At 41.8% G+C, this 127679-nt stretch overlaps 4 protein-coding genes across 20 annotated transcripts; 1 reads left to right on the plus strand and 3 right to left on the minus strand.

Annotated features, from left to right (window-relative positions):
* Positions 1-34239: 34239 nt before the first annotated feature.
* Positions 34240-68442, minus strand: CDC123 (cell division cycle 123). Its single transcript, XM_010580971.1, has 13 exons — positions 68266-68442; positions 67158-67229; positions 64398-64452; positions 63560-63592; positions 59966-60061; positions 59142-59248; positions 51316-51364; positions 49591-49666; positions 46503-46625; positions 42782-42810; positions 37242-37370; positions 35349-35486; positions 34240-34744 (listed from the first exon to the last, which is right to left on the minus strand). Exons 1-13 carry the CDS (start codon positions 68337-68339, stop codon positions 34718-34720), a joined length of 1008 nt encoding a protein of 335 aa, XP_010579273.1. The 5' UTR covers positions 68340-68442; the 3' UTR covers positions 34240-34717.
* A 110-nt stretch (positions 68443-68552) lies between these two features.
* NUDT5 (nudix (nucleoside diphosphate linked moiety X)-type motif 5) lies at positions 68553-83365 on the plus strand. Of its 5 annotated transcripts, XR_775235.1 has the most exons (13): positions 68553-68643; positions 70551-70655; positions 74028-74136; positions 77690-77757; positions 78903-78955; positions 79657-79764; positions 80290-80385; positions 81400-81501; positions 81898-81906; positions 82630-82683; positions 82779-82820; positions 82916-83101; positions 83296-83365. XR_775235.1 is itself a non-coding variant. In XM_010580986.1 (12 exons), exons 3-12 carry the CDS (start codon positions 74074-74076, stop codon positions 83023-83025), a joined length of 705 nt encoding a protein of 234 aa, XP_010579288.1. In that variant the 5' UTR covers positions 68553-68643; positions 70551-70655; positions 74028-74073; the 3' UTR covers positions 83026-83359. The 5 variants fall into 5 exon arrangements, 4 of the variants coding, with proteins under 4 accessions (XP_010579288.1, XP_010579290.1, XP_010579291.1 ...); XM_010580986.1 differs by having other exon boundaries at positions 82916-83359; XM_010580988.1 differs by having other exon boundaries at positions 74047-74136; positions 82916-83359.
* On the minus strand, positions 75319-99682 carry SEC61A2 (Sec61 alpha 2 subunit (S. cerevisiae)). Of its 13 annotated transcripts, none has more exons than XM_010580974.1 (13): positions 99631-99643; positions 98344-98411; positions 97102-97467; positions 94384-94449; positions 92554-92632; positions 90107-90238; positions 89854-89963; positions 89092-89245; positions 88016-88176; positions 86744-86941; positions 86330-86521; positions 86100-86176; positions 84313-85416 (listed from the first exon to the last, which is right to left on the minus strand). In XM_010580974.1, the coding sequence occupies exons 3-13, from the start codon at positions 97414-97416 to the stop codon at positions 85230-85232; spliced, it is 1671 nt and encodes a 556-aa protein (XP_010579276.1). In that variant the 5' UTR covers positions 97417-97467; positions 98344-98411; positions 99631-99643; the 3' UTR covers positions 84313-85229. The 13 variants fall into 13 exon arrangements, with proteins under 13 accessions (XP_010579279.1, XP_010579276.1, XP_010579283.1 ...); XM_010580981.1 differs by lacking the exon at positions 99631-99643 and adding an exon at positions 95341-95483 and having other exon boundaries at positions 97400-97467; positions 98344-99329; XM_010580978.1 differs by lacking the exon at positions 99631-99643 and having other exon boundaries at positions 97102-97226; positions 97400-97467; positions 98344-99329.
* A 6360-nt stretch (positions 99683-106042) lies between these two features.
* On the minus strand, positions 106043-126077 carry DHTKD1 (dehydrogenase E1 and transketolase domain containing 1). The gene is made up of 17 exons (XM_010581109.1): positions 126062-126077; positions 125253-125408; positions 124281-124492; positions 122271-122465; positions 121683-121952; positions 117223-117394; positions 115446-115644; positions 114238-114550; positions 113249-113333; positions 112458-112597; positions 111922-112072; positions 110594-110700; positions 109338-109502; positions 108930-109012; positions 107650-107819; positions 107037-107122; positions 106043-106579 (listed from the first exon to the last, which is right to left on the minus strand). The coding sequence occupies exons 1-17, from the start codon at positions 126075-126077 to the stop codon at positions 106478-106480; spliced, it is 2622 nt and encodes an 873-aa protein (XP_010579411.1). The 3' UTR covers positions 106043-106477.
* Between the last annotated feature and the right edge of the window lie 1602 nt (positions 126078-127679).

Genomic DNA, 127679 nt, shown 5'->3' on the forward strand with positions numbered 1-127679 from the left:
CCTGCTGCTGCCGTTTCTTCTTCTCCTTCTTCTTCTTCTTCTTCTTCTTCTTCTTCTTCTTCTTCTTCCTCCTCCTCCTCACACTTCCTGCCCGCCGCCGCTTTTATTTCCTCCGCGCTCCAGCGGGTTCCGCGAGCGGCACTTTTCCTGGGCTATTTCCTCCCAACTTTCTCTGCCCCCCCCCCCACTTTCCCTCCTCTTCCCTCCTCCGCGCCCCCCCGCGGAGTCACTCGCGGGGCTGCCCCGTCCCTCCCTCCTTCCCCCGTTCTTGGGGTCACCCACCCCGAGACAAGGTCCCCTTTTTTGTTGTTTTGGTTTTGTTTTTTTGTTGTTGTTGTTGGGTATTTTTTTTCTTTTTTGGAGGGGGGTGACGGTTTCTCTCTCCTCCACCCCCCCCCAGCCCCACCCGTGTGGAGGCCCCGTGGGATGCTCAAGCCTCCCGTGCGCGGAGCGGCGCGGAGCGGCCCCGCCAAGTACCGCGGGCGCAGCGGCTGTGCGCGGTTGTTATGGCAATGGGAGGAGGAGGAGGAGGAGGAGGAGGAGGAAGGAGGAGGAGGAGGAGGAGGAGGAGGCAGCCTCGCCGCTGCTCTGCTGCCTGGCGCTGCCCCTCCTGACTGAATGACTGGAGATAATTCGCATTGCACCAAAACCGCGCACGTCAAACGGGAGGGGAGGGAAGGCAAAGAGGGAAGAAAAAAAAAAAAAAAAGAAAGCAGGGGAAAAAAAAAAAAATTTTAAAAAGCCACACCACACCACTGGGCTGCCTGGCCGGGAGGCGTGCGGGGTTGCGCTGGGATGCGCTGGGATGCGCTGGGGCGGTGATGCCCACCCGCCCAGCGCACACACACACACACACATACTCACAGACTCGTGGAATGCAAAAACTCCCCCCCTTGGCAAGGACCACCTCACCCAGCACAGCCCTCGGTGCACCCAGCAAAGCAAGGGGCACCCAAACACCAGGGTCACCCCCTTGAGCAGCACCAAGCCCAGAGGCAGGTGGATGGGCACCGCACAGCCTGGGCGAGAGGCCCAAACCCCGGCATCGTGCCCATCCCACCGGCACGGCGGTCCGAGCCGGGCACAGTACCGGCCTGGCACACATACGCGTGGCCCCACGGAGATTATTGCTAAAAAGCAGCTTTTTCTCAGCGATGCTGAGACCTCTAGCGTCGTCGCATCGGGCCTCGGCTGAGCTCTGATGCAGGGCAATGGGCAGGATTCATGAGAGACGTCAGAGAAAATTATAGTGTAGACTAGCTGAGGTGCGTTTATAGTTAATATCTCTGACATGCAGTTTCAGAATGTGTCAGACACTAAAAAAGTGCAATTCTTTTGGGACACCCAAGTTAGGTGACTAAATCAGAGGCCTTGCTGCCGGCCAGTACAGGCACTCCTGCGCCTCAGGGGCAGCTCCAAATTTGATTATCAAATTGGGTACCTGGAAAGAAATCCTAATACAAGCAGCTCAGTAACATTTACTTAAAAACAGATGTGCTTGTATGCACGTAGCCATTCAACATGCATTGTGTCCTTTAACAGATTCCTTAAAATCCCACTTCCGAAGCTGATTTTCCAGATTTCTCATAATTTATGAGCAGAATTTACAAGGTATCAGCCTGTGAGGCTTTCCCTGGGTCTGGGCTGAGCTGTGCTTCCCAGCTCAAAGGGGATGTGGCAGAGGTGGGAGTTCAGAGGTGCATAAAGTTGTAAAACTTGGAAAAACAGGCTGGGGTGTTTGGGCAATGCTACCCTCTGCTGGGCAGAGCCATTCGGCTTTGTGTGTGCCAGCTCCTGCAATTTATTACTGCACCCCTCTAATTTGACGCTTTGGTGGCTGTCCAGCCACGTGGGCAGTCCAAACATCTTGGGATTTCCTATGATGGGTGCTTAGGTGCTGTCATGGCATGCACTTTGAACAGCTTTTCCTCTGCTCCTGACTTATTCCCATCCTCTCGCTACCCTCAGGATTTCCTTCATCGCATGATCCTTACGACCTGCTCCATGGTAGTGTCACCTGGAGTCTCCCAGCAGGCTCTCCATGCCACTGCATACGTGGGAAATGAAAGATGTGACTGCCCTAAAAGGACACAGTTGACACCCAAACCCAACTTTCCCTTCAACCCGCACCAGCGTGATATTTTCCCTCTTTTCGACATGTAAATCACTTGGTATCAGAAATGCCATGCTGTGATTTGGGTTTGCTGAATGGGGCTACCGAATGTAACCTCCTGTCTTCGGGAGAAGACTGAGAGAGTTTGAGGCCAGAAAGGGCAAGTGCGAGCCTCTGCCCTGACCTCCAGCACAACGGAAGCCAAAAAGCTTCATCCATCCAGAAGTCAAGCGCCATAACTTATCTTGGAGCGATGGCATACCAAAACCATCCACCGCTATTATTTATGAAGTCATGTTGGCCCCTACAGCACCACGTTAAAATCTCACCGCACAGACAGCATCGCCCATTTTTCCTTTCCCGCTTTCAGCGGGCAAAAATTGTACTTAGAATTGCAAATACTTGCCAATGCTGCAATTTCTCAGCATCAAAATTGCATAAGGTAAAGGTACATGTCAGCCTGTAAATCTAAGTTCTCTTTCCCTTATTTAACCTGCACCTTTAGCAGCACATGAATGCACTTTTTTTTGTGATAAAATAACTCGTATTTGAAGTAACTGGTAATATAGAAATCTCTGGAGCCATTACAGTTTTAATGAGAAGTGTACGAGATGCTCCTATTAGGCAGGGACCACTGGCACAATAGACTGTAACGGCCCCTTCAGAGTCATTACAGTCTGTCATGTCAGGCTGAATTTAGGGAGTCTGTAATCTTGCTTGACTGACAAGCTCCTGCAGAGCTATTGTAGCTATTTGAAGAACAGGGGTTTTTTAAAATGAAAATCTTACATGAAAAGTTCTCTCTGGAGTGGCTGCGTATAGCAGGGCACGCTGCAGCTATGTGGCTCTGTACTGCTGTATTCAATGTTTAATTACATACAACTAGATTACAAGAACATTAACAGAGTGGTAAAATGAAGCACGCAGAAATGCAAGAATTAAGACTGCCGATGAAACATCAATTCGGGCCTTTTTTGTGGCTGCACGGTGGCAATCTCTCATTACCTGTGCATGCTCCACCACTCTGCCAAGGGTTCATATCAGAAAATGACTAATAAGCTGACGTGGCTGCTGTGCGTTTGAAATGGCTACACATGCTGCACATGCACCCAATCACTCTGTGCAACAAAAACCCAAACCCTTATATTGGAGATGTACAAGTTCCAACTTTTTTATAAAGCCTCCTATGGAAATATTGGAAATTTAGGGGAGAAATTAAAAATCAACTTCTATATGAGATCTTTTATTTCAGAATAAAGTGATAGGATTTGGGGAGTAATATTTAAAATTATATTTCTACCCCTTCGGTCCTTCCAAGTGATGTTGGGGTTGCTTACATATGGTACGGCTGCACTCGGCCACACACGCTGCTGGCCCTTATTATGGGCACTGTGCAAATTACATTATCATGAGCATAAATAAAGGAGTCACGTCTGCTTTCCAAGCTCTTTCACTTGCAACCTGGTTTTCTTCTGCTTAAATACTATAATATTGGATGTCTTTCCCAACGTTGTTTCTGAGTCATATAATACAACCTTCCTTTTCAATTACAAATCAGCACTATTGACGCTTTTCTGCAAGAACAGCAGAAACGTGCCCGTTGCTCGGCTGCCCAGGTCCAAGCCCGACAGACGAACACCCGCACGTCCATGTCCGTGCTTATGGTTAAAACCTCATGTGCAAGCCGTAGTTTGCCAGGCAGCAACCTCCAAAATCTGAGCCGGAGCAGCTTCAACGTAAAGCAAACAACACTCAAGCACACAGCTGTTCTCTGCTGCCTTTACTACCACGTAGCAACCTCAGACAGTGGCTTTTCTGCTTGCGACACAAAAAATTTGGGCCAATGCTAGTGAGAAGGTGGATAACTGGTTTCACACACATAGGTATGTACACACACAAGTTACAGTACGGCAGGAGCAAGGTTATTTGGTGCTGGTCTGCTCCCAAGGATGCTGATAGCAACGCTGTCATGCACGAGTGTAGACCTTGGCAAGCAATTCAAAGCAAAATGACATCTCGGATGCTTCATAGCCTTGAGGACAAGCCTAAGATGAAATAAAATCCTGGGGCAAGGCATCTTCAAATTTTGCAGCACAGGTTACCGTCTTAATTTGTTTAGATGCCAGGTCTGACTAGCATGATAAATATTGCCTCCAAACTCACTTCTTTTTCATGCATTCACAGCACTTCTTGGCATTTTCAAGGGTAGAAATGTAGCTCCAGCCTTTGACCCAAGGTGACCCATTTGGAGGAAATACTCTTGGGTATTATGCTGAGTCATGAGAAAATTAACTTATGACAAGAGTTGCATACTTAAAAAAGAGAAAGAAAATTGCTTATCTTAAATGATAAATTTAAATGCTTATTTAGATGAAAAAAAATGCTTATTTAAAAAAAAGGGGGGGGTTCACTGCTATTTTTCATTGGATAGTCATTAAACAGAACCACAGTTTGAAAGGTGCACTTTGACAGGGGACCATGGGGTTTGGATCTTCATCACAGGTGAAACTAGTGGTTATGGTTGGGTTTTAATGGTTTCCAGGTTTGTTTTGACACCCACCACAAGTTCAGTACAGAAAATTATAAACTCGGCTCTAAGGATGTCCACAACAGCCGGCTGAACCTGCTGCAGCTGATGCCAACAGCAATGCTCCTTTGAAGACTTTTCAGTGACTTCAGGGGACTTTGACTTGGTCTGCACATCAAGAGGATGCATGTGAAGAAAAGAAAAAAAACCCACACCAAACAAGAGACTTCTGCAGGTCTTAGATACACGATGTTTTGTTTACTTTTTAGGGTTAAATATAATCAATGTCCTTACACCACCCTTAAGCACATTAAAGCCTTAGATCAGTTTAAGCTCTTTAAGATGACTTAAGGCCGTTGCTCATCTGAGATAGCTAAAACACTGTCCGAAAACATACAAAAGCAAGGGAGTGGAGATGATAGATGGTTGCTGCCTGTGCTGCTTTTCTCACAGGGAGGAGGGAGTTTAAATTGCCGTAAGGCTTTTAACCATGTCTGTAAAGCGGAATAAGCAAGTGCTGATGTAGACGTGAATCCTCAGTCTGCAATTAGTTGCCCGAAGACCATCTGGTGCTTGGTTAAGCTCCCAGGTGCTTATATTACTCATGAGGTTCATAGATGCCAGCCAACCTCTTTATGTTGTGACTTTTCTTCCCTGGTTTTATTCTCATCTGAATAAACCTAGGAAGTTAGAAGACAAAAGTCTTGACAACGTGATGCAGAAGCCACTTGTTTCACTATGGAAAAATTGGGATTTAAGAGAATAATGACCAGGTTGAACACATCACTTAAGAGTCTGCCATGCCATGTGTGCGTTGCAATAAATCTTTAAACTCAGGGTCATAAATCATGGTCATATAAAAGTGTAGTGGGAGGGAAAAAAAAAAAACCATCGCTGCCAAAGCAGAAGAGAGGGGAGTAACACGGTGGTGAAAATGGATGTGAGCAATGGGAAAGCCGGCAGGAGCTGGACAAGAGAGCCAGGAATAGATGAGAGGTGGGCAGGACAGAGGGATGAGGGACAGAAGATGCTCCCAATGGCAAAAGTTACAGAAAGCAAAACCACCACCCGACCCCTCCATTCCTGGTGTTGAGCTCTGGAGTCCCAATCTCAGCGTTTCCCTGCTGTCAAGCACCCACTGTGAAATCACTGGCCAAACACATCTCATAACTTTAGACAGCTGCATGGCTAACACAAACCCTGATCGTACATCTCCTCTCTCAGCCCCTGAGATGCGGAGGTGGAGGTCTGGGCTTGGGATCCAACGGGCTGAGCCTCACCAATGAGCCAAGTTTTGGTCAAAATGAGAACTGGATCTTTCTACAGTTGGTTTGGCTACTTTGGCTTTGCATGGTTGGTTTTGGAGGGAACACTGTGTTGGGGTATTACATCTCCAGAGTTTACATTGAAAGAACATTAGGTGATGAGGTAAGGACTCAAAAGTTGCAAAAATAAAAAAAAAAAAAAAGTTGCCCAGACTTCCACTTCAACACCATAGAATCATAATCATTTAGGTTGGAAAAGACCCCTAAGATCATCGAGCCCAACCCTTAACCTAGCACTGCCAAGTCCACCACTAAACCATGTCCCTAAGTGCCACATCTACACATCTTCTAAATACCTCCAGGGATGGTGCCCCCACCACTTCCCTGGCCAGCCTCTTCCAATGCTTGACAACCCTTGCAGTGAAGAAATTTTTCCCAATACCCAATCTAAACCTCCCCTGGCACAACTTGAGGCCATTTCCTCTCATCCTATCACTAGTTACTTGATAGAAGAGACCAGCACCCACATGGCTACAACCTCCTTTCAGGTAGTTGTAGAGAGCGATCAGGTCTCCCCTCAGCCTCCTCTTCTCCAGACTAAACAACCCCAGTTCCCTCAGCTGCTCCTCCTAAGACTTGCTCTCTGGACCCTCCACCAGCTTCGTTGCCCTTCTCTGGACACGCTCCAGCACCTCCATGTCTTTCTTGTTGTGAGGGGCCCAAAACTGAACATGGCACTCGAGGTGCGGCCTCACCAGTGCCGAGTACAGGGGGACAATCACTGCCCTGGTCCTGCTGGCCACAGTATTTCTGATACAGGCCAGGATGCTGTTGGCCTTCTTGGCCACCTGAGCACACTGCTGGCTCATATTCAGCCAACAGAGTTTTACTTGGTTTTTGTTTGGTTTTTTTCCCCCCAGGATTTCTCCCTTGCTATGAACAGTTCAGCATAGGAAATCCAACTGCACAGTGAAGGAGCTGCTCATAAGGGTCTCCTTCCTATTCCTGCTGCCCCATGTAGGACACTCAGGCTGGGGAAATCCCAAGCACAAATACAGGCTGAGACACGAGCGGATTGAGAGCAGCCCTCTGAAGAAGGACTTGGGGGTGTTGGTTGACAAGAAGGTCAACATGATGCAGCAACGTGTGCTTGCAGCCAAGAAAGTCAATCGTGTCCTGGGCTGTATCAAAAGCAGCGTGACCAGCAGGTCGAGGGAGGGGATTCTGCCCCTCTGCTCTGCTCTCTTGAAACCCCACCTGCTCTGGGGCCTCCAACATAAGGAGGACATGGACCTGTTGGAGCGGGTCCAGAGGAGGGACATGAAGATGATCAGGGGGCTGGAGCACCTCTCCTATGAGGACAGGCTGAGAGAGTTGGGGTCATTCAGCCTGGAGAAGAGAAGGCACTGGGGAAACCTTATAGCACCCTGCCAGTACCTAAAGGGGGGCTACAGGAAAGCCAGAGAGGGACTTTTTACACGAGCATGTGGTAACAGGACAAGAGGCAATGGCTTTAAACTGAAAGAGGGGAGATTTAGATTAGATGTAAGGCAGAAGTTCTTCACTGTGAGGGTGCTGAGGCACTGGCACAGGTTGCCCAGAGAAGCTGTGGATGCCCCATCCCTGTCAGTGTTCAAGGCCAGGTTGGACGGGGCTTTGAGCAACCTGGTCTGGTGGAAGGTGTCCCTGCCCATGGCAGGGGGGTTGGGACTACATGATCTTTAAGGTCCCTTCCAACCCAAACCATTCTGTGATTTTGAGATTCTATGATTTGCACTGGGAGACAGGAACAAGTCAATGGGAGTTATGCTTCAGGCACACAAAGGACGGTGAAATGCCGAGTGCTCTGGAAGATCAGGTCCCCGGTGTTGCAAATTGAGCACCCAAAATTAGCAAGCACGTTTGATCATTTTGGCCTTAATCTCTCTGTGCCTCGGTTCACTAGCTGGTGATATCACAGGAGTGCTCTGAAGATAAACGCATTAATATTGATCAGATGCTGAAGCATTACAGAGGCTCTCGCAAGGAAATTAATGTTGAATTCAGTGTGTGGTTTGAACAGCATGTGTTAATGTGGCCTAGAGCAATTCACTGGATTAAAATAACCCCAAATGATAGCTGATCACATAATTAAAGGGTGCATCATATTCGATGTGCACAAAGGCCCAAATTGTGCCTGTGAAGGCTGTTTAATTCTAGTTTCCTAGCTCCTAAGAGTTTGACTTTACAACCTCTCTCTGCACCACCTCCACGCATGTGCCTGTTGGTCTCCACCCCCAAGAACTTTTGACTTTTATACCCAATTCCAACCACATATAATGCCACCATAGGGGAGCCCAAAAAGAGAAGTTTTCTGCAAATAAGGAGGCAGAGTCGAGAGAAAAGATCCAGTTACTCCTCCCCAGAAAGACAGGTTGCTTTGGTTGGACATCAGGGAGCCTGCAGAGGAGGCAAGTGCAGCCGGAGACACAACTCTGTAGGACATGGGGCTCCACTAGTTTAGCTCCCCACCACGCTGCCCTTTCATCTGATGGATATATCCACTGGGCTTGTGAACCTCAAAATAACACGTAGAGGCCAGATCCCACCAGCCGTGAAGCAGTCAGCAGTCGCAGCTATGCCAACTGGCACCGTGGAGGAGCCTCTCTTCCCTCTCCAGCCTGGCCCATGCTTGCACTGCGTCCGTGTTCACCCTGAGGATGGATCACAACTCCTTAGCTTCATGCAGTTTTACTGTTAAGGCTGTATGTCTACTATGAGTTTCATCTTCCCGATGTGCTCGCCTGAGCCACGTGAATCGACACAACTCACTTCCAGGGGTGACAGGCCAGAGTTGTCGCCTCCAAAGGAGGTGACTTATTCTGGATGTCTCCTCCACTTGCTCCGAGGAGAAATGTTGATAGCCTCCAGCACCATCTCACCACACCGATGGAGTAAAAAAATAAGTGAAGAGTGGAGGAAAAAAAAAAATTAAATGACACAGGCAGGAGAAGAAGATATGGAAAGCCATTCACCTGCCTGTGAAGTAATCACTTTTTTCATTTAAGCAGAACACTCAGCTATCTTTTATATAGTTATTGGTAAGGTCCTCTTAGAAGCTGGAAATTAATTTTTTTTTTAATCTCCTCATTTTCTCTCTTCCCCATTTGGCGAACATTGCTGTTTTCCCGTGTTTCTCACAGAACTGAAATGAACTTGGCTCATTTTGTTCTTTCCTTCCACAGATGTTAATATTGCTGAATAACGAAGAGAAAAGGAACTTTGCTAATTAACTTCAGCCACCACATTAAGTCCAGGCTGACATTACACTCCCATGCCAGAAGCACCGTGCCATCAGCCAGTGATGGGCACCTTAGACAACAACCAGAGCTGAGTCTTGTTGCCCAAACTGACCCAAAAGAGAGAAGAGGTGTTTTAGTCTTTATCAATGGGCAGATTCCCCATCCCAATAGGTTATTTAGGCCTGCTTTCTGTGGTTTCCGACTACTTACTTTTAAGCATCATGGGATTCCAGGTTAAAATTATTATATCTATTTTCATCATGATGTGACACAGAAATATATATTTGGAACAGTCTTTCCCTTCTGGTTTTCTACAGAAGCTTGCTGCCCTTATGAAATGAAGGCTGAGCTTGTCCCCTTGGCCTTTTGCTCAGGGTGTTGGCTACCAGAAAAAAAATGAATGCCTTTGAGCAGGCAGTGAAAAAATCAAGTTGGCAGCACTTTTATCTCCCATCAAGAGATCTCCACATGTAGAAGGAAGCCTGATCGACAACAAGCAGATCTGCTGGGGAATACGTTCCTCCCCTTCCCCCTGCAAAACCCCCAGGTGAGGACCAGAATCCCTGGCTAACTGGACAGCAAGCTGGGAAGCAGCTGACAGCCTGATCTCACATTTATTCACCCCATTTCCCTCTCCATCATGTTATTCATGCCCCGAGAGTCCACATCAACTAATGCAGGTGATAATCCTGTTCACAACACCAGCCATTACTGGCAGAGTAGCCGTATATTTGGTGTGGGGCACTGGGATGATCTTTTGGATCTAGTCTTAAGCACTGTCTCACGCTGCACAGTCCCAGTCAGCAAACAAGTGATGGAGTTGAGCCGAAGCTGCCCAAGAGCTAAATCAGTGCCCTCCACTCTTTCTAAGCCACGCTCCATTTACACAACATAACTGCCAGGTGAGTTGCCAAGCAAAGAAAGGGTCTTATTTTGCAATTGTAGCCAAAAGACTCATTCACTGCCAGATCTGAAAACAGAAGTTGCCAGTGTTTAGCAAAAGCAGACATTTTTTGGAAAGTTTTACTGCAATTCCTGACTTTCAGGACACCAGGGACAGTGTCAGCCGGTGTAATTCTTCCAGCTGTCCAAATTTGTCTTCTGGGATGTGAGCAGACGGTGAAAAGATCTCCAGAAAGTCAGTTATGCAGAGTTTGGTGGTGAGGGAAAGGAATTTAGTAGAAGGTTGAACCTCATTTTTTTCAGATCTCTATAACTCAGCTGGAAAAATGTGCTTTCATCTAATTGATATGAAAGCTACAGCCCCACAAAGGTTGTTACATGGTGTTTAATCAAATGGGTGTCTCTAAGCCTTGTGCCACAATGCAGGTGGCTTTCTCTCATGGAACTGAAGTTCACTCTGTGCTCTTTGAAAACTCATTTAATTGAATGGCCTATTTTAAGCACTCTCCCTTAATTAAATTTGCATAGGCATAGAAAGCGAGGAAAGCCAGGGTGCTTTATCGAACTCTGTTCCTTTCATTTAGCAATACCCATTTTTCCCTCCACCGTCAAGCTGCCAAACCCTCTCTCAGGTCAACTATGGGCTCAGTCATGCCTTCATGGGCTCTTGTCAGCTTGCCTTCCCTCATCTCCCGCACACGCACGGGGCCATGAGCAGTGACTACTGCAGACAGCCTGCTCTATGGCCACCTCAAACCCCAGCAGCCGTCAAAAAGAGTCTCCTTGCCTCGGCTTTGCAGTAATTTCTGCTGGAATGTGATGATCTCTGTCCTATTTGCCATCAAGGCTCTTGTTGTAATTTATCCTCGCTGCTTGCTATTTGATAAGCAGCAGTATCATCCTCATTATAGAGGGGGAAACTGAGGTGCAGAGAAGCCATTGGCCCGATCATCCATGTCATTGGCATGTTTTAATCAGGTTAAGTCTCACTGAAACTCATGCACCTTAACACAACCCTTCACGGACACCTAAACTTCAGCTCCCAAATGTAGGTCCATGTCTCCAACTAAAACAAAGCCTGGTGTGAGAAATAGCTCAGGAGCTTTGCATCTCTCACCAGCTGCTCCTCCAGTCTCACTCAGTTTTGCTAATAGCTTGGACCAAAGAGACTAATTAAATAGCGGTGTGCCGCGTCTCTCCATGGTTTCTGTGACATGCCTGTGAGGCTCCACGGTTGGGCTGGGACCTGGCTCTGTGCCAGAGAGGCGAGCCAGAGCCCATGGAAAATGAGCACAAAAGCAACTATTTGGAAAGACCCAGGTACGATCAGGCAGGAGCAGCCTCCTGCCAGCTCCCCACAAACCCCAAGCTGCCATTGCGCCAAAAGTATCTACCAGATGAAGCATTCAGCCTGTATTCCCACCACCCATCAGTGACACCGTCTAGCTGCACCCTCATTCCTTCCTCCCCCAAATCGAGCCTTGGCTTTTGGCTTTTCTCCACACGCTGCATCTCCCAGCACAGCCACTGATCACCCTCCCACCGGAGAGGAATTTGGCCATTCTTTTGGGTCACTTTTTGAGTGGGACTGCACTGTGTTTTGCCATGTCTGTGTGTTTCCAGCACCCGCTGACTGTGCCGGCTGTGGTCAGATAAGATCTAATCAGGGCTCTGCAGTCAGGAAAACACCAGCTAGTGCGAGGTTTTACATTGTGCACCACCGTCTTCCTCACTGAGCATTTCCATGTAAATTCAATCCCCTTAACAAAAAAGTTTTCTGTCCTGTGTGGCCTTTGCTTTATCCCTGTTTAACCACTTTAGAGCTTGGCTGCTGCAGATCGAGTTCTGTCCTGGTCCCACCTCCATGGTAAGACTTCAAGTACCTGAGCGATAGGGTCCCTTCCGAAACGGACCTTGGTGGATATTCTCTAGAAAGACTGAAGGATGAACCTCACCTGTCCAACTTCCCAAAGTATCAGAGCCCGTAAGCTTTCATTTCATTTGCAGTGATGGTTTGACTCGATTCATTCCCATGTTCAGAAGTCAATGAGCAGCTTGAGTCTTGGATATTAACAATCCAGTTGTCAGCTGTAGCTATTAGGACAAACTTGCCAGGGCTACCTGTGAAAACCCAATGCCATTGCAATGATTTGTATGTTTAAAAAAAAAAAAAAAATTAGAGAAAAGTGATGGTGTCCACCAGCATAACTCCCATGTAGGCTGCCGTGCTCAAATCCTTTCTATTTCAAGACTAATGACGCACCAGACTGCAGCGTGCAGACCCTTGGAAACTTTATACCTCTTTATCCAGCTGGATTGTGTGCACCACAGGCATGTTATACAACTGTTTTTTACAGTCTTAATTAGCCTTTGCTAAGAACCCTGGGCCAGGGTCAAATGGTAAGGAGGTGACAGAAGGGTTTATTTATCTGGCAGAGGTACCTTAACACAGAGAGTCACAGGTTTATGGCCAGATGACTTCACCAGTGTGAGCAAAGCATTGCAAAGCAAAGCAGGGCTGCTGGCCTGGCACCTCACTTCATTGGACGTGACCCATCCCAAAGCCTCCTTGGTTTCCATCTCACTGCACATCTAAAAGGCAGAGTGGATTCTCTTCCTCTTGCCCACCGTCATCAGGGCAGGTTAGATGGGTGGCTGGTTTCCAGCAGTGCCACTGCTCGGGCAGTTTCAGACTGTTAAAACAAAGCGGATCTACCAAAGGCAATGAACTGGAAATCACAGCACAAATAAGAACAGATCTCAACCAGACCCTGTGCTAATACCTGAACAGCACTGCCTTTTTCTTAAAAGCCTCGGTTATTCGCATCAGGAGGTGGATGGGAAGAGTCCGTTTCACCCAGCCTATTTGACTCTTAATTATGCACCAAAAGGGAAAATTAAGATTTCAGCAGGGTTTCTTTTCAACAGGAACTTCTTTAGTTAGTGAAAAGGGCTGTTCCAGAAATTCCTGCCATTCTCCTGGAAGGGGTAATACTGTTCTTGATGCCACGTGTCTTATTATAGCACCGTGACATGCATGGGTCTTCTTGTACCCTGGGTTACTCTGTGTTTGTCACGGGCTAGAGCGCACAGGATGGCTCTTCAGACAAACAGCTCTCTTCCAGGAACCTGCCGCACCAGCGAGCCTGTAATAGCCACGTCTGTGATGTTTTCGACCCAGCACAGGCTCATTTATTTTTCCCGTTACCTCCCAGCACAACATCCCCACCCACCCTGCCACCGCTTCCCGTCCCCCAGCTCCGTGCCTCTTCTTCCTCCAAGAGGAGCCTCTGCACTAACACACACGATGCCTTGCTCTTCTTAAAAATCACCTCCCAGCCAGAAGAAAAGCTCCTGTTTCCCTGAGAACAGCTGTCTTCAGAGTATATCCTGGGGGGGGGGGAGAAAGGGCTCTTTCCTCTCGTTTCCTTACTGCTTTTATTATTCCTCCCCATCTGCCTCCGTGCTGCCATAAGAAAAACAGCAACAAGGTCTCCTTGCCTTCTCCCTTAAGGGGAGTCTGGATTAATTTGGAAAACCCAGGCTGATAGCCATGTAGGCATGCAGGTGTATGAACAGTGGGAATATTTTCCTTTTAGGAAGCAATTTTTATTAAAAAAAACCATGGGGTGGCTGTGGTCAGGGAGGAGTGGGTGCATGAGCTGCTGATACAGGGCTAGATCTTGTAGGTATCAGTGTGGGACCGCTTCTCCTTATAGTATATATTATATATATAATATAGTAATTATAACAAATTTTGGGTTATTGGGTAGGAAAAGAGGCTGTGAATGAAAAATATATGAAGATACATTTGCTCCTGATGGATTTTTTTTTACTGCTATACTGCCAACTTCTCTTTAAGTGGATCTGCAAAGTTTATTCATGGCAAGGCCAGAACATTTGCTTTCCCAAAGCCACGGGAGCAATCACTGCAGATAGGCTGGTGGCCAAGGCAGTTTTCATGCCAGTCTAATACTGGGCAACTTCACATCAAAAATTCCTGATTTCATCCAGCTGTGCATGATGGTTCCTGACTTCAGTGTTCAAAGTGCCAAGCAGCAACTAACAAGTCTGAAGGTGACACCTCACCATCATCATCCCTTCTCCAACGTCAGTTTGAAGCCAGCGTGGGGTGATCTTAGTAAACACCAGTGGAGAATTCAACAGTCAGTGGAAATACAGCTATTCCCAGTTTGGCAGGGGGGAATTTGTAGAAGTGCAAGGACCTAAAGAAAGGGAAATTATAGAGATATTCAGAATTGGCAGTACTTTTTACCTACTGGCATTGTACAGGAATAAGGGACATTTTGTGAAAGGTAATTAAAAATTAGTAAGAAAATACTATTCTTAGGACAGAATGCAGCATTTCTTCCACCACTGGCCACTCAGCCCCAGTGAAGCGTGGCTGTGTGGACACCCAAAAGGCTTTTCACCTTTGCAGTCCCACTGCTCAGCACTTCAGGAGTAGAAGTGGCACTGCAGCAAGGGGTTTTAACAGAAAGACTTTTCTACCCATTTTCCTTCTTCTCTAGCAATGAACTTTTTGACTGTTAAGAGTTTCTTTGGTCGGGCTGTTTCCAGCCTTGGCAAAATGAATGTGGAGCCAAGGAAGCGTCTTTGCTGCTTAAGGGCTTGGCAGTGTGGCCTTGCTAGGGATGCTCTCCCACCCTGCTACTTACTGATGCTAAACCAATATTAACCACAGGAGCTCACAGCAAAGGGCTCTTGTGCAGCCTGTTTGTGCATCCCATGTGCCCCGCACCGAATTAAGAAACCAAGCACTTGTTTTCCCTCACCCTGTCCCTCCTGTGGGAGGGATGCTCCCGAAACCCATTCCCCATTCAGCAGCCACCTCCAAATCCTGCCTCCAGGTTTCCTTTGCTGCAAAAGCTACAAGAGATATCATCCTAATTTCACAGTTGAGATGAAGCAGGCCTCTCCGACCAGGATTGCTTCATGCGTCCTCACCTGAACTGGCTGCACACTCCTGCTGTCCCCTGTCTCAGCCTGGAAATGCCCTGGGGGAAAAACATCACTTTTCTGATCAGCACATAAAAGGAGGAAAGCCAGGGACCAAGGGCTTTTTTGACAAGGCAGGTGGCATTGCACATAAATAATAAAAAGGGATTTTCTTTTTTTCTACTTTACATAGTTAAATTGAAAGCACGAGCAACCATCTACGGTCCCAGCGTCACCCTGACCATGTCTCAGCACCGAAACACAAGCAGCCAGGCACCCGCACCAGCGGAGGGGATGCCAGGGTCGGCCGGGCACTCGGGCCAGAGCTCCATCCCAGGGGTGGGGAAGGATGGATCCGAAGCAGGTTGTCTGAATGCAGCACAGAGTTTGCTTCGCGTTGCTTCAGATTGCTTACTAGATCGGTAGGAGGGCCTAAGGTACATCTTTTTATGAAAAAGCCCTGGTTTGTATGGAGAGCTGCCCCAGGCGGGGCAGAGATAAACCTGAGTTGCTTCCCAAAACTGCTGCTCCCTCCACTTTCCCTGCTCCCCACCGGCCTCCAGCTAATGTTAAATGAGCCGCAGCGCTACTCTTCGAATCACTTCTGCCTGTAAAGCTGTGGTCAGCATCTCAGGCGGTACAAGTTTGGAGCTGTGCTGATTTCTTTGGGTTGTTGGTTTGGTTTTTTTAATGAGAGAAGATACGTGCTAAGAAGCATATTTGTTTCCATTTTTGTACCTGAAATGAAAAGGCAACTATTCTTGTTTGAGGAGAAAGTCTAAAGGCCTGCTGGAAGCTCTCTCCCAATGCATAAAATGACAATTTTTTCTTCTAACCATAAGAAAGCATTGTTTTTTTCCTCTTTCTCAGCACAAGTGAAAATGTGAATTAATGACTCGTTTCCTGCATTCTTGACTGAGAAGCCAAAAAGCTATTTTTTGCCTTTATCCTGAGCGCCCAGCTCTCAGTAGGGTCAATAAGATGACAAAACTGTATGACCTGCTCCCCAACGGCAGCAGGTCTGTCAGCATTGCCCGTGCACTCATTAAGACATGCTGGAGGAAAAAATCTTTCTGCTGCTGCCACGTACCCAGAGCTCTGGAACTAACTTGCCTACAGCCCAGGAAAGCGTGGTGGGTTTTTGCCTGACAGGGAACAATATTTCTTTCTAGTTCCCATCAAGTTTTCCAGATGTTTTAGAATGTATCTAAGGAATGATGATGCTTTAGTAGCTCAAGGACTATAACTGAGGCAGACTCCAGCAGGACCGATGCAGGAATAGCTGTTTTATTAGAAACTACATAACCAAGAACCTTTATTTAAAAAGTTACTGGATTCTGAGTATCTAAAAGCTGTGACTGCTTTAGTGATTTAGTCCTTATTCAGAGAGAAAAGCAATACAGCTTGTGCAATGGTACAACATCATTATATTTATATTAATTTATATCACAAAGACAGAAAAAACACACCCATCTGAAGACTTCCATACTGCTATAAAAGCTGAGAGCAAGTTTGTGATCTAAAACTGAAATCTCCATTTTCATAGTCTGCTGATGGGACCTTTCTGCCACGAGTGCCGTGCTGTGATTTCTCCCCACGGTGAGGATGCGCTGCCAGAGCAGGGGTGCGCAGACTGAGTCCCCCCCATCCTTCACCATCATCTCGCCTGGGACTGTGAGCGCTGGACACACCAGGAAAACACAGTATAGATTGTCCAAATGTAATGCCCAAGCTGGAGACCCTAGACTAAAGGGGTCATGGAGAGGGGGGAAGAGAGAGATGGAGACAGAATTGCCCTCGCAGGAGGTCTGAGGCTACTGCTCGCTCGCAGGGCTTGGGCAGGAGTAGGGGGAGGCTGGGGAAGAGATATTCCCTGGCAGCCTCTGCATCAGGCCACTGTCTGGGCAGTGTGAACTCATCTTTTGATACCAAGATTTAAGTTTCTGGAAGAAACTCAGTAAGACCTCATAAGCCATTGCATCCCAAGCTGAGCCTTTGGTCCAGGTCCTGGGCACCTTCTGCTACCCCAGACCTGGTTTTCTAGCAAGACACTCCATTGTCATCACCCTTGGTGTCTTGGACTGGCAGATCCCTTAAAAGCAAGCAAGGATGTGGCTTTGTAAAGGTGCTTCAAGGAGTTCTGCACAGGAGCGGTGCTCAGGACATGTTTGGATCTGGCCCTACACATTCAGCACAGCGTGCTGGTGCAAAGCTTTGCTAAATGACTGAGTCTTTCAGGTTCGGGCGGGCTTCTGTGCTGCAGCCCATCACAAAGCCTGTGAGCAGGCCTGTGGGTGCCTTTCTTCTTCAGCATTCCGGCATTAATGGCTTTTCACAAGGAATATTGGCTTTTGTCATCCCTTAGATGAATTGGCAGGCCCTAATGAGCTATGAATGCAATTTAATAAAGCTCACATTTGGAGGACAGAAATGGTTCTGTGGAAGGAAATGAATGAGGGCAAGAAGGGGGGCAAGGAGGGCAGAGATGTGTGCAGCCTCGGAGCATGAAAAGCCGAAGATGAAATTGTAAGGACTTGCAGAGTCTTCAAAATTAGAAAGAGCCAGAAGGGAATATCTGCTTCCCTCAGTTTGTTTTTGGGAATCGCACATATCTATGCTAAGTTATGGGTTCCCAAATGTATTCCAGGAGCTGGGACAGGAATTGTAGAGGTGAAAAGCTGGTCTGATACACCTGAGACCTTCACAAACAGTCTTGATGCTGAAGAGGAAGCCACGGAGAAGTAGACTGTGCCAAGAGTGTGGCTTTACTCCAGAATGATGTGGTTTGCCTTGCTCTGATGTGAGCAGCCATCCTGCAAAACCCCAGATTGAGGGGCTCAGCTCACACCTGACTCTGTAGGAACGACAAACCTATGCAAGATGTCCAAAATGCTGGAGGCAACCCACTATAGAGCAAGCTTGGACCCAGATTCTGATATCCTCCAAAAAAAACACCCTGCAGGCAGCCCCCAGGCCAGACCAAGCCAGGAGCTCTGGCACCTGCAGTTGAAAGCTTCAAAAAGAGGTCCAAAACACATCCCTTTAGTATATTTTCTTTGGCAACCTCTTCCAACACAGGACAGACTGATGGGATGTAGCTAATTGCTTAGCTGGCCTTCATTACTGTAACCTGAGCACTGAGTTTTCTGGCTCTTTCTGCTTCCTTGCTCATCACTGTCCGGATCAGAAGTTGGCTCCACACACAGCTAATTAGCCTGATCAAGAACAGATGATGTTCTGAGAGCCAAATCAATCCCTTGGTCTCATCCTATCAATTTAGACGGAAAATATACTTTGCTTGCTTGCTTTTCTTGCCTTTTTTTTTTTTTTTGGCTTATATATATACAATAAAAAAACCTACACTCTTAAAAAAAAGTTTCAAGGACCAGTCTGTTGCGGGGCTCCATCATGCTGGATTTTGCTTTGACCACTGCACCTGGAACCACCTTTTGTAGCTTGTTTTCCCTCAAGATCAAGGACAGTTCCTGGAGTCTTTAGATTGGATGATGCCACCTCATGGACAGCCCCTCCAGCTGTTGGAAATAAATTCAATCATTGCAACTTGATTAACGCCACATAGCATGGTACCATGTAAATCTGCTCCCTTCTCCTCTTTCTCCCTTTGGGCTGAATCTTGGAGGTGGGAGGTTTCTGCAGAGTTTTTTTGTGCTCCAGGGCAGGGGGGCTGCAATCTCTCTGGGTTTCCTGGCACTCCTTTATTTAAGAAACATGCTCTTGCATAACTGTGCACAAAGCTAAACACACATTCATAAAGCATCTCCACCACATACCCAAAGCACAGCAAAAACACTCAAGCTGGAACAAAGAGTCACCTTACACTACCCTAGAGATACATAATTATAAGTATATAGGTAATAAGGCATATTTTATGCTTCCGTTTTAATTTTTTATGTCAAAATACCAGGCCTGGAATACTTAAGTTTGTGTTCCACTTGCAAGGAGTCTTGCTGTGGGAAAGACTCAGCTCAATATCTACAAATTCATCACTGCAAAGAGCACGGTGTTATTGTCTACAACAGGATCCAGTTCAATGGAAATCCTGAGCAAGGTAAACCTATGTGCAAATACTGGCTGGATCGAGGTAACGATCTATCTCCTGTTCCGCTTTCCATTTTTACCCCTATATTCCATGCTAGTAATTTTCTGCCCCTTATTTTCTATTTCTCCTGTACAGTCCCTCCCAAACCTAATAAACACCATCTGAATATCAAACTGATACAATTTCCTGAAATCTGACATTAGACAAAATTCAGTGTTAAGTCACTGGGAATCCTCAATCATTGTCTTAATTTTCCCCCAAATCATTGTATTTACTTTTGCCAAAAGGTGCCTTTAGGTAAATATTTACCAAAAAATGAATTTTTTTTAAATAGACCTGAATGATATTGTAAGAAAAATCATCGAACAGGAAGAAAAAAATTATAGGCTAAGAGGTAAGTTTTATAAATTGTACTTCAATTAGAGTAGGAAAACAACTCTCTAAAGTTATCAGGTGTGTTATTATCTCATGTTAATAGTATTTTGTGTTTCTTATTTAATTAAAAGATGCCCTTCACTTTATTGATGGCAAAACATACCCAAACTGGGAGCATTGCCTTTAACTAGGAGAAGCAAATGCTGGATTTGTGAATGGAGATGTTTGTAGGAAGTATGCAGCCAGGATTATCTTGTTTAACAAGCTGTTGGAGGCTCATGGAAAACATGAAATATCATGGGCTGAGCACAGCCTCCGTGCACACAGGACTGCGGGCAGCATGACGGATGCAACTCCAGCAGGAGCCACGGATGGAAGAAAGGTGTGTGCAGGTGTTGAGATGCAGAACACACCCCATGTTTTAGCCTGGTTTCCTTAAGCTGCGGGGCTTTTGTGATTGCTCTGTCTCTCCATCTGTCCCCACAAGTGGTCCCGTGGCCAGTTTCTGTCAACTTTCACAGCTAAACCCCCAAAATATGAAATAGCTGCATGTTTTGTGAAAAACGGTAGTCGGGTAGTGTGGTGGGTTGACCCTGGCTGGATGCCAGGTGCCCACGAAAGCCGCTCTATCACCCCCCCTCCTCAAATCGACAGGGGAGAGAAAATATAATGAAAGCGTCATGGGTTGAGAAAGGACAGGGAGAGATCACTCACTAATTACTGTGATGGGCAAAACAGACTCGACTTGGGGAAATTAGTTTAATTTATTACCAATCCAATCAGAGTAGAGTAATGAGAAATAAAACTAAATCTTAAAACACCTTCCCACCACCCCTCCCTTCTTCTTGGGCACAGCTTCACTCCAGAATTCTCTATCTCCTCCCCACCAGCAGCACAGGGGGACGGGGAATGGGGTTTGGGGTCAGTTCATCATACGTTGTCTCTGCCGCTCCTTCCTCCTCAGGGGGAGGACTCCTCACTCGTCCCCTGCTCCGGCATGGGGTCCTCTGTTCCCGGGCTGCAGGTGGAGATCTGCTCCCCCGTGGACCTCCCTGGGCTGCAGGGGGACAGCCTGCCTCACCATGGTCTTCCCCACGGGCTGCAGGGGAATCTCTGCTCCGGCGCCTGGACCATCTCCTCCCCTCCTTCTGCCCTGACCTGGGGGTCTGCAGGGCTGTTTCTCTCACATCTTCTCACTCCTCTCTCCAGCTGCCGTTTCTGTGCACCAGCAACTTTTTTTCCCGTCTTAAAATCTGTTCTCCCAGAGGCGCTACCACTATCGCTGACGGGCTCAGCCTTGGCCAGCAGCGGGTCCATCTTGGAGCTGCCTGGCCTTGGCTCTGTCAGACATGGGGGAAGCTTCTAGCAGCTTCTCATAGCAGCCACCCCTGTAGCCCCCTTGCTCCCAAAACCTTGCCATGCCAACCCAATACAGGTAGAGGAAAAGGAGAGTTTGAAATTAGTGCCTTCCCTAATAAGCAACAAGGGTGTAAGGGTGACAGTTACCTGTTCTGTTTGTCCTCTGGCTGACCAGATAGCCCATGAGCTGGTGAGCCCAGGCACAGCTCAAAATGAGCCCCGGGAAGTTGTATCCTGCCTTGCCCATGGCTGCGGAACACAAGAGAGAAGTCTGAGGATGAAGAGGGCACATGGGAGGGACGTGAGCTTAATGCGAGGGAGCCTGTGTAGACACACGGATGTGAAGCCTTTGGAAACCAGACTTTGTTCTCCTACTCTGTGCAGAACAATTTAGCCTCTGTTTCAGCTCCTTCTGGTCCTTCTTCCACAGGGGATGCTCAGTCCTGCAGTTCTTCCCCATGAAGATCCTCTCCCTGAACACCTCGGGGTGCTGTGGGTGCAAGGCATGCGCTGGAAGTCCTGACTCCCATAATGGGTTATCACAGGACAAAAGAGTGAGCTACAAAGGAATACCCCACTAGGGAAGACCTCCTCCTTCTTGATGATTGCTGTGGTTTTCAGCCCATCACCATGGAGTCCCCGGAGGTCATGGATGCACACTTAGGTGCCTGTAAGAGCCGACGAAGGCAAGCAGCACAGATTTCCCATCTGAGCTTCTGCACTTCTGCTAGAGAAGCTTCTGCGAACTGAGAAAGGCTGAAAGCCACTCTTTTCCCTTGTTTTACAGCAGCCTCTTTAGGCCTGGAGACCTGAATCTCAGCATAACACACTCATCCTGCCAACATGCCTCCTCTCCCTCCCGGCTCTCCTTCCAGCCTCGAGATGGATGGGAGAAGACCACTTGGGGAAGCTCCGGTTGCTGAAGGACATCCCTAGAGTGGGCACAGAGCATGAGGGAGAACCTCCTGCTCAGGGAGGACCTTCTGCAGTCAGAAGTCCTTGCTGAAGAAACCTCCGAAGAAAATGCATCACCGGCAGCAGCACACAACGCTGTTCTCAGGCTTCAGAGGTTCCCAGTAGCTGGTTAATGCCATTCCAAACAGAAACCTGTTTCTCTAGCTATAAATGTCAGCCGCAAGACTGATCGTTACACGTGGCAGTTGCAGGTGTCTGGAACGACTCCAGTTAATTTATTTCAGGGTTGGGTCCTATTTTTCCCCTACGTTAATTTTAAAGAGGGCTTTGCAACCATGAAGTCACTACAGCCCTTATCTCCTGACACATGAAAGCTGTAGGCTGAATAACTTATTAGCACCCTCGATAATGAAAAACACTTCAATATTTAGGACTAATGCAGATTTCCTACCGAAAAAAACCCCAAACCTGTAAACAGCATCTGCAGCCATGTGCTCAAGGTAATAATTAAGGAGAATTATCTTTGCTATGTGTATTAAAACAACATAATTGAAGTTAAGAAATTATATGTCCATATTAAAGAGAAGCAGATCATTTTTCTGCTTAGGAAATTAACATCAAGTGGAGTAACTGCTTCCATACCTAGAAGAATCTCAGGCTGAATAAGAAAAATGAGACACCCAAACATGACATACCAGTTTCTGTGCTCCACCCCGAGAGCCCAACGTGGAGCAGCCTCCAGCCTTGGGCAGTGCTCCGCTTTCTCCCTTGAAGGCACACGGCAGAGGCTGTCTGCAGTGAGGGTCTCAGATGTTCATGGGTTTATGGAAAAGGTCCTTCTCCCTAAAGCACAGGGAAGCATGCTGAGCATGATCTGGGGAGCGAGAAGTAAAAGGTGGTTCTTTTACTGATTGCCAAGGCATTTAAGGTGTGGGGTATTTTAGTTAGAAATCCACGCTGCTTCCCTAGTGGCTAATCCAGGAAATAAATCTCACACGCTCTGAGATGGACGGAGTCATCATCAATCGCTGCTTAGAGCCATGCGGGCCTGACTGGCGAAAAAGCACCGATTAGCACTCATTAGCACTTATTTTCAAGTCTTCTTCATGGAAAAGGGTCATCAAAAGCAAGTCAAAAGTGTCCAGATTAACCAAAGTTCGTCGATATTCTAACATTTCTGACTCAAACTTATTTGAAGTTTATCTGCTAGGTAGCAGAATGTAAGCAAGGCTTGCACAGACTTAGGTTTGGGGGTTTGTTTCTACAGTGACCGATAAAAGAAACTTGCGCGGAAGGTTTTCCTGCCCTCAGGGAATTCATGATGATAGATTTTTCTCATGGATTCATTACTGACTGTTAGAGAAACTGCTACTGCAGCCTTTCCTTCAGGAGGGGGCTTTCAGAGCATCTCACTCTTGCCCATCTCTCTATCTAGCTGCCTGTTTTCATGATATCTAATATTTTTAAGAAAGCTCTTGATCAAATTAGGTTAAAAATGGAGAAGATTTGAGCAATAAACACACACACACAGAGCATCATCACACATGATTTTCTATAGTTAAAAACGACCAGCAAATAATATTAATGCCTTTATTTTTGTTCCTTACTAAGGGTATTCACACTCTGAAGAATGTGAAATGCTGCAAGGTAAACCCTTTGAGACAGAGGACTTCCAACACACTTTCTTCCTTTTTACATGCCTGATCCCATTCTGCATCTCCTCTTCAAAAGATCCACTATGCCTTTCCCAGATGTACGCGAGTACAAAAGATACCAGATTAGTTTTCTTCCCCTGGCTGTGAGATTAGAGAGAAAAACCTATCTCCAGGCAATCAGAATCTATCATCAAGCCCACCAGGTCTTTTTGCAGTATAATGATGCCAATCAAATGGTTTCTAACTGCTGTTCCCAAGATTCTGGCTGACTTCACTACTTGGTGTGGATCATTGCCTCCTGGAAAAGGGAGAAACCCCAAATCTCAACCCAGTGCTGGAGCTGGATTCCCCGTCCTCTTCATCCCTGTGTGCTGAGAAGGGCTGGACCACCCCATCCCCAAAACAGATGGTGGCAGCCACGTGCACATAGGAAAACACTAAGGGCTTCCATCTGAAATCAGTGAAATCAAGCATGGTTACAACTTTGAAAGGGCACATGGTACCCACTGGTGACATCTGAAGTTTGGGGGGTGGGGGTTGTCTCACTGGATAAGGCAGAAATTTTTAGCACATCTTGAAGAAGTAGGGTGAGGAAGGGTCTCAAGTAAGACAGCATAAGCAATATTAGTCCTGCAGGTTCCCCAGCCTCCCCTTGTAACTTGCCTTAGCACTGGGGTTAGAGTATATTCTCCTCCGAGGTCTCTTCCTGCTCATCTTTGCTACGTATTAGCTGATTTCTTTTAGAAACAACACATAGCTCAGCACCTTTTCCCATAATGAAGGATTCTGATTTTTCTAATTAATCATGTTTTCTTGTGACAGCAACAAGCTGTCCCATAAACTATTCATTTAAAGGTAGCTCCTAGTGCATCCCTGAGGCTGAGCTTGAGTGGCCAGGAGGCAGTGGCTGAACGTGCCTTGCGCTCTGGCTGCTGAGACACGTTGGCTCAGGCTAGGTTTGGGCAACCAGCCAAGCCTCCTGGCTGTGCCACTACGTGTGAGCGTACACGCCATTGCTGACAGCACAGCTAGCTGCAGGACAAGGCTTCCCAGCTGAGACCAGCACACGCTACACGACATGAACGCAGATCGAGGAGAAAACTCCAATTTTATTGAATGCAGGTACAGCTGAAAAGTGGGAGCTCTGGCAGATCCAGGGCATCCACAGTGTCTTTGTGTTGCAAGAACAGCGGGCAGGCATTTAGCCAAAATGTCCCAGAGAAGCCCTGGCAAGGGGCTGTGCTAAATGTGGTCAAGTAAGGCAAAAAATCCCCTGGGGACCAGTGCCGATCTGCCCCAGGGGAAAAAAATCCTTCCTGACCCCAGACCAGTGCACCTGCAGCATCTTCATGCTGAAAACGAAGCATCTAATTGCTGCAAGAGCAGCAGGCAGGAACTTACCCCAAATGGCGTAGAGGAGCCCTGGCAAAGGGGCTCTGCTCAGTGCTGCAGAGGAAGGAAAAAAAAAACCCAGGGGACCAGTGCCAATCCTCCCCGGGGGAAAAAAATCCTTCCTGACCGCAGACCCAGAGCACCAGTGGTGTCTCGGTGCTGCAAGAGCAGCAGGCAGTCACTTATTCCAAAATGGCCCAGAGGAGCCCTGGCAAGGGGCTGTGCTCAATGCTGCAGAGGAAGGCAAAAAACCCCCGGGGACCAGTGCCAGTCTTCCCCGAGGGAAAAAATTCCCTCCTGACCCCAGAGCTGGCGATCGGCTATTCCCTGAGCATGTGAGCAAGACCTGCCTCCCGGCCCCACCGGCTGGTCACATCTACCAGGGACACCACCATTGCCCGACCCTTTCCCTCCCACAACTCAGAGACATCTCAGGAACCCCCAAGAGTGGCAAAAAGCCCCCGGTCAGATTGACCTTGCGGGGAGAGAATCCTTCCCGTGCCCAGCAGGACACCAGTGGGTGCTCCAGAGCACTGGGAGAAGGTGCTGAAAGCGATAGCCCTTGCAACATCTTTGCAGCCCATTCCTTAGTGGCACTGGCTCTGCAGGGGACAGGGATGGCGAGCTCTGCAGTGCTCCTCAAGCACCGAGAACATATTCCCGTGGTCTTGGCAAGCCACCAAGCCAACCTTTGTCACTGCTATCCAGCTGAAAAGGCCTGACAGCCTTGGGCACCTCCAGGTGTTTGTGGCTCTTCTCGTCTCCCCAGGAGCTTGTCTCCATTCCCCGAAGGAAGGATGAAGCAGGATTTCCATCCAGCAGATCTAACTTCAAACATGGCCCTGCCGGGAGCTGGGATTGCAGCGGAGAACCTCTGGCAGCCTCCTCCAGCCTCGAGTCTTCCCCTCTCAGCCCCTCCAGTTAATCCCACTGGCCCCTCAAAGATGTCCTCTCCCACGCCGTGGGGCAGTCCCTGACCAGTTCTGTCCCAGTGGCACAGCCAGCTACGTTGCCGGGTCGTGTCACTGTGACACAGTGGGTGGCGGGGCCCCCCCGTGTCACAGTGGAGGACCACACCTGAGGAAGGCCTTCGGGATGCTGTCCCCAAGGCGGTCCCTTGCGCCCAGCGCCGGGGGCTGTCCCTGCCCTTGGTGGCCATGTACTGGGCACAGCTGGGACAGCCTGCTGGCCTCCCTCCCTGTGACCCTGTGCAACTGGCTCCCGGCATCACCGCGGCAGGACCGAGACAGGTCACAGCCTGGCTTTGGCCAGGGGCTTCTCCCTGAGGGAGGGAGAGCAACGTTGTCTGTGCTCTCAGCCTGGAGGAGTCCAGTGGAGCCCCTTCCCCTAAGACCTAGGGAGACCCCTGTCAGCACAGGGCTTGGGCATTCCTTCTGTAACCCGCGTTCCCACCCCAGGGCTCCTGTGAGCAGAGGACGTCATCCAAAGTCTTGCTGTGACGAGAAGTCCTTGCAGTTATCATCTCCTGCTCTGCTCGTCTTGTTCATAAAGCGTAGCGGCTGGACCTGGGAGCGTGGGAAACAGCCCATCCTGCCTTGCACCTCTGCAGAGTCAGCTTCCCGAGCGATGGCCATGGCCTCGGCTTCTGCAGGACTTGATGATCCTTATGGGTCCCTTCCAACTTGAGATATTCTACGATTCAATCTTTGGCCACTCTCCAGTGACCAACGTATTTCTTGCAGTATTGTGCCTAAAATGACACACTGCAGTACACCATCCCCACTTCAAACAAAATCTCTCATTCCTTCCATCCCTCTCTCCTGCTAGCCCAGGATGACACCTGCTTTTTTCCTCCCCCAACAGCTTATTATCGCCTTGCATTTAATGGTCTCTACTGTAACTTATCCACTCCCACTGTACTGCTGCTCTGCCAGCTCTTTCCCCATTTTGTACTTCAATGTCTGATTTCTCCTTCTAACTGCAGCACTTTGCACTCGCCTTTAGCAAATTTCTTCTCGTTATTTCAGGCCATTTCAAATTCTGATACAGCCCTCAAAAGTGCCTGCATGTATTTTCAAGTCAGTGACAACCACAGATTTTTATACAGGCTATTTATTTCACAGCTCCAGTCATTAATGAAGTTATGGAAAAATACAGGCCCTGCAATAAAATGTATAGTGGTCTCACTCAAAGTACCCTCTCTGGCTACATACCAATAGCTATTCCAAGTGCAATTTTTCTGCTACATTGTGATGATTTAGTTCATTTCCTTCTTTTGCTTGTAAAAAGGATATAGTGAGGCAAAGAAAACATTAAATGCATCAGTTTTCTCTGAATCATCCATCGTTTTTTCTCCATCCCCTCATCTTTTCACACTTAATCATGTGTTCCTTCCAATTTCTGCAGTTTCATTTTGATTGATCCTTACAAATCCTCGCTATGCCATTTTTTCCTTCACATCAGGAGATTGCTGCTGGGCCATTAAAAAAAGCACAACTCTTCAGTTATCCCACCCATCATCTCCCAAACGGACCCAGACACCAACACCCACACTTACCAAAACTGCCTTTTGAGGTCCTTATTCTGCTCATCTCATCTCCCTGCTTTCTCAAAAGCACCAAATGCCAACTCCACAGCCACTTTCACCGGAATTACCTTTGACGTTAAGATTTTTAACCACTTCTAATGAGCCTGACTGTACTCCAGAACAGCCAACTCTACAATAACACGCTGTACTTTCTGAAATACAAACTCTGTCCTCTTGAAAAAAATCCGTTAACTCTTTGTCTTTTCAAGTCCTCCTGTGTTACCTTCCCAGCAGATACCCAAGTAGCAAATACCTTCCATTTCCACCAGACTTCATAATTTGAGCATACTGGTGAATGAAAAACTGGAGATTAGCCCACAATGTGTGCTTGCAGCACAGGAAGCCAGCTGTACCCTGGGCTGCATCAAAAGAATCGTGACCAGCAGGTCAAGGGAGGTGATTCTGCCCCTCTGCTCCGCTCTGGTGAGACCCCCCCTGCAGTACTGCATCCAGCTCTGGGGTCCCCTACATAAGAAGAAGATGGCCCTGTTGGAGCGAGTCCAGAGGAGGGACATGAAGATGATCAGGGGGCTGGAGCACCTCTCCTATGAGGACAGGCTGAGAGAGTTGGGGTTGTTCAGCCTGGAGAAGAGAAAGCTTCAAGGACAACTCATTGAGGCCTTTCAACATATAAAGAGGGCTTATAAGAAAGATGGAGAGAGACTTTTTACCAGGGCCTGTAGTGACAGGAAAAGGGGCAACAGTTTTAAACTGAAAGAGGGTACATTTACATTGAATATAAGGAGGAAATATTTTATGATGAAGGTAGTGAGACAATGGAACAGGTTGCTCAGAGAAGTTGTGGATGCCCCATCATGGTCAGGGCCAGGTTGGACGGGGCTTTGAGCAACCAGATCTAGTGAAATATGCACCTGCACAATGGCAGCTGGGCATGGACTGGATGATCTTTAAAAGGTCCCTTCCAACCCAAACCCTTCTGTGATTCTATGATTCCCAAGCTTTGGAAATACAGGCACTGTTGATGCTCAGCATCATGCCTCCAGCCCTTCCTGAACCACAGATCTCTCTGTTCCAGTGCTGCAGTTTAACTCCCGAAGTCTCTGCAATGCCCATCAACCATTTTTTACATATATTGACAATGAGTTCCTCCTGTGTATTCCTCATACCGGTGTACAGATGTGTTAGCTTAACATGTTGCTTTATTCTCCCTCCTGCCTCTTACAGTCCCTGCTCCAATGAATAATTCATTTACATCAATGAAATGCAACAGTCTGTCAGGACACAGAGTTTCATAGCAGAAGCAAAGACAGAAACCAAAAGTCCAAGCCCCTCCACCATTTGGATTTGAGCCCTAAAGACTAGAAATAACAAGTATTGATTGTTTTCTTTCTCTTGGCTAGAAATGCTGTTTAGGAGTCACAAATCTTTCCTGAAAGTTTATTTGTAACTAACATGCTTCCATGAAGAAAGGTTCTGAGAAGTCAGCATTTTTGACTGACCAGCCAACCAATCTTTCCCTACAACCTGCCAAAACACATCATTGGAAGAAGTCTGGTCAGCTATTAAGAGGACCTTAGAGCAGTCAAAACACTCAGTACCCAAGGAGTACATTGCTACAATAGTTTGCACACAGAAATATAGCAGGTCCCTCCCGTCACCAAAAAAACCCACTCTTAACTGCAGTGCCGATGTCTTTATTATTATAAAAATCTAAAATCACACATTACTGCTCAAGGACTCCGTACCTTTGATAAAGCTTCAGGTCTGCACAAAATACTCCAGTTATGGCAAAAAGTCTTATTTTAATTCTATATAATTTCAGGATGACCGCAAGTTGGAGACTTTCTCTTTACAGAGGTCATCAAATTCAAACAGAAGTAAAGACACTGTTAATTCAACATCCAGGCAAACTTTTGTTAAGAGATTTATTAAGCCTCTAAATATCAGCGTTACCAAGTATCCACCATGAATCAAAAGCATGATGGTCTGTTTCTGTATTACACTTTAAGGCCCATCTTCTTTAAGCCAAAGGTATGTATTTTAGTTCAATATTTCTTGAAGTGATAGACTTGCTCTCCAAACACAACCTGAATTGTATACTCTTGGCCTCTAAAGTTGAAACTATTTACCAGTTGCCAGGCTGATTTGCCTATTTATATTCACTGACAGATACCCCATGGTCTTCTCTGGCTATTTAACACTTCAGATTTGGCACAGTTTGTGAAAGCCAAACTAACTCAGTCATGCACAAAGCTACCAGAGGTATTTTTACACAGGTTTGTGCCACACTACTACCCATCTCCACGCTACCACTGATCTATTTTGGAATCCTTCCGTTTGGGAATGCTTTCTTGAAAGCCTGAAACCTTGATGGTTTAGTCTAATAGTTTACGTTGCTTAAACGGGCATCTGAACTGCGTCTCACCAAGTACCTTTTTTCCAGCCAGCACTGCACCCTGGATATCAGCAACAGGTGAGTGCGTAAGAATGAGATACATGAAATTTCTAGCTAAGGACGTCAGATGCAGTTATGGGGATTTTTACAAGCCATACACTGTGACCAGAATCTAACAAGTGGTATTCATTTTACTGAGGCTTGGAGCTGGCTATTATTCCCCTACTTCTAGGGTTTTTTTCAGATATTATATAGCACCACTCAAGAAAATCTCTTTCTAAGAGGGAGGAAAAAGTGGACAGAGAGAGGTTTTAAAATTCGGATGAGTATTATCCACGCTGCTGCTTACTCTAATCCTAACGTTCACCCAAATACTAGATTGGTGGGTCAGGGAAGATGAGGACAACACTGGAAAAAGAGGAGTCAAAGGAGTACAAACAGAACAGTCAGTCTGCAGCCCAGAAGTGCAGGAGCATTATTTCAAATCCTGAACTAAGCCAGTACATGCTAATAATTCTTACTTACGGGGTTACTGGAATCCTGATCCCCACTATCCATCTGGAAGATTAAATATCACAAGCATTGGCTGTGAAACAACGAAGACTTTCCTTTGGCGCTCCTGGCAGAGCTGCAGTCCAAGAACTGAGCCTCACTACACTTGATCCGTTAGACATAGCCAGGCTTCTTAAGAGTTTGACAAGCATATGATCTGTATAAAACAACTTCCCTCTAAAACGTCTCATGTTTGTCATCTAGGTGAGATTACAAGTATCTTTATATAATGTTTTAAGCATGTAACTAAGAATATATAGTACATAGTTAGCCCTTACTCAGCAAATGGTGATCATACCATTGAATCACATGAACAAGCACCTGAACAATTGGAATTCTGCATTTTCAAATTTCTCTATGATGGCTAGAGGCAGTAACTGATCTTATGATGACCTGAAATTGAATTAAAAGCATCATATACTATTCAGTTTAAAACTGTTCTGAAGCATTTTTAATGTATCAACATTAGCTTCCTCACCTCCCCAAGAGGAATATGTTGGTTAATTACCCTCGCAGATCAAAAGGTCATATGGGATGAAAATTCTTTTAGAAGAGGAATCTTTAATCTAACAGACAAAAAAAAAAAAAAAAATCAACATTTGGTTACCTGAAGTTGGAGAAAGAAGCAAAGTAAATATCAAGTATGTATTTAAATTGTAAGGATATGATATTTGGGGGAATCTGATTATGTAGAACAGATTTTTATAGTGGGGACTCTTTCTGTATCAGGACCTGAACACGGGACTAGTATTTTTGCTCTGCTACATTCTATGGTTCTTCATTAAGACTAAACCCAGAGGAAGTGGCATAAGTTCTTGCAACTCTGAAATAAAGTTAGTTATCAGCGTTTGATAGCTTGGCTGAGCACTCCATTAATTCAGACTGGTCATCTGTTAGCAAATCATACGGGAGAAAAACAAACTTTGAATTCACTTATCACTAGCATATGACTATAAAGAGAAGTCTTTGAGTATGCTGAACAGATGTTGAAACCGATGAGGGATGGAGGGGTAAGCTGGGCCAGAGGGCACTGGGTAGGAGACAGGAGCAGCACAGCATGTCATTATGGTGGTCCTTTAACTAGAGGACCAGCACAGGCTAGCAACAAGCAAAGCCATTTAGGGAGCCAGGTGCTGGGCCAGTGTCCGATCCCACTGTGATTTGTCCTAGAAGAGCTCAACTATAAATGCAGAGCACCCACAAAAGACTGCAGTTCTTGCAAATACACGGAAGTTGCCAGCAAGTCTAAGAGCTCTGCACTGACTATGGTCAGTTCACTTGGTGATGCCATTTTCAGGATCAATAATAATGTCAAGAATCAAAGGACTGTTAAAAGGCTACTGCTCCAGCCTACTCACCTAAAGGGACACTCTAGAGTGCATAGGGTCCCATCAAACTGGTCCTGACACTGTATATGTTCTGGTGAATATCCAGCACAGAAAGCTATGATAATGGTAAATTAATTAGTGGAGCCCATAAAAAAGATGCAGGAAACTATCTTACAGCTTTAAACCAAGACTCAAGACAATAATCTGTAGTTCAAAAGCATTTATGAATCTACTGGAAATTCCAAGGCATTATCTGTGTAAAGGAAGTGTGGTTAGATCATCACAATTGTGTAAGTTATGGCTAGAAACTTTAAAAGAAAAAAGAAAGCTTTGTTATTTTTTATGTTTTGAAGTTCATACCTGATTTAGAGACATTTACACTCAGATAATCCCTCTGATAAGGGTGAGAAAAACTCATCCAAAGTCCTATAGTATGGCAGGATTAGGTACAGCATTTGACACTGTCCTACACAACATCCTTGTCTCTGAATTGGAGAGACATGGATTTGATGGATGGACCACTGGGTGGATAAAGAATTGGCTAGATGGTCACACTCAGAGTTGTGGTCAATGGCTCGATGTCTGAGTGGAGACAACTGACGCTGGTGTTCCTCAGAGGTCAGTACTGGGACCAGAGCTGTTTAACATCTTTGTTGGTGACATGGACAGTGGGATTGAGTGCACCCTCAGCAAGTCTGCCAACGACACCAAGCTGTGAGCTGCGGTCAACACGCTGGAGGGAAGAGATGACATCCAGAGGGACCTTGACAGGCTTGAGAGGTGGGACTGTGCGAACCTCATGAAGTTCAATAAGGTCAAGTGCAAGGTCCTGAACATGGGTCGGGGCAATCCCAAGCACAAATACAGGCTGGGCGATGAATGGATTGAGAGCAGGTCTGCAGAGAAGGAGTTGGGATTGTTGATTGACAAGACGCTCAAAATGAGCCAGCAACGTGTGCTCACAATCCAGAAAGCCAACTGTACCCTGCGCTGCATCAAAAGAAGCGTGGCCAGCAGGTCAAGGGAGGTGATTCTCCCCCTCTCCTCCGCTCTTGTGAGATCCCACCTGGAGTACTGTGTCCAGCTCTGGGGGCTCCAACATAAAGACACAGACCTGCTCAAGTGAGTCCAGAGGAGGGCCATGAAGATGATCAGAGGGCTAGAACACCTCTCCTACAAAGACAGGCTGAGACAGTTGGGATTGTTCAGTCTGGAGAAGAGAGATCTTATAGGGAGATCTTACAGCAGCTTTCCAGTACCTGAAGGGGGACTACAAGAAAGCCAGAGAGGGACTTTTTACACGAGCATGTGGTAACAGGACAAGGGGTAAGGTCTTTAGACTGAAAGAGGGTAGATTTAGATTAGATGTAAGGAAGAAGTTCTTTATTGTGACGGTGGTGAGGCACTGGCACAGGTTGCCCAGAGAGGCTGTGGATGCCCCATCCCTGGAAGTGTTCAAGGCCAGGTTGGATGGGGCTTTGAGCAACCTGGTCTGGTGGAAGGTGTCCCTGCCCATGGCAGGGGGCTTAGGACTAGATGGTCTTTAAGGTCCCTTCCAACCCAAACCATTCTGTGATTCGATAGCCCAGCCCTAAGTTAATGATCATCTACTTTGTGTACAAAAAGCTATTAAGAAGATTCCATTGCTTCAAGAGTAGGGCAGATCTTGTACTCTCAGCCTGCAGGAGCTTTAATCTGTGATGTTTCATCAATGTATTTAGTAGAACTGGATTCTTAATCTGCATAATCTTTAACTAGAGTAAGTATTCATTCAAAACTGAAGCTAAATACAGACAGTAAGTAATAATTTAACATCTAAGCTCAGATTTACATCTAAGAACAGATTGTAACTGAGCACCATATCAATTTGACAGCAAAAGCAAGGCAAGGAACATGAACAGCTTTATATATGCACACAAAGTATCACATAACTGGTTTGAAATAGGAACCAGTTTCCAGGGGCTATGAGCACCTTCAAATGTCCTTTCATTTCAACAGGAATTGTGCACACTGTTAACAAATTACTGATGCCATGCAAGCACTTATATCCAGAAGTTAGCTGGTTCTTCATCCTAAACTGTCCAACCCCCACCTCCCAAGTAACAGCAATCGGTAACAAGAGCTTCTGTTTCCCCAGATTTAGCCAAGCTTCCTTTTACACAAAAAACATGAAGAACCACCAAATGAATACAGAATTTTAAGAGCTGAAAGAGTAATTATTTTCTTAAGAAACTCAGAGATGTGATACAAAAGAAACAAGACTGAGTCCACATATAAAATTACAGGTTGATGTTATGTTTAACTATTTCTGTTAAAGCCACAGATGATGTCTAGTATGTAATCATGTTAAAAAGTAAGTTTCAAGAAAGCTTTACTATGAAAATGAAATGAAATTTGGTGAAGTTTAACAAATTTCATAACCTTAGCTACTGTGAAAATATTACTTTACTTGAAATGCATTCAGAATTTCAAATTCCTGAAATGCAAAATGTTCAAACCATAAGTAGTCTGCTATAGTTATATAGCTATTCTCTGAAATGAAGTATTAGCCCTCATGACAAAGAAAAAAAAAATCTCCACTTTTTTTTTTCTCTTCTTTTTTACATAAAGGAAGGCTAAGAAGTGCTCACAAAACAAGTCGATTTGCAATTTTAAAAGGTTACTACAGAAAAAAAGGTACATTCCTTTCTTTCCTTGTGACTATACTATATTGTAAGCAAGACTGTGCCTAAATTCAGAGAATGCTTGACGTTTTAACTGCACAAGCATTAAATGTTGTCATATTTATCACTGAAGAGTCCAATGGCATACTTCAATGGCATCAATCTTCACAGTATGAGATAAGAAAGCAGTCATTCAATTGTACTCAGATTGTTGCTTGCTTGCACCATGATGTAATTGTATTTAACCTGGAATCTAGTGAGAACTCACCCTGACCTTTCATGTTTCCCTGAAAAAGCTTTTCTACACTTTTATATAAACCAACAGACACAGAGGATGAACAGCTCTTCAGTTCTTTCATTGACTATAAAAAGCAGGTTTTCTTTAAATCAATAGCTTAATAGTTATGCTAAATATAGCTTTTGCCACATTTCTTGCTTGTAATTCAACGTAATTCTTCTTGGTACCTCAGTCATCATCTTGCTGATTTCTTTTCTGTCAACGGAACAGGAGAGTTCATAATGTTAGGACACAGTTATCTGAAGTAAGAGCACGAATAAATCATGACAAGCGTTTCCAGATACAATGGATGTTAGAAAATGACTGCATTTCTAAGCCATTTTTTGAATGGTAAGAGATAATGTTTCCAGCAAATGGAACAGAACAATATCAACCCTCTCCCCCATCCCAAACTACAGGATTTTATTTCCAGTAAAGAACAAGATTTGCCCCATACGTTAACCAAAGGAATATACAAGAACCAGAAAACATGATGGTGGTGGAAGAAGTCAGTGGTCAAGATGAAGACAACCTGTCCTCCCTTCCCTAGCTTACAAAGATGTCATGTTTTCATGTCACTGTCCATCAAAGGAACAGAGAAATTGTATTGAAAAAGGAACAAGTGTTTGTTTTTTCCTAATATACTTTTAACTTTTAAAGTTCTTAAAAGCATTAGCTTCAGCCATTCAAAAAAATACATTTCCATTTATACTACATTGGTATTTACATTTATGTTAATTATAAAAGCACAGTTCCAGGCACTTTGATGTTGCTGTGTCACAAAGATGGAAGGTCAGAAATTTTTTTCACTACTTCTTACCAGTTTAAGAAAGTCAATTAATTTGTGAACATCCTCTCCTGTAGAAAGGTCCACAAAATCTTTCGGCAGTCGGTAACTCAGGTATGGGCTAGGCTGGACAGTGACTTTACTGTTCGTACAACGGAAAACTGGATAGTCCTTTGGAAAAGATATTTGATAAGAAAAGAACAGTGTATGTGAATAAAGCTAGCAACATTTCTTGAACTCCTCCATGACATCATCTGAGTCACTTTGCCAATGAGTTTATTTGGCATTCATTCAAGTAAACCTGTGCTTTCTAAAAATTGTAGTTTTCTCATTAAAAACTCTGCCCACTTAAGCAAAAGTTAAAATGTTAATAAGAGTCAAATAAAGGCATTCATTCCCTCACTTTAAAATTTCTACACTGTATCAATTATTAATGCATTTAATACACATACACTTATAACAGTGCTGTAACAATGGAGCTGTAAGGAACTTTGTGCAATAGTATCTACATAAATATGTGGATAAAGAAAATATTTATGATAGAATCCCTAAACTTGTCTTCACAGGTTCCTTGTTTAAATGCATGTTTGCAGATATAACCTTACTGAAATTATGATCCAAGTTTTCCAACCAATCTACTTACTGAAGGGAAAAGTATCTCTATAAAATATCCAAAAATATCTCTAAATGCACAACTGTAGCAACAGCTTTTGGGTAACCTGATATAATTTTCAGTTGAACACATTGCCATACAACATAATTGCCCACGGTATGGCAATAAATAGCTTCATTTTAAAGACAGAAGTTCAGTAACTTCAGATCAGATTCTGTGATCAATGTATGCTGAAGCATGAAGATGAGTCATTCTACTTTTCATCCAGGCTTAAACCAGAGAAAACTTTGTAAAGCATCTGGCACTGAGAAAAAGAAATCCTCAAAACAAAATTCAGGTGTCCCATGGACAGCTCAAGAATTGGGAGTGTTTTAACAAAGGAGACAGCTTTCAGCAGGACGGTTCATTGAATGGGTTTTCATACAGCAATAGCCACACAGTGAGACTAAGAGAAAATGGCATGAATGATAGCCTGCAGAGTGGAGTATTTCCCTTTCAACATGTTATGAAAATGGCGACAGAACTAAAGCAAAGCTCAAATGTTAAAATCAGCTCAATAAAACATGTCATTTCAGTTAGCTCTAATGCAGTTTAACAGCTAGAAAATAAAGAAAAGCCCATGCTGTCCAAGGACTTGTTAAGATGTGCAAGTCTCAAGCATGCAGTGAGAAAAAAGGTGGAGTACAAATAAATTAAGATTATTCCTCCCTCTCTGTATTAACGGGAAGTGATTTGTTTTTACAGAGGCAATGCAGCTTGGAATAGGGATAGAAAAGCCCTGCTCTGCAAGTCTAGGGAGTTCAACCAGAGGACAAGGCTTCCCTGAGGGTATCCGATATGAGGGAGAGACAGAAGTTAAGCTTCTTTTTGCCTTCCCCCAAACATAAATCTAGAGCTCTGGGAAACTGTATGACAGATATCAGGAACAAAGCAGAACTAAGTGATTAAATAGAAAAGTAACAGAGTTTAAGAGAAACTGAGAAGAGCACATCAAAACTGCATAAAAGCAAGTTTCACGGCATTTTCTTTGCAACGTGGTCAAAGCTGCAATATGGGCTTATACTTACTGTTTGAACTAAAGACTCCCTTGCATTTAAAGCTAGCATGCAATAGGTGTTGGGATTAACTACTGTATAATATGGTAGATTCTACTTACAAAGAGTTTATGTTTCATGATGTAAGGAATCCATTCACTTCAATGGGATTTGCATCACAATTTGATTACAACAAAGAAAGAAAGAGAAGAAAAAAAAAAAAAAGGCCCTAATGCCTGTTGGATTTGTTAGTCAGCCTCCCTCACCGCAGGGCTGTACCTGTTCTGTTGCTTCCCCTTCACCCTGGTGTCCTTTCAAGTTTTTCCCAGAGGTCAGTTCTTCCCATGTAAATAGCAGGGAATCTGTTACTTCACCAAACGGGTTAAAATCTATTAACCAAATCTTACCCTACGATGGAACAATAGAAGAATTACAACAAGCCACAGAATTAAGACAAAAAAAAAAAAAAAAGAAGAAGGAAAAAATCAGAATACATCTGTATTACTGTAGTATGCTTGGTCTTTAGATAAAAAGATGTCAAAATTGAAATCACCTGGTTTTAAGCACTTAAAATATTCTAACATCCTTTACATTAGACAGTTTTAAAACACAGCAAGCTATGAATTACTTTTTTTGTTGTTGTTTGTTGTTAAACTGAAGATCAAATAGAGCTCAAATAAACTGAATTCAGTTCTATGCAAGGTGCTTTCAGATGAGTCCACAGAAGTTCTGTCTAATCCCCATGGTCCTCCAAGATCCCCAGACAGCATGAACAAGGCATATATATTAAAAAAAACCCCAAACCAAACCACCCAACACCACCCCCAAACAAACAAAAACCCCCACCCAAACAGGGATTTTGCTTTCCATCAAAAGCCACCTCAGCACTGCTGTACATTCAGCAGTCTACAAGAATTGCTGTTCTTGGTCTCAGAAGGAACTCTAAACATACAGAGCAGGGTCTGCAAAATGCTAGCAGAGATCATGAAAGCTGAAAGGTGCTGCACAGATACAGATAAAGAATAACTTAAAGGCATTTTTAATATAGCCATTACTAGTAGTCCAGACTAGTTTCTCCTGCCTCATCTTTAATACATTTGTGTTCCAAACAGTTCTGGTAGCATGCACAACAGCATGCCTGTTTTACAGCTGAAAAATGAAAGCAGAGAGACTAACAAGACACATTAAAGGTAACAGAGACGTCTGCGGGGGAGCAAGAAATAGTTTGTGTTCCTTGAGTCATCTCAAGATACAACCCCCAGCACAGGGCCATCTTTTCTTACCCAAGAAAGTGTCATCTATTCTCATAAAACAAAACATTATAATAAATTATAATGAAATATGACTACAACTGCTAGTAAGAATTTGCAAAACAAGTACTACATCTGGAATAAATCAGATCTATCAAATATGGAAAGAAAAAGGTTGCTGTAACATAAGCAGGACTGAAGGGTTTTATTGTGTTTATTAAAGATCAACTGGAATTTGAAAACAAACCTGAAGACTGTGTAGCTACTAAAATTTTATTTTCCTTTCTCTTTCTTTCCCTCATTCCTGAAGGATCTTCTTTCTTTAAAAGATCTTCCCTATCTTGATACAAACAGCAAACATCTTCAATGATTTACACTACAGCGATCTGGTTTCTAACTTACAAAGATGCTTTTGAAGCCTTCAGTCACGGAGTAACATGGAGACTTCCTCTCCCACCCACACTGCCTAAGCTACCCCCACAGGCACTAACGCACTATAGAATAGGAAACGCATGGAAACCCGTACAATAGAGAACAGAAATGCTCTGGCTGCTCTGTTATCATCCACAGCGAGTTACTCATGCAGGTGGGGGGAGTCCCAGCACAGATGAAACCAGTGATGCTACTTGTAAACTGGAACTGAGCCAGCACCGTGACCAGTGAGTGTGTGGTTGCACGCAGGCTTTCACAGGTCTCTCAGGGCAGATCCACCGGGTACAGCTCTCACAGAGAAAATTTTAAGAAGCCAATGCACTGCAACAGTAGTACTGAAACCAGACAAAAGAAACTGTGAATTGTGGGGACACAGACCCGTGCAGTTTCTTTCTTGTTTCACAAGGGTGAAGAGGCACTGATCTTCTAGTGCAACACCTCTGCACAAATAGACACCATCGGTGCAGAGGGCGAACAGGGGCAAGCTCTGCTATCATTTTCCATCTCTGTTCCTCTTCAAAAGGCAGTCGCAAATTCTTATTATAAGTGATGTTTTACTTTTGCTAATGGGGACATCTTATTAGCTCCAAGGCAGCAGGAGGAGGAATCTGTAATTTTAGATTCATTCTATCACACTAGAAAAACAAGCTAATGAACCAATTTAATCACAGACAGAAGCAACGGCTGGTAAAGTTCGTTAAGCAGTTCAGAGAATTTTTCCTTGCATCAGAAGTGTTTATACTTAACAAAGGACTTCCCTATGAAAGGCTTTCACAGAGACTCCTCCTCGCCCCAAGTACATGAAACTCAGCTTTTTCATAGGAACTCAAAATCGTTTCTCTAAAGAAGAAATGTACCCTGGAAAAAACTGAAAATTGGTTTTGAGACTACTGAAAGCGACACCTGTTTTTTGTGAGCACCCAGCAGTATTTCTCCCTCCCTGCAGACAGCAGTACACCATCTACAACACCAACTGTTTTCCTTGAGACGGCCTTAAATCTGCACTGAGCTTTGGTAGCTGCAAATTGATGAGATGTAGCAAAACAAACTAAATATCCCTTTTCAAAGCTCATTAACGGGAATGTATATAACTCTGGGTCAGTAACCAAAATCTCTTTTCTTAAGACTAAATGCTCTTTCAAGTCTTATATGCAATGTCATGATTTAAAGGTAGTTTCAGATTACTTGCACCGTGTAGTCCACTGCACTAAAGAGCAGTAGTAAAGCTATTTATCTGCCATCTGGTATTAGTAATCTTTGTCATATGAGAGCACAGAAATGCACAAGTCAGGAAAGCAAAGCTGTGCATATCTGGAGGGGAAAAAACCCAGCCTGTATTACGTAAGATTTTTTTTCTCATCCTAAACCAGGAACCAATAGATTTATCATATCATGTCAGCTTCACACTTTGTTTCACTAAAGCATTAAGCAACATGCTGCTGAAAGGAACTGCCTATGAAAAAGACTGTTCAAAGGAATTTAAAAGATAGATAAAACGCAAACTGAACTGTTACATCTCCCTAACTCCAGCTGCACCTTCCTGCAGAGTGACCATGCTCACAAGGCAGAGACATAAGCACTAGTTCGCACATTAACAACAGCAGCTGTGAGCTAGCAGTGGTCTGGAGGCACTCACTGCACTACTTTGTCTTACCACAGCGACTTGTCTTGAACGTAGTTACAAGTTGTTAACACCTGGGAGATAATACAAAGAGCAACAGTGGAGCTGATTCTCAGGCTTGTCAGCTGTTGCACAACGACTGTGAACCGCTAGCAGAAAAAAAAACCAAAACAGAAGTGGATCCAAATGAAAACAGGCTACCAGTCCTGCAACATAACCTCTTCAGGACTAGTTCTCCAGATCATCCAACTTGGAAGACTGTATGACAGTGTTTCTTCCTTAAAAGAGGACTTGTCTGAGAAGTCAGGCACTAACTCAGATGAGTTCGGTAAAGAGAGTGTAACAGGAAAGGCAGACACATAAAAGCTTATTCTCAACCAGGCCACCACTGCTTCTATGCCAACCTCCAACAAAACGAGCAGGACCTGTGGCAGCCTACCCCATACAGTCTCTCAAGTAACTAAAGCAAGCACAAGGAGGGGGTTGCTCTCTTTCACAACCATATCAAAGAACAAGCTTCTCCAAGACGCATATTTTGAGTTGAAAGAATTTAAAACAAGCAGACACTGGGCATTTCTCTCGTTCTGTAGGTGAGGTTGCTGTGCAACCAGCCTGATGAGGAGCATGGGCTCTGGAAATTAATCACACTCAGCAACACTCAATATTATTTTGCTGCCTATAACTCACGTACAACAGGAGCGATGAATAATACAGTTGCAAACCACAAAAGTATGTGTGAAAGGCGGAGGATCTGACACACAAAGGGCTATCTGGCAGTTTACAAGACCTGAGGGTAGAAGGCACTGAGAGATATCTACAAACATATACTTTATCTTGACAGATGAAGAAACAATGCTCATTTGAGATCACACAGGCTGAAACCTTTTACTTAAATAATCTGTCTTCATGCCTCAGCTGTGAGGCAGAGTACCCAACGGCAGAACGTGGTTCAATGCTGAAGAAGCGCTGCTCCTCATTTTGCCTGACAGCATCCTCAAGTCTGATTATCGGGGCCTGGGCAGGTAATTTTCATTACCGATCAGCATGGCTCTTTTTAGCCCATAGCCTGATTTTGGGTACCTACGTTAAAAGTTGTGCTGAGTAACAGTACAACAGTTGTTTTTCACATGACACACATTCCTGTTTAGTTTCTGTTTTGCAAACTATGGCACAATTTACTATTACACAACTACAAAATACTTTAGCAACATTCAAAGTCAGAATCAGGACTTACTGCAAATACTCCCAACCCAACTCAAATAAAGACCTTCTCCAATCCAATAACTGAACAACTCAAACAGTGAGACTCATAAATGTGTATAACAAAAGCATATAGCAATTTTTTTTTTTTTTTTGCATTTCTGGTTTAGGATTTGGAAAGGAATTTAAGCTAAAACAAAGACTTACTTCTCATGCACTAATGTGATTCCCAAAATAAGGTTTTGAGATTTAAGGCTAAACAATGCATTTTTGGTTGTGGTTGCTTTTAAAACAATAAATGTGTGCCTTTCAAGCGCAATTCATCTGACCTGTTTCTCTCCATTGACACTGGGAGATGTCAGGATGACTAACTTTGATATTGGCAGCTGAAGTTCAGATGGGATATTTCTCCCCACTCTGTTGCTATCTGGATGTTCAGGGTTCTGATCTGCTGAGCACTCAGAACCACAGCTGGAGCAGTTTTAAAGAAAAAAAATTAGCCTCCATCTGTCTCAAACTGGGCACACCACATTCATATACTCTTTTGACAGTTATCCCTTCATACCCTAGACTTCCATATATAAAGTACAAGTTATCATTTTCCAACCTCACAAGGATAATCTGAAGAAATGATTAGTTTTGATAAGTTCAGATGCTATAGGGAAAAACATAACGGGGGGGGGGGGGGGGGGGGAGCCCCAGGAAGGTTTTTTTGGGGAAAACATAGTAAGAATCCCCCAAGCTTTTTTTAGTGAGCAAAATATCACCCCTGCCTTATTTTTTTAAATATCCCAGCCATTCTGGCTGAATGTTCAGATACATTTCAGTCAAAAGCACCCAGACTAAGCACTATGCAGAGGGGAACCTTAGTAACAGGTAGTGCTTTGCTAAAACAATTCAGTAATGTTGCGTGACATTGATTAAGTACCCATCTTTCTTAAAAGAAAACTAAATTGCCTTCAGTAGACACACAGAACTGGCAAAATTGCAGCTGAAGCCAAAGTTATGTGCTTTAAGACAGACTACTTCTCTGGAAGGTACTTACTAAATAATTACATCACTGGCATAGACATATTTACACACCTAATCCTATTATTCTCCTACTGTGGACAGTGTCTAAAATAGAAAAAGACCTGGCAAACAGAATGATAACATCAAGTAGTTTTGGGGGTTTGGGAGTTTTTGTTTGTTTGTTTGTTTGGTTTTTTTTTGCCACTTCTAGGACCACTTCTAGGAAGATGAAGCTATTATTTGCTTCATCACTGTAGCATTTCAGTTTCCACAGAATAAACAATTACAACCTATTGTTCACTTACCCTGCTGTCTCTGTACACATCAAAAACAACTGAAAAGGAGGGAAAAAAAAACTATGTTAATCTTAAAAGATATACAATTTCACAGAAGATGTCTAAATCCAAATAGATACTTGTGTACACAGCACAATCTGCAAAGTCAATATGTCTAAAGAACTGCAAGCCAGAATTAGGTTCATTTCCACAAGGGAGCTGAAACATTTCAAGAACTATTGTTAATGCACAGAGAGATCGGCTGCCAGGTTTTTCCATTTAATATTGGTTTCTTCTGTTAATTTTTCCCCCCAGTGAAGAACATTTGATAAACTCTTAGCACAGGGAGAAGCTTATCTTCGACATTACTGCTGTTCGGTTTACAGCAGAACGGAGAAATTTCAAGGAAGGATCAAGACTCTGCTGTGCTAGACATTGCACAAACATTTAATAAGAGAAAATTCCTGCTTGAAGGAGATTAGGACTTCAGCAAATAACAAGACAAACAGGTTGTAGGAACAAAGGGGTTGGTGGGCGTGCTGAGAAGGAGGTGGCAGTGAAATGGCTATGTTTAATGTAACCCAGAGCAGATACAGCACACCTACTGATTATCAACAGCTCTTTCAAACAGACCCTTTGCTACTCAGTGACTGATGCAAAGCTGCCTTGTGTAGCTCCATTGTTGTCCCTCCCCTTGACTTAATTAAGTGTGAATCTTTGTACATGCATCTTTCTATTAGCTTCTGTTCTGTATGGTTAAACAAATCTTTGATTTGTCTTTCTATTCAGCTAGGGAAATCGACAGATAAGCATTCAGGCATGACTACATGCAGAAGTTGTACCAGTTTAGCAGAAAGAAAGAAAAAAAAAAAAAGCCAGATTTAGAAAAACCTCAGACAAATGCTGTATTGTCACTTCCTTCACTAATCAGGAAGGGAATATTTCAGCTAAGAAATTTCCCAATACAAGCAGGATAAACTAAACTTAGGATATGACTGAAGAACACTTGAGCCTCAGTGACTACTCAGGAAGCTGCCCGTCAGTAACAGGGATGTTGATTGATCACATCCATGCATGTAAAGCTACTCAGCAGCTTCATTAACATTTCATGCAAAGCTGGCTGGGCTAAGGGCAAACCACAACTCAAGAGCACCAAAGCCAGTCATGTAACTGTTTTTGACCATATAGCCTAAAAATCCACGCAGCTGTTTGCACAAGCTCAGTTACGTCAATTTAAAAATGTCACTGTGGAATTAAGTGCTATATTTTCTCAAGAAGACAAGCCCTTGGTGGCTAAGCAACTCATCAATGCAAAGAGGAGTATAGCAACCCTAGACTTCTTCTCCAGCTGTTCAACTGAACTTGTTGCCTGTACATGTACTCTCATTAGTCATATTCCATTAATGGAAAACTTGCGTCTGAGCTTTATTATAAAATTACGCCTCTCAGCTTAAAGCAAGCCTATGGCAATCATTGAGGCTAACGGCATTTAGTGGGATTTACATCCCCGTTAAGACTGATTGCGCATTGGTGACTAGTTCAGGACGCTCGCAAAACACTTAACAGAGAAGAAAATCTGAACTGCTCCCTCTTTTTAGGGACCACCTCAGAGCAGGAGTGTTGTGTGCCAGCGAGACTGTAGTAAAACTTTACCAGCAATTGCTCAAAATGGAGGGTAAGTATCAACACCTCCAGAACACCGTTCTTGCTGGGCTCTTATGAAAGGTATTTAGAAGGTTCTAACAGCATTTAGAAGTATTTATAAAGCATTCACCCATCTGTTATCCTACTGCTCTGACTCAACTCTTCCATCTGGAGACGCTACCAGACCAACTGGAAAAAGCAGAGCAAACAGCATCAAAATCCCCAACGAAACAAGAAGTCAGGAAAAAAGCTATAATACCTTCCCTTTTAAAAGCAAACAAAACAAGCAAACCCAGATTTTTATTGTTAACAACACATATGCTACCAGACAGCAGATCAAGGGATATGATTAGGGATTAATGAAAGGTGGTAAAAAAGACAAAAACCAGAAGACATTTTCTGTGTGGCACTTCTCTGCAGATAGACAAGCCACCAGCATTTAGTGCCTAAGAACAAAAGGTTAACAAACCTTCGTCCCAGAAGGTCACCCTGAAATGTCCGTTTCCCAGAAGGTAACTCGGATGGCATAGTTTTACATCCTTTACATAAGATGACACTTCAGATCTTTCAGTTCACCCAACAGCAGTTTCAGGGCCTAAATCTAGGCATCAATTTCCAAAAATAGTGCCCTGAATTCTTATCTATCAGTTGATTACATACCAGCTAAAATTACATCAGAACACAGAGGAAAATTAAAAGACAGTAATCAGAACATCAGATCTAGATGACTGATCTAACTTCAGAACTTTAGGGCTATAGACCTATTAAATTAGTATACTGATTTCCAGACTACCAGTCTTCTCCAAGCAGTGGTCCTTGAGAACTGCTCTGGGCTGAAATAAGGGGACCCTGCAGAGTCAAATTATTAAGAATTTTAATGTAACAGAGACTGGTATTAGAAAGTATCTTTTTCAGAAAGTCAGACAGGACAGATCTATTTGACTGCTCTGGTGGCTCAGCAAAATAATTAACCATGTTCAAAAGTTACCTAAAGGTTGAGTTTTCAAAGCTTCCTAAAAGACAATACAACTGCCAGACAATTCTTATGTTTAGGTACTTTACTAAACTGAGGTTTGGTCTACGCCAGACCCAATTTAAATTTCTTCATCATATTTTTCACCACTACTGATCACCCATCGCAATGGAACACTATTCAATTCTCACTAAACCATATCAGGAAACTATTTCCAATAAAATTTGCAAAGGACTCCACATTTAAAGAACAAGACAATTCACTTGTGCTGCTTAGGTGTATAAAATACTGTGGCCTTTATTCAAAAGTTTCAACAGCTAAACTCCTGTGCATCAATATTCTAGGAGAAATTATTATAAAACTTCTTGAAAAAAAAATGCTTTCTTCAAGGAATACCTCAATAATTTCACAGTAAACATCTGACAACATCTTTATAAACAAGACTTCTTCTTACTACTGAATGCTTTTTGTTAAGCATTTCCTACCCCACTTATCAGGTTTAGAATTTTTCTTAATTAAAAACAAGTATAAGGGGAAAAAAGCCTTAAAAAAAAAAAGTCATTATGTCTGCTGAAGGGACCTTTCACTCATTTGTTGTGTTTTCCTGAAAAGCTCCAGCCTATTTCTTCAGGGTTTTTTTTGTTGCCAATTTTATAGCCATTCAAAAACTACATTGCTTTGCACTCTCTAGCCACAAGAGCTATAAGACTCTCCCAAGTTAAAAAGAACCAAGCCCTGTGAAAGCAATACCTACGAAGAGAGAGCTGCATATCCGCAGACTTAAAATATCGGGGATGCCATTATTTATTGAGAAGTACCCATTTTAACATTGATCTCCAGCAGTAAATTGGAATTTAGCATATTGCAATGCAGTGCACTGTGGGGGAAACAAGCCTGGCTCAGCAACAGCAAGGGGACAGGAGGACAGGTCTCATTTCTATGGAGTTTGGCCTGCAAGCCCTTTCAATTTCAAACCTCCCAGTACCCTGCAAAAAAACTTCAGAGAGCTAGACCCTTCATTTCTGTTTTTAAGTCTTTGTAACTATGTGTGCAATAAGTATTTAAAAACCTTCATAAACATCCTTTTTCCCTCCCCCATGCTCCCCTCGCTAATTGAAGCCTTGAGATACTTACAGTCTTCATCCAAGAATTTATACTGTATGTGTTTCTCGAAAAACTCCTGTATTGATCTACAGATCTCCTCATGTTGCTTAGAGATATGATCATAGTATTGAGTGTAGTCCCTCTGTGATATACCTGTCAATAATTTTAGTTCATTATAAAGAGCTTTAGGCATGCAAAAAACCCAACCAGACAAAATGTAGTTATCACACACATGCACATTATAATTTATATTCCAGAAGATGGGGTTCTGCCAAGTTTCAACTATTACCAATGACTTCCTGTTTGGCTTTACTCTCCTGTACTTAACATTAGGAATCTTTTGCTTGAACAGTTCTGTCCTACATTTTGTGAACCTCACTTTATATGTACACGCTCTGACTATTTTTAAGTGAATTTCAGGAATAACCTTTGCCTATATTTAAGTTTCCAGTTCGTGTCTTTTGCTTTCCATTTTATTCCCTCTGGTTACTCTGGTCAAAAACCTTTTCTGTTCTGCACATCAGATGTAGGGATCAGAATTTGGAACCATGAAATGAAAAGGGTAGAGGCTAAGGTTGCACATTAGCAAAGATGATAGATCCTAGCATACCATAAAGATTCTCATTTAACCAATTTTTTAAGCGTGGAATAATGCGTACCTGTTTGATAAGGCACTACAGGTGAAACCTTAAATCCTAAAATCAATGAGATGGCATGCAGTCTAGTACCTTATTTCTCCCATTTGCCCCCTTGAGAGCTCTCTTGCATATCTGACATTAGATAAAATATCCCAGCTACATCACAAGCTCTTAATTTCACACATTTGTTTGTCCACAAGACAGTAGCTTAAGTTGAAATCAACAGGATTATACACTTGCATGCATCTTACATGACAGAAGTTCTCATACAGGATGTGTCAACATAAGCCACTGCAATACCCTGCTGGACAAATGTCAAATCAAGACCTGCCCCATCACTGCAGAATGAGTAACTCATGCTATTTAGGGAAAGAAAAAGCCAGAATCCCCCAAGAAAAATGTATCAATGATGGCAGTTTGCTGTTTTAACCATATACAAAACACAGAGATTAAGTTTTATTGTAAGACAATGCTGACTACCTCCAAAGATGTGCTCTTTAAAGAAGTCCATATAAAGTTTATGACGTCAGTGGAACTTTCAATTATTAATACCACTGCAAAGCTTAACTCAGGTTTAAAAACAAAAACCAAGAGATGGTGGTGTCTCAGGGGATGCAGATGCATAACTGCAAAATCATTCACTACACTGTGCAAGTATCACCCGTTAGTTTGACTGACAGGCTTATTAATTTTAAAAGCATGGGAACATGTGAAAAATCTTGGAACTGTCTTCAGAAATGCAGCTGGAGTGCTAAAAAAAACCCATACTAGTATATCTACAAGGTTTCAAAACCTAGTAATGACATGTACAGAGTGTTTAATTAGCCAGCGTACAAATGCTTTGAGGATTTGAAAGTAAGTATCACTATATATATTCTATAATAAATCTACATTCAGATGTTTTAGAGGTTATTAACAGTGATGCAGATCTCTGGCAGTTGTGGTGTTCCAGCAGCATGTAACAGGACAGGATTCAGCTCTTCCTCCTCCAAAAAGCTATGCGAGTAGCCATTAAGCAATACTGGCTTAATGGAGAATCTCTGCTATTAGCAAGATAAACTCTGTTACAGAGAACTGTAATAAACCCTGCAATTGGCATGAGTGGAGAGAGAATGGGAAGATGAGCGTAGAAGTACCAGAAGGAACAGCCAAATAAAAGGGCTGAGAACGGTATGTGTTGACAGCACCTAGATTAGCACATCCCGAAACATCTATGTGCAGCTCCATAGGACACCCAGATCAGGAAACAAAGAACAGGGAGTATGTTCCTAATGATTCACAGAGGTGGGACAGGATGGAGCAACAAATTGCTGACAGCTCCTAACAGGTACAAAAAGGCACATCCAAAACAAGCACAGTCACCATACTGAGAAGAAGACAGGAGAAACAATGACTAGATAGCTAATATCCCTTCCATATCATCACAAGGAACCCTGGGCAGACAACTTGTATGCACGCGTCTTAGTGCTTGTGAGTATGTAGGTATGAGACAGACAAAATGAGCAAACTTGGTTTTATTTTAAAGCAAAAAAATCACCTTCTGGGTTAGAGCTTTGCTACATCACTGCTGTAACATTTCCTTGTTAGAAGAGTTTAGGCAGAATGATTCAATCTTAAGGACAAATGTGCACCAGTCCTGTGCTACTTACATTTCTGTTCATCTTTAAAGATTCCATGGTAGACCACACCAAAACTGAATTCAAACTCCAGAATAGTATTTAGCCTGAAATTCAACCCCTCAATTCAAGCACCTGTATGTGCACTAGATGTCTAAGCTCCTGTAACAGTCAGCAGAGAATAGTCAATACATCCAGAGGGGTATAACTCAGCTAAATTTGCCCTAGAGCTGCCAAAATACATGCTCTAGCACAATCTGCCTGTCCTCCAGCTGTCACAGGTCTCCCGATACACCCACCAGCTCTTTGCACACTGTGCATACCCTAGCTTTTCAGTGCCACTTGAGACATTTTACATTTAGGATTTTGAACCAGAGTAACAGATTGACAGGTTTTCCGACTTGGCTACACTGAATATAATATGAACTCAGACACCTCATACACCTGTGGACATGTTCTGACCTCCCCAACTTTCTGCATGTAATATCCACATGTGGTCATGTTTTATCAGCATAATACCCAACTGCCTCTGTGTTCATTCTGCAAGCTGGCTACGATGCAATTTGCTCCTGAACGTAAGAGTCATTTACAAAACAGCGTTTGGGTGAAGTTTCTGAGTAAGCAGTCAGAATTAAGAATATTCCCACTGTAATATCGAGCATATGGTATCATCAGGCTTTCAAATACAGTGGAAAGAGAAATGTGGCACACCACATTTTAAATTACAGAAAGAAGAAGAAAACATTAATTCCAGAAATGAGGTGTGATAAGAAAGAACTGTCTTCAGATTTAGCTCTGATTCAAGGAATCAGAGAAACTCCTGAGAACTTCACCTAATAATTTTATCTTTAAGAAAATCCTTACCTATAAGTTTGTTTTCCTTGACAAAGCATCTGAATTCTGCACCAGGGATTAGTTCACACCATTTGCGAAGAACAAGCTATAGAGGAAAAACAAGTGACAAAGTATTGTTTCAGAAAGGTAAGAGGTAACTTTTTGTCAACAGGTATACCTTCTAGATCTACAGTTTTGCTGTAGTGATAAGATGACCTCTGAAATTATTCCTGATACAAGAAAATAAAAGAATCTTAACCTGCAGTTCACATAATCATCTTAGCAAATACTTCAAAGCAATTAGACTTAATATTAATTTCATAAAATCACAGAATGCTTTCAGTTGGAAGGCACCTTTAAAGACCATCTAGTCCAAACTAGTTTAGAGTAGAAAGGTTCAGACTGGACATAAGAAGAAACTTTTTCACCATGAGGACTGTCAAGTATTGGAACAGCTCCCTCATAGAGGCTGCGCAGCCTCCATCCACTGAGGCTTTCAGACCAGATTTGGTAAAATGCCAAGCGACCCGATTTGATCTCATCACTTACCCAGCTTTGACCATGAGAATGTACTAGAGACCTCCTGAGGCCCCTTCCCACCTTAATTACCTTATGCTCTTCCACTCTGTACGGCATTTGTAACTGTGAAATTATTTAGAAACAACTTCAAAGTTACATTAATTGATAAAGCATGGAAAACAAAAACCCTGCTGTACAACACAACAAATCCGCCAGGGAATTGGCAGAAAGTTGCTCCCTAGTCAAAAGAACTGATGAGCAGAATTAAATTTAACCAAATCAACCTCTATTCTGGTACATAACCAAGCAGAATTTTGTGACGCCTTTGAAGGCGCAAACCAGTTAAAATAAGGACGCAGGATAGAAATAGTAACCAAACTATTATAGTCAATAGGACAGACTGCCTGGTAATTAAAGCGTATCTCTGGCACTTTCTCAAGTTTCTGCATTTCCTAAGCTGAAGTATTCAGATGGATCCATTATTTTGAAGGCCTCAATTACTGCTACTGGATACTAGAAACTCCCAACACCTATCAACTGCAGTAGAAAAACCTCAGTAATCAAAGATGACATTCTTAACTACAGTGCAAACATGAAATTCTTTGTTCCAACTTTTAGACGTCCTGTATCTTTAAAGCGCATTAGATAGTGCTTTAAAAAAAAGTTAATTCACTTTTTTAAATCCCTTTAAGCCCACAGGATGACTAATGCTATATTTACATAAAAATTATTATTAGAGAAATGACTAGATACTATCATAAAAGCAATAGCACCACACAAACACTTTAAAGCATTGTTAACATCTACATCACTAGCTTGACATTTTAATCTGGTAGCAAGCATATGAAACAAGATACGATAGACCACTTCAGTTCAGAATGTCCCCAGCCACTACTTCTAGCTTTTCTCTTACTAATCTCAGTTGTGATATTCACAAGCAGCATACTATCAAGACTATACAACTTTCCGCTATTGAACTTGTCCTTCCTGGCAAAACCTGACAGACATGAGAGGAAATTGCAAGGAAGCTTCAAAAGTCTGAACTTTAGCTCATCTGATCTGTAATTCAACAAACTCCTTATGACCTCTATTGCTTAACCAGACCTCCCCACACTGTCCAAGCAACACAATTAAAACAAACAAAACAAATTTTATGGGCACATACCCAAACACAAATGGCACCCTGCCTGTGAGCGATTCATTTAAATTACCTAGAAATCACACAAAGAGTCCTACCTCATAGTCCAAGGAAGGATCAGGGGAATCATCAGTACAGTGAATAAATCTGGAAAAGTAAGGCACAGACATCAAAATCTGCTTTTACATATAAGATTTTAGCCATAGTGAGAAAAATAATCCCAAACTGTGAATCACAAAAACTACCGTTAAATTATCTCCAAGATGTACAAACCAAGTAAATTCAATACATCAATAACAAACCTCCTTTTGACAATTATCGGGGCAGGGGGAATCTGTTTTTATCTAGTTTAATTTGGAAGCACTTACATTTGGACAGGGACATGGCTAAAATACGAGTGTTTATTCATTGTTGAGTTTTTTCTGTTTGAATCAACAGTGCTGCTCCTTTCCTCTTTATTGTTATGTTGGCGTAACTGGATTCGCAAAGACCCAGATAAACTTGAGCAATCTAATCTAGCTTCAATGCATCATGTTCTCCCTAGTACTTTCAATGTTTAACTTCCTAAACCACACAACAGAGACACATCGTCATGCCTTACAGCAGTTCATTTCCATGAGCACGGGATGCAAACCAGCGCCACTCCTGACTCCACAGCATGGTATCTTTCTAAATTAAGAGCCTTAAGAAATACTCTTACAAATCTCTTGAGAGTAGGAATAAACAAAACTATTTCCATAACTGCAAGCAGATGTCAAGGTTTTTGTTCCTTGTGAGTAGCTGACTCTGTGTGTCACCTTTCAGGAACTATCAGGCATGGAGGCAGTTATACCCAAGCCAACTTCTATGCACCTTGTCATTTTACAGCAAACCTTACAATAAATCCTATAACTTTCAAAGGGAATTAGCAAAATAACATGCATTTTCCTTCCAAGTGTACTCCCTGACCTTACTGGCAACAAACTACACTGATGCACAGAGCTGTGTAAAGGGTCACTACTGAGCAATAGTCTTAAATGGCAACATTTATACTATCTCCCTTTGGCACTGAACTTAGTTAAGCAATCCAAAAGTCTAACATCTCTAATATAGGCATTGCATTTGTAATACATAGCTGTCCAGCCTTTGGTTTGAAGCAAAGAGCTATCATAAGAGTTCATTCAATATGCTGCCAGCAGAAATAAATTTCACTCATTTTAGTTTAGACTTTAATATGCACTACACACAGAAAAGAAGGGTGATAGCAGGCATGCATTCCAAAAGTACTGTAATCAAACAGATCATATATATCTGTAAACCTGTGCAAACAGATAACATCCTTCAACTACAGTTTATATTCACTGCAATTTAAGATCTGTCAAGGAAATAGAAACAAACTCATGAGAGCCTGCAGTTTTGCTAGGGTCAAGATTCCTCCCTTACTAGCATATATGCGTACCATGCTCAAGAAAATATCACACACACACAAAAGCAATCATAAATTATATATAAAAAGGCAGCTGAAGTCCAGCACATGGAGTTTTACAGTCACAGCACACTAGGACGTGTATTACCTCTCACAGACTTCCATATCTGAGATCACAGTACCTATAATCTGCTTCATTCCAGGAACAGGCAGCCTTTTCCAGCAGTCAAAAAACAGCCTTATGAACAATCAAAATTATCCCCTGCTCAACCATCAAATATTTTGGGTGAGAGCTATGTGCGGAAAGATACTTATTCTTTCCTTGTAAGTCAGAAAATTAAATCCTTGGGTGCAATCCCAAGGCACACAGACTGCTCAGGTATTGCTGCCAAATCAAGCAAACAGTCAAAATGATGAATATAGAAAAAAATACTGCAAGACACAGTAACGTTATTCTTCTTGAGTCTTAATGACACAGGACAGAGTACAAATGAGGAAAAAATGGGAGAACACAGCAAAAGACAAAATAAACTTGGTTTTTTTTGTCGTCTCATTTTCCTTCTGAATAGTATCCTGAATTTTTGTCAAGAAAAGGACGTTAGTATCATTCCTTTTTGGGGGGTAAATTTTGGGCAACCTGCAGTAGTTGCAATTTTGTATTTTTTACCAACTTATTGTAGCATTAATTGTTCAGACCCAGCTGAATTCATCCATCACATACGGCCTTTTGATTGTAAGAGGCAGGAAGCTAAGCGAGGTTTCTTTAACCCACATCCTATTCAGGTTTGGAGGTACTCGAAAGAAGAATCAGAAAGACTTCAGGAACCCAAAATTGAGAGATATCTGGGCTCTCTTTTCTGAAGCCTTCGAAAATTGTAATTTTGAATACTACTATGGGTGAAGGAATTAAACTGTACTGCTTACAGGCCTTGTGCTGTGGTCAACAGCTTGTTTACAGATTTATACTTAGACATCAAAAACAGAAGGATCAAGGTCTCTTGATATGTAGCAGCTGTATGTTAATCTCCAAATGCATATACTTTGCAACAGGACACACTACATGAAGCCATTATGGGGTTCAGTTTTCGACACTGAGAAAAGCAATTTAAGAGGGTTTGTAAGACCTCGAGTACCTATGCTGCTAAGAGAGCCATGAACTAATTTGCAAATCACCGAGATTATTCTATGGATAACAAACTATTATGAATATAACGAGAATTGTAAAAGTTATTCTGTATCTGACAGTTCCCCTGCTATCATCTCAGTTTATTTTAAAACCTTAATTAAAAAAAAAAAAATCAAGGAGGAACTTCTAACAGTCTTTGAACTGCATCTTTATTTCTTGAATATTGAACCTTGCTGGAAATTTAAGGACTAAAAGAAATAGGAAATTCATGCACCATTCACAAGAGGATCTTGTACTACACATTGTAAATTGCTAGGAAAAATGGGATGTGAGTAAACCCTCAAGAAAAAAAATCATCAAAGGCCTCATTTTCCACATACTCTCATGTGGAACTGTCTACCTCGAAATAGGTTATACTGATGTCTAAACCAACAGCTACCGTTCTTGAAAAAAGGTATCCTGAGTGCCAAGTCACATTTTTATGAGCCAACACTGCCTCCTATGTTCTGTTAGGAGAACACAGGCTGTGACTCCTCAACGTCTCAGAAAAACTTTGTAATTTCTTTACAGTTTGCAATTCGATATTTAGAAGCATTAAGTCTGGTATCAAAAACGTAGTCAGAATGCTAGCTTAAAAACAAAAAGGACTGAAACATCTGCAAGCTTTTAATGTTAAGCAATGTGCTTAGCAGCCTGATGGGCTAAACCTCACCCAAGAGCAGACTTTCTCACTTAATCTCAGAAACAGGCACTGACATTCTAACCAAGCCCTCTTAGAAACACCTAAATTAAAAAAAAATGCACCTCCCTTCATGTTCCTTTGTATCTTGCACATTAATACATTTGGAAACTTTTCCTTGGCCCAGTAGGAGTTGTTTCATTTGCTCTGCTAACCTAGTAGATGTTTCTTACCTACTAAATGTGGCATAGATGGTCCCTTCACTCTGTTTCCTGGGCTTAGGCAGGGTTGAGTAGCTACTTTTACACTCTTTACTTCACCTGCCTAACCAGCTTCTTGAAAAGTTTTCAGGAATGAACTTCTAGAAGTAATCAGTCCATAGCACCAGCTGGTCCAGTAAAATACTGAGAGTCAATTTACAACACTTAAGTGCACATCAGAAAACAGCCATTCTTGCATGTGACTCGTACTCCCCCTCTGTAAGTCGTCAAAGGGCAATCCTTGCAAACGATGTTCTCTGCATCAGGTTGCTTTTTCAACAAGGTTGAACTTACAGGACTTTTTATTTCACCTCTACAGTTGTGATTATTAAACAACTGGAAAAATAAGAACACTTTAGCATTCAAAATCTCAGTAGTAGTGCCTGCAGATCTAAAACATCCAGTATTGCCCTGTAGAACAGGAACAACCTCCGAAGTCTGACAAAATTTCCAAGGTTTAGTAACAAGCATGATATAACAAGCAGCTTATCTTATAATTGAAAAGGCATCAGCATATAATTAGAACTATTGCTAATATTTATACCAATCTCAAGGTGAGCAATCATGTCTTAACAAAATGTAGTCCTCACATTCTAACAATAAGGAAGAAAACTGTGTTCTAAACCAATACACTCAGCAGGGCTTTAAAAGGATTTTTGTTCAAAAGAGGAGTTTTAATTACTTAACAGAAATCCTAATTACAACCAGAATTTTTTTTTTTAATCACATATCCATTACACTAAGTTTTTGAAAGTCTACATTAAAACCTGAAAAGTTAAAGATCACACCACCCACAATTTTTTTGTGAACTCGGCTAAGAAAACGCAATGCTTGCTTTGAAGCAGAAACATCGACTACATTAATGAGTGAACTGCTGTGAAGTCTTTGTTAATTTATACAGAATTAACGAGGAGGAAAGTTAACTCATTATTCTGAACTTTTCAACCAAACAAAGTGTCAACATCATGAGAGAATCTAAACACTTAAAATATTCAAAAGGTTATCTAGTCACACTCAGTATATTTGCATTAAGGCTATATTTTTTAATGGTTTGTACTGAAGTATTGCATAGCTGAAGTCTTCTTGGAACTTGCAACGGTTTGAGAATTACAGCAAGGGCAGTTCCCTGACTTGAACAATGTATGGATTGATACCAGATAAGCAGACAGGAAATGGGAGAGGAAGGAAGAGGCAAAGAAAGTGGTTTGCCTTAAGTCTGACATCACTGGCAAACCTGGATTAAGAAACAGATCTTCAAATTGCCACTGCAAGGTCTCTTCCATATTATGACCCATGAAGTGGATTTTTAAATTCATACAGCTGAACAGAAAACAAAACAACAAATAAAAAAGGGTATACAACATTTCAGCTGTTACTTATGCCGGGCAAGAAACTTCTAGACCATACTGAGTATTAATGAAAGAAGTAGAAATACAGTGCATTTATCCCTTCTCCAACTAGCCCTTCCAAGGGATTTGGATGTATTATGTAACCAATTTTCATTTGTTCAGCACTTTGGGTTCTTATGCGAGCTACATTTTTAGTTTCTGCTTGCTAAGGACTAGGGAACTGGCAGCTAATCAATAGTATAATTAAGGAAGACCACCATTCTGATTCAGCAATAATCATTTCACTGTTTGGATGGGGACATTTTGTACAAATAACTTAGCAGTTCAGAAATACCATGCACAGACTGGACAATAATATGTGCTTTAATCAAGTACAACATATTCATAAAATATAAGATACATAGAGACAAAAGTGATTTTACACATTACACACGTTCCCCTAGTCGTAAGTACAACTTCCATGCAAATTCATGGAAATCGGAAGGCTGCACTGCCCATGTTAGCTCTACCTTACCAAAACAACAAAGCCTGTTCTGACAAAAAAATCCAACCCCATAACCCAAATTTATACCAACATTAGATTAGACTTTATAGGAAGGGAAATAAATACAACACTTCTCAAATCAAACTTAACCTTTAGATTAGCTGGTGATCCCACAATCAATTCATAAGGTTTGCTTATTTACCACCCACTAGCTGAACCGTGCTATCTGGCAGCACATTTGGTCTTATACACTGGAAAAGGAGTTTAAATAGATTGGGCTACTGCAATTTGAGGTGTTGTCTTTCAGCTAGAGATTATTCTCCCACAGCAGGGCCAGTAGAAGAGAACGTGCCTGCTACAGGCTGCTCAGCCACTACCATTCTTAGTCTGGTGTGAACTTAAGGTGAAATTATTGATGGTTCAAGTTGACACCCATGCTGTGAAATCTCACAACATAGGAGGTAGAATGCATTCATTACCTCTACAACTAAGTCAGCACTGCCTGGAGAAAGCAAGGTGAATAGCTGAGGCACTAACTTTACCTGATGCGAGATAAAACCTGACAGAAAATGCACTGATTTCAGTCTCAGTGAAGGTGGTCGAACCAACTCATTCTACCATACAAATGGTACAAACTAAGAGCGCAAACATACACATAGAGTTGCCACATCTTCTAAATCAAGTGGTGCTTGCTAAACACTTGATTGTGTCCCAAACGCATTAGAAAATGGTTAACCAACAGGAATTCTCCAAGGAGCTCAGGGTACTTTTTGCTGAACTCTTTATACATGGGGATAGTAGAATACAAAACCCATATTATTTAATATTCACAAAGGGGTGATACAAAGCGTACCATTCTTTTCAGACCCACAAGACTCAGTCCTGAAAGCAATTACAACAAAGGACACATTAAATTTTAGTGCTTAACCCTCTGAGCAAACCATCCTCAAGACACCTGGCCAAGTCACCTAGCCTCCCATTAGGGGGAACCATGAAAAAAAAGCTCCTTGGTAAGGCACCAAAGTCTTCTGAGAATCACTATTCATGCACCTCTGAAATGTAAAATACAGATTTCGCGTCTCCCCCATCCCTTTCATTCTCTATGATCCCAGAATCATGATTTCTCAATGCTCATAATTGTTTCCCTAGTCCAACATACTTTTCAAACTGCCTTCTCGCTCCAACAGCTTCTCCTCTCAGTCTCTTCCTCTGCACCTCATAATGTTGTAGGTTAGACATAATGTAAAACCTAGCATCAGAATTGGACTGACAGTGTTGCTAGCACTCCATAGATGCAGAGATAAGGGTGAGGATGTTGCTACCTATCATTTTTTTAATGTACCAACAAATTGGGAGAAAAGAGTGTTATTAGAGTTGCAGGAATAAAAAAAAGAAGGCAGTTGCACAGCATTACTGCAACTGACTTCACATTTTAGGCAAAACAATTCTTACCGGGTCATAAGCTACTTAACACAGGACTATTATGCTTGGTAACTCTCTATAAAGCACCTAGAACAAGGGCCCTGCATTTGGTTGAGTCTCCTAAGTATTGCAGTAAAATAAATAAGCATTGAATAACTACTGGAAAACAATCTCTTGGATACCAAGCCGTGGATTGCCCTTTTACTTTGAAATTCTGCTTTTCTGAAAAAAATACTAGTAATAGTAACAAGAACATTAAATTCCAGTAATTTTATTTTCTTTCACAAAAAGGCTGTATTTTAGATATGAGTGACATGACTCAGATGCAGGTACTACATGAGGAAACTGTTCCTATACAATTAAGTACTCGCTTCATATGAGCAGATAAAATAAACCCCAAGCACAGCATATTTGTAATTTTATCTGTAACTATTATCCCTAATCACAGTTCCTGGAGTGCATCTATTCCAGAGCTACAAGAACTTGGATTCAGAAGGAGCTCTAGGAAAATGTTAGCAGGAGTCTCAGGCATCTTCCAGGCAGCCACACAAACTTCAACAGCTTTAAAATTTGAAAGGGACATAAAGTCACGCTGTATTACCATTAGCAGTGCCAACAATAAGGTAAGTAGCAACAAGTAAATGCCAAGAGGGTTGGGAAGGCAAAAAACCCCAAGATTATAACAGTACTTGCTCTGGAAAGCAACTCAATAAAAATGGTCTTAGTCCACGGTGCCATTTTGCATGTTCTACTTTAATATGTCTTCCTGTTTTGCTTTTCACTTATTTGCATATTAAAATCAAGAGAATTAATATAAGAATAAAATGGAGGCTGCTCCTCTCTTGTTCACTGAAGCTAGGTAAACAATTCTGGTTTACTAGGAAAGACTCACAGTAAGTAACAATGAAGATAATTTGCCTCACAGTTCTCTGCACTAAATTGGACCTGGCTTTTATTTTGCACAGCGCAGGGAGACAAACAAGGAGGAGGGGAGGGATGAGGGGAGCTTCAAAAAACAACTAACTTATTACTGTACCTGAACAACTTTTAAACATGAATATGTATTTTTGTATCAGATATTTATCATTACTGTACTGTAAAGAGTAAGATTTTTCAAAAGAACTGAAAAGTCACCCTCAGAGGGTTGGGGGTTTTTTTGACTGGATAGAAATAAGATTATCTGCTAGAAATCTACTTACGGCTGAGTGAGGTCACGAGTAATGAAGTCTGAACTCTTAAAGAGGAGGAAGATGTCACTAAGAGCTTTACATTTCAGAGAGCTGTTCATTGCTATCCAGTAGGCATCCTAAACAAAAAAGATTATCATCCAAAAATGATGCACCTTTACCAGCAGGAAGGAATGCAAGCTGCAGATCTATCTAAATATTACACATAATTTGAAATACAGACAGAAAATTTTTTTTTTTTTTTGAGGAAAACCTCATGAGCTGTTACAAGAGACACGAGTTATTGCTTTTCTTATGAATACTCTGTTGAAAACAGAGCAAATCCATTTAAAAAATTAAGTTTTTGCCTTGCTGCTTCCAGGCACTTTTCTTGGAATGCTTGATTGAATACAAGTTTCCCTTGAGAATATGATACAAAAACATTTGGGTGTACCCATCCTTAAGGTATAGTTAGAGTGCCTAAAAATAACTAGAGGGAAGTTTATTGCTTTTTTAAAAAATGTGGGTTTTTTAATCTTTATCTCAGGCAAAGTTTTCAACTAGTATCCTAAATGAGAAGAGCCTGACCATCATACTGTTATCTGTGACAAGGATACAGGGTTTTATGTAAGAAAGACAGTGATGTCTTGCATCAGCCTCACCAAACAGTGCACCACCTAGCTTTAATCCACCAGAACAATTTGCTGTATCATACTTCACTGATATCTTGTCTATCACTTCTTCCTTCATCAGAACCACTAGTCTCTTCTACTTTCCAACACATCAAGATAAAACAAAACAAATAAAAAATTCCTGATTATAACATCTGTTACAAGTTTGGGAGTCAGCATTCTTACCCTTGGAGCACTCCAGTTAAGTTTAGGAAAAACACTACCACCCAAGGAAGTTATTGCTTCTTGAACTTTAGCTGTGAACTCAGGAAATTCTGGTGCCTGAACAAAGAACAACAACAACAAAAAATACCAGTTTCAATACATTTAATAGTGAACTGTTGCCATCTTCTAAATACCATCAGAAATACATATTGTAGAAGGAATAAACGTGTCCAAAATCGGGAACCAAGAACCCCACAAAAATAATGTATTTGTAGAAATAAATCACTTAAGAGTCAACTCTGACATTCTTTCAATCAGAGAAAATTGAAAATATGTCTCCAGTTCTCACTCTCATTGCTAGCAAGATTCCATGAACTTCAGGGAAAAACCCGAAACTTCATAACATTCACCATGAAAGCTGCAACAGCTGGCAAACATGGAAGTCAAATAAGCAGACCTTAAATACATACCTGTTGTTTTATACCTGATGGTAGATTATTGTATATAAATAAGATCCAAGAAGATTTAAAAACAAACAAACTTTCAAAACCAGTTTGTTTAGAATTAAGCATCTCTAAAAAAATCTAAAATACAAATGTTGGAGCATTCTGTCAAAATATTAAAAGGTAGAAAGAGATCGGTTCTGTTTTGTAATAGTTCTCCAGTTGCATTTAGGAGCACAGTAAGAGAGCAAAAGTAAATAAATCAATTCATAGCCAATTTGAGTGACAGCTCCTCATTTAAGCTTTAGTTTTACAAAATGTTGTAATAGCTCTTAAACTAGGTCTTAAAGTAGCTCCTTAACAATATATTGCATCAAAACAGAGGACACACTGCAAAGGTATGGGTTGGACTAGAAAAATTTGTCTGTAAAGAACATTGTCAATATTGTAAACATAAGACGGGGAAAAAGCCCAACTCCTCAGGATGCTATAAACTCCATTCTGAATGTGGTGTGATAGAGAAAACTAGATTGCTGACCTTTCAAATAACATGAAAGGATTTCAGGCATATGTCACAGATTTTTCATGTAGTAGGATTTATAGCAAAAAGTATATAAGAACACTACTTCTGCCTGAGTGTTTTTAAACTCAACTCAAAGATAACTTCTAGGATAAAGTTAATTGATGCCTCTAAAACAACAAAGCCCTCACAGCCACACAAGTGATCAAAAAAAGTTCACATATTTTGGCATCTGCCTTCTGAAGTCCCCCAAATGCAAACACTTTAAAAAAAAATCCTCTCACATTTTAGCACAGTGACCTAGACTGAACTTCAAACATTCTGAATCTTTCCTTAGTATGTTACCTAGTCTCCATGGGAAACTACACTTGAAAAACTGAAAAAGCACTTCTCTTACTTTATTTTTAGAGCTTCAGTCAATTCCAGAAATTGTTCCTGCAAGAGGTAAAACTCTTCATACACTGCATTCTGATCCAATCTCCTCTTGTTTTGACAGAAGTCAGGAGTCATACTATATATGTAATACCAGCACATACTAAGCCTCCCTGGGGAAACGTTACTACCATCATGTCATTTGATTAATATAAGCGAAGAAATATACACATGAGGATAGCTCTAAGGCTGCACAAACAAGCTAGATTCTAACATTTCCTAAAATTTGAATGCCTGACTTTACGACTATCAATATTAATGCACATTTTTTTAAACACAGAATTTTCTATAATCCTGTATTCTAATTCTTCTTCAGAATACAGAAGGGGCAAGGGGAAGCAAGTTCCACTTGATGACTCAGGTGGGTCATCATATCAGAATAGCCACAACCACAGCCCACCTTACTGCACCCTGAGCCAAGAAACCAACAGAGAATTATAACCTAGGATTTATCATTAGTAAGATATGAACGCCCTAGGCTGACAGCAAATGCAGAACAGCAGCGTCCAGCCTGTCCCACTATTCTTTACAGATTATGTTCCCTAGTGTCTCCCTGTTCAGCTTCCACATCGCTACTTGATCCATTCTCATCTCTTGCAGTTAACTTCAGATGCAGCTCCCCACCCTTCTGCATTCTACACAGGCTGTTTCTTCACTCTCTTCATCACTGTCAAACTGGTAACAGGCAACACTTAAAAACATAGGAGACTATTTCCATTCACTCACTGGCCTCAGAGCAGTCCCTAGTTTTCAGGTAGAGAAAGAGTATTTCCCATGGATGGAGTCTTTGGCCAAATTTAAGTGTATTTTTGTAGGAACTAGCCACTGGCACAAACCGTGTTCATTATTAACCATTTTCAAAGTTCCAGGTTTGGTGAAAGACAAAGCCCTGCCAGTCTCTGAACAAAAGCCACCTTGGAGGCCAAACCACCCCTCTTCTTCCTCTACCCCTGCTTTTATTGCTGAGCATGATGTGATATGGTAGAGTCTCTCTCACGACAATTTGGGTCAGCTGTCCTGGCTCTGTCCCCTCTCCTTCTCTTGCCTTCCCCTAGCCTAGTCACTGGGGAGGGGCATGGGGCAGACCCGGAAAAGAGAAAGCCTTGACAATATGCAAGCACTGTTCAGCAACAGCTGAAGGTTAACTCCATCCCACCCAGCCCCAGTAAAACATCAGCTGTAAAGCTGCAATCTGTACACAGTACACAATGCTTACCTAGCTAAACTGAAATCACTTGGCCTATACCCTTCTGATGGGTATCATACCTGTTGATTATATATTTCCTTATTGTGTTGTACACTATAACGAAACCTGATTCAAAAGTCTGGTATTATTTCTTTAGCAACATTAACATGAGCTTCGCAAAAGGCAAGATGGATACCCAAATGCTTCTTCTGAATAATTTGCAGGCTAAGGCATCTACTTTATCAAAGCTTAGATATTTGAACTGAAGCTACTAGTGTGTGCAGATCTGGCATGTATTAGTTTTAAAATCTAGACTATAAATACTGTGCAGGCATACACACAACTCAAAGCAGGGCTGTGTTTATATTGCACCTAATCCAATGTGAGTAATTCAACACTATGTTGAACATTAGGGAGCTAATAGGACTGAAGTAATAGTATCAATGGCAGACAAGTGACGCAAGTATATTAACTGTGACAATGATAGGGCAACGGCAAGTTTCAAAAAAGATGTAAAAGATCAAGGAAGCCTGGTTCATATCCATCACAATCCTGATTCTGAGCCAGGCACAATGCAAGGAGAGCATAAAGACAGGGGAAAAAAAAAAAAAGATGATAGAAATAAATGTACTTAGGAGGAAATAATGGCACAGGTTTAAGAGAAGAGCTGTGAAAATTGAGCTGCAGGGGCTTCGTTTCTTCTGCATCGAGTCTGATTAAGTAATTGGGAGACATTCAGAGTGGTGAAAATGAAAGACAGCTATATTTAGAGGCATACTTCAGTTCATTTCCTATAGTCTAACAAGTGTGTGATTGTTAGGGATGAAGAAAAACATTTTATTTTTAGTTAAATAAAATTAAGCCAGCAAAACTTTCTTAAAGTTACAGACATCTACACTGCTATTCATCTAGAATGGTCTGAAAAACATTAAATACAGCAACAGGTATCTCTAAGTGGCAACAAGTTTATATCACAAGGTTGCAGAAAGGATACTGCTGACAAACCCACACGTTAGGCTTTTACAGGACCTTACCTTAAGTGTTGTAGTATTCTCATCATCTGACCACTGTTAAAAATAAGAACAAATCAAAGGTCACTGGTTTCCTGAGACATCTTTATGAGAACACCAGAGTTCACATGGCTTCCTACAACATGTAGATCAAATCATTGCCCTGGAGCTCCTGTAGCATAACATCACCATCTTCCCAATTATTACGACTATAAATTAAGACAGGAAAAATACTGTATATTCAGCAGAAGTACTGTTCTAAAGTATGGATAAAAGATGATACCTATATTTTAATTGTGATTTATATTACAAACTTGAACATTTCAGAACTCATAGTCTTCCCTGTCCAAAGCTTGTCTCCAGCACTTCTGTCATTAGACCCATGATCCATTAGTTTCACTTATATTTCTTTTTCATCTCCTTTTTGTACCTTCTGTCACCTTGCACTTATAACATTTTTCAGCATTTTTCTTCTAGAATACCATTCTGAGCTATTATAGCCTCAGAAAGTTTCATTGTTTCTTGAAATAACTCCTCCAAATGCACTCCTCCTTCTAATTCTTCAGGGAATGAAACAGCATTAAGTTCAATTCCAACATCCTTCAACATTCCCTACTCATTATTACAAATGCAATTATCAATAAATAAAGAAATTAAAAAGTCTTCTGTGAAAGAGCATAGAAACATTTTAAACCTTCCCTGACATCACAGTATAAATAATGATGTTTTTAAGTTTTTCAAGGCAACTACCACATGATTATTATTTTTGTGAAGTACTCTCCTCACCTATAAATTATGCAGAAAAGGTTATACGTTCGTATTTTTCTCAGAGATTTGACATTAAGTTACATTTTATACTGACCTGTATTTCTTCTGCATCGTCACTCCCCTCCTGAGCATGACTTGGTGGATCTTCTCTAAAACAAAAAAATTAGCAGGAAAAAAAAAAAAAAAACCACTGGAGTTTGACTTGACCATATACATTACATTTCCATAGCATCTACCAGCTGTTGATCTCAAAATGTTTTTGTAAGATTAAGCCTCAAAACCCCTGGCAGAGTAAAATCAGAGCAAGCCAGTACAGAAAACTGAAGACCCTGGCATTAGACTTGGGCCCTACCCAAAACACTTAACTTCTTTCAAATCAGCATATCACTTTCTGCTCTGAAAACACCATAATCAAAGCTTTTCAATACCCTATTAATCATTCTTTTCCAACTTTACTGTACTCTGACAGAAGCACAAATTGAACAAACTTTTTTTTTTTTTTAAACACAAGTTCAATTTAAATTATGCTTTGCCTCCATACTCCTTTTCCAAATAAAAATGTATAAAACTTGAGTTTCAGATGTTGACCTGTGAATTGCTGGTTCTGAAAAGAGAGTGTCCTCACACTCCATACACAGAAAAGAAGATCCTGCAGAAAGTGGATACATAGTCATCAGCTTCTTCCCAAAAAGTTCCTTTTTCTACACAGGTGAGATCTGCAGTTGTAAACACTAGCATACCGAGGAGAAAGCACTTGACTGCAAATATTCCCTTTAAGTTTTAGGGGACTTTTGAAGTTTAGCCAATATAACTGAATGTGAAGACCTTAAAGGAAAAGACCAAGCTCTTGAAGAAGACTTGTTCACAGCAAGTCAGTGTAGCAAACAGTAAGTTCAAATGTACGGCCCTGCCAAAAGTCAACTCTTCAACAAGCTAAGTCGCTGCAGTCCCTTCCATAGAGATTAAACTATCAGTTTAGTTTTTGAGATCTAGAGGTCAAATACCAGTTTACTGAAGATTAAAAGGGATCTTGGCCTTGATGGCAAGAAGATCACATTCACTTCTAGCTAAGAAAGTTCAATTTAGTGAAAAACTCATTTCTAAAAGGAATTTTAAATTGGAAACATCTTAAAAATATAAGTAAATTATACAGTTGTCCATTATTCCATTGAAGACATGTCCTGGTTTCGGTTGGGATAGAATTAATCTTCTTTCTAGTAGCTGGTATAGTGCTTTGTCTTGGATTCAGTATGAGAAGAACATTGATAACACACTGATGTTTTTAGTTGTTGCTAAGTAGTGTTTAGACTAGGTCAAGGATTTTTCAGCTTTTCATACTGCCCTGCCAGCGAGAAGGCTGGAGGGGCACAGGAAGCTGGGAGGGGACACAGCCAGGACAGCTGACCCCAACTGGCCAAAGGGATATTCCATACCATGTGACATCATGCCCAGTACATAAACTGGGGCGAGTTGGCCAGGGAGGGCAAATTGCTGCTCAGGAGTTAAGTGGGCATCGGTTGGTAACTGGTGAGCAGTTGCACTGTGCATCACTTGTTTTGTATAGTCCAGTCTTTTTATTATTACTGTCATTTTATTATTATAATTATTCTTTTCTTCCTTTCTGTCCTATTAAACTGTTCTCATCTCAACCCACAAGGTTTACTTTTCTTTTTTTCTTTCCTGATTCTCTCCCCTATCCCACAGGGTAAGGAGGAAGTGAGTGAGTGGCTGCATCGTGCTTAGTTGCTGCTGGGGTTAAACCACAAGAAGACAGCAGAAGTTGTTTCTATAACATACCTGTAAAGTCACACCCTAAGTTTCAGTTCTTCTGAAGTCTTATTAAAAAATAAATGGCTGCTGCTAAATAAGCTGCACAATTCTGCAGAAGCAGGTGACAGTATTAATTCTTATCCAAAATGGTTTTAAAAACAATTCTAATTTTCTGGATACCTTTTATTAAAAAAAGGAATTTTAAAATTGAAAAAGACCTTTCATCTTTACAAGGTGTTTAAACAACAGCTTCAATTTTACATAAATTGGTTCCTGATAAATTAGACATAGCTCCCTTACACTCACAGCCTAATTGGTTGCTCTGTGAGAGGCAAACTACCAGTTAGGAAATGATGAAATGCGGACTGATTTCTGAGTCTGGCCATTAACAAGATGTATGCTTGCAATAATCATTTTACAAGGAAGCCATACAGTGAGATTCTAAGCAGAAAACAAAGAACAAGCCCTAGGTTCTTACCAACTGTTTCTCATATCTATCCACCTCATTCTTCTACATCCAAAATCCTGGCACAAGTATACATACAGGACATTCAGCCTCGTCATATGCATGGATTATATGTATGCAAAGGATTATACAAACTCAATAATTACCAAGATTTTCTATATTGCTTATCTTATTGAGAATTAAACTCAGGTAATGCCACTTCACCCCTGGATAAGGCAGCAGGCATGTTAATGGCACGGGACAGACCAAGCCTCTGAACCGGAGCTAACCATACCAAAGCAACCAAACACAAACCAGCAGGCTGTGCAACCAAGAGACTAGTAGACTCTGCAAGGAGAGGTGGGAAAAAAAAAAAAGAAGGAACTGCCCCTACTTGGCCTAGAAGTATTAAAGTGTATTAAATGGATTTTAGGATCTGCATCAGGCACCAGCAAGCCAAGTTTTACTAACAGCAACAGTCAGCCCACTCACATGCTCATACAGTATGAGGTTCACTGCAGCCAGATTAGTCAAATTTTAAAAACTCACTGCGCAAAATATAGTATGTGTATGCAAGATAGCACCGTGAACATAAAATAGTATTAATACTTGGAGGGTGGGGGGGGGAACACTCTTTACCTTCCAGAAACGACAAGTGTTCCATCATCCAACAAATATTCTTTCACATTTTCTGGCAGAGGAAGTATAACACTGGAAGAAACATGATAATTTCTTTTATTATTTATTGTTATATTACTTGTTAAAAAAAGTAACAAGAGTTGAATAAAAAGAATTTGTTTTTTTAATAGAACATAGCTCAATAACAGTATGTTTTATTCTCTAACACTATGAAAAAAACCATTTCTCTTTCTCCCATCTTGTCCCTTCCCAAAAAGCAGTACCCATTTTCCCTCCATAGAAGTAGAAGAGAAAGAGGCAAAAATTTTAGATGAAATGCACAACAATGCCCCACTCCTTCAAAGCTTTAAGAAATTCAAAGAAAGAGTGTGTGTGGCTAGTGAGGAGACAACGTGTTGTTCAAACTAAAGGTTCCCCTTCTGAGGTCTGAACCAAAATTGCCTATACTGCCTGAACGTTCCAAAAATGCAGGACTATCACTAAACTTGCCAAAAGTATGCATGTGCTAAACACTAAAAATTATAAAAGATTAAATGCTTTGATTACTAAAAGCCTGATGTCAGCGCTTTTTAATCCAACAGGTCACCTATCTTGAGCTTGACTTTCCTGAGTTACTGGTAGCTCTCGTAACCATCTCGTGACCTGCCACAGCACCTTAGAAACTGCAGAATTTGCTACAGCTTCCAGAAACACACAGAAACTCAGCCACTTGGTTTGGGCGCGTTCAGCCTCAGTTCCTTCGAGCAACCAAGCGGGAACAGCAGTGATGTGGCTATCAGCTGGCGCTCAGCGCAGAGTCCCACCGGGACAGCAGGGAGCACAGGGATGCCTGGCCTGGCCTGGCCCCAGGGCCGCCCCAAACACCCCCTCAGGGTGTAGGGATGAGGCCCCAGCTCGATCGAGCCTTCCCCACCTCCACCCCACGCCAGCTCCCCTGTATCTCACCCAACCCTGCCCCAACGCAAGCCCACTTCCAACCCAGCCCAGCCCCACACAGCTCCCCACCCTCGCCCCCACACAGCTCCCCTACTCCCCTCACACCCGCTTCTCCCGGCCCCTCGCCCGGCCTAGGCCGACACCCGGCCCGGCCCCACACCGCTCCCCTCACCTGCGGATGGTGACGGCCCGGAAGAGCGGGTACCACACAGAGAACTGACAGTGCACCACTTGCTCCTTCTTCATCCTCTCCCTCCAAACACAACCGGGCCCGGTCCGGTCCAGGCTCGGCCCGTTTCGCCCCGCTGTTCCCGGAAGCTCCCGCTCCTGCCGGAACCTCCCCCGCAGCTCTCGGCACCACCCGGCCGGCCATCGGCGGCGCACAACGGCGCGGAGACACGCGGCCCCGCCTCAGCGGCTGACAGGGCTGCTGCCTCACCTCACCTCGCCTCACCTCGCCTCACCTCAGCTTGGCCGCCGCCCTGCCCGGTCCCGGTCCCGGTCCCGGTCCGCGTCTCCCCTCAGCTGCCGGGCCGTTCTCCAGGCCTCCGTACGTGTGCGTGGCCCCAGCGCGGGGTTTCCAGGCGGTTACGTTGAAAACACGGGTGGCCTGAGGGAAGCGGCGGGTGTTTTTTATTCCCCCCCGCCCCGCCTAGCAGGCTTTGCTTTCTGGCTTTGCATGTGCTCCCGTAAGGTTTCGTCTCTCCAGCGTTATAGCGGAGCTCTGAGGCGACGGAGCCTCCTCGCCTCCAGCGGGGCTGCGTTTCGTTTTAATAACTTAATAATTCGCAAGTAATAACGTGTTCTTCTTCAGCCCCGTGGCTCTGCCGTCGTCTCCCCTGCGTGGAGGGCCGAGCGGTTTCCATCTGACGCTTTCCTCACAGGCTCTCGCTTCTGCCATTTGAGGCTGTCTGCCCAGGCCCCCTCACACGTCAGTTGTCTGGAAGGTCGATAACGATACGGAGATGCTGCTAAACCTCTTCTGCTTGTGCAAGTTTATTGTTGCTGTTGTTGTCTGTCCTGCAGGGCGAGAACCAGTTATTTTTCCGTGTTTCATCTGGTGCTGAGCGGGTCGTCCACGCTGCTAGATACCGTGACAAAAATGCAACTTTTTCCCTCTCTTCCATCAACTTCTGCTAATTAATTGATTTTGCTGCTAGAATCGTATTGCGGAAATGCAAGTGCACTGACTGATAGTAACAAGTTTGAAGTGACTTAGGAGCTTTTAGCGATATTTATCTTCAGCACACTTATCTCAGCGTGCTGTTGGTTAAATCGTGCGTAAAACACTGCCAGTGCCCCTTTTACGCATTCTTTATAAGAAACCCTGTATTTTGTTTTATCTTGAGCTTGCCTTAGGACACCATTGCTGAGCTTCCATTAAATCTGGTTGCTCTCAGCTGGGATGTGTAGTTTGGATTAGAGTATATCTTTTGAAAAGTGATTTAGAAATGCTAATCCATCTGTCGTGACTTGGGTAGGTTAATGTAAAGCCCTGATAGCCTGGCTACTCTCTGAGCTGATTCACAGGCCTCAGTTAGCTTAAGATTTTAATTACTGGGAAGGACAATTTGGAAACTGTGGAATGGTTGGGCGTTGCCTTGAAAGGAAGCTACTCAATAAGGGATTAGGCAGTGGGAATAAAGTTACATGTTTTATAAATGGTATGCCTTTTTCAGGGCTGAGTTTGACCCCCACATGAAATAAATGGAACAAGTAGCATAATTTGCCAGCAGTACCCTGTAATACTAGCCACAAAAATCATCAGAGAAGGTAGAAGTGGGCCAAACTTTTTTTTTTCCATAATTAGTAGTTCAAGTGCTGTTGATTTCTGCTAAGAAGGCTGATAAATGTGGACACATTGCCATATTCTTAAGATTGCACTGATAACTATTAAAAATTTATATTCATAGAGTTCATGTAATCCTAAATCAGGTAGTCAGGTTCCCAGGCTACTGTGCAAGCTGTGTTGCATTTTTAACTCAAATAATGCAGTGGTAATTTTATGAGATAGAAGAACCTTTCTGTCTGAGGGCTGCAAGATAAGGTCTATTCTGAAACCCAATATATGGCTTTAGAAACCTAACATTGTAGTGTTAAGTTTAACTTTCAGTTGCAGCTGATTTTGTTTATGAACAAAAGGTGTTGCCACCCTTGACAGTATGACTGATGTGAGATGGCAGAATTGCAGCCTATATTTAACCAAATGGTATTTCAGCTTTCTAATGCAGAAATTCTCACTTCTATACAGTCAGATGCATTAGATGAAAAAATTACTTTTTTTGGTGGAACTTTTTAAAATGTCACTCGTACATAGAGTTATTGCACCCACTTGTGGAGGAGATCAAAACTACAGAAGCTGAGATTGATGAGTCTTCCTCTCTCTTGTTTTCACCTATCTTAGATTTTAGTGATAATTCAAACCACTGAAGCTGTATATTTTTTTGTTATTTTAAGTTCCAAGCCACCCTTGAATCTGTCTGCTGCAGAAGAGGGCAAGCTGTGTTGAAAACAGCTTCTGCCATGAGAGGAGGTTCTCCTGTGTATTTGTAACTGATACAGGTAAGTATTAATACTGTTGTACAAACCATTACTATAGCTGCTTGTGGGATTTAGTGTACAAATGTGGTAATCCACATTTGAGAAAGATACACTGATGCTTGCAAACTTATGTAGAAGGATTAGTATGATCAATGGAACAGGATTTCCTGTGAGGGGAGACTAAAAGAGGAAGACTTATTCAGTCCTATCAAAGAAAAACTTTAACAAGGATATCACCTTGAGGGAGGTGATTCGCCCCCTCTACTCTGCTCTCGTGAGACCCCACCTGCAGTACTGCATTCAGCTCTGGGGCCACCAACATAAGAAGGACATAGACCTGTTGGAGTGAGTCCAGAGGAGGGACATGAAGATGATCAGAGGACTGGAGCACCTCTCCTATGAGGACAGGCTGAGAGCTGGGGTCGTCCAGTCTGGTCGTTCAGATTTTTCAGTCTGGAGAAGAGAAGGCTCCAGGGAGACCTTCTAGCAGCCTTCCAGTACTTAAAGGGGGGGGGCTACAAGAAAGCTGGAGAGGGACTTTTTACAAGGGCGTGTAGTGGTAGAGGGGCAATGGCTTTAAACTGAAAGAGGGGAGATTTAGATTAGATGTAAGGAAGAAGTTCTTTACTGTGAGGGTGGTGAGGCACTGGCACAGGTTGCCCAGAGAAGCTGTGGATGCCCCATCCCTGGAAGTGTTCAGGGCCAGGTTGGACGGGGCTTTGAGCAACCTGGTCTGGTGGAAGGTGTCCCTGCCCATGGCAGGGGGGGTGGGACTAGCTACTCTTTAAGGTCTCTTCCAACCCAAACCGTTCTGTGATTCTATGGTATGTTTCACTATATACTCTCTTGATATGTTTACATTGCCAACAAAAAGGCTATAATTCTTTCCAAACATAGGAGGTGAATTTGTTGTAGCTAGGTGTATGAGGTTTTTGTATTTTTATTCAGCTGGGATAGAGTTAATCTTCTTTCTAGTAGCTGGTATAGTGCTTTGTCTTGGATTCAGTGTGAGAAGAACATTGATAACACACTGATGTTTTTAGTTGTTGCTAAGTAGTGTTTAGACTAGGTCAAGGATTTTTCAGCTTTTCGTACTGCCCTGCCAGCAAGAAGGCTGGAGGGGTACAGGAAGCTAGGAGGGGACACAGCCAGGACAGCTGACCCCAACTGGCCAAAGGGATATTCCATACCATGTAACATCATGCCCAGTATATAAACTGGGGGGGGTTGGCCGGGGGTGATCACTGCTCGGGAACTGACTGGGCATCGGTCAGTGAGTGGTGAGCAGTTGCATTGTGCATCACTTGTTTTGTATATTCCAATCCTTCTATTATTATTATTGTAATTTTATTATTGTTATTATTATCATTACTAGTTTCTTCCTTTCTGTGCTATTAAACTGTTCTTATCTCAACCCGCGAGTTTTAACCTTTTTCCTTCCAATTCTCTCCCCTATCCCACTGGGTGGGGGGGGAGTGAGCGAGTGGCTGCGTGGTGCTTAGTTGCTGGCTGGGGTTAAACCACGACAGGGCATCACTCAGAGCCTCCTTTGATTGTTTCTTCTGGATGACCAGGAACCTCTTGGAACTGCTATGCTGAGCTGTGCTTCTTTTGCATAAGTTGGTGGAAAGCTTGATCTTGTATTTTGGAGTCACAGCAAGAGACGATGGCCATTATCCAGCTGCAGCTCTTAAATCCTAAGTGAAGAGAGTTTGAGACATTGCTGGCTCAAGAACAAATGGGTAACAGCTAACTGAACTAACGTGAGATAGAAGTTGGAAGATAAGCGAGTGAGGTTCTAGAACAGTTTTTCATGCAAATAGTAAGGCAGATAGTAAACCTACATAGTTTTAAGATGGAGCTTCATTGCTTTGAGAAAGGATTATAGAACGTATTTATGAAAGAACAGAATTGGGTTTAATAGGTCAGGTTTCCTTTTCAGGACTTAGGTTACTTAAAAACAATTTGAACGTTTGACTAGTATGACCTACTTCATGCAACATGACTGTCTTAAGACTTAAGGAGGAGCCTGCCCTGTGTACATACTGAGGAAATGGATTTATGTACGTTAGTTATAATCCTGCTGATAACCAGAAATATTTTGTACTACCTATTCCTTGTAACTTCTTTGTGGAACTAAATGCAAATCTAATATGCAAGAAAGCTGATTGTTGCTCCATGCTTTTAAATGTTTCAGAAATGTGCAGTAGATGTTATCATAAAAGGATAAAGTAAAAAATAAGAGTGCTAAAATTGGGTATGACAGAGATAGTGATCACTCCAGGTACTCTTCAATGCTAGAGACCCCACAGAGCCTTATTAAACCGTAGCTGAAGTCAACGGGAAGATTCCTGTTAACTTTATGGAAAGCTTATGACCATCAACGCTAAGAGTGATAGAGATCTTTATGATTATCTCATCTCTCCTGGTGTTTAAACTGGTTTGCTTCTTTGCACTGTCTTTTTGCTTATGATTCATGCTGATGCTCAGGACTTCAGTACTACAACTTAGTATCAGAGATGAGCTTCCTTGGAATAAGAGTTTCTGTGCTGAAAAGTGGCCCATAGCTCCACAGTGAGACAGGGGACTAATGGTGAATCTCTAATGCATCGTATTTTTCTGCTGCCTGGTGTACCTTTCATCTAGAACTGGATTGAGAGAGTGAGTGGACAGTCTTATCTTCCTACGGAGCGTTAGGATGCAGGCTGAGGCACTGAGCTGCAGGTGCAGAGTCTTGCTTTGGGCATGTATTCAACTGCCTTTGGCATTGTGTTAGCTACACCATTCCCAGTAAGACTGACGTGCTTTGGTCACGCTAACTCCATGTGCCACCTAGACTTGCAACGCATGGTGACTTTTTGACCTTGTTTTTGGGGGTAAGGTTTGAGTCATTTACATGTTTATTTGTGATGTGTGTAAGGTGGAAATAGGTTCTAGTTCTGATTCTTTCTCAATAGCAGACAATTTTTACCACTGAAGTCCTCTTGGTATAAGTTTCCTTTTCCACTTTCACAGTGAAGTGCTTAGTCCTGTTGTGGTAATGCTGTGTTGACAGCACTTCATCCAGATCAGAATGAAACAATTTGACTGAAATGGATCAATTTTGTCTCTGTCTGTGTCTGACCTTTGAATAGTTGAGGGTGGCTTTAGCCAGCATCGCTACTCAGCAGCTGATAGGACTATTACGACTATGTAAGTCAGGGATTTGACCCAAAGTCCCACTTCTCCTTTGAATTATTTGACTCTGAAACCATCAGGTGGAGCTGAAAATGTGAATTGCACTTGCCATCACATGTCCCTGACTTTCTCCAGCAAGTTTTATTTGTTAATGTAGAATGCAGAAACGAACCTTTTAACTTTACTCTGAAGGCAAATATTGACTTTATTTCATAGTAATCTGGACTTTGCACAGGAGGGGAAAAGCCTGACATTCCTGAAAATGGCAGCTGAGACATCCACAGAAGTTCCAAAAACTGCTAGACAGTTCGTCCTTAAAGAAGAGGTATAATATGCTTGATTTTGACACATGTCTTGTTGTTAAATAACAATTATCTGAGACTGATCAGAATGTTTGTAAGTGTAGAGTAAGAAAAGCTATAGATGCTGTATGTTTGTAAAATCTGTTCAATAGACAAAACACTTCCTGATGGTCAGACAGGCGGCATTTCTCTTTGTTGAAATAATCATACAAATTATCAATGGGGAGAGAGAAATTGACAATGTTGCATTATTTTAAGCTTCCTCTTTTTTTTTTTTTATTTCGCAGCTGTTTCTTGTATTGTCTGTTCAGGCTGTTTTCAATGTTGAGAAATAATGCTGATGATACCTCTGAGAAGACTATACGTGAAACTCAGCCTTGTTTTCTGTCCCTTTAAGATGATGAATCACTAAGAGTTGCCTTAACATTTAGGATTGTACCTTCTTTGATGCTTTCTGAAAGGGTTTGAATTTAGGTATTTGCTGTTCTAAAGACATTAGTGAGGGGGTAGTAAGATTTTTTCAAAAATTCTGGGCTCACATCTTCACAGAATCAGAAAATATCAGGTCCTGAGGAAGGAATTTGGAGGTATTTCTGGGTGCTTATTAGGAGCACTTTCACCCTAATTTAAACTGCCTGTTATTTGTTTCTGTTCTCTTCTAAGTGAATTCTTAAAAGTTAATCTTTGGTGTTAAAGGCAGATTTGGCAACAGCTTTACACTGTTGTTAGAAAACAAATGTAGTTTCTTTTATCCAGCGCTCCTTTCTTGCAATGAACACAGTCTTGTAATTTCTTTAGGTTTTAAGGTACAAAACTTTTTCAGGAAAGAAGAGACTCACATTGCTGAGATATATTTATGGCTCTTCCCCTTGGTTGTTTTTTTTAATATGAATATTTCTCAAGCATAACGGGTTTCATTTTTGTAAGCTTTTTGGGTTTTCTGTTAAGACCTGTGTTTTTTCAGGTAAAATTTTTTTTTTTTCCCCTTTTTTTTTTTTTTTTTTTCATAATGCCTCTTAGTTCTTCTCCTTTGGAATATTGTACTCGTTGGTGTCATTGGAAGTTTGTAATTAGATCTTACATATTTTAAGCTATTTAGTTTTTTCAGTCATTTTATGGGATTAATACAGGAGAGTATTTACCGTGCCTCTGCCAGTGGCCTTTATATTAAAAGTGGTTCTGTAACTCTTCAGTAACTACGTGATCTGATGTTGGAATATCTTCTTCCATGAAAGTGGCGGCTGATCTTATTTCCTTCTTCGTGTTTCTAGGTTCCCACAGTCAGGCTGCTGCAAGCAAAAGCAGATGTTACTTGCCCATCAGATTAATAGATAAAGAAATAGAAATAAAGCAATAAAAATAACTCATTCTAAAACTGAGTACAGTAAGTGCAACACATCCTGCAAAGTGTCCTTCAGCCCTAAATAGGGGATTTAGCAAAGCAGAAGTTATGCTTCTGGGCCAGCTTCCGCAGGTTTTAATTGCGCACCCGACAAGGCGGCTGACAAAATTCTCTCTTTCTTCTAGGGAAACCTGGCAACTTTTAGTTTTCTCACCCTGTAGGCTGTTAGCAGCAAGGGTTTCACCTAACTTTAGAGGATTGTGGAACCAGTTCCATTGTAAATATTTATGCTACATGTCCTATAGTACTTTTAAATTATTGCTTCATGACAGTGGAGGCCAAAAGCTGTACTTAAGAATACCTGATTAAAAATAAGACACTTTGTTTGACGTTGTTTGTTTTGTACATGTAAAACCTATGACAGTGATGTGGTTCTGATTTCAGCTATTTTCCCCTCTCTGCTTCACAAACAATAACTTGGTGACAGGGGTAATGATCTGCCAGTTCTGTTGAATGCTGCAGCAATGTGGGACTATGATCAATAATCTAGTTCTTTGTGTTCTCTGCAATGTTTAAAAAAATTCATTAACACAAAACATTTGGCTGTGTTTGCTTAACTGAAGTATATATATTCCTCTCCTCAGACAACCAATGGAACATGATTTTAATCTATTTCTTTTCTGGATCTTCCCGTACTCTAGTTCTGCAGTGATTTAAGAGTGAAAACAAAGTTATTTAAAATATACCTGAATGCTTCCAAACCAAATTACTACTTTTACCTGTAATGAGTATGATATACTTCATCTTTTCCTTTCCTGCTGTTTTTGTGACCACAAAGCCATTAGAAAGTCCTTTTGAGAACGTGTAGCTCTCCTTTTCCAATTCCTGTTACGTGGAAATATTACACTTCCCGAAATAAATGCTAAAACTCCTACATGTAAAATATGTGTTGCCACAGTTACAACCATAGGAATGCTATTGTTATTTCAATTGTCTATCAAAATAATTGTTATGAAGAACACATTTTAAGAATTATGTGAGTTCATCCAGCTCAGTTGCAATTTACTGGATACCTGAATCACTTCTGATGTGCCTTCTGCCTCCAGCTGATGCTGTACTGTGCTTTTGTACTCTACTTATAGCTGCATCATATACTGCATTTCATTTCTCTATATTCTTTTTTTTTAGTTGGTGAATCTCTCACTTTTAAGTTCAAGATCTATATGGCCACACAGGCCCTATTTGCTCCTTGTCCTGCACTAGAGGATTGTAGTGTGCCAACCACATGAATGACCTCTTGGACTTCATCCTCTGCTACAATTTAATGTTGTGCTTTTTTCCCCAGATCCTCTTTTCCCCTTGCTTATGCTTGCTCTGTTGCTGTCAGCAGTGTGTCGCTTTAGACAATAGGAAGTGATTTGTTCATCTTACTGATTACTTTTGATTTCTGTGGTCAGACCTATGGCCAACTTGATAGAAAATTCTGGAGACAAGCTTTCTGTCTGCCTATACCTTTAGCAAAGCTTAAAATGCAAGTTATATTAAAAGAAGTAAACTGCTGCGCTAATACCTAGGGATTTTTCCCTTTTTGAAGGAATTACATAAAAGGTGAGGAAACATCCCAGGGCAAGTAAACTCATTTAGCTCAGAAAAGACATTTTGTAATAATGTTAATGCCAAGCAGCATCAGCAGCTCTCAGAAATCCTAAAAGGGCAGGTATGTATCACTGCTCGCAGTTACAGAAAGCCGCGGTTACACAAGGCCACAGTCTGAGATCATGGCAAGAAAAGTTTCAAAAGTTTTGTTTTCAGTCTTGCATGCTTAGCTATTAGGCCATGCTCTGATAAGTGGGCACTCGTGATCACTGGCGTAGCTGAAGTCTGTGCAGACCAGTGACCCTTTTTCAGCTGAAATGTGACCTTTGCAAAATTCTTCTAAAAAGATGTGGACTTTCCAGTACATAAAATCCCACTGAATTAATTGAAACTTGGTTATAAAAGTCACATTAAGAAAAGTTACTGGGATTATTTTCTATTCCTATTCAAGAACTTGGAGTAAATTTTTTTTTCCATATTAGCTACAGGAATGTTGTTGCCTGTTCCTGCATGTATTCTGATGCTGAGATTTTGTCTGCAAAAGAATCCAAAAATAGTTGTGTTGTTTGTCCCCTTGGCCCCCACATATCTTTGGGATTAATCTTATAATGTATCTAACAAATAATTCTTTATTTTAGGTAATTGTAGAAAGAAAATGGTTGAAGCTTGAAGAAACAACTTATACTGATCCCTTTGGTAAAACCAGGTAATTGTCTCTGGCATTTCAGATTCCTGTAATGTTCCCAATTGTATGGACTAGCTCCAGGCTAGAGAATATGAGCATTACAAACCTATTACTCAGCACAAGATGAGATCTATTCGTTGTGCAATTTCTTTATAGTTCGTACTGTTCAGAGAAAAAAAATCTTACTCTAGCAGATGTGCTAGCATGTGGGATTGATTTGGCTCCTAAATCCTTTTGGGTACACTGGACCCTGAATTACCTTGCTTTTCCAGTTCCTTGTAAAGACACTATGCAGAAAAGCAAGTTCTAGCTATGCAACTAGACTGTGATGATCAGAGAGTTCGTCTCATAGCTTTTCTGGTTCTTCATTAAGGGCTCCTTTTTCCTTGCTGGTGGTGCTGCATTGTGCATCCTACTGACAAATTCCTGTCCTCTTGTATATTATCACGCCTGTCCAATTCTTTTGTATGCTTTAGTTTTGCTGTATTTATCTAGATGCGACAACATGGCTTTACTTCTTTCCCCTTATGTTAGATTCTGTACTGATTGCTTTCTCTAGCGCTTCCCAATTCATCAGCAAAGTATCCTTTTAAAAATTAGCAAAGATTGGAGCTTTTGTGAAAGGATTTTTATTGCTGGTAGATTTTTGGTTTTTACTCATCTCATTGCTTATTTTGAGACCGAAGCTTTGGTCTTCCTGTGTATGTACTCCTTGTGTGCTCAAGTAACTGAGCTGAGAGTTCACAGTAACTTACACTGTAAACCTTATGCAAAAGCAAGATAAAAGATAGAATGCATGTGGTCTTTTTACAAAACTGTCTTTCAAAATCTGACATGTTTTATGTATAAATTGCTTTATGTTGCACTTTTCCAGAATCACTTTTATAAGACTTGTCTGTTCCGTGACAATCATTTAAGTCTTCCACTTATTTTTAGTGATCTTAAACAATCATTAATTAACTATTTCCCCTCTCCCTCCTTTAAGTAGGCAAAACAAAATTATACAACAGACATTTTATAGTGCCAGTATATGACAGGGCCTGCCTAAGGCCAGCTGCTTTCTTATGGGGCCTCACTCTGTGATGGTATATTTTGCTTTTAAATGAAAGTACCAAGGGTAGAAGATGACTTACATATTCATTTGTTCTTTTCTCTGTGTTAAATAGAACTTGGGAAACTGTAAAGCGTACTGGCAACAAAAAGGGTGTTTCAGCTGATGGTAAGACACTGGTGACTTTTTTTGTTTGCATTTTTTCCTGTGAAAGTTCTTCTGATAAACTCCCAGTGCAGACTTAAAGCCGATCTGTTTCTGATTGAATGAGGGTGTGGAACAAATAGCTCAGCAGAGCTTGCAATACCCCTGAGTTAATGAAATGCTACCTTAAGTGCTGAAGAATCAGAACCTTACTGGTAGGAGTGTTTTCCAAAGATCATTGTATTCACTTTAGAACAATGGAGCAATTTCAAAGACATGATGGATGCCCTGATACAGAGTGGCTCACAGACTGGTGAATTGGGTCTTCTGGTAGGGGCTAGGGATATGGTTCTCTTGAGGCAAAAGAAGGGGAACATGATTTATCCATGAAAGGAGTGTAGGAGGGGGTTCCATACAATGGCTTCCAAACAGTCTCTGCAGGAAAGAGAGCCCTTCCCTAGATACTGGTGGGCTGAGGCTCGGTCTTGCTTGGTATATGTGCCTGTCATATACTGGGGTACTTTGAAGATCCTATTTTGTGCTTTATCTCTCACCGCACATGATATAAGGAGCTTAAATTCATTGTTTGGGATTCTGGAGCAGGCATCTAAATGTTTAACGCTCAGAGTAACAGTGCTTGGGTTCTTTTCCAGATCTAGCACTAAATACTCACTTTGCGCTATACTCAAATTCTATGTACCTGTATCTTCTGTTGCTATTTGTAGGTGTTGCAGTGATAGCGGTACTACAGAGAACTCTCCACTACGACTGTATTGTCCTAGTGAAACAGTTCAGGCCCCCAATTAACAGCTATTGCTTGGAATTTCCTGCAGGTAAGTGACTGAAACATTAAGATGAGTCACATAAAGCTGACATTTAAGTGTGTTCAGATGTGCTTCAGTGTCAGTCTTAATGAAGTAGCTCTAACCAGAAAACTGTGGTGACTCTAGCTCAGTGTACTATTCAGAAATAGGAATATTTGATAATGAAGAATACAAAATGAGTTCATTTTAGCAGAATGGAGACATTTTGCACAGTAGTCTGGTAGTAGAATATTGCATTTCCCTCCATTCCTCCTTTCTCTAAGAGTGAAAGGATTTGGCTTTTTTCCCTCATGAGAATATTAATGCCATTTCCTGGGAAGGTAGCATGCTTCTGTAGATAATCAGTTGAAGATGTGGGCAGCAGCATGATGAATCCAGGAACTGGAATCCTTACTAACGCTTCAGTTTATCTCTCTGTAAAAACAGGGTCATGAGGATGTTTCACCTCTTCCGTAAAGCTGGATTAGATCTTGGGATGGGTATTGTGGTTAAGTGCGAGCTTTTTAATTGATCTTGGTATTACTTATTTCACAGGCCTCATTGAGGAAAATGAGACTGCAGAAAGCGCTGCATTGCGAGAATTGGAGGAAGAAACTGGGTACAAGGGGGAAGTCATTGAATGTACTCCAGGTCTGTGCTTTTTTTTTTTTATTTTCCCACCCAAAGCTAATTCTGTCTTTGACGGGTACTCTAAATGTCTAAAATGCTCTAAACCAAGGGAAAAATCTGCGCAGAAAGGTTTACACAGATTAGCAGAGTAGTATCCCATGGCTGTACCATTGAGACTTTGGTCCTTGATGAATCAGTTGCTGAACTTCTGTTAAACATACAGGACTAAAGTAAAAGTTTGATGTCTATAGGGGACAACTTTGCTATTAATTAGGATCCTTTATACAAAACCCAATTATTCAAGCTGTGATCTGGCATTTTAGTATAAAAGTCTAAATTGCTGGACTTAATGTGAACAATATCCATGAACTTAGGGAGAAAAAATAGCTGCATGATGCAGTCTGAGTGGAGGTCACCCTCATGTCAGCTGTGGGGAGGTGACAGTACTCAGGTTCTCCAACCGGAAAGAAAAAAAGGAGAGAATACTTGGAGTAAATCCAGAGAGCTTTTGGAACATGATTGTTACCAATCCAATGCTTCCTACATAAAACAAAACAAAGGCAAAACGAGGACCATAAGTAAAACTTGAGAAGGTAGGTAGAAAGGTGAGGCAGCTTACATATGATTTCAAGTAAATGTCATTACAGTTGAGACTTGGCTCTTGATTGTGGGGTACAGCTGCGTGCTGGGGACTGAGAGAGATGGAGACAGGTGATGGCAAAATTAGACTCTAATAGGCTGAAGAGGTCTATAAGGGAATTACAGTTTCATCTTCAGTCTGTGGAATGGAAAGTAAACCTAACTGCTGAAATCAAGTCTTACAAGGAATCTGTAGAAGAGCTGAGAGTTACAGAAACGTTACTTTTTTTAAGAACATGTGATAACAAACTTTTCACAACTCTTCCAGCATGAACGTATGCCAAATATATGTTCTTCTATTGTATCGCGTATATTTCTGTGAAAGCTTTTGTTAAAACATCGAGTTACCAGACTTCTGCTTTTGAAAAATTAACCTCTATGTGTGCTTGTTGGCAGCTCTCTGCTTGGACCCGGGTTTGTCAAACAGTACGACACACATTGTGAGTGTCACCATTAATGGAGATGAGGCTGAGAATACAAGACCTAAGCAAAAACTTGGTGAGTTTTGTACCATTTATTTGAAAATTCTAAGATAACAAAAGAATGAGCTTAAAAGAACTATCCCTACCACAGCATCTCTTCTGTCCCAGCTGATTTAGATGCTGTACATCCTTGAAATCATATCCTGCAGTCTAGATGAGCAGAGCCATGTTTCTTTGCTAAATTCAGCGGGGAGGCCTAGCTGTTAAGTGTCAGGTGTTGGCACACCCAGAATGAGAAATTCGTGTGCCAAACTTCAGTGAGGGCCATAAGCACTAGTGAACCTAGATACTCCTCTTAGTTGTGGCTTGACCCTGGAAGTGACTAGTGTCACTCACAATCAGTCAGCTATCAAAATGCTTTTCAGTTGTAAACTCTAGTGTATTTCAAAACTCTTTATTTTTTTACTTGCAGATGATGGAGGTACGTTATGTAACTGCTCCTTTTGACAGTAAGGTCAAGCATGATCTTCGTATGGCAAGTTTTACTTGGAAAATGTCAGTTAAACCTGTTTTTTATTTGGGCTTGGTTAATCTCCTGACCCTAATGAAACATGCATGAGACTGACTTTGGCCTAGACATGAAAATTCCTGTGGGGCATTACTGCGTCAATTATTGTCAAGTATTGCACCTACAGCACCAGTATCTCAGGAAATACAGATTACTGAATCCACAACAGCAGTAGGTCAAGCCAGAAAGACAACTAATTCAGATAGACAGGGAAGGTGTAAGCCAACACAAATTCATCAAGAACAAACCCTTTGTGCTGTTTTGGTCTTCAAACATATCCACAATCCATTACTGTACCAGTATAAGCCAAACAAAAGTCCCCTTCAACAGTGTATTTTCCATTCTCAGAGGGGAAGTGGTCTCCTTTTAGAAGGATTCTTATCCTCCACAGCTGTCAGCAACGCTGTTTTTCCCAGTTTCTTTCTGCCAAACCTGTTTTTTAATGACTCCGGTTGCTGCCTTCCCCCATGTAATCTGCTTTTTTGTGATACTTGAAGGCTCACAGCTTCTGCATGGCATTAAGCTAGTTAGTTAGTTTGCTTCCCCTTCTGACTTACATGATACAGGACACTGAGGTAGACTTCCTCAGCTGTTCACTAATTTAAAGGTGCATAAAATATTTTTCTTCTCTCCTAGAATTTGTGGAAGTTATTTCACTTCCAAAGAATGACCTACTGCAAAGAATTGATGGTAAGAGCTTTCTGACGCATTAAATGCACTAATGGGAACCTCAAGAAACCCTTAGCTTCTCTTCTCATAGCTCCTCATGGCATTTCTCATCCTAGAATACTGTATCTTAAACAAAAACCTGAGAGAGATTTGGCCAGGTAACAGAGTTAGTGACAGCATTAAGAATTCATGTCTGGAGTGCTATACAGCTTTGTTTTGGTAAAGGACTTAATTTTTTTTTTTTTCCTTCCAGAACTCATAGCAGAAGAACATATTGCAGTGGATGCCAGGGTTTATACTTACGCATTGGCCCTGAAGCGTGCAGCAGAAAAACCGCTCCAAGTTCCTTTTATGAAGTTCTAAAACTAGACGATGAGAAATTTAGTTGAAAACTGCCCAATTCAGATGGCTTACAAGTGTAACTCTTCTTGTACTAAAGGTCCTTTGCTTTACTTGTAGAGCAAACAAAAGTATTTGTAGGAATGATTCTGATATTTTTATCTTGAATTATGTAACTGACAATTCTAACTGCTCAGTCTATCAAGCCTCGACAGAATAATCATAATAAAAATGCTGTTTGATTTTCAGAATGGCTCGTTTCTTGCTCTGTTCATCACTGCACTTATGTTTCAGTACAAGGAAGATGTTGAAGTGCCTGTAGTTGGTGTTGTAACTCCATCTCTTCAAATCAAGTAAGACCGCACTTCTCTCTCATCCGTAAGTAGCATCGTTTCAGCAACTAGAGGTAATTGTCTGCAATAGGAGCAGCAACAGGGGCACAAGGACAGAGCGTGCATGCTCTGGGTGGTGTTTGAAACTGCAGTTTCAGGAACTTCCTTTTATGATTTAGACCCAAAGATGTTGCTTCCTTCTCGCAGCCTGAACTAAACTATCCAGAAAGAGAAAATTGGTTTGTTTGATCTAAGAAAATACCGACTCTGACAACAATAACAACAAAATGGCCACTGGTGCAAACCAGAATGGTGTAGGACCCAGCCAGGGGATTCTGTTTAAGGTATGAGCTTACGTGGATGCCCTGACATAGGACAGTTGTGCTGTTCTCCCCGGGACACATTCACGCACCTAGGCTGCACCTTCGTTCAATCTAATCACTTCTAGATAAATCTTCTGCCAAACAAACCTTCAGACTATCTGTGCAGTCGACTGCTTCTAATTATGTAAACAGATCCTAACCTTTAAGCAGTGGTGGCTAAGAGTTGTAATAAACATCTGCTCATATCAAAGTCTTGCCTCTGAAATAAATTTGGAGGAGCGTGCATAATTAGGAAGACTTTCCTAGCTTAAAAACAAAGCAGAAAACTTGCTTAAGATTTTCTTACCTTCACAAACAACACAAAGCTACTTTCAAGTTAAGCATGAGAGAAGACAGAAGAAATCAAAATGTGAAATCAAAGGGAAAAAGTCATTGATTACAGCCAAGCAAAAATGCTCAATGATTTTAGGGGGAGGAATCTTGTGATTTGGTTTTTAATTAAGGCTGCTAAAAACTGATCAGAATTACATTCTAGAAAGAGAAAGGATAAAAAGAAAAGGGAGCCTTCCAGACCTACCTCACTAACAAAGCATGTTAGAAATGATCAAAAAGTGCATATGAATTACATCTTGCACAAATGAGACACAGGAGAGAGCTTAATTAAATAAGTTTATTGTCTAACGTTTACAGTTGTTACATTGCCGCTGTAAAGTGCGACAACATAAATAAATTTTCAGCAGGAACTCCTCGTTCCCCCCTTTCCCTTCTGTGAACACTGCTTTAGGAACCCCGCCTTGTTCTTTAGACTCACAAAAGCAAAGTGGACATGAAGTTTCAGTGGCACAGTTTTCACAAGTACATGTTTAAACAAAACTATGGGGCTGACTTGCTAGCATGACAGCGGCTACCATGCTGTCTCGCAGGAGGCCTGGGGCAAGAAACCAAAATGCCCCTGGCCCTGCGATGCAGCAAATCCACCACAGAACCAGTTCACAGGTGAGATGAGTATCAGTCTCCGGTAAAATGTTTGCTTGTCCACCCTTAGAGCTAAGAGAAAGGTGCCTGGGTGGAGACACCACAAAGGAATAAGGAGTGCTGAGTTCAATGATAGGGAAATGCAAGTTAAAAAAGTATAAAAAATTAATGTAAAATACAGGCTACAAATAAATTTTGTCAAGAATACTGGCACGTGGCAATCTGAACTCAGATTTTATTTTTTCTTCCTATTAAGGACAGGGAAACAAATTTAACATTTTAATGTTGTGTGCAAAAACGTTTACCGATATCAAACTGATACATTTTACCATCTCACTGTAGTGTTTGAACAGCAAGGTAGATGAATTGGTTTCCAGCATTACAGGCAACACTAGATAATACTTAAACAAGATAATGTAAACTTTATTCTTAAGGCAGCTGGTACTAATGCTGCACACAGGCATTGCTCAATGCCCATTACAGTAATGGGACATGTAGCACTTTAAAACAAATAAAAAGAAAATAGCAGTATTGGACTAAATGAGGCATGTTGTCGAAATGCTTTCCCTTTCACACAAACCATGAAATATTTGGACATCTAGAAAAATAATGCACCTACTCCTCCAACTTCAGCCTGTTCTTTTACAAATATTTCAAAGTACTGATAAATAATAGTGACTGCAAGCAGAATGCCAGTGCCAGATCCAATGGCTCCTAGAAAGTCAGCCAATACTGAAAGGGCACCAATGCACAAACCGCCAAATGCAGCTGCTGTAGGGATGTATCTGTACCAATGAAAAAAAAAAGTATTAATAATCATGAATTTTCATTGAAGGATTCTAACAATACTACTAAAGCAACCAACTAGAATATTGAGCAACAAATTTAGCGTTGCAAACGCAACTCTGTCATCAGCTTTTACTATCTTCCCTATTTGCACGAAGTAGAAACTAAAATAAATATTCACTGGCAGGAAAGCTGTGTGAATAACGGAACACTGGCAAAGCTTTCCAATTCATAGTATGACAATTGTATATATATGCACGCTATGTAACCTCCACAGGACTAAGAATAACTGCTTTGACTTAAATATGTAGGGATAAATCTACCTTTCAATATAGATCTGCAGACTTTGCATACTGCGTGAAATACCGCTTTTGTAGTGTCATCTGAGTTCAGTAATGGTAAATTAAACACCTGTAAAAATCAAGGTATCTTCCTTTTACAAATGTGGAAGAGACTCAGCCCAAATTCCCTTGTTATGCCACTTAAAACAAAGACACCACAGGTTAATCTCTTACCTACAGCTATAAACATCTTCTGCATTACTAGGAAAGGCAACAGCTGAATGGGAGGAATCTTGACATTTGCACTGGAAACAGCTCTTGGATTTTTCCGAGAGCATCTGCTCTAGTTGATACCTCCCCAGCACTCTCAACCATCCCACTGGAAGTCCGCATTTCCTTACCTGTTAAGCTCGTGAACCATTGAAGTATCCCTGTGGCCTCTCATCACCATTTGCTGTTCTTTGAGTTGCTTGGCAACCTGCAAAAACCATCATTTTATGAAACTGCTGCGGTGTTTCATAGTCACCTGCTATTTAGTCAGAGTAATAACTGATCAGTGAGTAGCTAGTAGTCAGTTGTAAATTAGAGGCAGTGTTTGAAAACGTTCAGGCACATTTATCAGAACACCTACATCTTTCGCTGATGAGCCAGACACCTCGATCCAAGTCTTCGAGAAGAACGCACAGGATCCCAACATAAATATTATATAAACTATTACATGGACGGGATCCTCAAATATTGCACCCATGGATTCTGGAGGGGACAAGTAGTAGCACAGGCCACCAACAGGATAAGAGCGAGCAGGGCCACCACCACTGACATCCTATGAGGGGGGAAGAAAAAGGCAGTTAGTCATTTCTCACAGACCTCTCACATTCCTATCCTGTATTATAGAGGAATTCCTCTTCAATGTTTAAAACAGCTTTTATACACAAATGTTAAAAAGTAAGTATTCCAGTTTTCTGCCAGTTAAATACCAAAGTTTCACAATGAAGTAATATATAGAAATAATTATATGCCGTTAAAAAAGTGGTAAAATACTTACTGCCCACTGTCCTAGTAAGTTCACCAAGAAGTTGCCGCTAAAACGAACAGACAACATCTGGGAAATAACGTAAAGGTTCGAAACTAAGGCAGACTGCAGAATGATGGGAATGTTGGAGGTATAAAAGAGCTTGATAGGATAGCTACTGTACTGTCCACGATACCGCGCAGACTTGATAGGTAAATCAACACGAAATCCCTGTGGGAAAGAACACAAAGGCACCAAGTTTATTTCCAAGATAGAAGGTATTCCTAGTATGCCCAAAAGCTATTCCTGACCACAGAGTTCTTGCTAGATAAACATGGAGTGCAAGGTCTGCAACAGTAAAACCCAAAGGCTTTCTGTTACAGTCTGGATTAAAAATTTTAAGGATTTCTAAGTGTTACTGCCTGGTTGTATTACATCCTTTTTACATAAACATTATCTCTCATCTGCTAAATTATATTCCTCTAAAATACACTTTATAGAACAGGGTTTGATAAAAGCCTTTAATGGCTTTTAAATTAACTAGCCAGTTAACAGCAGACTTTTCTGTAGTAAGCCCAGCCCGCTATTTTCTGGGGCAGGCTTCTATCTGAGCAGACCCAAGAAAAGCCACATGGACTTGAAAACCAGAGAATTCAGTTTTTTGCCAGCACTCTGACTCAACAGCTTTAAAAAAAAACAAAAACCAAAACCCACAAAAAAACAAACCCACATTTTAGCCACACACATGAAGAAAAAAAAAAAAAAGATCTCCTTTAGCATCCACTTCAATAAATACTTAAATTTAAAAAGAAATACTAGCTAAGTATTTCAAGAAAATTAGGGAAAAAGCAGTAAGCTATGCATTAATTACACAGTTTTTTTCTAGAACAAATTTGTATCATGCACACCCCAAAGAAGCAATATTCTTTAGCTGTGTCCAAAGGTATTCTTTTAAGTCAACTATGAAAATCAAGTATATTATATGTGTGATACAACCACTGCAGTTCCCAAATCCATTTTTAGTAAAAATACTCTCATAGTGTATGTGGCATTTAATGGAATGTGAGATTACATCACTGTCTGAGTACAAGTATGTCTGGCTATAAAATTTAACAGCTGTACTGTCACAGAGGTATGTTACTGAAATAACAATATGGAAATAAAAAGAGCTCCTTACTCAAAGCTAAGATACTTCAGTTACTCTAGTTTAACTTTTGCATTTTTTCCCAGTGACTGCAGTGTCTAAGGTCCATGCACTTCTACCTACACAGTTGCAGAGCTGCTATGAGGAATTTCTCATTTTACCTGAAAATATATGACTACAGCAAATACAAATACTGTAGCAATCAGATTCATGAGATTGGGCAAATTCTGTCGGTAAAAAGCCTCCCGCAAAGCCCGGACTTTGTCGGTCCGTGTAGCCAGAAGATGAAATAATGCAATCACAGCACCCTCAAACTCTGTTCCTGCACAAAGCAAAAAAGTAGAAGAAATTTTAATCTGTAAATTAAAAAAAATTTAAGAAATAGTATCTTTCTTTTGGAAATTTTAAGAACAACACATATAAAATCAGTCACAATAGGACATAAATCCTGCTACGACAAATATATCACAATACAGGATTCTGCTTTAGCTTATAGACTAATCTACCAAAACATTATTCCTGGTTTAAAAGACAAAACAAAACAAAACCAAGTAACACATATGAAAGAACACTCTTTTTCTTTCTTTTCTGGGGGCAAGAGGATGATTGGAAGGAAGAAATAATAAACAAGGAGAGAAACAGCTTTAGAAAATCAGTAATAAAATGCAATAAAAAGAACTACTAAAAATCAGGTGAAAATTAAAGCACACTAAAACCATGGCTCAGGATTTCAAATGCATGCATTAAACTAGTTAACTTCTTGATGCAAAAAGGCTGTATCTTAACCTGGTATCAGGACAACCAGATGTCAAAGACTGGCTGAGGAATGAAGAGATGGTAGTCTCTGAAGAATCAAACTAGCTTAAAGTAGTTTGGAGGCACCAACTATAAAAGCATCCTATAACCACCAGCAACAGTTGGATCATAAACAATTCTGAACATGTAGAATTTCTTATCTTCTCTATTTCTATCGACTAAATGATGCTACAAGACTATTTCAGTTTGGAAACCCAAAAATTTTCAGTCAAGGGTCTTCAAGTCCCATTTTAGCTACTGCAATTCGAATCAGCAAAAGCAAACTTGTAGGTTATTAATCTTCCTGTAAATCAGACGTTTTCATCTTCAATGTTAGACAACTGACTTTAAAACATTTTTTTAATATCCATCCGATAAACATCTGATAGTTTATGTATAGTATACATCCAGTGAAACACGTTAGTTGTAATCGCACATGTACCTCTGCCAGTGTTGATGGTAGTGGGACTAAAAGCCTTCCAGACAATGGTTTCACAGATATTGGTAGCAATAAACAGGGAAATACCAGACCCCAATCCATAACCTTTCTGTAGCAACTCATCTAACAGCAACACAATCAAACCAGCAACAAACAGCTGTGGGAAAAGAAACAAAATTGAGCAGAAACAATAATAAATTAAGTCAAGAATAATGTATTAATTCCCTGCTTCAGTATTTTCGTCATGTTGGAGAGTGATCATCAAGTTTTTCACCTGAGTATCATTCATGCAGTTATTTCCGCCCTCTCACGTACAAATGCCTGCACATCTCACCTAGCAATGATCTCTGTGACTTTTCAACACTGACACTAGCAAACAGATTACTCAGTGAGCGCTTTTTCAAAGTGTTTAAGTTTGTGCATTTACTGCTTTGCTCTACAGGATAACGTCTCCAAGCTGCATCTGTGCCATTTAGTGAGTAGTCCTCCATGGTACTGAACAGCAGCTACTGCTTTCAAAGTCTACCAATTCCTGTATTTCGAATCAAGCAGCCACTCCTACCTGAAACATTTTTGACATTAACTATTACAACTTTCTCCTCCTTTATGGAGTATCTAGAATTTCTCATATATAGACAGATACAAAGGATGATGCTTTATAGCAGTAAAAATAAATAAATAAAAGGCAACCAGACATAGGTTTTTCCTTCCAGCTATACTGTATCTAACCAGTCTCAGTTACACACAAAATAGCTCATTACAAACCTGAATTATAATAAGAAGACAAATTCCAGCACCCATTTCAGCAGGATCTCCATACATTCCAGTCATAACATACACAATGGCTTGCCCAATGGTAATAATCATCCCAAATACTAAAACAAGAGAGAAAGCAAATCCTTTAAAAAAATCTGCTGAAATCACCTACCAAAGAAATCTCACATCTAGTATCACTTAGGCAGGCTGCTTTCCCAAGAACAAAAATATGCTTATTAATTTTAATTGGAACAGTGCTTACATTTCTGAGCTCCATTGAACAAGGCTCTGTCTTTTGGAGTATCACCAACTTCAATGATCTTCGCTCCAGCTAGCAGCTGCATGATCAAACCAGATGTCACAATGGGTGAGATACCTAATTCCATCAAAGTACCTAAACAGGAAGAAAAATTAACACGATTGCCGTTCAAGCATCTCTCCTGAAGAATTATACTCTGAGGATATTAGTTAGTCTGTTGAAAGGTTTCTGACCTACAAGGAACATTTTTCATAACACTTCAAACATGTATATTCCAGTACAGGTATGATCAAAACAAAGACCATTACCTCCTCACAGAAGAAGGCTGCCATGTTAAAATCTGTGATTTTGAAGGCAGCACAAAAAACCTATGTAGCTTTTCACTTCCAAGTATTTTTGTGAAACCATGCTAACACTAAAGGTCAATGCACACTGAAGCTCAGCTTTTTGGCATATCATATCTGCTCTCACATGTAGTACAGTGGTGTTCCATCACAAAATTGCCAAGAGAACTATTAATAAACTATTTAGCCACTGCAGATGTGAAGTCTCAACAAGAACCAGTGATAGGGGACCGGTAAGGTCATATGGAAGATGAAAAGAAGTAGAAACAGTGTATTGATAGCTGATCAGCCTAGAAGTTTATCTATCCTCACACCTCATCTCTGAAAGGAGCCCCTTCTTTGGGGGATATCTCATTCTGTATTTCCCTTTTCCCATATATCAGTCATTTATTCAGAAACTGCTTCTGGCAACTTCTGCCAGTAATTTATTCAGAAAGTTTGAGTTACACGTGCTGCTTAATAACACCATTGGCTGCCCCTTCCCTGTTACACTATAAGGAAAAAGTGACTACCCATTCCCTATCCACTTTTTTCAGAGATGAAGACTTAAGAGACATTTGGGATACGCACATTCCGTGGCAAAGAATTCTTATTTTTTCAGGATCTCTTTCTATAGATTAATATCTACCTTAGGTTCTCCCTGGTGCCTTTTTCTGAGTGTTTTCTTTTTTAGTTCCACTATATCCTGTGTGGCATGGGAGATTAGAACTGCATGCAATATTCAATTTGTGCCACCTTACAGATTTGTACAGACATTTCTTCTGATCTTTTCAACCAGTTCTTAAGCCGTTAGGTCTTCCCTCTTATCCTGCAAGAGCTTAATTTCCTGAAGAGCCTTTAAAAAGTAATCTGAATTTAATAAAGGGTTTTTGAGCACCTCCCCTATTGTCTGGAGTCTTCATTTCTGCCTAACTACCAGAGTCCTCATTTCAGTTCTAATTTTTAAAAATTTTAAGCATTATTGCACAATTATTTTTTCTTTTTTTTTTTTTTTTAGTGTTTTCCCTGCCACCAAAATGTAAAATGTGAAAGCATTAAAGTCATTATTATAATTTGGTTCTTCCATACTTGCATCTTAAGAGTCTACACACTGTTCAGTACAGTGTTAAATACTACGTCACATCTCAAAGAAATCTGTACTTCTCCAACAGCAAGAAAATTAGGATGTCAAAAGCTGTAGCCTTTACCTCACATCCTGCAATGACATCTAGTCAGTTGACTTAGGTGAAAATTAACTGTCCCACTCCTGCTTTTTATTGCCTTCACAGTCTCTCTAGTCTTTTCTTGGCCACCGTTACCATTCTGTCTGGGTAGTGGATAGCATATTTAGTATCATACACTGCTAGCAAGACACAGAATTTTATATGCAAATTCTGCAGTAGAGTTTGAAACAGATAACTTATTTACCTTAATCTTCACTGGTGCAACAAAATTTGTCATTCCTAAATAATCTGTACCTTCACATTAGAGGGTTCCACTGATTTTCTTACTTCCAGCCAATTTTCCAAGATACAGGTCAGTCAGCGTCCTCATTCAGACTCATGCATGCCAGGTCACCCATCTTAAGTTTCAGACTTCTAGCATTAGTTTAAGTCTTCTTATACATTTGGTTGGGATCCACTTGTCTATTCTAAAATAAGTCAGTTTGGCTTTGCTAAACTATAAGCCAAATCATCTCTGCCCTTAGCTTTCCCACCTATAAAATTACTCACTCATAATGTTGCCAAAATATGAGACATAACTGACTTGTACACATAAGGTATTTTCTAATCAACACTCTCATACTGGACATTAGTGCTGTTGGTAAGTGGTGGGGCAGAATATTCCCTGTCCTATACATTAATCAGAAAGAGACTGCTCTCCAGTTCAAAACAGAATCATCCCAAAACTTGAGAATCAAGATTAATCTCATCTGCATGTCAAAGGAAACCCCATTGCTAAGATGAAGTACTCCTCAAGTATCAGTCAATTTTAATTACACCTGTGTTAAGAACTTTACAAAGTGTTTCAACATGACATTTGGGCTGTATGAAATGTAACAGCCAACTGTTTTTCTCCTGATCTGTTTATACCGACACAAAACAGAGAAAGGAATAATCTACTAACCTCTGTTTGACGCAAGAATGACTCGCATCCAATAGAAAGGATCTGCAGAATCTGATGACATGATTCCAAACAAAGGTATCTGTCAAAGCGCACAAAAGTATTAAACAGATATACAAAAGCATGCATTAATCCAAAAATCTTAACGTGTAATGATTCAACTGTTACACTGTTTAATATAATTTATTTCAACTTTTTTTTTTTTTCTTTCAGTTAAACCAGAGATACTGACACCATCTATTTTAATCCTCTAACTGGGGTGTGACTCAGAGAACTAAACCAAGACCCTTCTACAGGAAAAAGCAGAAACACCTAGAAAGAAGAGTCAGTGCACGTAAACCAGATTACTGAAGTTGAAGATGGAAATGCCTGACATATGAGATTCTGGAGTACTACAACTCACCAAAAGAACAGAAAAAGCATAAAATAAATAGGTTAGCCACCACAAGTCATTAACAGAACAAGGAAAAATATTAGATGATATGCCATTACTTATTTCACCAAATTTTTTGCAGCAATTTTGAGCTTAAAAAAAGAAAAAAAGAAAACTGTAGCAAAACATTTTTGAGAAGACAAAAGAAAGCAAGTTTTTAGGTTTTTTTAAACAGTCCTAAACAGAATTTCTTTTCAGTACAAATTAAAGATACAGCATAAACTACAATGTAAATATCTTCCTCCAGTGAGTTTAAATATTCAAATTCTACAGCTGGGAATATGTTTTAAAATATCCCATATGGAACTGTCAAAGTTAGCCAAGTTTATACAAAACCTCCAATATTCTATATGTCAATACTGAGGGATTTTGAGCTCTTTAAAACTCTTCTTAATCACAAAAACAACAGACTAGGAATTCAGGCAATCTTATAGATTAACTCCTGAAAACTCTAGTCTGCACCACCTGATTTCCTTATTCAACTACCAGATCTCCTTATTCTACTACCATAATCTTTTGTATAGATTCAAAATCTTAATTATGCATATATCCAGCAGCTAGGAAACACAGATAAAATACATGTTCTTCTAGCTCTATTATCATTCCCACTTCCTCCATCCAAAAAAACAAGTAGGAACAAGACCTGGTTTTTAGCCTTTCAACAGTCCTTCAGAGTTGTGAACAAAAATTATTGAACTACTGCTCTGGAGTCTGGAATGGGTAAGTTAATAAATATAACCTAAAAAGCCTGACTCTGAAGATGTACAGTTCATTTTAAATCTCCTAAGAGGTTGTCTACAAGTTCTAAAAAATACATGTCAAGTAATACATGGATTCTCGTTTTCTGCAATATCCAAGTATTCTTTAAAAAAAAACACCACCACTATAAACAAGTTCTAAATGTCGACTTAAAACATCTGAGAGAAACATTTTCCTGCAATCTTTACAATCCATCGGCTTGTTGAAGAGGAATCAGGTAAAAACAGTCACTTCTATTTCACTTTCAAACTTGTCACTGCTAAAATTTAAATTTAGCTGCTAACAGGGGGTAAAGAATGCATAAAATTGCTCTGTTTGTTTATACTACTCAATGAATAATTAGCTCAGCTGTTTACCCTGCAGCCAGTATCATCATTTGATAGAACCTTTCATATAACAAGAAAAACATTATGGATTTTAGACTAAATAGAAAGCATTAGTTTTTGAAAACATATACAATAAAAAATAAAGACTATGTCAGAGAATCAGGGGTTTTTTTAACTGAATTAAATACTTATCTATAAAAGTACATAACTGAAACTGGTAGGTCAACATGAAACAAGAACTTCTCACACTTTTAGCATTCTATTTTATATATACAGAACGCACATTTTCTGAACACAGAAAACAGCAACACCTACCTGGCAGCATACTAAGAAAATGAAGAGCGTGATAGCTGTCCATAGTACCTTCTCTCTGAACTGGATCTACAGAACAGATTGTAGAAATGAATGTGTTCATTGTATGTAGAATTTTCACTGTCTTCTCACATTAGTACTAAATGCTATAGCATTCAGAATTAAATGCAAAGATATTGAACCAGAAAGCATAATTTCTCATTAGAACGTACTTTTAATAAAGATTTCAGATTTTATAGAGAGACCCAGTCAGGGGCTTCTGTGTAGTCAAAGAAAACTTGTATGGGATCTGGCAGATGGCGTGGCCAACATTCAGTGAGTAGAATATATTTTATATATAGTATTCTAATACAGTGAGTATTTACAGAAAAGCAGTAGTATGGCTAAAAACATGGGCATACCAGAACAAACATGAAAAATGAATGCAAAAAAATCTTTTATCTTCACTGATTAGTGCTCTAGGCTTCAACAGACTGGAGGCACTGTTTTGTAAGGCCTGAAGTTATTAAACTAAAGCACTATAAAGTTTTTGAAGAGATTTAACTGCTGTGAAAACAGGTAATAAAACCCAGAAGAACCATGAGGTTTGGAATTCAAAATATTTGGAATTAAATTCTTCAAAGGGTGGTAGAGAAAGCTTAAAAATTCACCATTATGTTCATGGACACGGACCACAAAATAATTTTTAGATATTTTTTCCCTCCCAAAATATTTTTATCCATGTAGATTACATCTTACTTTAAAAAGAATGTCAGATCAATAATCATTAGTCACTAACACATTGAAGAGAATCACAGGGTCACAACATTTGAGGCAACTGTAACTAGTACCCGGTGCAAAAAGAGAGGAATCAAAAGATTTAAGTTTGAACCAGAGGATTACTCAAAGCATGAGATAGAAAGAAATGCACTTGAAAAGACCAGAGAGCGCTAAGATGCAGTGTTATGTTCAAGTTCCCACCTCTCCTCCATGGACCGTAAACATTAAGAGAAGTGTGTTCACTGTAGGCAAGAGTACAGCAGCTACTAAAACGTGACATAAACTAACATGTAAGATAGATACAGCAGAAATACTAGCTTTCTGCCTCCAACCACTGAATCTGCCTGTAGAGAGGTAACAAAAAAAAAGGATTAGTGCCTGATTTTGTAGGTACTGAACACCCACAAATAAGAAACTACAAACTAAGGCAGCAGCACAGCTTCTCAAGCAAAAGAAACCCCAGTAGTCTGTATCTTTGTAAGTGAAAGCATGCACTTACTTAGAAGCAAAATAATCCCAGTAATTTAATTTATTTACTGATACCACCTCACCCTTAAAAAAGAGGCCAGATGCTAAAAATACTTACAGTACAAAGTTAAAAAAAGAAAAATAGTGACAGCAGCAAATAAATCCAAACAGTATCTTGTGTTAGATTTTATGCGGTGCTGACCCACTTTACCAAGTGCTGTTTGAATTCTACAATTCAGATTTTAAGTACAGACTTTTTAAAAGACAAATGCTTAACCAAATTATCTCTGCAGCCCAGCTGTTAACCTTAGCTTCTGAGGCATCAGTCAAGCTCTACAAATGCTCTGTCTCTCTCTGTAACTGCAGTGAATATGAACATTAGAGAAATTCTGTGTCATCCAAATCACAGTTATTCACCAGGAAAACAGTCTCTATGGTTCAAAAAGACAAAAAAGAAAAAGGAGGCATCTGAATCCATATGCCAGGAACAGCAAAATACAGACTGGTACCAAAATATTCCAGCCACAAATGATAACAAGCACAGGGAGAGTACATTTCATCATCTGATCAGATTCAATTGGACATTTTCTTCCTTTGACATTTTTCTTAAGACTTGTGAAAATGAAGGGACTTAAGCATCATTTTCTTGGTGTTCTGAACAGTGCGTTCTACTTAGAAATATCTGTGCATATGAGGGAAATATGAACCAATACTACTAACTACAAAAAGTAGCAATTGCTTCTGTTAATCAATTTGGCATAGTGACAGAAAAAGCCCGCTTCCCTCATCAACAATAATGGCAAATGATTCAATGAGAGCGCAACTGACTCAAAACTTCATCTTCACTTAACAATAAATAAAATTTTAGAGAAAATAGGTTTCTTTTATTATCTTCATTTCTTGCTCTGGCCTTAACCAACCCACTGAAACCATTACTAATTATGTCTGCCAGTGACAGCTTGCAAGAAAACAATAAATAACAATGAATTACAGTTATATAGAATGACCTAGGTCACTTGAGAGACTACAAGCAAGGAACACAACTTAAAACGCTCAAAGAGTTCTTCAGTCTAGGAAAGATGTTCCGAATTGTATTTCCACTTCAAATTTGCACAAAGCTGGCAACTGGCAGTCATTGCCTAGACAGCGACCTAGATAGTATTAAAGACAAAGTGACCCAAATAGCAAGGACAGGAATCTTGGCACCTCTCTGGGCATCCTTCATCTGCTGATAGAGGACATGGACAGATCAAGCACCTCTTCCTCTCTGGCAAATAGAAAGGGAGGAGGAAAAAAAACAAGAGAAAAATCACAGCTGTCGATGAGCTTTACAGAAACATCAATATTTGTATATTTGTCTTATTTAGTTTCCTCTTCCCATCCACTTCACTAGACAAAAATGGGATGGATGTAACCAATTCATCACAGATATGCCATAAATCAGCACTAGAAGACTGCACTAAGGTTCACCACTGCAGAAACAAAGATGGGTACCTTCCACCCAGATCTGGTGCATCCAAATCTTAGCACAGGGTCTGGCTCTGGAGATTCCTGCTCTGAAGATGCCTTTGTCTGACCTAAATAATTTGTTTGGAACCCCATTCCAAGAAGGAAAGATGCTGGAAAGCAACAAAGACAGACAGATGGAACAAAGAGCCAGGGGATAAATCCCATCTTTTTAAAAATCAGTTCCAGAGGGGAATAATCAGCAGTTTTTACTGTATCTTCTCCATTCAATCCAGCAGGCTCAGCTATGGTTACTGGAACAAACATCTCTGTATCCAGTCCTAACCTTCGGGAATCTCTCATCAACGAAAGAGGATTCTGTCAGATGGTGTCATGTTCCCAGCTATGCATTTCCTTTTAAGAATATAAAAATCAACATTCAGCTCTTAAGGAATTTTCATGCCAGTCATGACAATGAATATTAGGTAAATTTGTTTCTCTAATTAGAACCTTTGTCACCTAGGCGATATGTGCTTGCTTGAGTTTTGGAAGTAAAAAATGGTGGGGTGGGGTTGGGTTTTTCTGACAGGACAGATCTCTTTTTGATCTGCAGCAATTAACTAATTTTAATCTACAAAATGTGCTGAGAAATGGGAGGAGCTTCCAGGGCTGGGGGAACAGAGAGATCAGCTGTAAATGAACTCAGTTCACTGATTTCAGAACAGTGTCACAGTGAACAGGGAGCAATTACCTAACTATATCACAGATCACTCTCCCACTTCTTCAACGTGAATCACAGCTACGGGAGTGGAAAATATTTTGTGGGAAAGGAAGAACTGAATTTGTGGTTCCTGAATTACAGCACAAGCCTTTTCAAAGTAATATATAAGCCAGCTCAAAGCCGAGAGTTGTGACCAGTGCTCAAAGCCAATAGTGGTATCCACAAAGACAACAGTGGATTTCCACAGGGGAAAAAAAAAGCTTGAAAACCCTGTTCTAGTATATAAAAACAGATCCAATCGTACAGAGCTAAAACTAAATAAACTTAGTCTGGACAGGAGACTTTTTTTTAAAAATCAGCATAATTACCAAGTGGAACAACTTATCAGAAGGCTGTTAAGAATTCATTATGACAGTAATCTTTTACCTTAACATGGGTTCCCCCTCCTCCAAAGAATACATCGTACTTTAGGGCCTACTGTCTGTATTTATATTGGAGTCTGGACTTGAATATCATAATATTCTCTTATCTTTGAGCCAATAAAAGTAAGAACATAATGTGGCACTCACTTTTCTTTCCGGTTTCTGGATTTCAGGTAACACTGCACAGAATGGCTTAATAACTTCTAAAAATTTTACTGTTCCAGAAAAACAAACACACACAAAAGAAGAGAGAAAAATGTATTAATGAACCTTTATGAACTTATAACGCTTCATACAACTTTATTTAACTTCTAGGGGAAAAAAATAAAGTGTCAGTAACATTTTATAAGTGAATTATTTCATCAACACACGCTCTAATTCAGTGTCTGAAAATTAATGCCCTCTCAAAACAGCTGAAAACAGGGCAAAAATGTGAAAGAGAATTCTTGTTCTAATCAGATTTGGCCCATCCTTTTTTCCACAGCTGGAATCATTTTAGATGAGAAGCAGCACTGTGTATATCACAAGTGAACTAAATTGTATTCCATCTAAAAATAAATGACCTAGTATCAGACTGTGCTAGTTAAATACAGAAGCAAAGGATACTGTTATCAAAAAGTATCCATGTAGAGATTAAAATCTTGTGTTTTACAGAACTGAGAAAAAAAAATTCAAACTCTAAAACATGTTTAGAAATCCTAATTTAAATCATTGCAACACTTATTCTGATCAGAACTTTTGGGGCATTTCATTTTGACTTTTGATATATCTCTCTTCACAGTTTCTCCTCTAAAAACACAGAAAAACTCAACAGTTTGAGCTCTATTTTGGGGCGGGGGGGGATCAAAGCACATGTGTTCGGTGGGTAATTTGTCCTCCAAAACTTGGACATTTTTCCCAGCCTCAATACATTTGGATAGCCATAGAAAACAACCGTCAGTACCTCTTCAAAGAAAATGCATTTATTACACCGCGAGCCAAGTTAAGTAACGTTTTGGTCCAAATGCCACGTCTACTTTTACACTTTGCTGTGACATATTTCTCCTTTATTTATTCCAAGCTCTCAAGACAGCTCACCAGAAGGTGCATCTTGCTCCACAGTAAGGCGGCACAGCTCCCATATTAAAATACTAAAGCCATGGGGAAAAAAAAAAACAAAAAAACCCCAACCAACCCACCACAAAGCGGTGCCCCATCTCCCCCTCTAGCCCTGCTAGCTCGGCAGGAGCGTGTCCCGCTGCCGCCGACCCCCCGGCCTGCCCCTGAGGCGGGCACCTCAGGCACGCCGCCACCTCAGCCCACCGGACCGGCGACCGGCCGCGTCCCGCCCTCACGCAGACAGCGACCCCGCTCCCCCCCCCGGGCCGCTAGCCCTCGGCCGGCTATCCCGGGACCAGCCCCGTCGCCCGCGGACCGGCGCCGACCCGTACTCACTGCCCATGGCGGCGGCGGGACCGTCCGCCTGCCTCCGCCGCTCTCACCGCCGCTCCCCGCCTCCGCCGCCGCCGGCCGGCGCCGTCACGTGACACCGGCCGCAAGGCCCCCACCCCTTTGCGCGCAGGCATCGCTGCGGACGACTATCCCTGCCCTGAGGCGACGGCGCTACCGACTCGGCGGGGAAAAAGGAAACCGCCCCCCGTCCCCCCGCCGCTCACGGCGCCCCGAGCGCCGACCCGCTCCTTCCTCTGAGGGCAACGGGATCCGCCACCCGGGCGACGATCGCCGCTACGGGGCGGATCAGGCTCTCAGCGGACAGCCATAAGGGTGAAGGACCCGCGCTCCCAGAATGCTCTGCGCGCCGTGAGGGGAGGCCGGCTGTTCCCGCCCACGGGCGACCGCAGCACCGCCTCAGCGACGCCTCAGGCGTCGCTGAGGCGGTGCTGCGGTCGCCCGTGGGCGGGAACAGCCCGCCTCACACCGCCAAAACTCACTGATTTCGTTTAGCCTTGCGTGGCAGGAGGAAACTCTCCCCTCCTCACTGAATCGCAGCCTTGTTCATGTCTTCTTACTCCTCAGGGGTTTTGGGGAGGTTTCCTGGATGTTGCTGATAGAGCAGTTACCGATCGGAGAAGCACAGGTTTAGCAGTTTGGTACTGGTGGGTTTCACTACTATCCAAATCCACCCATACTGATGGGTGGATGTGATAATTTCGCGGGTAATTTGACAAAATCACAGGTCCGTGGGTGAAGTGAACCTGGCAGAGCGCCTGCATTGAGAATGGGTATCGCCGAAATGGGTATCAAACGTTCTTCAGAGCTCCCTGTTACAACAGGCAACAGTCTGTAAAATGAGGGTTACCAGAATTTATTGCAGGATTTATATACGATAATTTAAAATAATATTTATTCTTTCTGAGTTAACTCATCCTACGCGTAGGCTTGCATTCTTCCCATTTTAGGCTAACTTACCAAGAAAGAGTATGAGATGTGAAAGATTACGACTCCTCAACCTTCAACCTGTGTATTGGATTTTATTCTGCATTCCCTGAGAAGAAATCCTCTTAACCAAGACCTTCTATGATATCTTTAACGAATTTCGTTCAATAGCCTCCCTCATCTGAGATCACTGAGAAAGACTTTTTCTTCCAGTTTATATCATCATAATTTTACAAATACTAATGAGTTACCCTGTAGCAATTACTTTCACCTATAGTTCCTGAATAGTCTGACAAATGCCCATAATTAATTGGCCTAGCATCTTAGTTGTAGATTATAATTACAAATTAATAGCTGAGCTTCAGGAAGTTTCTTGTAGTTGCCCTTTGTTCAGACTGTTAGCCATCTTAACTTTTAACTTACCTTAAAAGCTCCTTAAATTACAGGTCTTGTTAGTTTGCTCGCTCATAGCAAACATTCCTATCTGTAAGTTGCTGGCCCATGTTTTGGTGATTGATAAAAGGTCCAGGAAGTTTCTTCAATCCATACTAACAAACATAGATGCACCACTCCAGGTGTGCTGAAGAAATGTTACTGTATCACCTACGAATGGGTTCCCAGTGATGGAAGTAAAAAAATCGAAATGCAGTATTGTTTTCTTTGCTCGTTCTAAGTGAATGCTATTGTGTTCAAAACTTTATGCCTTCAAAATCCAGGTGTCGTGGTTTAACCCCAGCTAGCAACCAAGCACCACGCAGCCGCTCACTCACTCCCCCCCCATCCAGTGGGATGGGGGAGAAAATCAGGAAAAGAAGTAAAACTCCTGGGTTGAGATAAGAACGATTTAATAGAACAGAAAAGAAGAAACTAATAATGATAATAACACTAGTAAAATGACAACAGTAGTAATAAAAGGATTGAAATGTACAAATGATGCGCAGGGCAATTGCTCACGACCCGCCGACCGACACCCAGCCAGTCCCCGAGTGGCGAATCCCTGCCCCCCCCCACTTCCCAGTTCCTAAACTAGATGGGACGTCCCATGGTATGGAATACACTGTTGGCCAGTTTGGGTCAGGTGCCCTGGCTGAGCATGAGAAGCTGAAAAATCCTTGGCTAGAGTCTAAACACTACTGAGCAACAACTGAAAACATCAGTGTTATCAACATTCTTCACATACTGAACTCAAAACATAGCACTGTACCAGCTGCTAGGAAGACAGTTAACTCTATCCCAGCTGAAACCGGGACACCAGGCTAGATTTTTTAAAAATTAAAATAACATCACTGTTACAAAAATACTTGTTTCAAAATATGTTTTCATGAGGTGTTTCTTCCTGTCACCAAGAGTTACTGCTGACTTCAGTGAACTGTTCAACATATCTCTTTCCTCCAATCTTTAGGTTTTTTTCTTCTGGTCTTGCATTTCGCTCTGAAAATCCTGAACATTCATCCACAACTTCCATCATTACCTGTGCCTCAGCCCACACACCATAATGCACAAATGGCGTAACACTTCCTCTAATTAGCTTTTTGGCTATCTAACAGCACAGAAAGCTTCACTTCTTGTTTTTATGACCCACAAAATTCTCCTGTCCAAGGAGTGGGACCTGCTCTGTTACCCACTCACCCAACTGGTATACCATTTCATCTGGCGCTTTCCCAAATTGGGTTTCCTACACACACAGGAAACTTGCTCCCGTTGTCAAGCAGCACTGTCATCTGGGGCTTTTTGCAACTTCTGCTTCTCTTTCCAAAATGCTGTTTTGCAAAAGCAATCCAGCACTCATGCAGGGAGAGCCAAGTCCACATGCAGAGCAGAGCATGGCACGCAGACTGAAAACAGCCTTGTGTGCATCGAAAATGGTGGGAGAAACGGCGTTAACCCCTAACACAGCGAGTGCTTTGTCTTGCTCCTGGTAGCTGTTAGCCATCACGGAAGAGCAGTGTTCTGCAGGTAACCTGCATCAGCATTACCATGGAGAGCCGTGTTGAAGCTCTCCCTTCCTTACCCCGACATCCCTGGGGGGCTCCGTGGCACAGCCACGCTGGGCTGGGGGCATTTAGCCGAGCAGCACTACAGAAATGGCTGTGTCTCCCACCAGGAGGATAAAACAGGCTCTGAACACTCGAGCGTCATTGACTTCATTAGATAACCAAGCCTGCACAGCCTGCTTGTGAGTGGTGCATAGGAAGGTCAGGTTCAGGCCACGTGAAACTCAAAATACCAGGTCTGTTTTTCCCTTGTGTGTATTGTCACAGTGAAAAAAATGTGGGTTTATGTAATCATCAGCTTGGAGTCAAGGCTGATGACTGTGCTCTACAACTTCCTTAACTACAGCTGCAGCCAAAGCAATGTTACTCTTCAGCCTCCTTTTTCTAGTTATCAACACAGAAGTTCTTTGTGAGAAGAGCATCGGGAGATTAATTGTACAAAAAGTACCAAGCACAACGCAAGTGTCTGTTTGGGCAAAGTGTCTAACAAACTGAGGTATACACCCCAAGTATTATATCCAAACAAAACGTAACCATATCCCTGTGAAAGAGCAGCTGCTGTTACTAGACAATATTCATGGCTAAAAACAAAAGGACAGGCAGAGCTCCAGCCATTCTCAGGGAAGGTGATTTCAACCTGGGAGAGTCTACTGCCCAGGGACCATGGCAAGAAATCCTTGAAAATCTCACAGCAGGAATTTAAACCGGAATATGTCTTGATTAGATAAAGCTGTTCAGAATGCATAAGAAGTTGTGAAGTTTGCTAGAGCAAAGTGGAAGAAACGCGATTTCATGTCACTGTGATGGATGTGTTAAAGCAGTCATGTGAAACAGCCTACAGAACAGAGATTAGAGAGGTTACTCCTGGGTCATACAGAGTTAATGAATGAATGTGTGAAATAATTACGATAAAATACCCAAGCAGGCTTCAGAGAAGCTTTTGGGAGCCGTTTCCCCAGGTTGAATGCGCACCCTGCCTGTGATCTGCCCTTCCTCACCTACCATGACATTCTGTCTGGAAGTGCCGGATTTGGTTAAAGCCCACTGGTTTGTTTTCAAAAAGGTCTCTGGCTCTTGGTGGGTTTGGTTCATTCAAGCATGCTCTCCCAGGTAACTCTGAGAGGACCAGGGAGGTGCCAACTTCAGACAACTAGACCAGGAAAGAAAAAAATGCTGGGAAAAATCCTGTGGTGATCAGAGAGCTGCCGTGGGGTAGCAGGAGGGCAGTCAGCACTGGGGTCTGCCCAGGCAGCTTTTACCTCCCTCTGCCATCTGGCTTCATTATTCTCCTGCTTAACCTCAATGGTTTGGTCATTTATCTTTTGCTTCCCAATAAAGACCGATTTCTTTCCTTTTCCCAGATGACAGCTGTGCTGAAACCTTCCCTCGGGAAGTGTGAGAGCTTTCCAGTCAGGAGCTGGACACTGACTGCTGAGGTACAGAGTGTGTGGCTACAGAAATGTCTCAGCAGTTGGGAGTGGAGGGCAAAGGGCTTTTTCCACATTTCTTCCAAACACATTGTCCTGGTTTCGTCTGGGACAGAGGGTATAGTATGTTTTGGATTTAGTATGAGAACAATGTTGATAACACACTGATGTTTTAGCTGTTGCTAAGTAACACTTATCCTAAGTCATGGATTTTTCAGTTTCCCATGCTCTGCCAGCAAGCAGGTCCACAAGAAGCTGTGAGAGAGCATGGCCAGGACAGCTGACCCAAACTAGCCAAAGGATATTCCATGCCATAGGACGTCATGGTCAGTATATGAACAGGGGGAGTTGGCCCGGGAGGGGTGGATCACTGCTTGGGCATTGGTCAGCGGGTGGTGAGCAATTGCATTGTGCATCACTTGTCTTTTCTTGGGTCTAATTTCTCTCTTTTTGTTATACTCCTTTTCATTACAATTATTATTATTTTTATTTTAATTTAATTATTAAACTGTTCTTATCTCAACCCATGAGTTTTACTTCTTTTTCTGATTCTCCTCCCCATCCCACTGGGAGGTGGGAGGAGTGAGCGAATGGCTGCGTAGTGCCTACTTGCTGGCTGGGGTTAAACCGCGACACACATTTAGTTGAAAAAGTCACAAAAGCAGAAGGGAAACAGCAGTGGTGTAACAGTCTTTTGGGAGCCTAACAGACCCGTTGTGGAGCTCTAGTTGATACTTACACTAGTCCTCTAAATGGACGCAGAGCTCCCGTAGACTGTAGAGGGAAGATGATGGTTCTTGGTGGAAGGAGAAGCCCTCTCAGGGCCCTCAGGAGAAGCTGCAAGAAGCGGAAGACCCATGACCACTCCTTGCTTGTGAGCACTAAAGCTGAACTCCTTTTAGTCACTGTCCTCTCCTGCTCACCTTGTCTTGCAGCTGGAGCAAAGGTGCATTTGGGGAACTTCTTCAAATGGCTTGAATACCTGTATCTGTTTGAGCTCTTTCAGAAAAGCTGGCTGACTACCCTCCTGTTTTGTCATTTGCTGCTACTCCTTTCACTGATTTCTTCCATAACCTGTTTTATTAACACGTCTTTTCAAGACAAAGTCTGTGATACCTGGACTGCAAAGAAGAGTTTTTGCTCAGGAACCTCTCAACAGGCCTCCAGACAAGGACCTCCCCCAATGAAAAAACAAAACCAAAAAAAGCCATGATGTTTGGGTGGTTTTGCTACAGCAGATTTTTTTGGTAAGTCCCTTTGACCTCGTAATTCTCCCACCTCTCACCCTTCCAGCTTCTGGTGTTTCTGAAGGAGGCCTCACTATTATACCTTTCCACAAGTTGTCCATCAAACCCTTTGCAGCCTGCAAGATAATGCACTTTTCTGTTTAGCTTGCCACAGTTTTAGACTCTTTTCTGTTGCTCTTGATCACAACTTCAGCCTTCTTCCAGCATGAGCAAGATTTTGTGTGGGAATTAAGGACCACTGAAGAAAGAAACTGGGCAGAAGTAAGCCCTCAAAAACAGGCCACATTCCTGAGAACTGGTGAAACAGCACAGCAACCTGGGACTGGAAAAGAGATGGTTTCTTAAATGCACTTCCCTTTGGCTTTACTACTGAGAAGCTACACGTTCCTTGTCAACACAGAAGACTAAACCAATGGACCAATTTAACAGTACAGTCTTGGACTTAAGAAAAAAAAAACCAATGAACTGTAAGAAGGACACTGAGAAGAATTTCCCAGGTCGGAGGTAGTGTCACTGTTCAGGCTAGCCTCTAGAAAATGTTTTGGCCTCTACTAAATATGGTTCTAAAATATGGCATGATCCCTGCAGCATGCCTTCCACCCTGTAAGCTTGATATAAAAGCACTGCTTCTCCAGGCAAGAGAAATAGTGGTGCCTAAATCCTTCAGGAGCCATCCGGCAAGGTCCCCCCCCAGGAATGCTGCTTTAACAACTCATGTATTGAGAAGAGCACCAACAGCTGCAACAGATTTCACTCCTGGCCTACAGGAAAAGAAATGAGAAAATCCTCAACACTCTGCTATAGAAATGGCTCATTTCCAGGCATGGGGAAGCATTTATTCAACCAAACAGCACTAACACTTCTGTGGAAACAGAAACTGTTTCCACACATGCACCATTCCAGGGAACTGTCAAGTGCAGATAAGCAACATGACAGAAGGTATTTTATAGCCACCTCAGCAATCTGCCCCCTGGACTGGATTATTTGTTTTTTAACTTTAAAAAGATGTTTTTTAGAAAATACTACAAGAGAACAAGAGGTATCTAGAGTAACAGGCATCACCTCTCATCTTTAGGTATTCCCCTACACAAAAAAATTGCTTCATCATCACAGAACTTCTTCCATTCTTTTTTTCCATTTTGCAGAACTAAGAGTCTTAAGGGTCTGGCTTTTGTCTTCTTCACAGGAGGAGGCACCAAACACGACTGATAGCAGGAGTAGTCCCTCCGTTGAAAACTTAGAGAAATGTATTGGTAATAATTTCTTCCTGCTGCTGGTGGTGTAGGATTCCAATGCCAACTGCTGGGGCTGGTAAAGGAGGTCTACTCACAAGACGGAGCTGAAATTTGAGTCAGGAGGAAATGATTAATGAAGCACAAGCATAGGATCGCATCTTGAGGTCCTGTGATGCCGTGGCTGCTGTCAGATACTGGGCAGTCCCGGCTGAAAGTAATGCAAGAGGTTATCCTCCATCTCCCAAACACCATGGCTCCAAGAATATGACAGTGCATGATCTGCCAGAGCAAATGGCAGCTTTGGATTCTCCTCCTAGTCACTTCAAGCATGTTGTTTCCTACCTGGGATCTTTCATCATCCTGCCTACTCAGACTAAATACCTGGTAAAAGAAAGTTCCGGTCCTGCTTGTCACCACTAAATGGTGCTATAAAGAGCATAAGTAGCTTAAATTAGAACATTGAGGCATCAAGATTAGTTTTTTGCGTAAGCACCACAGAATTTTGCATTCAAGAACTTCAAACCTCATTTTAAAGTCTAAAACACCATGGGAACATCTTACCTTAACCCCCAGCTGCTTTTCAAACCGTGGTGACACAAAGGACCATGGACCCATGTTCTGTGGTTCTTCCTGACTCCAGATGAAGACTAAAGGAAGGATAAGGGTACATTACACATGCACATATTTATCTTTCCAGCAGCTCAAGAAAATCTGTTTTTTTCCTTTTGCAGCACCGCTACCTTTTTTGTCATGGCACTGTCTTTGAAATGAAGGCTTGCCAGATTGAATTCCCTTGCAGGTCACAGCTTGCTGAAGTCAAACCAAAAGTATGTCCACCATTAGGGTATACTGTGGGTATATTCTCCTTTTCTACTGCCGTTTTCAAAAGCTACTTAAAGGACTGGACTGCAAAGACCAATGCAAAAAATGCCCCAAATGGTTCACTCTGATTTTTAGTAGTGCTTTATGGAAGCTAACAATAGCAGAGAGACAAGTTCTCTCTTATGCACAAGTGGTAAACATTTGTATTATGCCGTTCCAGAAACACTAGATGTATGGGAGGAAGAGCAAAGAGGGAAAAGCCACTACGACTCTTCATCCTAAAAGGCAGGCAACAGATGCAGTTCAAGTACTGCAAAGAGTCTAGAAACACAAAGGTAAAAATCTGGCTGACCTTTTGCATGGCTGTATTTGCTCAACTCTTGCTGTAAAGCTTCCAGGGGGAAAGGACACAGTTCTTCGAGTCTCAGAATAGCTGTATTGTGCTGTTTCTCTCCTAGTGTTTCTCTTTGCTTCACCAGAGCATAGTAATGCTTACCAGAACAGAGCACCACTTGGGTGACACTAAAGAAAAATAAGAATGTTTCCAAGTTTAGTGTTTTACAGAAACTCTATGCAGAACAGTTTCACACTTCCAACAAAACCAACCAGCCAAACTTTAAAGACAACTTTATGAAGCTAAACTGCTATTCTAGACCATCTTTTCTCTTTTTTGCCTTCCCTTCCCTCCCACTCCCGTCCAACAGTTGGCAAACTAACTTTTGGGCACAGTATGCCAGAGCCCAGAGGTCTTGCTTCTTCAGTAATCATGGGAAAGTTATCTTACAATGGGACTCATCTCTCTTAGCTTTAACTATCTAAAAATTAAACACCTAGTCAAAGCTAGTCATCCATGTGCTCTCCACAGAGAATAAACCAGAGAGGGAGAGAAGTACCTCCAGAGGACAATTCTCTCCCATGCCAAAGAGTAACTGCCTGCTGGAGATATGCAATACCATCCAGTAGTCAGAGAGGTCTTGGCTGCCTAACCTTACTGGACAAAGGCAAGGAGATAAACCTCACCCTTTGTGCCTCACCATCCCACTTAAAAAACTCAAGATGCTAAGATACTTCCAGCCTTTTGATTGTGGGTGAGGATGCAAACATCAGGGATGCTGTCAGACTTGGGTACGGCTGGGACAAGGACTAGATAAAAACCTTAGGAGGGAAAAAAAATGAAGGCCAGAATTGCCCATTGTGAACAGGATTCTCTATAATATTTGAAGGGAGGGAGATATACACACACAATTTATTATTGCCCTAACTTCACTTCATCAGCTCAGGTGTTCCAACACCAGAACAAAAATTCTGCATCTCTTCACGTGACAGCTGCTCCCAGTGACTGTTAGCTAATGGGCATGGTGCAGAATAGTGCCCATCAGATTAGTAACTATGGTCACAACCTCCCTGTGGGGGCAAGGGTTGAAAGCCTGAACACTATTATGCAGACAGATGTGGTAACTACCAACAAGTAAGCAGAAGAAAAGGACAGAAACAAGTAAAACTAAGTCACCCACCACAAAACATTTTCCCCTCAAAGTCACCTCTTTCATATCACCTCAAAATTGAGCTGTTAGGTAGGAGAAAGGGACAGGACACCCTTTCTGAGCTTTTCCTCTAAGAAAGTAGAGCTACCTGTTCGGATCTACTGAGGAGTCACCAATGACAGGCTTGAATGTTGTCCTTGGGGCCATTTCTTCAAAACTTGATACAGCAGCCTACATGGGGGAAGAGTTGGAAGTTACCAAATCTTGCTGCCTTTTCCCTCAGGCCAGAGTTGGGGAGAGGATACTGAGACACGGTTTTGGTTAAATACAAAAGATACAGTCTTCCCTCTCCCTCCTATTCCCATTCTCACTCCCACTGATGAAAGGTGGGATGGTAAGATTCCCAAGAACACTGCCAGACCTAGAATCAACCCTCCTTCTAGCTCACCTCCACCCAGCTTTAATCCTCAACCTATTCAGCCCCAAACAGGCAAAACCCTACCAATTTTACCGAAAAAAAAAAAAAAAAAAAAAAAAAAGAAAGTTTTTGGCTTACAGGGAGCCTGAGTAACACTTTGGGAGAAGCAACAATGAGAGGTTTCCTGAAGTTTCGGACCATTTGCCGCCGGAGTAAATGGAAATACTGTGCTGGGGTGGTGGGATGCACAACGGACATGTTGACCTGGTCCCCATCAACTCCCTCTTCTGAGCTGTCACACATCTGTGTAAGGGGAACACAGCAATACCTTGTCAGGAAGCAAGCAGTGAGCCAAATATGCAAGAGAAGATGCAGGCACGTAAGGCACACTGACTAGTATAAGAATAGAAGAGCAAATATACCAATTCAGACATTGATTGCAAGGGAAGAACTTCAGAGAAGAAATGGCTTTAGCATTTAACTGGTAAGATTATATCTGAACTGCATCCTAGCACACTGTAACCAGGGCATGACAGTTTTGCTAACAGTGGAGAGGTCATGACTTCTTCATCAGAGTGGCAGCATCCCTCTAAATATGCTGCAAACGCCTCCTTAAGCCATTACTCAGATGAAATGCTTTCATTTACTTACTACAGTCACAAGGGCACAAAACAGTGGATTTTTAAAATTTTTTTTTAAATGTGCCACAGATTTACTGATATTAAATAGTGTCCAGCACTCTGTTTGTATGATCTGCGCCTAGCAGACAGATCTGCGAGTGGTTTGCTTAAGAGAGTGGCTGTCTGTTTCTGATGCCAACCCCCAAAATGTTTTCTATAAGAAGTGCTCATTAGAGGTCTGCTATTTGCAATTCAGCAATTCTGTCTTGCTACTGGACTCATGCTGTGGTACAGTGACATTGCTGACAGCAGCAATCAGAAAAAAGACAGCCAGCAGTACTGAAGCATGTCCCACTAGGGCTCTCTGCTGAGGGCACAGGGCCTCTGCAAACATTATGCAAACCCCATGTTAGGAAATTTCATGCTACCACACACCCACTTGGGTAGGTGACAGAGATGCAACAGGAACAGCAAGCACTTACTACAAGGTTCAATCAGAGTCTTGCACCAGAGCTGCTGTGGCAGCATTTAAACCAAAACTGCTTCCTCACCACTTCTAGACCTACACCTTCTCATCACAGTACCCCTTCTTCCTCCACTTTCAGCCCAGCCTGTTCCTATCTCATCATGATGGTATGATCCTGGTATGTCTCCACCTTGTGATGTCACTAGCAGGTACACCAGGAATAGAGCATTTTGCGGCCAGACTCCCAGAGCATTGATTGCCAGTGTTGTGATGGGGTATATGTGAATCTGAGAGGTGTGGCAGGGTACCTGTAAGAACCGTTCCATCCGGCAGGATGAGTGCTCAGGGCCTGCACCATCATAGCCATGGGGAAGAAGAATTACTATCCCACTCTGCAGAAGCCATTTGGCCTCACCTGAAAACACAAAATGAGGGGGAAGGAAAGAATGATTTCCACAGAAAAACAAAGCCTCAAAACACACATTACTTTGCATAAACTACTTGGGGAAAAAAAGAACAGCCAATTTCTACATCATTAAATACAAGCCTGAAACATGCTTCTGGCATTTTGTCATGAGATTCACAACAGTGGAACAGTACACATAAGATGATCTGAAGTTTCTGAAATTATCATGTAACTTCAGGCTTCCAGAAGAGTTAAGCCTCCATGTGGAGCACGTGACACGGTGAAGATTTTAAAACTTAGTTCAAAACATCACCACAGTATGCAAGAATCCTCTTAGTGGAATTGTCCTCCTGACTAACAGGGGTCCCCCTAACCATAATTCATTGCCTATTTTCTGCATACCTTGTCATCTGGTTCTCTGCAGGTGTGACCCAGGCAGCGTCCTGTGAGCCAGTCCTAACTACCACAGCAGTGCTAGCCACAGGCTAGCTCCCCTGAGCTCTGTCAAACCCCCTGTGCTATTTAAGGGATTACAGTCAAATCCAGGAGGTAATTCATCCCAGCCTCAAATACATGTTGAGGATGGGTGGGACAAAAGCGCCTCTGAATTTCCATCTGTGATTACAGAGGGAGTGCAGAGGTCTACATGCATGTACATACAGGACGTTTACATACAAGGCATCCCACTCTAGAAATCAATCTTAGCATTTTCTCAGTATGTTCCAGCTCAGAGAGATCTTTTATCTGAGCACTCAGAAAACATGCTAGAGTCAAACATAGAGGATGGTTGTAAGGCGTTGTTGTGGGGGGGGTTTGTTTGTTTGTTTGTTTTAAATCATCACTATTTTCCTTCTGTATCGCTTCAGGAATTTTTCAGATGCCTCATGAAGGAAAGGCACAGCCTAAAGAGCTATCAACTATACATACACACAGTAAAATAAATGGCAGGGCAGGCAAGGGAGGAGGAGAAAGGCCATTAATATAATCAACTATCCTTTTGGAATGACTGTCTTCTGCCAAGGGTGGGGTGTCTTTCATTTTAGATGGATGGTCTTCAGAGAAAAACTGCACAGAAGTCAGGACCACACAGGCATGCTCACAAGACTTCTTGAGAAAACAGACTTCTTTTGTCAACATGTTGCCCTTTTACTTTAAAGATGAAGGGTTTTCTAAAAATGTGCTTAGTAGAAATGATTCATTTTTAAATATATTAGCTCCTTGTACACTCACCTCCAGAGATGAAAGTGTCAAATATTATCTGGGCTCCATTAAAGAAGTCTCCAAATTGAGCTTCCCAAATTGGCAGTAACTTAGGGCTCTCAATACTCATTCCATATTCAAAACCAAGCACAGCTTCTTCGGACAAGGGACTGTTACTCACCTAACAAAAGGAAATTGTTGGGAGGGGTGGGTGAGGAAGAAGACAACCCAGGGTTAAGAACCTTTGGAACCAGGCACATCAGTGTTAAGCACACTGAGGACATGCGCTCCTAAAGGCAACTGATGGTCACCTCTTTTTTTTGCTTTTGAATGAAGACACTGAGGGGAAAAGAATAATAGCTGATCTCTCAAGGAAAAGCAAAAGCCCTTGTTAAATTTTTAAAGAGGATAACTAGAAAGAGTGGGGATGGCCTGACAGTTTTTGTCTCTCTACCTGGGGTTTGCCAGAATATACAGGCTACCTACATTTGTCTCAGCAGCTTTAAAATATGCATTCTGCTTCAGCACAACTTGAAGAAGGTTGTCTTGTGGATCACAGAACCTACCTCTAGGAAACCCTTCTGGTCTGGGGACATATGATTCAGAGGAATGTAGGTATCATCTGTCTCTTGGCAAACCAACATTGCGTGTCGTTGACTAAAGGTTCCTCTGCCAACATCTTGTCCACTTAGTCTGATATTAAACCCTTGCCAAGCAACAAACAAAACACTGGATTAGCAAGTCATGTAAAAAGAAAACATGCAGGACAACAACTCCCCATTTCTAAAATATTACTTCTCTTGTTACGTCTCTTCTTGGATTTCCCCTCATCAGCAACATGAAACTTGAGATGGAATTCTTAACCAGCAGCAGCTCCAACTCACAAGCAGAGAGATGCTCAGACATTTCTCTTCTCTGCAGCCAAGAATTATTTTGTGGCAAATGGTTCAAATTACTGAAGCAAACTGCAAAAAATGTGCATTCTGTATCATATGTAAATGGAGATATAAATTCAGGCTAGAGAGGAGGGAAAAGACGTAGTAGCATGAAACACACTTTAAAAGTATTTGGGGGGCCCCACTGATGTCAGCTGCATTGCTCCTGTGCTTAGCTCTATGCACAAATGTTTTGGGGGAGTGGGAGGCAGCAACAATTCTTTGAAGACATTTAGTACTCAATCTACAAATACTAGTGACATACAAGATTCATATCTACCTTCTCTTAGTACCATGCAAATGCAAATTGTCAGATTTATACATCATCTCAATCTTTAGAGTTAGAAACACCTAAGAAGCCTAATGTTATACTTTACTGACATTAAAGCAAAAATACTGTCTGCTGTCTAGTTGCCTCTTACCTTGGCTCAGCAGGGAACCAAATGCTAAAGTTTCAGCTGTTGCCCAGTCCAGCTTTTTTCCTTCCTCCATTTTTTGAACTCTTGACTAAATAAGTAAACAACAAAGAAAAATTACCATTTTGCCTTTTTCCATCTGTAGCTCTTTTGGTGGCACAGATAAATATTAGAAGCTAGGGAAAAAACAAAACACTATAGAGAGAAATGCCATATTCCTACAGGCAGCTTCGGTTGGTTTGGAATATACACAGTCTTATTTCAGCACATCCTGAAGAAGGTTGCCCTGAGGACCACATGGATGACCCATGTGTTCACTTAGCAGTCAACAAACTGTGGACTGACAAATTAGATCTTGGTCTGAAAATACTAAAATCTTAGCACAGCACAGAGTGTACTCTTGACAGATTTTTGGTTTGTCTGGTAAGCAGTGATGAAAGATACCAGGCGTATTTCAGTCTCCAGAACTCTCCCCTGTTCTGGCCTGCAAAACTGCAGACAAATGATCATACCCAGCTGTGGTGTTCTTGCCTTGGGCTGGGAAGACAAGAACATCAGTTTTCTGCAATATTCAACTCACGGTCTCTCTATGGCTGCCAACCAGACACCTGTGCATGGTCATCAATCATCAAAGGGAAACGTTCATGAACCCAAACCAATCCAATTATTGCACACAAACTTATGAGCTATCAAAAACTGACTGTCAAACTTGGCCACATGTGTATGCTTATGTGTATATATAGAAAACATAAACACTCATATTGTTGAAAAAAACAAAATTAAGTATATGGTCAGACCTGAGGGAGAGGACAGGTCTTTCTTCAAAACTGGAGGAAAAATAGCATAATCTCAGCCTCGAAAAAGAGAGTGAGCTGTTTTTCCTACAGAATATTATGCTATTCTCTAACTGGCAGCCTTGCTGTGTTTAAAGCTTTTCCTGTAACAGGTCATATCTTTGAGCAATGGGACTAAAAGCATCATTAGGCTCTACTGACCTGTGCATAGGTCTTCAGAAGATGGCTGTGCAGCTGGAGCTCTTCAGGCACCTCTACAGACTTGACTCCAATAAACTGCAGAAGTGGTACAGGCATACCTGTGTCCCAAGTGGTGATTTTAGCAGAAGGCTCAACGAAGCCTTTCCAGTGAGCCTGCAGGTTGGTAGGAGGTGGACTATACAAAGTCATGTTGGCAAGATGATCGTTCAGTTTAGAATAGTATGTTGTCTTTATCTCAGATACTTCAACCTCAGTCATGAGCCCAGCAGCTATTAGGTGTTCTGCATATGTGTCTGGGATACTCTTACGGGATCTGTCAGGGAGGGAATCAAACCCCATAGACATTAAGCCTGAAAGCAGTGTCACTGCAGAACAAGGAAATACCATCTTCCTACTGTCAGGTATCATGGAAAACTAAAATAAATTATGTTCTGGTGCATTATACTCCTTTGCATCAAGTTTGCTTTCCTGACATTTCCAAAAAGATAACAGTTCTCTTGGATATGTGCTTTACAGTCCTTTATTTAAAAAAAAAAAAAAAGTGCCTATAGTTGGCAGTTACAGGTAAAAGCAAGTAAAAAAAACCTCCCAGTTAGACTGACTCTGTGCTATCATGCATATTTTCTTCAGACAAGTTGACAGAAGGTTTTCAGTATTAGCAGAGAACCAAGCCATCCATTCTATAAATGCTTCACCTAAAATATGAGAATTCATTGGCCAGTGAATTTTTATATGTATTTTTCTTTGGGGATAAGGATGAAATCTGAATACATTTAAATGCTCATAAAGATAAGTCCCCATTGGTACCAGCAGGACCAGGCAAAGACAAGATAAACATCACACTGGCTTCCTGCCCATTCTCCCACATTATCTATGCTTCCCTCTGGCACGCAGAAGTAAACTTTGCCTACTGATTACTCGCGATGGTGAATTTGAAATCCAAGGGCTATGTGCAAGACTGCTCTCCAAGACGCACCAGGCCACATATTCAAGAACCAACACTAGTGGTTACCTTCATTAACATCTCATTATCAGACTCACACCTTAGTCAAGGACTGCTGACAGTGTAGCTACACTTACATAAACGCTTGTCGGTATGGCAAAGGATCTTCATTATACAGAGACCTCTATTACAGTAGCAGGCAATACTGAGTTGGTGTAGACACAAGTACATTTTGGGTTTGCCCATCAGGTGGTGTTACCCTTACCTGATGATTTTGTACATGCTGGGGTTGGTGAAGAATGGCTCATCAAGTTCGTTGTGGCCCCACTGCCTGTAGCACAGCAAGTCTACTATCACATCCCTGCGGAACTGGCGTTGGTACTCGACAGCCAGTCGTGTGGCACGGACAACTTCTTCAGGATCATCCCCATTCACATGGATAACTGCACATCCAACAATTTTACCTGCCCAGGGATTCAAAACACAACAGTAATCACACCCAACCCCTCCCAAAGAAAGCAGACACACACCTACTCTGCTGAAAATGACAGACAAGTCATGTGAATTGTATTTAACAAAACCAAATCTACACAAGATGCTCTTTGTGATGAGAGCTAGGGTAAGGAGTAGGAGTCTTCCCCAAGAGAAAGTGCAATTAGCCCAACCTGTTGTGCTTGAACTGTGACAAATACAACTTCTTTACCAGCACTCAGTTCCCACAGGACTTTCTATACACAGTTCCTGCATCTTATTAAGCTGAATGGAAGTCTGCAGGGAATGGCAGAGAACTACTTGATCGCTTCTCTTTCAAAAAAAACCCTGAGTTTTGTTTCCTTCTTATCCTAAGCTATCACTACTATGAATTCATACAGGCCAGAAACAATCTTCTCCCTTGCTAGTAGTCATTCTATCCACTGCTCCTCCAGGCAGAAAGGTCTCTTCATTAAAGAGAACACTGCAAAATTCCAATGTTTTAACACCCTCTCCCGTACGACAATTTGGCTGCAAATCTTCTAGCAACAGAGTACTCCTCTTGTACTTTATCTGCCCAAATTCTGGGAAATTAATATACTTCAGCCATTCCTGACCCACATAAAATTTCCCTCCCTAGCAAAATCCTGAAGCTCAAATGGGTCACAGCTCCTTCCTCACTGACCAGGTAAGAAGAAAGGAAAACTAAGGATGGAGGGGGAAAAAAAACTACCCCAAAACAACAAAAACCCCATAACACAAAACCAGCCCAGGGTAAAAGTAATAATAATAATATGCTATCTACCTTACCAGAGTTAATGAATCTATCTGTTTGGTTTGATGAAACCGTAAGACAAACACAAACACTTGATGTTAAGTCTTAAAAACACAGGTTAGCATATTTTTAATTATACGAAACATACACAAGGGAACTAACTAATATGCCTCTGATCTTGGTGATTACAATATATCTGTTTATTACTAAGAAAGGCCCGTCCAAAACAAAAGACTTCTAGTTGAAGCTTAGAAATGGCATGAGCCTCATTTTTCAATTAAAAGCTCAACAAGCTCACCTGACAACAAACAAAACAGAAAAATGAAGGAGTATCTGACTTATAAATCTTGCTTAGAAAACACACCGGAATAATTTTGATTAAATTTAACAAGATATATTTAAAATACATCTATTATACACTCCATCACAACACATTTTTAAAAGCTGTCAGTGACATGGGAGAAATTAAATGAGTTATAGACTTCAGAGTAATCTTGCAAATATTTTATAACATCCTGTAAAAATGTGACAAGATTTTCCCTTGGTATTTAGTCTTTGTCATAAAGCAGATGAGGGAGGGCATATTTTTGGCATCTGAATTTTTGCTAGTAGGAGGTAATAATCGATAATGATTTTAATTTCTGCTCTATCATGAAAATGGAGATATATTAATCTAACACCCTAGCGTTGATAGGCATTTGCTAGAAAAAACCCATAGCACAGCATATATTCACACTGGAGTTAAAATCCTTTCTGACACAACAGGCAATCTTTCTTCTGATTCAACTATACATACCAATATCACTACAGTACAGAGATGATCTTCCTCGCTCTGGAGGAGTGGTATAGCCCAGCTGGTTATTAACAATCAAATGGATGCTCCCACCAACTCTGAAATGTGGTAGATTAGAGAGGGTCAGTGTTTCAGGAACAATCCCTTGCCCAGAGAAAGCAGCATCACCATGAACCTGCATTAGGGAAGAAGGTGGAAAAGTTTCATTACAAAGCACTGGAGGAACAGCAAAATCAAAACCATAACTCATTAAGCAAGACCTTTTAAATTGAGTAGGTGGAACAGATACAGTTTCAGCCGGATCCACTTATTAACCCCTTTCAGACGACTGTTTTCATGATTTCAGAGTTTATATAGTCTTATCACTAACAGAAGGTCACAGCAGCCAACATCTGTACGACTGCCTGATGTAACCCCTACCTGCAACTGACCTATAATATTTTAAAATTGACCCACCAGTGTATAAATGACTGCAATTATCATGGCTATAGCAAAGCTGCAGCAGTCAGTAGCAAGTCACTGACCACTGAACAAAAGGAAGCCAGTCACCACAGAATTTGCTACATGCTTTGCTGAAAGTTAAATGCTGGTGAACTGGGACTTATGCCTACTCCCACCTTACCAAATAGAGACAAAAACAGACACAAGAGGAGACAAAAGTGGAAAAGAAACTGAATAGAAGCACCTAGAAGCAAATAAAACCTAAGTTCTTAGCTACATTTCAAAATTGCAAATAAATGTTGCAAATAAAAAAGAAGTTTGGAAGGGGAGAGGAAACTACTGTGATATGCAATCCAGGTTTCCAAAAAGGCTAGAGATACTAGAATGACTATCATCTAGCATTTCAGTGTTTCGAAACTAGAGATAGTTCTCCATTGATATGATCACAGCTTCCTCAGAATGCAGATTCGATCCTTTGCAGATCAAAGTCACTGCAGACTGACGTAGTTTCTTATTGAAAACCAAATGATAGTTCTACTTTCTAGTTATGGGTTAATGGTTTCAAGCCTTAAGAGACTTTTGGAGGTACAAATACACCTGGAAAAGAGTAGAGCTGCAATCAACCAGTGAAATGACAGCACTGGGTTTTATGCAGTTCTAATATAGAGACTTCTCTTAAAAGACATCACAGAAAAACAAAGTTAACTACTGCAAGAGAGACAACACAGCATCCCCACTCTATCCCTTACCATGCTACATTTGTTCCTGAAGTGTTGGGTTTTCATTTTTCCCTTCTGGTTTCTTCTGCTGCCTAAGAAGGCTATATATCTTGGTGATGCCATTTGAGTGAAGACCCTAGAACACCTGAAAGAACTTATGGCCTTCAGTACATCCCAAAGCATTAAAGCCTACAGACAGCATGACTATTAAAATACAGAAGACTCTTCATATGCATCTCAAACCCCAGAGGATTCAATTCCTGTGGTGCAGGTAGGATTTTACTCATTCTAGCAGAAAGCTGGAAACAGTTTTTGCCAGCACATGTTTTTTCTGGGCAGCATTAGCAAAGAACATAAAAGCAAGGTCACCATCAAGTTTAATTCATCAAACAAGTGACCCTGACAGTGGAACATCATATGTAAAATTTATTTCAGGGAGACTTTATTCTCAGATTTCAGTTCATATCATAAACACCAGTAGTTGCCTGATGTTCAGTAAGTGGAGTCAAGGCATGCAAGAAGGTGAAAAATATGCCACTCATCAGCAGAAATGGACAATTAGGCATTGCAGAAGTGTTCATGGTACTTAACCAAGAAGAGTTTTACAGCCTTGTATTGGGTTTGCATGGCAAGGTTTTGGTACCAGGGGGGCTACAAGGGTGGCTTCTGTGAGAAGCTGCTAGAAGCTTCCCCTATGTCTGACAGAGCCAGTGCCAGCCGGCTCCAAGACGGACCCACTGCTGGCCAAGGCTGAGCCCATCAGCAACGGTGGTAGCGCCTCTGGGAGAACAGATTTAAGAAGGGAAAAAAAAGTTGCTGTGCAACAGAAACCGCAGCCAGAGAGAGAAGTGAGAACTTGGGAGAGAAACAACCCTGCAGACCCCCAGGTCAGTGCAGAAGGAGGGGGAGGAGGTGCTCCAGGCGCCGGAGCAGAGATTCCCCTGCAGTCCGTGGGGAAGACCATGGTGAGGCAGGCTGTCCCCCTGCAGCCCAGGGAGGTCCACGGGGGAGCAGATCTCCACCTGCAGCCCGGGAACAGAGGACCCCACGCCGGAGCAGGGGGATGCCCGAAGGAGGCTGTGACCCGGTGGGAAGCCCGCACTGGAGCAGGCTCCTGGCAGGACCTGTGGCCCTGTGGAGAGAGGAGCCCACGCTGGAGCAGGTTTGCTGGCAGGACTTGTGACCCCGTGGGGAACCCACACTGGAGCAGTCTGTGCCTGAAGGACTGCAGCCCGGGGAAGGGACCCACGCTGGAGCAGTTCATGAAGAATTACAGCCCGTGGGAAGGACTCACATTGGAGAAGTTCATGGAGGACTGTCTCCTATGGGAGGGACCCCATGGTGGAGCAGGGTAAGCCTGAGGAGTCCTGCCCCTGAGGAGGAAGGAGCAGCAGAGACAACGTGTGATGAACTGACCCCAACCCCCATTCCCTGTCCCCCTGCACTACTGGAGGGGAGGAGAGAGAGAATTTGGGAGTGAAGTTGTGCCCAGGAAGAAGGGAGGGGTGGGGGGAAGGTGTTTTAAGATTTGGTTTTATTTCTCATTACTCTACTCTGATTGGATTGGTAATAAATTAAACTAATTTTCCCCAAGTCAAGTCTGTTTTGCCTGTGATGGTAACTGGCGAGTGATCTCTCCCAGTCCTTATCTCGAACCACGAGCTTTTCGTTATGTTTTCTCTTCCCTGTCCTGCTGAGGAGAGGAGTGATAGACCAGCTTTGGTGGGCACCTGGCGTCCAGCCAGGGTCAACCCACTGCAAGTCTTCAGATATTCTGAGCACACTGAAGTTCCAGAAAAGAAGATCTTCAGACCCTGAACAATTAGGCTCACCAACGACAGTGACATATTACTCGACCTTTACTCTTTCTACCCTCAAGCTGTGGCACTCAGGCTAGTGGAAGAATAGAACAAATACCAGAGTAAACCTCAGTTGAGAGTTTCTACTCTTGCATTTCTGGAGATTAAGCACTACGAAAACAGAAAGCCCAAAGAGAAACTTCTATACCAATTCTGAAAGAGGAGGTATCTGCTTTCATCTCTTTCTTCTTGATTAGCTGCATGAGAGTTAACAGTCATAACTGTAAAAATTTACCCTTTTTTTTTTTTTTATCTAATTCTTGGACCTCTTAAAGACATAATTACAAGTACTGATGTTTATGTTACATGGAACATTTTCTTTCTTTCGGGAATAGTTTGAGTCAGTTTACTAACACAGAGGCGGCTAGCTTGGAGTTAAATGTTGTTCTTCTCTACTATGCAACCCTCCCTACCACTTAGCCCTTCAAAAACCAAAAAGTTAAATTTTTCTTGCATAGGGAGGGTCCATTTATCCTGAAGAATCTTTGTTTACAGTCATAATAGTTTCACTGGTATGCAGTGAAGATCTAACATTATGAGACAGACAGAATCTAAGCAGCAATATCTTATCAAACTAACTGACATAACTGCACTGAAAGATGAGGAGAAGACGCATCGGGCAACAACCTTTTCTTCCTGCACTTGCATGCCCCAAAGCCTTTTTTTTTTTTTTAAATAAAAAAATAAGAACAAAAAGAATCCCAACTTGCCTCCACTTTTCTCAATATTTCATATTCTCCTTTCTGCTTTTTCTCAGTATCCACATCCTTCCAGAAGGAAGCAAAATATTTATTTAACTGAAATACGTTTTCACTTCCACCTGTAACTTCCTCCATGTTTATTATACTTCACAGAAGAACAGTTCTGCCCCAACTCGTTTTTACTCCCAGCTTTAAAAATGTTTAAGAGATTGACTCACTTGTATTTCCAAGTTGAATACAATGCAAGAAAGGACAATTTATCAAGGAACTATTTAGGACTGCCTACACAGCTCTAAAAGACAGTTCAAGAAGTAAAAACCAATTCCAGCAGACTCTTCAACAGTACCATGATAAAATGGCACAATTCTAAACCCTCCTGTATATTTTGCAACCTTGTTGATAGCTCTTCTCCAAACCCATTTAATTTAAAAGAAGGCTAATAGTGGTGGTTTTAATGCAAAAGTGGTCTGTGAGGAAAGGCACACGTGGCTCTCAATGCAGAGTATTATTAAAATAAATCAGTTCTTCAGAAATCTTAGAAGTGGAATCGTTTAAATGCCAGTATCATCACATATGTCACCTGGAAATCCTGCCTGCCCTCCTCTTTCTCCATAAAGAGGATCCCAGTTCTTGATATTCTACATTAATTCAGTTTTGTCTGGTATTTCTATATATACCACTTCTGTTCACATGCTAGTCCAGGAATTCTTACAAAGATCAGTTACAAATTGTGAGTAAAATACCTGCAGGCAAATAACTTTGTCTCCAGGCTGTGCGGAGCTCTCTGGGGAGTAATCTCCATCGAGCAGAGTCTGTTGCCTTCCTCGTGTCTTGCCCACAGCCACTGGATTGATTGCTTCTAAGTGTGACGGGTTAGGTAGCAAGGTGACATGCACGGGTCTGTGGGAACCGAAGTCAAGATCTACAGAAGATGTCAGGTGGGAGAGAACATCCCCAATGGCTGCTGAATTCTCTGGAAACTCACTCAAACCACGCATCTTACGGAACATGAGCTGCATGGAAACAAATCTGGTTAAAACCCCTTTCCGATTAAGTGACACATTAAAAAAAAACATTTATGAACTGTATGGTCTCCTACTCGTGAAACTGCAAGAATACTTCTGGTAACAGCACATAAAAACCTGCATTAGAGTTCTTTACCAGTCTCTTGTGGACATTTGGCTGAAATGCTGACAGGAGGGGAAAATACTCTCACACAGGTAACTTTTTTATTGCTCCAGCATTTGCAACATGACAAACTTTGGGGGTTTTATTTTATTGCAAATAAACCAGGCACAGAGTAACTGCCAATGAGATTATAAATCTCCTACCTCAGGTGGAAGCTGAAGTAAACCTGTGAGAAGATTAAGTCTTCCGCGATGAGGCATTCCAAGAATGATATCCGTCACACCACTGTACGCACACATCTTGAACAATTCATGGAAGAAACCCATCATACTCTCTGCTCCTTCACCACCATACCGCTTCACTGTGGCAAACTTTGTGGCTAAGAAGTGATCAAACTCCTATTAAAAACAGGAGAACTTCAGTATTAGGCTATTTTAAGGAGCAGTCTTCTGTTTATAAAATTAAAATATAATTTATGTTTGTACCTTTAACGCATACAAGCCTAAGAATACACCTTGAAAGTCTCAGCTCATTCTCCACCCACGCAGTCTAAGACCTGAAGCTATGATGACTACAAGAAACCAGCTCTTATCTCCTCTTAAGCAGAAAAATGTTGGATTGAGGACCAAACTCTCTCTATCTAACATGGAAGAAGATGCATGAAGAAATATAACACCAGAGCAATTTACAAATTCCTTGATAGTTTACCTATTTCAGGTGGAAATTAAGGAATGGTGTTCTTTACAGTATAAACCTTAACTATGCTGAGATGCAACGTGCTAGAGAAGCACAGCATTTCATTCCAATTACTATTAGACACAGTCTGTAGTACATAGATGGAAGAACGCTTGAGAGAAGGAAAATAAACCAATCTACATTTACTTCGTTATCCTCTCACTCCTCTCACTTCACTCCATTCATATACTCCTAGACAGTTCTCATAAGTGACAAAGTTTTGGAAGCACTGGAAGTGTCTGTAGCATTTTGCAACTGAAGACTGAAAATAAATGAAGTCTGTAACTGAGAAGGGAAGACTGAGCCACAGCCAAAGATCGAAGCCAACTGCTGAACACCTTGTAAACAACATTTACTTCTAAGGAATAATGTATACAAAACTAATCACACACAGAAGCAGTTTTTCCTGTCAGGGTTAAATTCTACAGTCTAAGTACAGTTCTGGTCATACTGAAATCAAAATGGGATACATCAGGGTCCTGATTTCAACTTCCTGTGTCACTGTCAATTCCTCTAACTGCCAAAGAGGCAAGAAAAATACAAAATGTGCCATATACTTCTGTTTAGTCATTGACATGTATTACATTTAACACTCCTTCCACTTGGAAAACTGGCAACAGGGACACCTTCATAGATCCTGCTCTTCTACCTTTCCATCCTTCTGGATAACACAGGGAGAAAAGGGGAGAAAAAAGAAAATTTTTCACAGTACAGAACTATTGAAATAAATTTTCTCTATACATTTTGGAAGTATATAAATCTTTCACTTCCTTACAGAATGCATTGAACAAAGATTCCTTTGCTGAAAAGCAGCAAATTTACCAGTGCTACATGGCTAACACCTCAGTCCAACTCTGGTTTGCTCTCCCAAAACCTTGAGAGACATCATACTTTAAAGCTAGTAAAACAGATCTGCATGAGGGTGAAAGGAAAACGCAGAAGAGCTACACCAGAGCACAAAATTTCATAGAGCTCTGCCCAACCTTGCGTCCCCATCAGTAACATTTAATATAAGCCATCAGATCATTAGCCTAAGAGAATCTCACTTTTGAAGAGTGATTACTCATGGATTTGTAGGGTCATTATTTGTGCCTCCAGATGATAAACAATGTATGTTACAAGAATATATATTACACACAATCTATGTTCTAATTAGTTCTAAAAGCCTTTTGAGCCTGGAACTGGCTGGAATTATTTTCCTAGAAATAATTTCAAAAGTAATCAAGGCAAACCAAATGATATTGCTATTTGTTTCAATAAAGGCTACTAAGTAAATTCAGCAACAACCTCCAATGAGATTCCTGCATTTGTGTATTGCACTTTTTCAGGCAAAACCTTGTACTTCTTCCTCTTGCACACTGTCAAGGCCTTTCAGCATAGTGATTGTTCTTTTTCTGCATGAATATTGTCTGGAGCAGTAAAGGGTTCATGACAGACTCCACAGCTCTATTACAATCCAACAATAGTGAACAAGGTACCTGGGACTCCAACATCAGTTTGCACAAGTACTTTTTTTCTTCAGGTGTAAATGCTTCTTGTTTTAGCTCTTCAAACCTTTTAGCAAACCATTCTCTCTCTTCCAAAGTTGGAAGCTGGCTTGTTTCTATGGAAATATGCCCACAGTATATATGGTCAAGGTAAGCCAACACATCCTCTATGGAAGCCTCTTCTTTTCCCATATTTAGAAGCCCTGGTGGGAAAGAAATGTTATTAGCCACTTTGGGGGAGGAGGGGGAAGCACTAAGACCTAAACTGTTGTCTTGCAATGATATTAACATTTTGAGAGTACAAATTCATATCTTGCCTTCTTTTCCTGCATTTAAAGACAAAACTAAAGAACATTTTTTATAAGCACACTTCAGTGTTATTGAGAGCCTCATGCTTATTTGTATGGTGCTCAAAATGCCTGTCTGAGTTTACCATCAATGACACAAAGTCACTGTTTTTGTGACTCAGTATAGCACTCAGTATCTTGTGGCTCAGAGAGATGAGCTCCAATCCCAGCTGCATCACAAGTAAATAAGCACCTGTTTGGCAGATGGAGAAAATAAAGCATAGAGACCCTCCTTTGTTCAAGGCCACAGCAAGAGTCAAAGACATCCAAGAAAAGACAAGTCTTGACTTCTGCCCCAGTGCTCTGGCAGCTTCACTACAGTGTTAAGTATTATGCTAAATCATAGAATGTTATAGCAACACAAGAAATTAATGTATAACCTTAGTAGTTGTAAGAACAAGTAAAAATTTTCATGGTTTCCGAAGATGCTAGAAGGTAGCAACTCATTACACGACGATTTCTGCAACAAACATGTAAGCAGGCTGAAGTTAACAATTTTCCGTCCAACAGTTCATTACTGATTGAACCGCCACTCAATATCTGGCTCTTCTGCAGTGGTCACAGCCTCTTAATAAACCTGTGAAGACATTTTGCCTTGATAAGGCTGCAGACTTACCTGTAGTAACGAGAGGCCCTTGAAGAACTTCTGCCAACTCTTGGATTTCGGGTACCATGTTCAGAACAGCTTGGCCAGCAAACAGTGGGTTTATTTTGGCTGCTTTGTGGCCATGTTCAGCATATGCAGTTATTAAACGAGCAAGACCATGGTCAACTAAAACCAAAAAGAAAGCAGAACAGTATCGCACATGCACTCACATTTAATCCATTTATAGCACTAACACAGGAGTATTCTGTCCGTTGATAATCATCAAGGTTCTGGCTGGAAAAATGATTTTTCTAAGCAGTTGTTTTCACCATATCACCCCACAACAGCTCCCATCATCAAACTCCTAAATCTTGTCACCCACCAAATTTTCAAACAAGTACTCTAGATTTCTCCCATGGCTCCCCTCACGGTTAGGCTCCTGTAAACACAGGCAAAGCTATTTCATTTTGCTTTCAATCTCTTTACAACAGGTATGTCCAACTTGAGAATGGAACGGTACCAGTGTACGTAGTCTTTTTTCCTCGGCCAAATCAAATCATACCACTTGTGCTTCCCTGTTCCTTGCTGGAATGACAGGAAGATAGGCTCTTAACAATAATTTGGGTCCTATGACTTCAAAAAACTTCTGTGTCTGCAGGAGCCAACAGCCAACAGCATGTGCAGACTGTTGCGCCTGTGCTGAGCCAGACATACTAAAAATGCAAATATGTGAACATGTTTTTCAACAGACACCAGCAACACAGTGTTGCAGGCATTTTGCACCGAGGTCAAAAAATTATTGACATAAGCAAAACTTGACCAGCCGAAAGGTCACACACACAACATTACCGTCATTGAGCACATGCCACAGACCAGATCAATAAATTGTAAACCAACAGAATATACTGCAAGCAGAATCTGCTACAAATTAATGATACAAACCAGTTTATAATGCATTTCCAATGAGCGGGGGGTAGGGGGTTTGCCCTAATACAGACACAGTGCTGACAGTATTCAGGTCTGAAGACTTTCATTTTCCAAAACAATGCAATTTCTGAGACCATTTAACAAAGTTATTTCTCTGACATTAATATTTCCATTGCCGGCACCCTGCTCCAGCTATTATGTTCACACAGCTGGCCCATTCAAAACAAGTCCTTTTCTCTTTTCTGCAACAGAAGAACATAACCCTAACATCTCCCACAACACTCTGTCCTGGTTTCAGCTGGGATGTAGTTAGCTGTCTTCCTAGTAGCTGGTACAGTGCTATGTTTTGAGTTCAGTATGTGAAGAATGTTGATAACACTGATGTTTTCAGTTGTTGCCCAGTAGTGTTTAGACTAGAGTCAAGGATTTTTCAGCTTCTCATGCCCAGCCAGGGAACCTGACCCAAACTGGCCAACAGTGTATTCCATACCATGCGACGTCCCATCTAGTTTAGGAACTGGGAAGTGGGGAGCAGGGATTTGCTGCTTGGGGACTGGGTGTCGGTCGGCGGGTGGTGAGCAATTGCCCTGCGCATCATTTGTACATTTCAATCCTTTTATTACTACTGTTGTCATTTTATTAGTGTTATCATTATCATTATTAGTCTCTTCTTTTCTGTTCTATTAAATCGTTCTTATCTCAACCCAGGAGTTTTACTACTTTTCCTGATTTTCTCCCCCATCCCACTGGATGGGGGGGGGAGTGAGTGAGCGGCTGCATGGTGCTTAGTTGCTGGCTGGGGTTAAACCACGACACACTCTCAGCAAGAAAGCCATTTAAAAGCGATTTTTAAAATGTAACGCAAAAATATATTAACCCTTTCCTTGCTGAACGAGGAGGCTACTTAGTGATGGGACTCGGTGTCCAGGAGCTAAAAAAACCAGTTTCACTCCTGCTTCTACGCAACGGGCTTAATTCCTACCGGAGTCTCCTGAGGTGTTAATGCACGGACGGTACTCCTACCCCCGAAGAGTCTTCTGCTTGAAATTATTTTTCTGCACCATAGAACTGAGCTAAAAGCCTCACAGTTACTGCTACAGGAGAGAGTTATCCGTACTTAGCCATAAGATATAAAAAAGGGAAATCACAGGCGCACGGCACAGGTAGTTTTATGAGCTGGAGTTCACTAACGTAACTTCAGCAGTCGATGCACTCACAGTCACTTCTGCCCGTGGAACCGGGCAGGGTACCGGCAGGCTTCCCGGGGAGCCAACGCGAGGGACCCGGCGGAGCCTCCGCTGAGCGGAGAGGGCGAGCTCTGCCTCACGGCCACTGCAAACCCGCCAGCAGCCCCGAGGAGAGGCGGCGGCTCCGGCCGGCAGTCCCGAAGGCAACCGCAACAGCGCAGAAAGCGCCTCGGACCGACGCTTCGACGCCCTCGGACTTTGGGCCCCTCAGCGCCCGCGGGGCCGTCGCCTCCCTCAGGCGACCGCGGGGCTGCCGAGCTAGAGCCCCCGCCGCCGGACCCGG

Source organism: Haliaeetus leucocephalus, unplaced genomic scaffold (assembly GCF_000737465.1).
Source record: "Haliaeetus leucocephalus isolate CR32 unplaced genomic scaffold, Haliaeetus_leucocephalus-4.0 Scaffold751, whole genome shotgun sequence".
NCBI classification, from domain to species: domain Eukaryota; kingdom Metazoa; phylum Chordata; class Aves; order Accipitriformes; family Accipitridae; genus Haliaeetus; species Haliaeetus leucocephalus.

Coding starts and splice junctions, on each gene's coding strand:
- CDC123 (XM_010580971.1), bottom strand. CDS start 68,339: ATGAAGAAGGAGCAAGTGGTGCACTGTCAGTTCTCTGTGTGGTACCCG. Junction 67,230..68,265: donor CGGGCCGTCACCATCCGCAG/GTGAGGGGAGCG, acceptor TGTTTCTTCCAG/TGTTATACTTCCTCTGCCAG. Junction 59,249..59,965: donor TTAACTGGAGTGCTCCAAGG/GTAAGAATGCTG, acceptor TTTTTTGTTTAG/GATGCCTACTGGATAGCAAT.
- DHTKD1 (XM_010581109.1), bottom strand. Junction 112,598..113,248: donor TGGTTCCCTGCTGAGCCAAG/GTAAGAGGCAAC, acceptor TTGCTTGGCAAG/GGTTTAATATCAGACTAAGT. Junction 110,701..111,921: donor TGACACTTTCATCTCTGGAG/GTGAGTGTACAA, acceptor TTGTGTTTTCAG/GTGAGGCCAAATGGCTTCTG.
- SEC61A2 (XM_010580974.1), bottom strand. CDS start 97,416: ATGAGAGATTCCCGAAGGTTAGGACTGGATACAGAGATGTTTGTTCCA. Junction 88,177..89,091: donor TACCATCAACACTGGCAGAG/GTACATGTGCGA, acceptor TGCTTTGTGCAG/GAACAGAGTTTGAGGGTGCT. Junction 86,177..86,329: donor CTGGCTCATCAGCGAAAGAT/GTAGGTGTTCTG, acceptor TGGTTTTTGCAG/GTTGCCAAGCAACTCAAAGA.
- NUDT5 (XM_010580986.1), top strand. CDS start 74,074: ATGGCAGCTGAGACATCCACAGAAGTTCCAAAAACTGCTAGACAGTTC. Junction 74,137..77,689: donor AGTTCGTCCTTAAAGAAGAG/GTATAATATGCT, acceptor TCTTTATTTTAG/GTAATTGTAGAAAGAAAATG. Junction 79,765..80,289: donor TTGCTTGGAATTTCCTGCAG/GTAAGTGACTGA, acceptor CTTATTTCACAG/GCCTCATTGAGGAAAATGAG.